Source organism: Heptranchias perlo, unplaced genomic scaffold (genome assembly GCF_035084215.1).
Source record: "Heptranchias perlo isolate sHepPer1 unplaced genomic scaffold, sHepPer1.hap1 HAP1_SCAFFOLD_407, whole genome shotgun sequence".
Classification (NCBI taxonomy): domain Eukaryota; kingdom Metazoa; phylum Chordata; class Chondrichthyes; order Hexanchiformes; family Hexanchidae; genus Heptranchias; species Heptranchias perlo.
This window is the reverse complement of record NW_027139419.1, coordinates 1-144179: the sequence shown is the minus strand read 5'-3', so window position 1 is coordinate 144179 and position 144179 is coordinate 1. Positions and strand designations below refer to the sequence as shown.

Below are 144179 nucleotides of genomic sequence, written 5' to 3'. Positions count from 1 at the left end.
GCTGCAGGTATTTTATATCAAGAACCACGGCCCTGCCTCACAGAAAGAGATCAGCTCGCAATCAGCTCGAGGATAAGATTCACCCAATCTCCTCACAATGGGGGTTTGGTTCCAACATTCACCGTTTATCACCATTAGTGGATTCTCTTTCTCAAAACTTAGCTCGAGGACAAACTCCCACAGGAGGATCTGAATGTGATTCGTTAGGAAGTAAAATTAATGCCTGCGGGGAATGTTGAGTCAGGTTAGGTAATGTTTCCCAGGACTCAGTCATCAGTCAAAGCCCAAAAGGAGGTTCCCAGCTCTAAAGGAGTGAGTTTACAGGTGTTCACAAGATGAGTATATCACTTCCCCAGGACAAAGCAGTGAGATCGGCAACCCACCCACCTTAAACACCCACTTCCTCCCCCACCTTAAACACCCACTCCCACCCCCACCTTAAACACCCACTCCCTCCCCCACCTTAAACACCCACTCCCACCCCCACCTTAAACACCCACTCCCTCCCCCACCTTAAACACCCACTCCCCACCCCCACCATAAACACCCACTCCCTCCCCCACCTTAAACACCCACTCCCTCCCCCACCTTAAACACCCACTCCCTCCCCCACCATAAAAACCCACTCCCACCCCCACCTTAAACACCCACTCCCACTCCCACCTTAAACACCCACTCCCACCCCCACCTTAAACACCCACTCCCTCCCCCACCTTAAACACCCACTCCCTCCCCCACCTTAAACACCCACTCCCTCCCCCACCTTAAAAACCCACTCCCACCTTAAACACCCACTCCCTCCCCCACCATAAAAACCCACTCCCTCCCCCACCTTAAACACCCACTCCCTCCCCCACCTTAAACACCCACTCCCACCCCCACCTTAAACACCCACTCCCACCCCCACCTTAAACACCCACTCCCTCCCCCACCTTAAACACCCACTCCCACCCCCACCTTAAACACCCACTCCCTCCCCCACCTTAAACACCCACTCCCTCCCCCACCTTAAACACCCACTCCCTCCCCCACCTTAAACACCCACTCCCACCTTAAACACCCACTCCCTCCCCCACCATAAAAACCCACTCCCTCCCCCACCTTAAACACCCACTCCCTCCCCCACCTTAAACACCCACTCCCTCCCCCACCTTAAACACCCACTCCCACCTTAAACACCCACTCCCTCCCCCACCTTAAACACCCACTCCCTCCCCCACCATAAAAACCCACTCCCTACCCCACCTTAAACACCCTCTCCCTCCCCCACCTTAGCACCCACTCCCACCCCCACCTTAAACACCCACTCCCTCCCCCACCTTAAACACCCACTCCCTCCCCCACCTTAAACACCCACTCCCTCCCCCACCTTAAACACCCGCTCCCTCCCCCACCTTAAACACCCACTCCCTCCCCCACCTTAAACACCCGCTCCCTCCCCCACCTTAAACACCCACTCCCTCCCCCACCTTAAACACCCACTCCTCCCCCACCTTAAACACCCACTCCCCCCCCACCTTAAACACCCACTCCCTCCCCCACCTTAAACACCCACTCCCTCCCCCACCTTAAACACCCACTCCCTCCCCCACCTGAAACACCCACTCCCTCCCCCACCTTAAACACCCACTCCCTCCCCCACCTTAAACACCCACTCCCTCCCCCACCTTAAACACCCACTCCCTCCCCCTGCACCGTGTCTTCCATGTGTCCCATCTGCAGGATGCACTGCAGCAACTCGCCAAGGCTTCTTCGACAGCACCTCCCAAACCCACCACCTCCACCACCTGGAAGGACAAGGGCAGCAGGTGCATGGGAACACCGTCACCTCCAAGTTCCCCTCCGAGTCACACACCATCCCGACTTGGACATATATCGGCCGTTCCTTCATCGTCACTGGGTCCAAATCCTGGAACTCCCGACCGAACAGCACTGTGGGAGAACCTTCACCACACGGACTGCAGCGGTTCAAGAAGAAGGCCCATCACCACCTTCTCAAGGGGCAACTCGGGATGGGCAATAAATGCCGGCCTCGCCAGCGATGCCCACGTCCCCAGAATGAATAAAAAAACCTGTGATGAGTGAACTCCACTTACATTCAACACAAACCCGGGAAAACACCTGTTTTATGTGAGAATAATTGAATAAATTTTGGAAACCTGCGGACATCACTGGGAATGAATCATCCCACAAGGATTTAGCGAATGCTCTCGGGGAGGTCAGTGTCGAGCGAATGATGTGAATCAGTATCTGAAAGGAAAGTCAGTTCTAATGATAAAAGTATCGTTGATCCTTTCTCTGAACATCAGGGGCAATTGTTCCCTCGAGACCGAGGCAGGGGAGGGAAATGGGGTCGATTTTGACTTCTGGGCGATAAATAAGGAGAAACTGTTTCCAGTGGTGGGAGGGTCGGTAACCAGAGGACCCAGATTTAAGGGAATTGGTAAAAGAACCAGGGGGGAGATGAGGGGAATTTTTTTACGCAGCGAGTTGTTCTGATCTGGAATGTGCTGCCTGAAAGGGCGGTGGAAGCAGATTCAATAATAACTTTCAAAAGGGAATTGGATAAATACTTGAAAAGGAGAAATTTACAGGGCAATGGGGAAAGAGCCTCTGAGTCAGAAGGTCGTGGCTTCAAGTCCCACTCGGGAGACCTGAGAACATAATCCAGGCCGACACTCCCAGTGCAGGACTGAGGGAGTGCGGCACTGTCGGAGGGTCAGTACTGAGGGAGTGCTGCACTGTCAGAGGGTCAGTACTGAGGGAGTGTGGCACTGTCGGAGGGGCAGTACTGAGGGAGTGCGGCACTGTCGGAGGGTCAGTACTGAGGGAGTGCGGCACTGTCGGAGGGTCAGTACTGAGGGAGTGTGGCACTGTCGGAGGGTCAGTACTGAGGGAGTGCTGCACTGTCGGAGGGTCAGTACTGAGGGAGTGCGGCACTGTCAGAGGGTCAGTACTGAGGGAGTGTGGCACTGTCGGAGGGGCAGTACTGAGGGAGTGCGGCACTGTCGGAGGGTCAGTACTGAGGGAGTGCTACACTGTCGGAGGGGCAGTACTGAGGGAGTGTGGCACTGTCGGAGGGTCAGTACTGAGGGAGTGCTGCACTGTCGGAGGGTCAGTACTGAGGGAGTGTGGCACTGTCGGAGGGTCAGTACTGAGGGAGTGTGGCACTGTCGGAGGGTCAGTACTGAGGGAGTGCTGCACTGTCGGAGGGTCAGTACTGAGGGAGTGTGGCACTGTCGGAGGGTCAGTACTGAGGAAGTGCGGCACTGTCGGAGGGTCAGTACTGAGGGAGTGCTGCACTGTCGGAGGGTCAGTACTGAGGGAGTGCTGCACTGTCGGTGGGTCAGTACTGAGGGAGTGCTGCACTGTTGGAGGGTCAGTACTGAGGGAGTGCTGCACTGTCGGAGGGTCAGTACTGAGGGAGTGCTGCACTGTCGGAGGGTCAGTACTGAGGGAGTGCGGCACTGTCGGAGGGTCAGTACTGAGGGAGTGCTGCACTGTTGGAGGGTCAGTACTGAGGGAGTGCTGCACTGTCGGAGGGTCAGTACTGAGGGAGTGCTGCACTGTCGGAGGGTCAGTACTGAGGGAGTGCGGCACTGTCGGAGGGTCAGTACTGAGGGAGTGCTGCACTGTCGGAGGGTCAGTACTGAGGGAGTGCTGCACTGTCGGAGGGTCAGGACTGAGGGAGTGCTGCACTGTCGGAGGGTCAGTACTGAGGGAGTGCTGCACTGTCGGAGGGTCAGTACTGAGGGAGCGCTGCACTGTCGGAGGGTCAGTACTGAGGGAGTGCTGCACTGTCGGAGGGTCAGTACTGAGGGAGTTCGGCACTGTCGGAGGGTCAGTACTGAGGGAGTGCAGCACTGTTGGAGGTGTCGTCATTTGGATGAGCCGTTCAACCGAGGCCCCATCTGCCCTTTCAGGTGGATGTAAAAGATCCCATAACACCAGTCGAAGAAGATCAGGGGAGTTCTCCCCGATGTCCTGGACAATTTTATCCCTCAACCAACATCACTAAAACAGATGATCTGGTCATTATCTCATTGCTGTTTGTGGGATCTTGCTGTGCCCCGATTGGCTGCTTCCTTTCATACACTTCAAAAGAACTTCATTGGCTGTGAAGCACTTTGGGACATCCTGAGGTTGTGAAAGGCACTACAGAAATGCAAGTTCATCCTTTCTTCCTTGTAAGTTCTTCTCTTTTTTTTTCTCTCTCTCTTATATTTGAGTTAATGATTCTGCAGGAGGTCCTTTCAACAAACTATCTGCGATCTGAACCTCACCCTTTCCAGCAGTCTCTGCAAAATCTCTCTCGATAAAAAGATTTCTGTTGCCGAGTTTTGTCCATCGAGGATGATAAAGTTCTTTGTAGACACAGAAACAAAGATCTCTCCTCTCTCCAGTGTCCCAACATGCTCAGATCACAGATCATCCATTCAGAAATGATGGCCGTTTAATACATTGGTCACGGAGGAGGCCCAGATAGAAAGATTGCTCCTGGAAATGTTCCAGACTCAGAGTTTAACGTTTCTGTTGAATCGAAGCTGCTGTTTTATCCTCACAATCAAATTAGTCGGTGGCCGGGGTCAAGGGTCAGGGTCGTGTAAACGGGGCTAATAAATGAAACCAGTCTCAGTGACTGAGACACAAATGTATATTCAGTCTGTGCGGCTCCTCAGAGAGAATCCACCTCCGCTGATTCCATTCACGGAAGGTCAGAAGCTAAGGATTAAAACCAAGTGATTGGAGAGCATCTCACTGACAAGGACACCTTCTCAAACAGTCCGAGACTGGGAGCTGACATCACTCTCCGCCAGGACTGACATCACTCTCCGCCAGGACTGACATCACTCTCCGCCAGCAGTGACATCACTCTCCGCCAGTCCTGACATCACTCTCCGCCAGGACTGACATCACTCTCCACCAGTACTGACATCACTCTCCGCCAGTACTGACATCGCTCTCCGTACTGACATCACTCTCGGCCAGGACTGACATCACTCTCCACAAGTACTGACATCACTTTCCGTACTGACATCACTCTCCGTCCGCACTGACATCACTTTACGTACTGACATCACCCTCAATACTGACATCACTCTCTGCCAGTACTGACATCACTCTCTGTACTGACATCACTCTCCGTCAGTACTGACATCATTCTCCGTACTGACATCATTCTCCGTACTGACATCACTCTCCACCAGTACTGACATCACTCTCCGTACTGACATCACTCTCCGTACTGACATCATTCTCCGTACTGACATCACTCTCCACCAGTACTGACATCACTCTCCATACTGACATCACTCTCCGTACTGACATCGCTCTCCATACTGACATCACTCTCCGTACGTACTGAGAGCAAAGAGTGAGACCGATTTTGAGCCTAATTTTATTAATATTCGATTTTTCACCAATGAGGACGAGGTGACATGTAACAGGTATTAAAGGAAATGAAATGGAACACACCGATAGGTGAAGATAATCTGAGCCCAAATCCTTTTTTTTATTCGTTCACGGGATGTGGGCGTCGCTGGCGAGGCCAGCATTTATTGCCCATCCCTAATTGCCCTTGAGAAGGTGGTGGTGAGCTGCCTTCTTGAACCACTGCAGTCCGTGTGGTGAAGGTTCTCCCACAGTGCTGTTTGGAAGGGAGTTCCAGGATTTTGACCCAGCGACGATGAAGGAATGGCGATATATTTCCAAGTCGGGATGGTGTGTGACTCGGAGGGGAACGTGCAGGTGGTGTTGTTCCCTTGTGCCTGCTGCTCTTGTCCTTCTAGGTGGTAGAGGTCGCGGGTTTGGGAGGTGCTGTCGAAGAAGCCTTGGCGAGTTGCTGCAGTGCATCCTGTGGATGGTACACACTGCAGACACGGTGCGCCGGTGGTGAAGGGAGTGAATGTTTAGGGCGGTGGATGGGGTGCCAATCAAGCAGGCTGCTTTATCTTGGATGGTGTCGAGCTTCTTGAGTGTTGCTGGAGCTGCACTCATCCAGGCAAGTGGAGAGTATTCCATCACACTCCTGACTTGTGCCTTGTCGATGGTGGAAAGGCTTTGGGGAGTCAGGAGGTGAGTCACTCACCGCAGAATACCCAGCCTCTGAACTGCTCTCGTAGCCACAGTATTTATATGGCTGGTCCAGTTAAGTTTCTGGTCAATGGTGACCCCCAGGATGTTGATAGTGGTGGATTCGGCGATGGTAATGCCGTTGAATGTCAAGGGGAGGTGGTTAGACTCTCTCTTGTTGGAGATGGTCATTGCCTGGCACTTATCTGGCGTGAATGTTACTTGTCACTTATGAGCCCAAGCCTGGATGTTGTCCAGGTCTTGCTGCATGCGGGCTCGGACTGCTTCATTATTTGAGGGGTTGCGAATGGAACTGAACACTGTGCAATCATCAGCGAACATCCCCATTTCTGACCTTATGATGGAGGGAAGGTCATTGATGAAGCAGTTGAAGATGGTTGGGCCTAGGACACTGCCCTGAGGAACTCCTGCAGCAATTTCCTGGGGCTGAGATGATTGGCCTCCAACAACCACTACCATCTTCCTTTGTGCTTGGTATGACTCCAGACACTGGAGAGTTTTCCCCCTGATTCCCATTGACTTCAATTTTACGAGGGCTCCTTGGTGCCACACTCGGTCAAATGCACTGTTAGAACAGATTGTGATTATTGAGATACTCTCACAGCAGTTTAAACAGACAAATCCTTTGCCACAGGTTTGACAGGTGAGATGAGCCAGTAATCCCAGTGATGGATGGAGATATATTATATGAGTCTGATGCTCCCAATCTCTGGGACTGGATTGAAAGTGATGGGCAGTTTAATGTGTATGAAACAAATCTGGAGGATCAGTTTTGAGCGGGTGACTGGGAGGCTGATGGGAAGATGCCTGGTGATTTGTGATCACTGCGATCAGTTTATTGATGAGATGTCTGATCCACGCTCATTATTTCCTCTTGCTGAGGATTTGAAATGTCTCTTTCCACCTCTAATTTCTCATCACTGATTTTCAAAAGGATCCTCTGCTTGTTCCCTTTTATTGTCTTTATTAGTTTTGATGTTTCATTCTGAAATTCACAGCCCAGTCACATCTTGGCAGATTGAGACCATAATCCAGGCCGACACTCCCGGTACAGCACTGAGGGAGAGCTGCACTGTCGGAGAGTCAGTACTGAGGGAGAGCTGCACTGTCGGAGGGTCAGTCCTGAGGGAGCGCTGCACTGTCAGAGGGGCAGTACTGAGGGAGTGCTGCACTGACGGAGGGGCAGTACTGAGGGAGTGCTGCACTGTCGGAGGGGCAGTACTGAGGGAGTGCTGCACTGTCGGAGGGTCAGTACTGAGGGAGTGCTGCACTGACGGAGGGGCAGTACTGAGGGAGTGCTGCACTGTCGGAGGTGCCGTCTTTCAGATGAGACATTAAACCGAGACCACGTCTGCCCTCTGAGGTGGATGTAAAAGATCCCACAGCCACTATTCGAAGAGTGTTTTTGGACCACTCGATGCATTTTACTCATTCACTGATCTCCCGTTTCCATAATTTGTTCAAACACTGTGGACTGGGACCAATTTGTGCTCCGATCGGTTCCCCACGACTGTCTCAGTTAATGATCCACACACAGCGGATCCGATGGGTTTATTCCTCGAATGCTCCTGTCTCTGGTCATCACCTGGTGCCTGAACTGGGAAAGGCTGAACAGGCTGGGGCTCGTTTCACTAGAAAAGAGAAGGCTGAGGGGTGACCTGATAGAGGGCTTTAAAATTAAGAAGGGGTTTGATAGGGTAGATGTAGAGGAGATGTTTCCATTTTTGGGGGAGATCAGAACTACGGGTCATAAATATAAGATAGTCCCTAATAAAGACAATCGGGAATTCAGGAGAAACTTCTTTACCCAGAGAGTGGTGAGAATATGGAACTCACCACCACAAGGAGTAGTTGAGGTGAATAGTGTAGATGCATTTAAGGGGAAGCTCAATAAACACATGAGGGAGAAAGGAATAGAAGGATATGCTGATAGGTTGAGATGAAGTAGGAAGGGAGGAGGCTCATGTGGAGCATAAACACCGGCATAGACCAGCGGGGCCGAATGGCCTGTTTCTGTGCTGTACATTCGATGTAATTCTCTGTAATATCTGGAAGCCAGTCTGGGACGAGCTGAATCAGACCTGTTCTGTCACTCGATGATGTTATTTACACTCAGTCACAAAGTCAGGGAGCTGGAAATTTAATCTCCTGATGTGAGAAATGATTAGAATATGTGTGGGTGTCGAGACTGTAACTTTATGTCCTGTCAGTGGGGTTTTTACAAGATGCTCAAGATGGGTTAATGCTCCCTGACAGGGGAGGTTTTCAACTGTTCTCCCCGTTTACAACAGTCAGATTAACAACCTATAAAATTCCAGGGTCATGTTTTATTCCACAATCATCATAGAAATAGGAACACAGGAACAGGAGGAGGCCATTCAGCCCCTCGAGGCTGTTACATAGGAACAGGAGGAGGCCATTCAGCCCCTCGAGGCTGTTACATAGGAACAGGAGGAGGCCAATCAGCCCCTTGATCCTGTTCCGTCATTCAATTAGATCATATCTTATCTGTACCTCAATCCCATTTACCCTCCTTTGCTCCGTATCCCTCGATACCCTCACCCAACAAAAATCTATCGATCTCAGTCTTGAAAGCTCCAATTGACCCCCAGCATCCACAGCCTTTTGGGGGAGAGAGTTCCAGATTTCCACTCCCCTTTGTGTGAAGAAATGCTTCCTGACATCACCCCTGAACGGCCGAGCTCTAATTTTAAGATTATTCCCCCTTGTTCTGGATTCTCCCTCCAGAGGAAATAGTTTCTCTCTATCTACCCTATCAAATCCTTTAATCATCTTAAACACCTCAATTAGATCACCCCTCAATTTTCTAAACTCGAGGGAATACAAGCCTGGTTTATGGAACCTGTCCTCATAATTTAACCCTTTCAGCCCCAGTATCATTCTGGTGAATCTGTGCCGCACCCTCTCCAGGGCCAATATATCCTTCCTGAGGTGCGGTGCCCAGAACTGAACCCAGTCTCCAGATGTGGTCTGACCAGAGCTCTGTACAGCTGGAACATCACTTCCTCCCCTTTGTATTCCAGCCCCCGAGATAAAGGCCAACATTCCCAGATTTGCTGGTAAATTACTACATGGAATAATAACTCTCTAACTAACAGCACTGTGGGAGCACCGTCACCACACGGACTGCAGTGGTTCAAGAAGAAGGCCCATCACCACCTTCTCAAGGGGCAACTAGGGATGGGCAATAAATGCCGGCCTTGCCAGCGACACTGGGAAATTCCCCGATCTCTACTTCCCGATTCACCTCCCACTTCTCTTGTCCCCTTTATTTACTCCCGGTTAATATCCGGCACTTTGGGCCTAAGCCTTGGTTTCTCGATAATATAAAATATAATAAAATAGTAAATAATGAGCCCAGTGCCCCTGAGAAAGGAGTGATTCTGACACTGGATCCATCCTGTTCCAGGAAAACAGAAGCTGGGGGTTTTCTATCTGATTCCTGCAGCAATAATCTCGCACCATCTCCTCCTGACCTCCTGGTGACCTCGACATTATTGACAATAATGTTGTGAAGTGACTGGAAATAAAAATGGGGAGAGACGTAAAACAGGCCATCGATTCACTCTCCCCCGTTTCACACTCTCACCAGAGTCACAATCTACCCCAAACACAGAGAGACACAGAGAGACAGACACACACACACACACACACACACACAAACAGACACAGAGAGACAGACACAGAGACAGACAGACACACACACACAGGGATAGACACAAACACAGACACACACACAGAGACACAGAGAGACAGACACACACACACACACACAGACACACACACAAACAGAGACACACAGAGCGACAGACACAGAGACAGACAGACACACACACACACAGACACACAGGGATAGACACAAACACAGACACACACACAGAGACACAGAGAGACAGACACACACAGACACAGAGACAGACACAAACACAGAGAGACAGATACAGACACACAGACACAGACACAGACATTCGCAGAGACAATAAACTATCAGAGAAACAGGCTTACTATTTAATGAATGAAGATGATTGGCTCGATCTCTGAATCCTTCTGTAAACTTCGAAGCAGCTCATGAATCCCAGGAAATATTCCTGAGGATCAGGAGTGGGCTCCAGAAAGTCCACATCAGGCAGGAGTGATTCTGCTTCCAATATCCTCTTTAAACAAGTTTCCTTCTGCGATGTGCTGATTTAAATGTCACTCGGATCAAGTCTCTTTGTGTCAATATTACGGCTGGTTTGATTTTGCTGATGTTGGGTTGTGGTGAGTTTGAGATTTCCCTGGGTAAAGATCGCCCCCTTTAGATGTTCCCCTGTCCCTCAGCTGGTCCGAAAGCCCCAATAATACAGGAAGATAATCGGGAAACACAGAGGGAGCAGGAAGTGGGGAATGTTTCTATTCTGTGTCGTGGTTTTCACCGAATCACCGAATCACCAAATCATCGAATCACCGAATCATCAAATCACCGAATCATCAAATCATCAAATCATCAAATCACCGAATCATCAAATCACGAAATCATCGAGGGTAATTTTAACCCCAAAGAGCGGGTGAGTTGGGGGTTTGTGGGAGGTTAAAATTACAGCTTTTTGAAGCTCGGCCACAACCCGGCTCCAACCCGCCCACTTCCGGGTTTAACCCCGGGGCGTTTGGACGCGGCTCAGCCCAATCCCGGAAGTCCCGCCCCCACTTAATGCCGGCGGGCGGATTGTTAAAGGGGCAATTTACCTCATTGAGATAGTTGAGGTCATTAATTTTTTGTTGATTCTCAGTCTGAAATGAATTGAAGCCTCACCTGCAGGGGTTTCCCGGGGCTTCTGAATCTCGTCAGGTGAGAGGAGGTGAGAATGGCCGATCCATGAGGTGAGTGAGGGCCTTTATTGCACTGCTGGTGGGCCCAGAGGAGGAGGACTGTTCCCTCCAGGCCCAACAAGCTCACCTGGCCGACAGGACCCTCATGATCGTCTGACCCCCTGTTGGCCGAGAACCCCCCCCGGATGGGAGACCCCCCACCTCCGATGGCCGGGACGCCTCATCGCTCCAAAGCTTCATCCAATGTTCGACCTCCCCCCGATCACCTGCCCCTCCACCGTGACCTTCTCCAAGGGCCCCCTCCCCCCCATGTCCTCCATGGCCCACGATCTCTCCCTCCCTCCCTCCTCTACGATTCCCGGCTCCTCCCCCTCCTGTTAATCCGACTGTCGCGCGGGAAACACGGAAGAAAAACTAATGACCTTCAATTGAGTCCCGATGTCAGATTCGGACACACTCACTTCACTTCCGGGTTCCCCACAGGAAAATCTACCCCCCGCTGAATTCCCCGCTCCAAGGGAAAATCATGCCCATAGAATCACTGAATCATCGAATCTTCAAATCATCAAATCATAGAATCTTAGAATCATAGAATCATACAGCACAGGAGGAGGCCATTCGGCCCATCGTGCCTGTGCCGGCTCTCCAATCAGTCCCATTCCTCCTGCTCTCTCCCCTGCTAATTTTTCCTTTTCAAGTATTTATCCAATTCCCTTTTGAAAGTTATTATTGAATCTGCTTCCACCGCCCTTTCAGGCAGCGCATTCCAGATCATCACAACTTGCAAAAATTCTCCTCATCTCCTCTCTGGTTCTTTTACCAATTACCTTAAATCTGTGTCCTCTGGTTACCGACCCCCCTGCCAGTGGAAAGAGTTCCTTCTTATTTATTCGTTCAATGTCCCTCATAATTTTGAACACCTCCATTAAATCTCCCCTTAACCTTCTCTGCTCTAAGGAGAACAACCCCAGCTTCTCCAGTCTCTCCACATTATTGAAGTCCCTCATCCCTGGTACCATTCTGGTAAATCTCCTCTGCACCCTCTCCAAGGCCTTGACATCCTTCCTAAAGTGCGGTGCCCAGAATTGGACACAATACTCCAGCTGGGGTCTAACCAGTGATTAATGGCGTGTAACAGAAAGGCAGTGGATATTAACCCTAACTGGAGCAGGACAATCACACAACACACAGGTGGATGGGAAATGAGCAGTAATGGCCCGTAGATCAGACATTGTCAGAACAAACATTGCCCTTTGCTGCTCCATTGGGAGCCCGAGAACCATTATATAAAATCACACAGGGCACCTACAGACTCAAAGGGATGTGGAACTCGAGCAACATTCATCTCAGTAAATGTGGAGCCCGTGAGTCTGTCTTTGGGATGAGACGTTAAACCGAGACCCCGTCTGCCCCCTCAGGTGGATGTAAAAGATCCCGCGGCACGATTTCGAAGAAGAGCAGGGGTGTTCTCCCCGGTGTCCTGGGCAATATTTATCCCTCAAACAGCACCTGAACAGATAGATGATCTGGTCATTTATTTCACTGTTTATGTGTGAAAATTGTCTGCTGTGTTTCCTACATTACAACAGTGAGTACATTTCAAAAGTACTTCATTTGCTGTAAAGCACTTTGGGATGTCCTGAGTTTGTGAAAGGCGCTATATAAATGCAAGTCTTTCATTCTCCTTTCAGTCAAAACAGCAACAAATGGGGAAGGCAGTGGGTTCGGGTGGGGGTAAGTCACTGCGGCCATTTTAACCTCTCACCCTCCCGCCTGGTTCCCGCTGGGAGAATGGGTTAAAATTGGGCCTGGTGATTCTACACCCAGTTCCCCGGGGGGGGGAAGTGGGTTAAAATCGGGCCTGGTGATTCTACACCCGGTTCCCGCTGGGGGGGAGTGGGTTAAAATCGGGCCTGGTGATTCTACACCCAGTTCCCGCTGGGGGGGGAGTGGGTTAAAATCGGGCCTGGTGATTCCACACCCGGTTCCCGCTGGGGGGGGAGTGGGTTAATATCGGGCCTGGTGATTGTCCACCCAGTTCCCGCTGGGGGGGAGTGGGTTGAAATCGGGCCTGGTGATTCTACACCCGTTTCCCGCTGGGGGGGAGTGGGTTAAAATCGGGCCTGGTGATTCTACACCCGTTTCCCGCTGGGGGGGAGTGGGTTAAAATCGGGCCTGGTGATTCTACACCCGTTTCCTGCTGGGGGAGAATGGGTTAAAATCGGGCCTGGTGATTCTACGCCCCGTTCCGCAGCATCTGAGCAGAGTTTTAACGAAGAATCTTCGCCCAAAACATGAGCCGATCGGTTCCCTTTGTTTCAGACGCTGACAGACCTGTCGTGTGTTCCCAGCGTTGGTCGTTTACCATTTTACTCTCTGTAAGATCGAGGATTCGTCTGTTCCCATCGTCACCGGAGCAAGAAGTTAAAAAGATGTTTGTGTTAAATTTGAATGATTCCAACACACGACTCGTTCCCTAAAGTGCCTCAGATCAGCTGCGGAGTGAGGATTGGAAGTGGATTTATTCACAAATCAGACTCCGAGAATGTGATCAGTTCAAACAAACAGAGGCTGAACATGGAAATCTATTCAAAGGGGAATATGGAATAATACGTCAGCTGGGAAAACAGAGATTGCACCAAGTGTGTTCATTACAAACTCCAGACACGCTCAACAGCCCATAATTAGTGCTCAGTGATGTAATATTATCCTGTCAGTGTTTATTGCTTTATTACACGGTTCATTTAATGGATAAAAACAGGATTTTAACCTGCGCTCCTGACTCGCTCAGTAAGGGGACTGAGAACTGCAGTGACTGGGCCAATAGGAGGGTCGTGTCCCTGATCTCAGTTCACCCGTAGCCCAGGCCCAAAGGGTGGGGGAGGCCCATCATTTCCTGCACCGTTTTCTGTACAGAATCTTTGTGTTAAATCGATGGGCCTCAATCACAGGCTTTGGGCCTGTGCAAAAACACAATTCCCACTCAATAGAACCTGGTTGGTCCGAGCTGGAGACCAGACTCACAGATAAAGGCAGCTCCACTAATATTTAATTCACTAATATGGCCACGATATTGAGGAATATTAAATCACACGGCCCCAGTCATTTTATACAGGCTGGTAAGATCTCCGATTCCCTCTAATGGTCGGTTCACCCACTCACAGGAAAGGAGAGACTTTTATTTAAGATTCTCCGTACGATCAGCATCGACTTTTATCTCCTTTGTGGTCGTTATATTTACAAATTGGTAAAAAGTAATGGGATATAATTGTAATGGGATATAATTGTAATGGAATATAATTGTAATGGGATATAATTGTAATGAGATATAATTGTAATGGGATATAATTGTAATGGGATATAATTGTAATGTAGAGAGAGTAGATCGGGAGAAACTGTTTCCACTGGCAGGAGGGTCGGTAACCAGAGGACACAGATTTAAGATAATTGGCAAAAAAAACAGAGGGGAGATGAGGAGAATTTTTTACAGCGAGTTGTTCTGATCTGGAATGCGCTGCCTGAAAGGGCAGTGGAAGCAGATTCAATAATAACTTTCAAAAGGGAATTGGATAAATACTTGAAAAGGAGAAATTTGCAGGACTATGGGGAAAGAGCGGGGGAGTGGGACTAATTGGACAGCTCTTTCAAAGAGCTGGCACAGGCACGATGGGCCGAATGGCCTCTTTCTGTGCGGTAAGATTCTGTGTCACTTTTAGCTCAGTAAGATTGAAAATAATGGTCACACAGTTTGAAAAGTTTATTTCACTCATTTGATGAACTGGTACTAGTTGGTTTGTGAATGGTTTTGAAAACAATGTAGGATTCGATTGGTCAGTTTTCTGCTGGCTTCTCATTTCTCATTGGTACTTTTTTATGCTATTAAGTTGTTCACATTTAGTCATTCAGATTCGTGATTGGCGATTTATCAGAGTGATCTTCTTTGAGCCAATCATGACTCTCTGCCCTATACACTTTGAAAATGTGACAGCCCGAGTTGTGACAGCCCGAGGTGTGACAACCCGAAGTGTGACAGTCTGAGGCATGACACCCCGAGGTGTGATACTGTGTGATGCGACCCTTGAGGTGTGACCCTGTGAGGTGTGACACCCCGAGGTGTGACACTCTGTGATGGGACCCCTGAGGTGTGACACTCTGACATGTGACACTCTGAGGTGTGACACTCTGAGGTGTGACATTTTTAAGGTGTGATATTCTGAGGTGTGAATCCTTGAGGTGTGATGCCCTGAACTGTGACATCTTAAGGTGTGACACCTCTAGTCCAAACTGTCAGCTGTGACCCTCTGAGAGCTGTGATGTGACAGGTCCATGCTCCACACAAGACTTTACAGATAGTCACACATAATTACAGATATTCTCTATAAAACGGTGTTTACCAAACATTCTGTTGGTGAAGGTCTCGGGGGGAAATGAGTCCCAGTGATTATGGGATGTCATCAGCCTGTTGTGGAGAGAGAGAGAGTTTGAAACTGTCCAATTACTGATTGTCGAGCTGTGTGATGACTGTATTTTACACGGTGATTATTATGGTGAAATGGGAGATGTTTTATTGAGAGTGTCAGTTATTACTGATGCAGCAAAACAGACGGCCGATATTTGGAAAGTGTCCATGTGTGGAACTCCTGAACTGACTGGATGGGAAAGTATTGAGAATGAGCCTCGATTTATAGTCAGTGCAGAAATATTGCAGAAATATGGAGTGAGAATTTCCTGATTGGTGAATTCATTGAGACTGCAACAACAACAACAACAACTACAACTTGCATTTATATAGCGCCTTTAACGTAGTAAAACGTCCCAAGGTGCTTCACAGGAGCGTAAATCAGACAAAAATTGACACGGAGCCACATAAGGAGATATTAGGACAGGGGACCAAAAGCTTGGTCAAAGAGGTAGGTTTTAAGGAGCGTCTTAAAGGAGGAGAGAGAGGCGGAGAGGTTTAGGGAGGGAATTCCAGAGCTTGGGGCCCAGGCAGCTGAAGGCACGGCCGCCAATGGTGGGGTGAAGGGAGTGGGGGATGGGCAAGAGGCACAGAGATCTCGGAGGGTTGTAGGGCTGGAGGAGGTTACAGAGATGGGGAGGGGCGAGGTCAGGGAGGGATTTGAACATGAGGATGGGAATTTTAAATTTGAGGCATTAGTGGACCAAATATATATCGCAATTATATAAATGCAGCCTCATAAATGACCCTCAGTAAATTTCAACATAGTATTGTTATTATTGATAATCAAAGATATGAAGATTTTCTGGTCTAGTGGTTATGTTACTGTTTGTCCAGTAATCCAAAGGCTCGGACCAATAATCCAGAGAACAAGAGTTCAAATCCCACCCGGGCAGTTTGAGAATTTAAACTCAGTTTTAAAAATCTGGAAATAAAAATCTGGTCTCAGTAAAAGTGACCATAAAACTGTCGGATTGTCGTAAAAACCCAACTGACCCACTGATACACACACCAGCCGTCCTTACCCGGTCTGGGCCTATATGTGACTCCAGTCCCACACCAACGTGGTTGACCCTTAACCTCCCTCTGAAGTGGCCGAGCGAGACACTCAGTTTGTATCAAACCCGCTCCCAGTGGTTCAAGAAGAAGGCCCAGCACCACCTTCTCAGGGCAACTCGGGATGGGCAATAAATGCCGGCCTTGCCAGCGACGCCCACATCCCCAGAATGAATAAAAAATAACACACCAGCACCTTAAACTATGTGAAAATAATCCCATCCCGAATGCTGATGGTAAATAATTCATTCTGATTCCCAATGGATGGAGAATATATAAACCTGGTGCTAATGTCACCGTATAAACTGCCTCTTCATTCCACTGTTCTCAGAATTAATGCGCTTTGTGAGAAACTTCAATAGTTCAGCAAGTCATAAATATTTAACACCCAAACCTCAATGTTCACTTTAATCGAGGGTGGAGAAGGAATGATTTTGGCCTAAATTTTAACCCATTGTGGGCAGGGGGCGAGCAGTCAAAATTGTTTTAATGACTGGGCCCAGAGCTGGGGGGGGTTTCAGATCTGATTCTCGCTCAGAGTTAAATGATTATTTCCCTGAAAAAATGCCGTCAGATTTCAGATTCCGCTCTGCCCCCGAGTCTCGGCCTCAGCTCATGTTTCCCGCTGCGTTTCTCAATTCTCCCAGTTTTTATTTTGATAGATCGGGCCGTCCAGGATCTAATTACCTCGAGCTCTGCTCATTTATCCTCACCCTGTTTACAGATTTTAACGCTGTAAATCCTGTTAAATTAGCAGAGCTGGGAGTTGCGGGATTGGGATGAATTCAGACGGTGTGATTCCAGCCCCGGTCCTTCGATATCCAGGGTATTAATCTCACTCCAGTTATCATCATTCACTCTGCGTTAAAACATTTTCTTTTTGCTGTTTCTATTTGTTTTAATCCCCTTCCCTCTCCCTCCCAGCTGCTCCTTGTTGGTCTGAGGTTCCACAGCTCTGGTCACCCCCTCACCTCCCCCAGTACCTCACCCCCAAGGGGCCATTGTTCATGTGATGGTGAATGTCAGCTGGATATTTGACCTTGGGGGGAATCCTGTCTCCAACCAGTGGTTGAAGATGTTCCATAAACAGCGATGTGATAATGACCGGATCATCTGTTTTATGATGTTGGTTAAGAACATAAGAACATAACATAAGAAATAGGAGCAGGAGCAGGCCATTCGGCCCCTCGAGTCTCCTCCGCCATTCAATCAAATCATGGCTGACCTTTGACCTCAACTGGTTGCGGTAGCATCGTGGTTATGTTACTGGACTAGTAATCCAGAGGACTAATATTCTGGAGTCATGAGTTCAAATCCCACTACGGCAGCTGGGGAATTTAAATTCAGTTAATTAAATAAAAATCTGAAATAAAAAAAACTAGTATCAGTAATGGTGGCCATGAAACTACAAATTGCTGTAAAAAACCCATCTGATTCACTGATGCCCTTTAGGGAAGGAAACCTGCCGTCCTTACCCGGTCTGGCCTGTACATGACTCCAGACCCACAGCAATGTGGTTGATTCTTAATCGCCCTCTGAAATGGCCGAGCAAGACACTCAATTGTTCAAGTTGGTGGCTCACCACCACCTTCTCAAGAGCAATTAGGGATGGGCAATAAATGCCGGCCCTGCCAGCGACACCCACATCCCATGAACTCCACTTTCCTGCCCGATCTCCATTTCTCCAAATCCCTTGATTCCCCGAGAGTCCAGAAATCTATCGGTCTCAGCCTTGAATATATTCAATGACTGAGCATCCACAGCCCTCTGTGGTAGAGAATTCCAAAGATTCACAACCCTCTGAATGAAGAGATTTCTCCTCATCTCAGTCTTAAATGGCCGACCCCTTATCCTGAGACTATGCCCCCTCGTTCTAGACTCTCCAGCCAGGGGAAACAATCTCTCAGCATCTACCCTGTCAAGCCCCCTCAGAATCTTAAGGGATAAATATTGGCCAGGACATTAATCAGCTGATGTTCAAACCCAGAGTCCTGGGGAATTCAATCAGCGACTGTGTGATTTGCCTCTCACTCTCCTTCAGATTGTGAGGCTGTCATTTTGATCCTTGTTTCCTCCCTTCATGCCCAGTAATAGCTGACATTCCGACCTTTGGGAAGTCCCGATCAGGGATTATATATATTGTGAATTAATCCTACACTTGGAACTGTCACTGGGAGCGTTTAGTACTCTCTCACTCCTCATCTCCCCTCAGGCCGAACAGTTATCGGCCGGTCAGTCTTACCTCAGTGGTGGGTAAACTATTAGAACCAATACTGAGAGATAGGATAAACTGTCACTTGGAAAGGCATGGTTTAATCAGGGATAGTCAGCATGGATTTGTTCAGGGAAGGTCATGCCTTACAAATCTGATTGAATTCTTTGAGGAAGTGACAAGGAGGATTGATGAGGGTAGTGTAGTGGATGTTGTCTACATGGATTTTAGTAAGGCATTTGACAAGGTCCCACATGGCAGACTGGTCAGAAAGGTAAAAGCCCATGGGATACAGGGAAATGTGATGAATTGGATCCAAAATTGGCTCAGTAACAGGAAACAAAGGGTAAAAGTCGATGGGTGTCTTAGTGAATGGAATTCCGTTTCCAGTGGTGTCCCACAGGGCTCAGTGTTGGGTCCCTTGCTGTTTGTGGTTTATATTAATGATTTGGACTTGATTGGCAAACTTGCAGACGACACAAAAATTGTCCGTGTAGTTGATAGTGAAGAGGATAGCTGTAGACTCCAAGAAGATATCAATGGGTTGGTGGAGTGGGCAGAAAAGTGGCAAATGGAGTTCAACCCGGAGAAGTGTGAGGTAATGCACTTAGGGAGGGCAAACAGTAAAAGGGAATACGCAGTAAACGGGAATATATTGAGAGGGGTAGAGGAAGTGAGAGACCTTGGAGTGCATGTGCACAGGTCCCTGAAGGTGGCAGTACAGGTAGATAAGGTTGTGAAGAAGGCATACGGAATGCTCTCCGTTATTAGCCGAGGTATAGAATACAAAAGCAGGGATGTAATGATGGAACTGTATAAAATGCTGGTAAGGCCACAGCTGGAGTATTGTGCGCAGTTCTGGTCACCACATTACAGGAAGGATGTAATTGCTCTGGAGAGAGTGCAGAGAAGATTTACAAGAATGTTGCCAGGGCTTGAAAATTGCAGCTATGAGGAGAGATTGGATAGGCTGGGGTTGTTTTCCTTGGAGCAGAGGAGGCTGAGGGGAGACTTGATTGAGGTGTACAAAATTATGAGGGGCCCAGATAGAGTAGACAGGAAGTACCTGTTTCCCCTAGCGGAGAGTTCAAGAACTAGAGGACATAGATTTAAGCTGATTGGCGGAAGGATTAGAGGGGACATGAGGAAAAGCTTTTTTACCCAGAGGGTGGTGGGTGTATGGAATTCACTGCCCGAATTGGTGGTAGAGGCAGGGACCCTCAACTCTTTTAAAAAGTACCTGGACCTGCACCTAAAGTGCTGTAAGCTGCAGGGCTACGGACCGGGTGCTGGAAGGTGGGATTAGAATGGGCACCTGGTTGTTCTTCGAGCCGGTGCGGACACGATGGGCCGAATGGCCTCCTTCTGTGCTGTATCTTTTCTATGTTCCATGGTTCTATATTCTTTTGCTGATCACCTTAAATCTGTGACCTCTGGTCACCGACCCTCCTGCCAATGAAAACAGTTTCTCCTTATTTACTCTATCAAAACCCTTCATGATTTTGAACACCTCTATTAAATCTCCCCTTAACCTTCTCTGCTCTAAGGAGAACAATCCCAGCTTCTCCAGTCTCTCCACATAACTGAAGTCCCTCATCCCTGGTCCCATTCTAGTAAATCTCCTCTGCACCCTCTCCAAGGCCTTGACATCCTTCCTAAAGTGCGGTGCCCAGAATTGGTCACAATTCTCCAGCTGGGTCCTGACCGGTGTTTTATAAAGGTTTAGCATAACTTCCTTGCTTTTGTAATCTGTGCCTCTATTTATAAAGCCCAGAATCCTGTACACTATTTTAACAGCCTTATTAACTTGTCCTGTCACCTTCAATGATTTGTGTGCATCCACCCCCAGGTCTCTCTGTTCCTGCACCCCCTTTAAAATTGTACCATTTAGTTTTCATTCTTCTGACCAAAGTGAATCTCTTCACACTTCTCTTAATATAAATCAAAAAGAGCAGTGGTCCCAACACCGAGCCCTGGGGGACACCACTGTAAACTTCCCTCCAGTCTGAAAAACAACCGCTCACCACTACTCTCTGCTTTCTGTCCCTCAGACAATTTCATCCCCACACTCCCACTGTCCCTTTAATCTCATGGGCTTCACATTTGCTGACAAGTCTATTATGTGTTTTGAAAGTCCAATATTATATATAATATATATTCACATTCATATCGATGTAAATATGTGTATATATAGGGTTAATGTATTTAAATATATAAATAAGTGTGTACACTTACATATACCTGCATGTCCTTCTGTACACAAACACACACACGTGTATATTGATATAAACCCATTGCCCCGCCCTTGTCCCACACACAGGACTCTGCCCCTCACTCATTCCCCTGGAACACTGAGGGGACCCAGCCTGAGGAAGGGGATTTACAGGGAGAGTGAGACTGGCCGCGGTGAGGGGGAGGCTGCTCATTTATTCCAGGCTCCAGTTTTCGATCGCTGTCTGTATCCCAGCCATCAGCCCACAGGCAGTGTGTGCAAAGCTTTCACAGACCAGCATTAACACTGAATTAAAGGGCTGGACGGCCCCAATGTGCCGAGTGATTAGTTTCCCGTCTTGGTTCATTCAGTGCGGATGCTGCCGTGGATCGGGGGCTGGACGTGTCGAGCTATCGAGAGAGGGGAACATTCGCCCGTCTCCAGTGAACACACGACTCTCACAAACCAACCGGGATAAAACTGGAAGCTTTAAAGTGGAGCTGGGTCGGTCCAATCAGTCCTGGGAATAATCCGTGCAGGAAATAACCTTCAGAAATAGGCGGTGAGTGAGAGAGAGAGAAATCGGGGGCTCCGGGCAGGTGGATCGAGATTATTGCAGCCCAACACCATCCATTTATTACAGTGTGTGGACAGTGTACAGCCCACAGCAACAACAACAACTACCTGCATTTATATAGCGCCTTTAAGGTAGGGAAACCTCCCAAGGCCCTTCACAGGGGGGGATTATCAGACAAAACTTACACCGAGTCACATAAGGAGATATTAGGACAGGAGACCAAAAACTTGGTCAAAGAGGTGGGTTTAAAGAAGCATCTTAAAGGAGGAGAGAGAAGGGGAGAGGTGGAGAGGTTTAGGGAGGGAATTCCAGAGCTCAGGGCCTCGGCAGCTGAAGGCACGGCCGCCAATGGTGGAGTGATTAAAATCGGGGATGGACAAGAGGCCAGAATTGGAGGAGCGCAGAGATCTCGGAGGGTTGTAGGGCTGGAGGAGGTTACAGAGATAGGGAGGGGCGAGGCCAGGGAGGGATTTGAACACAAGGGTGAGAATTTTAAAATCGAGGCGTTCCTGGACCGGGAGCCAGTGTAGGTCAGTGAGCACAGGGGGTGATGGGTGAACGGGACTCGGTGCGAGTTAGGATACGGGCAGCAGAGTTTTGGATGAGCTTTAGGGAGGATAAAGATCATTGTTTTATTCCAGTTTATACACGGTTCAGTAACACTTCCTGGTTTTATTTCAGTGACAGCAGAGTGTTCAATTTCGAAGCTCTGTTTTTATTTCGATCGATTTCTTTGTCTTCAGATATCTTTTAAATCTAATCTCAGGATCTGTTTACAGAACTCTCTCTGAATCCCAGAGTAAATTAAAGAGAGTAGGGATAATGGGTAGGTACTCACATTGGCAGGATGTGACTAGTGGAGTCCCGCAGGGATCTGTCTTGGGGCCTCAATTATTCACAATATTTATTAACAACTTAGATGAAGGCATAGAAAGTCTCATATCTAAGTTTGCCGATGACACAAAGATTGGTGGCATTGTAAGCAGTGTGGATGAAAACATAAAATTACAAAGTGATATTGATAGATGAGGTGAATGGGCAAAACTGTGACAAATGGAATTCAATGTAAACAAATGTGAGGTCATCCACTTTGGATCTAAATGGTAAAAAGTTAAAAACAGTGGATGTCCAAAGGGACTTCGGGGTTCAGGTACATCGATCATTGAAGTGTCATGAACAGGTGCAGAAAATAATCAATAAGGCTAATGGAATGCTGGCCTTTATATCGAGAGGACTAGAGTACAAGGGGGCAGAAGTTATGCTGCAGCTATACAAAACCCTGGTTAGACCGCACCTGGAGTACTGTGAGCAGTTCTGGGCATCGCACCTTCGGAAGGGCATATTGGCCTTGGAGGGAGTGCAGCGGAGGTTTACTAGAATGATACCCGGACTTCAAGGGTTAAGTTACGAGGAGGGATTACACAAATTGGGGTTGTATTCTCTGGAGTTTAGAAGGTTGAGGGGTGACCTGATCGAAGTTTATAAGATATTAAGGGGAACAGATAGGGTGGATAGAGAGAAACTATTTCCGCTGGTTGGGGATTCTAGGAGTAGGGGGCACAGTCTAAAAATTAGAGCCAGACCTTTCAGGAGCGAGATTAGAAAACATTTCTACACACAAAGGGTGGTAGAAGTTTGGAACTCTCTTCCACAAACGGCAATTGATACGAGCTCAATTGCTAAATTTAAATCTGAGATAGATAGCTTTTTGGCAACCAAAGGTATTAAGGGATATGGGCCAAAGGCAGGTATATGGAGTTAGATCACAGATCAGCCATGATCTTATCAAATGGCGGAGCAGGCTCGAGGGGCTGAATGGCCTACTCCTGTTCCTATAAATCCCTGGTTAATGCTCGTGTTGTTCTGGGGTTTCTGAAACTGCCCCGTTAATTGTTGGATATTGTTTCTTGGGAGAACAGTGTGGAGCTGTGTTTGGGGAGAGAATTCCTCTCACCCTTTATATCATTTATTAAACTCGATTCCAAATTTACTCTGGTTTCCAGTCAGGACTTAAACATCTGGAATATTAATGATGAATAATAATGAGAGAGCTGTTACTAAACGATGGAGGTTCGTTAGGAGACGGAGGCTGGTGTGAGTCAGTTTAACACAGAGAGCCCGTGTCAGTGAGAGAGAGAGTCAGACACACAGAGCAGTGTATAAACCCCTTCGTACCTGCCCTGTTACCCCGGTGGGAGCTCGATCCACTCATGCATTTTATAACATGATTGCTGATCATTAAAGAAAGAATTGCATTTATATCGTGCCTTTCACCACCTCAGGGTGTCCCAAAGGGCTTTACAGACAATTACATTCTTTCAACATTGTAGTCACTGTTGTAATGTGGGAGACACAGCAGACAATTTGTACACAGCAAGATCCCACAAACAGCAATGAGATAATGACAACATCATCTGTTTTAGTGATGTTGGTTGAGGGATAAATATTGGCCGGGTCACTGGGGAGAACTCTCCTGCTCTTCCTCAAAATAGTGTCACAGGATCGTTTACATCCACCTGAGAGGACAGACGGGGCTTTGGTTTAATGTCTCATCCCAAAGATGGCACCTCTGACAGTGCAGCACTCTCTCAGTACTGACCCTCCGACAGTGCAGCACTCCCTCAGTACTGACCCTCCGACAGTGCAGCACTCCCTCAGTACTGACCCTCCGACAGCGCAGCACTCCCTCAGTACTGACCCTCCGACAGTGCAGCACTCTCTCAGTACTGCCCCTCCGACAGTGCAGCACTCCCTCAGTACTGCCCCTCCGACAGTGCAGCACTTCCTCGGTACTGACCCTCCGACAGTGCCGCACTCCCTCAGTACTTACCCTCGGACAGAGCAGCACTCCCTCAGTACTGCCCCTCGGACAGTGCAGCACTCCCTCAGTACTGACCCTCCGACAGTGCAGCACTCCCTCAGTACTGCCCCTCCAACAGTGCAGCACTCTCTCAGTACTGCCCCTCCGACAGTGCAGCACTTCCTCGGTACTGACCCTCCGACAGTGCCGCACTCCCTCAGTACTTACCCTCGGACAGAGCAGCACTCCCTCAGTACTGCCCCTCGGACAGTGCAGCACTCCCTCAGGACTGACCCTCCGACAGTGCAGCACTCCCTCAGTACTGCCCCTCGGACAGTGCAGCACTCCCTCAGTACTGACCCTCTGACAGTGCAGCACTCCCTCAGTACTGTCCCTCGGACAGTGTGGCACTCCCTCAGTACTGACCCTCGGACAGAGCAGCACTCCCTCAGTACTGCCCCTCGGACAGTGCAGCACTCCCTCAGTACTGACCCTCGGACAGTGTGGCACTCCCTCAGTACTGACCCTCGGACAGAGCAGCACTCCCTCAGTACTGCCCCTTGGACAGTGCAACACTCCCTCAGCACTGCCTCTCGGAAAGTGCAGCACTCCCTCAGTACTGCCCCTCCGACAGTGTGGCACTCCCTCAGTACTGACTCTCTGACAGTGCTGCACTCCCTCAGTACTGCCCCTCGGACAGTGCAGCGCTCCCTCAGTACTGACCCTCCGACAGTGCAACACTCCCTCAGTACTGACCCTCCGACAGTGCAGCGCTCCCTCAGTACTGACCCTCCGACAGTGCAGCACTCCCTCAGTACTGACCCTCCGACAGTGCATTGCTCCCTCAGTACTGACCCTCCGACAGTGCTGAACTCCCTCAGTACTGACCCTCCGATATTGCAGCACTCCCTCAGTGCTGCACTGGGAGTGTCGGCCTGGATTTTGTGCTCCAATCTCTGGAGTGGGACTTGAACCCATGACCTTCTGACTCAGAGGTGAGAGTGCTGCCCACTGAGACCAGTCAGTGAATTATTTTATTATTCTAAGCCCTCAGACAGTTTGACTCCAGTCTGTTGCAGGAAATCCATCTCTGTCCGTCCATCTCCCTCCTGTCTGAGCCCCAGTCACACCTCATATAAAGCTCATTACAGATTTTACAATCACTGCAACTCTCCTTATTAACGTGAGTCCAGGATTAACACCAGTCCCTGATTAACCCCACTCCCGGATTAACCCCAGTCTCTGATTAACCCCAGTCCCTGATTAACCCCAGTCCCGGATTAACCCCAGTCCCGGATTAAACCCAGTCCCGGATTAACCCCAGTCTCTGATTAACCCCAGTCCCGGATTAACCCCAGTCCCTGATTAACCCCAGTCTCTGATTAACCCCAGTCCCGGATTAACCCCAGTCCCGGATTAACCCCAGTCCCTGATTAACCCCAGTCCCTGATTAACCCCAGTCTCTGATTAACCCCAGTCCCGGATTAACCCCAGTCCCGGATTAACCCCAGTCTCTGATTAACCCCAGTCCCTGATTAACCCCAGTCCCTGATTAACCCCAGTCTCTGATTAACCCCAGTCCCGGATTAACCCCAGTCCCGGATTAACCCCAGTCCCTGATTAACCCCAGTCCCTGATTAACCCCAGTCTCTGATTAACCCCAGTCCCGGATTAAACCCAGTCCCGGATTAACCCCAGTCTCTGATTAACCCCAGTCTCTGATTAACCCCAGTCCCGGACTAACCCCAGTCCCTGATTAACCCCAGTCCCGGATTAACCCCAGTCTCTGATTAACCCCAGTCCCGGATTAACCCCAGTCCCGGATTAACCCCAGTCTCTGATTAACCCCAGTCCCGGATTAACCCCAGTCCCGGATTAACCCCAGTCTCTGATTAACCCCAGTCCCGGATTAACCCCAGTCCCGGATTAACCCCAGTCCCGGATTAACCCCAGTCTCTGATTAACCCCAGTCTCTGATTAACCCCAGTCCCGGATTAACGCCAGTCTCTGATTAACCCCAGTCCCTGATTAACCCCAGTCCCTGATTAACCCCAGTCCCTGATTAACCCCAGTCTCCGATTAACGCCAGTCTCTGATTAACCCCAGTCCCTGATTAACCCCAGTCCCGGATTAACCCCAGTCCCTGATTAACCCCAGTCCCGGATTAACCCCAGTCCCGGATTAACCCCAGTCTCTGATTAACCCCAGTCCCTGATTAACCCCAGTCCCTGATTAACCCCAGTCTCTGATTAACCCCAGTCCCGGATTAACCCCAGTCCCGGATTAACCCCAGTCCCTGATTAACCCCAGTCCCTGATTAACCCCAGTCTCTGATTAACCCCAGTCCCGGATTAAACCCAGTCCCGGATTAACCCCAGTCTCTGATTAACCCCAGTCTCTGATTAACCCCAGTCCCGGACTAACCCCAGTCCCTGATTAACCCCAGTCCCGGATTAACCCCAGTCTCTGATTAACCCCAGTCCCGGATTCACCCCAGTCCCGGATTAACCCCAGTCTCTGATTAACCCCAGTCCCGGATTAACCCCAGTCCCGGATTAACCCCAGTCTCTGATTAACCCCAGTCCCGGATTAACCCCAGTCCCGGATTAACCCCAGTCCCGGATTAACCCCAGTCTCTGATTAACCCCAGTCTCTGATTAACCCCAGTCCCGGATTAACGCCAGTCTCTGATTAACCCCAGTCCCTGATTAACCCCAGTCCCTGATTAACCCCAGTCCCTGATTAACCCCAGTCTCCGATTAACGCCAGTCTCTGATTAACCCCAGTCCCTGATTAACCCCAGTCCCGGATTAACCCCAGTCCCGGATTAACCCCAGTCCCTGATTAACCCCAGTCTCTGATTAACCCCAGTCTCCGATTAACGCCAGTCTCCGATTAACCCCAGTCCCGGATTAACCCCAGTCCCTGATTAAGCCCAGTCCCTGATTAACCCCAGTCCCGGATTAACCCCAGTCCCTGATTAACCCCAGTCTCTGATTAACCCCAGTCTCCGATTAACGCCAGTCTCCGATTAACCCCAGTCCCGGATTAACCCCAGTCCCTGATTAAGCCCAGTCCCTGATTAACCCCAGTCCCGGATTAACCCCAGTCCCTGATTAACCCCAGTCTCTGATTAACCCCAGTCCCGGATTAACCCCAGTCCCTGATTAACCCCAGACCCGGATTAACCCCAGTCCCTGATTAACCCCAGTCTCTGATTAACCCCAGTCTCTGATTAACCCCAGTCCCGGATTAACCCCAGTCTCTGATTAACCCCAGTCCCGGATTAACCCCAGTCCCTGATTAACCCCAGTCCCGGATTAACCCCAGTCCCGGATTATCCCCAGTCCCTGATTAACCCCAGTCCCTGATTAACCCCAGTCCCGGATTAACCCCAGTCTCTGATTAACCCCAGTCCCGGATTAACCCCAGTCCCGGATTCCCTTTCTCTTGCCGTGTGTTTCTGAATGTAAATCCCTGTCACTGGGAGGCAGCAGCCGAGGTCCCGACCCCCGGTCTCAGGGTCTGTTACTGTCCGGTGCCCAAACACACGGCCGAGGGTTTGATCGAGTCGATGGTCCAGACAGTGATCTGAAGCAGGTCGATCTGGGTGTGTCGCGACTCACTGATCCGGATTAACGGGCTGAGGATTTGCTGATGCAACAATTTCGATGCCTGAAGGACAGAAGTTTATTGGGTGAGTCTCTCCGATCGGGGCACTGGGCGAGTTGGTGACTGAGGGCTTCGGACGGGGAAATTTGCGGACAATTCCAGATTAGGAGGTGTGGTTAATTCTTCAGAAGGTTAAAGGAAGCTGCCGAGGGATATTGATGAGATGGGGAATGGGCTGGACAGGGGCCGAGGGATATTGATGAGATGGGGAATGGGCTGGACAGGGGCAGAGGGATATTGATGAGATGGGGAATGGGCTGGACAGGGGCAGAGGGATATTGATGAGATGTGGGAATGGGCTGGACAGGGGCAGAGGGATATTGATGAGATGGGGAATGGGCTGGACAGGGGCAGAGGGATATTGATGAGATGGGGAATGGGCTGGACAGGGGCAGAGGGATATTGATGAGATGGGGAATGGGCTGGACAGGGACAGAGGGATATTGATGAGATGGGGAATGGGCTGGACAGGGGCAGAGGGATATTGATGAGATGGGGAATGGGCTGGACAGGGACAGAGGGATATTGATGAGATGGGGAATGGGCTGGACAGGGGCAGAGGGATATTGATGAGATGGGGAATGGGCTGGACAGGGGCAGAGGGATATTGATGAGATGGGGAATGGGCTGGACAGGGGCAGAGGGATATTGATGAGATGTGGGAATGGGCTGGACAGGGGCAGAGGGATATTGATGAGATGGGGAATGGGCTGGACAGGGGCAGAGGGATATTGATGAGATGGGGAATGGGCTGGACAGGGGCAGAGGGATATTGATGAGATGGGGAATGGGCTGGACAGGGACAGAGGGATATTGATGAGAAGGGGAATGGGCTGGACAGGGGCAGAGGGATATTGATGAGATGGGGAATGGGCTGCACAGGGGCAGAGGGATATTGATGAGATGGGGAATGGGCTGGACAGGGGCAGAGGGATATTGATGAGATGGAGAATGGGCTGGACAGGGGCAGAGGGATATTGATGAGATGGGGAATGGGCTGGACAGGGGCCGAGGGATATTGATGAGATGGGGAATGGGCTGGACAGGGGCAGAGGGATATTGATGAGATGGGGAATGGGCTGGACAGGGGCAGAGGGATATTGATGAGATGGGGAATGGGCTGGACAGGGGCAGAGGGATATTGATGAGATGGGGAATGGGCTGGACAGGGACAGAGGGATATTGATGAGATGGGGGAATGGGCTAGACAGGGGCACAGGGATATTGATGAGATGGGGAATGGGCTGGACAGGGGCACAGGGATATTGATGAGATGGGGAATGGGCTGGACAGGGCCCGATGAGATTCAATGTCAGTCAGTGCGAGGTGATGCATTTTGGTTAAATAAACAACTGCAGTAATTATACTGTGAATGGGAGTGGGTTCGGGACTGTGGGGGAGCAGAGGGATTTGGGGGAGGACAGGGTCACAGGTCATTAAAGGCACCACCTCAGGGGGAGAAGGCTGTAAAAAGCTCATGGAATTGTATGTTTCACCTCAAAAGGTGTCGAATATAAAAACCAAGAGGTAATGATGAACCTGAATAAAACCTTAATAAGACCTCAGTTGGAGGACTGTGTACAGTATTGGGCTCCACACTGTAGGAAGGATATTGGGGTTTAGAGAGAGTAAAATACAGATTCACTGGGACGCTGCCTGGAGTGAGGGAAATAAATACCAAGAAAGACCAGAAAATGGGGTCTCTGTTTTTCTCTCTCTCTTTGTGTCTCTGTCTCTGAATCTTTCTCTCTCTCTCTCTTTCTGTCTCGCTCTGTATCTGTCTGTTTTTCTCTCTTTGTCTGTCTCTCTCTATCTCTCTGGCTGACCCTCTGTCTCTGTCAGTCTGTGTCTGTTTCTCTGATTTGTGAGATTTCTTGGAAAAATCTGTCTGTGTCTGTTTCTCTGTGTCTCTGTATCTGTCTCTGTCTATTTCTCTCTCCCTGCACCTCTGTCTGTCTGTACATGTCTGTCTTTCTCTCTCTTTCTCTCTGTTTCTCTCCCTCTCTCTCTCGGGGAGTGAATGAGACGGGATCTTACAGAATCGTGTATGATACTAAGTGGAATGGAAAAGGTTAATCCCCAGTCACTATTTTAAATTAAACCGTGACTGCAGGAGACACAGGTACAGACTGGGAAAAGGCAGGTTCAGGACTGGTGTCAGGAAGCACTTCACACAGAGAGTGACCAATATCTGAAATTAGTCCCGGAGCAGGGGAGTGGGACTGAAACCTCTGGGGCCATTCACAAGGGTCAGTTGGAGGCTGTGACGGGCGGGGCTGGGGGATTTGTAGGATTTCTTGGAAAGGTGGGGCTGGATGGGCCGAATGGCCTCTCTCTGCATCTCTCTTAAAGCTGAGTGAATGTCAGCTCGATATTCAACTTTGGGGGGAATCACAGACAAAACTGATCCTGTCTCCAACCAGTGGTTGAAGATGTTCCATAAACAGAGATGTGATAATGACCGGATAATCTGTTTTATGATGTTGGTTAAGAAATAGGAGCAGGAGTCGGCCATTCGGCCCCTCAACTCTGCTCCGCCATTCAATCAAATCATGGCTCACCTTTGACCTCAACTGGGTGCAGTAGCATCGTGGTTATGTTACTGGACTAGTAATCCAGAGGACTAATATTCCCGAGTCATGAGTTCAAATCCCACTACGGCAGCTGGAGAATTTAAATTCAATTAAATAAAAATCTGGAATTTAAAAAAACTAGTATCAGTTATGGTGGCCATGAAACTACGGATTGCTGTAAAAACCCATCTGATTCACTAATGTCCTTTCGGGAAGGAAACCTGCCGTCCTTACCCGGTCTGGCCGATACGTGACACCAGACCCACAGCAATATGGTTGATTCTTAATCGCCCTCTGAAAGGGCCGAGCAAGCCACTCAATTGTTCAAGTTGGCGGCTCACCACCACCTTCTCAAGAGCAATTAGGGATGGGCAATAAATGCCGGCCCTGCCAGCGACACCCACATCCCATGAACGAATAAAAAAAACTCCACTTTCCTGCCCGATCTCCATTTCTCCATATCCCTTGATTCCCCGAGAGTCCAGAAATCTATCAGTCTCAGCCTTGAATATGTTCAATGACTGAGCATCCACAGCCCTCTGTGGTAGAGAATTCCAAAGATTCACAACCCTCTGAATGAAGAGATTTCTCCTCATCTCAGTTTTAAATGGCCGACCCCTTATCCTGAGACTGTGCTCCCTCGTTCTAGACTCTCCAGCCAGGGGAAACAATCTCTCAGCATCTACCCTGTCAAGCCCCCTCAGAATCTTAAGGGATAAATATTGGCCAGGACATTAATCGGCTGATGTTCAAACCCAGAGTCCTGGGGAATTCAATCAGTGACTGTGTGATTTGCCTCTCACTCTCCTTCAGATTGTGAGGCTGTCATTTTGATCCTTGTTTCCTCCCTTCATGCCCAGTAATAGCTGACATTCCGACCTTTGGGAAGTCCCGATCAGGGATTATATATATTGTGAATTAATCCTACACTTCCCACAAGGATGGAACTGTCACTGGGAGCGTTTAGTACTCTCTCACTCCTCATCTCCCCTCAGGCCGAACAGTTATAGGCCGGTCAGTCTTACCTCGGTGGTGGGTAAACTATTAGAATCAATACTGAGAGATAGGATAAACTGTCACTTGGAAAGGCATGGTTTAATCAGGGATAGTCAGCATGGATTTGTTCAGGGAAGGTCATGCCGTACAAATCTGATTGAATTCTTTGAGGAAGTGACAAGGAGGATTGATGAGGGTAGTGCAGTGGATGTTGTCTACATGGATTTTAGTAAGGCATTTGACAAGGTCCCACATGGCAGACTGGTCAGAAAGGTAAAAGCCCATGGGATACAGGGAAATGTGATGAATTGGATCCAAAATTGGCTCAGTAACAGGAAACAAAGGGAAAAAGTCGATGGATGTCTTAGTGAATGGAAATCCGTTTCCAGTGGTGTCCCACAGGGCTCAGTGTTGGGTCCCTTCCTGTTTGTGGTTTATATTAATGATTTGGACTTGATTGGCAAACTTGCAGACGACACAAAAATTGTCCGTGTAGTTGATAGTGAAGAGGATAGCTGTAGACTCCAAGAAGATATCAATGGGTTGGTGGAGTGGGCGGAAAAGTGGCAAATGGAGTTCAACCCGGAGAAGTCTGAGGTAATGCACGTAGGGAGGGCAAACAGTAAAAGGGAATATGCAGTAAACGGGAATATATTGAGAGGGGTAGAGGAAGTGAGAGACCTTGGAGTGCATGTGCACAGATCCCTGAAGGTGGCAGTACAGGTAGATAAGGTTGTGAAGAAGGCATACGGAATGCTCTCCGTTATTAGCCGAGGTATAGAATACAAAAGCAGGGATGTAATGATGGAACTGTATAAAATGCTGGTAAGGCCACAGCTGAAGTATTGTGCGCAGTTCTGGTCACCACATTACAGGAAGGATGTAATTGCTCTGCAGAGAGTGCAGAGAAGATTGACAAGAATGTTGCCAGGGCTTGAAAATTGCAGCTATGAGGAGAGATTGGATAGGCTGAGGTTGTTTTCCTTGGAGCAGAGGAGGCTGAGGGGAGACTTGATTGAGGTGTACAAAATTATGAGGGGCCCAGAGAGAGTAGACAGGAAGTACCTGTTTCCCCTAGCAGAGAGTTCAAGAACTAGAGAACATAGATTTAAGCTGATTGGAGGAAGCATTAGGGGGACATGAGGAAAAACTTTTTTACCCAGAGGGTGGTGGGTGTATGGAATTCACTGCCCGAATTGGTGGTAGAGGCAGGGACCCTCAACTCTTTTAAAAAGTACCTGGACCTGCACCTAAAGTGCTGTAAGCTGCAGGGCAACGGACCGGGTGCTGGAAGGTGGGATTAGAATGGGCACCTGGTTGTTCTTCGAGCCGGCGCGGACACAATGGGCCGAATGGCCTCCTTCTGTGCTGTATCTTTTCTATGTTCCATGGTTCTATATTCTTTTGCTGATTACCTTAAATCTGTGTCCTCTGGTCACCGACCCTCCTGCCAATGAAAACAGTTTCTCTTTATTTACTCTATCGAAACCCTTCATGATTTTGAACACCTCTATTAAATCTCCCCTTAACCTTCTCTGCTCGAAGGAGAACAATCCCAGCTTCTCCAGTCTCTCCACACAACTGGAGTCCCTCATCCCTGGTCCCATTCTAGTAAATCTCCTCTGCACCCTCTCCAAGGCCTTGACATCCTTCCTAAATTGCGGTGCCCAGAATTGAACACAATTCTCCAGCTGGGTCCTGACCGGTGTTTTATAAAGGTTTAGCATAACTTCCTTGCTTTTGTACTCTATGCCCCTATTTATAAAGCCCAGAACCCTGTACACTATTTTAACAGCCTTATTAACTTGTCCTGCCACCTTTAAAGATTTGTGTACATCCACCCCCAGGTCTCTCTGTTCCTGCACCCCCTTTAAAATTGTACCATTTAGTTTTCATTCTTCTGACCAAAGTGAATCTCTTCACACTTCTCTTAATATAAATCAAAAAGAGCAGTGGTCCCAACACCGAGCCCTGGGGGACACCACTGTAAACTTCCCTCCAGTCTGAAAAACAACCGCTCACCACTACTCTCTGCTTTCTGTCCCTCAGACAATTTCATACCCACACTCCCACTGTCCCTTTAATCTCATGGCTTCACATTTGCTGACAAGTCATAGAGTCATAGAGTTATACAGCACGGATAGAGGCCCTTCGGCCCATCGTGTCCGCGCCGGCCATCAGCCCTGTCTACTCTAATCCCATATTCCAGCATTTGGTCCGTAGCCTTGTATGCTATGGCATTTCAAGTGCTCATCCAAATGCTTTTTGAATGTTGTGAGGGTTCCTGCCTCCACAACCCTTTCAGGCAGTGAGTTCCAGACTCCAACCACCCTCTGGGTGAAAAAGTTCTTTCTCAAATCCCCTCTAAACCTCCCGCCTTTTACCTTGAATCTATGTCCCCTTGTTATAGAACCCTCAATGAAGGGAAAAAGCTCCTTAGTATCCATCCTATCTGTGCCCCTCATAATTTTGTACACCTCAATCATGTCCCCCCTCAGCCTCCTCTGCTCCAAGGAAAACAAACCCAATCTTCCCAGTCTCTCCTCATAGCTGAAGCGCTCCAGCCCTGGTAACATCCTGGTGAATCTCCTCTGCACCCTCTCCAAAGCGATCACATCCTTCCTGTAGTGTGGCGACCAGAACTGCACACAGTACTCCAGCTGTGGCCTCACCAGTGTTTTATACAGCTCCATCATAACCTCCTTGCTCTTATATTCTATGCCTCGGCTAATAAAGGCAAGTATCCCATATGCCTTCTTTACCACCTTATCTACCTGTTCCGCCGCCTTCAGGGATCTGTGAACTTGCACACCAAGATCCCTCTGACCCTCTGTCTTGCCTAGGGTCCTCCCATTCATTGTGCATTCCCTTGCCTTGTTAGTCCCTCCAAAGTGCATCACCTCGCACTGTTATGTGTTTTGAAAGTCCAATATTATGTATAATATATATGCACATTCATATAGATATAAATATGTGTATATATAGGGTTAATGCATTTAAATATATAAATAAGTGTGTACACTTACATATACCTGCATGTCCTTCTGTACACAAACACACACACGTGTATATTGATATAAAGCCATTGCCCCCGCCCTTGTCCCACACACGGGACTCTGCCCCTCACTCATTCCCCTGGAACACTGAGGGGACCCAGCCTGAGGAAGGGGATTTACAGGGAGAGTGAGACTGGCCGCGGTGAGGGGGAGGCTGCTCATTTATTCCAGGCTCCAGTTTTCGATCGCTGTCTGTATCCCAGCCATCAGCCCACAGGCAGTGTGTGCAAAGCTTTCACAGACCAGCATTAACACTGAATTAAAGGGCTGGACGGCCCCAATGTGCCGAGTGATTAGTTTCCCGTCTTGGTTCATTCAGTGCGGATGCTGCCGTGGATCGGGGGCTGGACGTGTCGAGCTATCGAGAGAGGGGAACATTCGCCCGTCTCCAGTGAACACACGACTCTCACAAACCAACCGGGATAAAACTGGAAGCTTTAAAGTGGAGCTGGGTCGGTCCAATCAGTCCTGGGAATAATCCGTGCAGGAAATAACCTTCAGAAATAGGCGGTGAGTGAGAGAGAGAGAAATCGGGGGCTCCGGGCAGGTGGATCTCGATTATTGCAGCCCAACACCATCCATTTATTACAGTGTGTGGACAGTGTACAGCCCACAGCAACAACAACAACTACCTGCATTTATATAGCGCCTTGAAGGGAGGAAAACCTCCCAAGGCCCTTCACAGGAGGGGATTATCAGACAAAACTTACACCGAGTCACATCAGGAGATATTAGGACAGGAGACCAAAAACTTGGTCAAAGAGGCAGGTTTTAAGGAGCGTCTTAAAGGAGGAGAGAGAGGGGGAGAGGGGGAGAGGTTTAGGGAGGGAATTCCAGAGCTCAGGGACTCGGCAGCTGAAGGCACGGCCGCCAATGGTGGAGTGATTAAAATCGGGGATGGACAAGAGGCCAGAATTGGAGGAGTGCAGAGATCTCGGAGGGTTGTAGGGCTGGAGGAGGTTACAGAGATAGGGAGGGGCGAGGCCAGGGAGGGATTTGAACACAAGGATGAGAATTTTAAAATCGAGGCGTTCCTGGACCGGGAGCCAGTGTAGGTCAGTGAGCACAGGGGGTGATGGGTGAACGGGACTCGGTGCGAGTTAGGATACGGGCAGCAGAGTTTTGGATGAGCTTTAGGGAGGATAAAGATCATTGTTTTATTCCAGTTTATTCACGGTTCAGTAACACTTCCTGGTTTTATTTCAGTGACAGCAGAGTGTTCAATTTCGAAGCTCTGTTTTTATTTCGATCGATTTCTTTGTCTTCAGATATCTTTTAAATCTAATCTCAGGATCTGTTTCCAGAACTCTCTCTAAATCCCAATCAATCCCTGGTTAATGCTCGTGTTGTTCTGGGGTTTCTGAAACTGCCCCGTTAATTGTTGGATATTGTTTCTTGGGAGAACAGTGTGGAGCTGTGTTTGGGGAGAGAATTCCTCTCACCCTTTATATCATTTATTAAACTCAATTCCAAATTTACTCTGGTTTCCAGTCAGGACTTAAACATCTGGAATATTAATGATGAATAATAATGAGAGAGCTGTTACTAAACGATGGAGGTTCGTTAGGAGACGGAGGCTGGTGTGAGTCAGTTTAACACAGAGAGCCCGTGTTAGTGAGAGAGAGAGTCAGACACACAGAGCAGTGTATAAACCCCTTCGTACCTTTTTTTATTATTTGTTCATGGGATGTGGGCGTCGCTGGCGAGGCCGGCATTTATTGCCCATCCCTAATTGCCCCTTGAGAAAGTGGTGGTGAGCCGCCTTCTTGAACCGCTCCGTGCCTTCAGCTGCCGAGGCCCTAAACTCTGGAATTCCCTCCCTAAACCTCTCCATCTCCTTAAAACCCACCTCTCTCTCCTCCTTTACGACGCTCCTGAAAACCCACCTCTTTGACCAAGTTGTTGGTTAGTCCGGATTAACCCCAGTCCCGGATTAACCCCAGTCCCGGATTAACCCCAGTCCCGGATTAACCCCAGTCCCGGATTAACCCCAGTCTCTGATTAACCACAGTCCCGGATTAACGCCAGTCCCTGATTAACGCCAGTCTCTGATTAACCCCAGTCCAGGATTAACCACAGTCCCGGATTAACCCCAGTCTCTGATTAACCCCAGTCCCGGATTAACCCCAGTCCCGGATTAACCCCAGTCCCGGATTAACCCCAGTCCCTGATTAACCCCAGTCCCGGATTAACCCCAGTCCCGGATTAACCCCAGTCTCTGATTAACCCCAGTCCCTGATTAACCCCATTCTCTGATTAACCCCAGTCCAGGATTAACCCCAGTCCCTGATTAACCCCAGTCTCTGATTAACCCCAGTCCCGGATTAACCCCATTCTCTGATTAACCCCAGTCCAGGATTAACGCCAGTCTCTGATTAACCCCAGTCCCTGATTAACCCCAGTCTCGGATTAACCCCAGTCCCGGATTAACCCCAGTCCCTGATTAACCCCAGTCTCTGATTAACCCCAGTCCCTGATTAACCCCAGTCCCTGATTAACCCCAGTCTGTGATTAACCCCAGTCTCTGATTAACCCCAGTCTCTGATTAACCCCAGTCTCTGATTAACCCCAGTCTCTGATTAACCCCAGTCCCGGATTAACCCCAGTCCCTGATTAACCCCAGTCCCTGATTAACCCCAGTCTCTGATTAACCCCAGTCTCTGATTAACCCCAGTCTCTGATTAACCCCAGTCCCTGATTAACCCCAGTCCCGGATTAACCCCAGTCCCGGATTCCCTTTCTCTTGCCGTGTGTTTCTGAATGTAAATCCCTGTCACTGGGAGGCAGCAGCCGAGGTCCCGACCCCCGGTCTCAGGGTCTGTTACTGTCCGGTGCCCAAACACACGGCCGAGGGTTTGATCGAGTCGATGGTCCAGACAGTGATCTGAAGCAGGTCGATCTGGGTGTGTCGCGACTCACTGATCCGGATTAACGGGCTGAGGATTTGCTGATGCAACAATTTCGATGCCTGAAGGACAGAAGTTTATTGGGTGAGTCTCTCCGATCGGGGCACTGGGCGAGTTGGTGACTGAGGGCTTCGGACGGGGGAATTTGCGGACAATTCCAGATTAGGAGGTCTGGTTAATTCTTCAGAAGGTTAAAGGAAGCTGCTGAGGGATATTGATGAGATGGGGAATGGGCGGGACAGGGGCAGAGGGATATTGATGAGATGGGGAATGGGCTGGACAGGGGCAGAGGGATATTGATGAGATGGAGAATGGGCTGGACAGGGACAGAGGGATATTGATGAGATGGGGAATGGGCTGGACAGGGGCAGAGGGATATTGATGAGATGGGGAATGGGCTGGACAGGGACAGAGGGATATTGATGAGATGGGGAATGGGTTGGACAGGGGCAGAGGGATATTGATGAGATGGGGAATGGGTTGGACAGGGGCAGAGGGATATTGATGAGATGGGGAATGGGCTGGACAGGGGCAGAGGGATATTGATGAGATGGGGAATGGGCTGGACAGGGGCAGAGGGATATTGATGAGATGGGGAATGGGCTGGACAGGGGCAGAGGGATATTGATGAGATGGGGAATGGGCTGGACAGGGGCAGAGGGATATTGATGAGATGGAGAATGGGCTGGACAGGGGCAGAGGGATATTGATGAGATGGGGGAATGGGCTGGATAGGGGGAGAGGGATATTGATGAGATGGGGAATGGGCTGGACAGGGGCAGAGGGATATTGATGAGATGGGGGAATGGGCTGGACAGGGACAGAGGGATATTGATGAGATGGGGAATGGGCTGGACAGGGGCAGAGGGATATTGATGAGATGGGGAATGGGCTGGACAGGGACAGAGGGATATTGATGAGATGGGGAATGGGCTGGACAGGGGCAGAGGGATATTGATGAGATGGGGAATGTGCTGGAAAGGGACAGAGGGATATTGATGAGATGGGGGAATGGGCTGGACAGGGGCAGAGGGATATTGATGAGATGGGGAATGGGCTGGACAGGGGCAGAGGGATATTGATGAGATGGGGAATGGGCTGGACAGGGGCAGAGTGATATTGATGAGATGGGGGAATGGGCTGGACAGGGGCAGAGGGATATTGATGAGATGGGGAATGGGCTGGACAGGGGCAGAGGGATATTGATGAGATGGGGAATGGGCTGGACAGGGGCAGAGGGATATTGATGAGATGGGGAATGGGTTGGACAGGGACAGCGGGATATTGATGAGATGGGGAATGGGCTGGACAGGGACAGAGGGATATTGATGAGATGGGGAATGGGCTGGACAGGGGCAGAGGGATATTGATGAGATGGGGAATGGGCTGGACAGGGGCAGAGGGATATTGATGAGATGGGGGAATGGGCTGGACAGGGACAGATGGATATTGATGAGATGGGGAATGGGCTGGACAGGGGCAGAGGGATATTGATGAGATGGGGAATGGGCTGGACAGGGGCAGAGGGATATTGATGAGATGGGGGAATGGGCTGGACAGGGGCAGAGGGATATTGATGAGATGGGGAATGGGCTGTACAGGGACAGAGGGATATTGATGAGATGGGGAATGGGCTGGACAGGGGCAGAGGGATATTGATGAGATGGGGGAATGGGCTGGACAGGGGCAGAGGGATATTGATGAGATGGGGAATGGGCTGGACAGGGGCAGAGGGATATTGATGAGATGGGGGAATGGGCTGGACAGGGGCAGAGGGATATTGATGAGATGGGGAATGGGCTGGACAGGGGCAGAGGGATATTGATGAGATGGGGAATGGGCTGGACAGGGGCAGAGGGATATTGATGAGATGGGGAATGGGTTGGACAGGGACAGAGGGATATTGATGAGATGGGGAATGGGCTGGACAGGGACAGAGGGATATTGATGAGATGGGGAATGGGCTGGACAGGGGCAGAGGGATATTGATGAGATGGGGAATGGGCTGGACAGGGGCAGAGGGATATTGATGAGATGGGGGAATAGGCTGGACAGGGACAGAGGGATATTGATGAGATGGGGAATGGGCTGGACAGGGGCAGAGGGATATTGATGAGATTGGGAATGGGCTGGACAGGGACAGAGGGATATTGATGAGATGGGGAATGGGCTGGACAGGGACAGAGGGATATTGATGAGATGGGGAATGAGCTGGACAGGGACAGAGGGATATTGATGAGATGGGGAATGGGTTGGACAGGGACAGAGGGATATTGATGAGATGGGGAATGGGTTGGACAGGGACAGAGGGCTATTGATGAGATGGGGAATGGGCTGGACAGGGCCCGATGGGATTCAATGTCAGTCAGTGCGAGGTGATGCATTTTGGTTAAATAAACAACTGCAGTAATTATACTGTGAATGGGAGTGGGTTCAGGACTGTGGGGAGCAGAGGGATTTGGGGGAGGACAGGGTCACAGGTCATTAAAGGCACCACCTCAGGGGGAGAAGGCTGTAAAAAGCTCATGGAATTTTAGGTTTCACCTAAAAAGGTGTAGAATATAAAAACCAAGAGGTAATGATGAACCGAAATAAAACCTTAATCAGACCTCAGTTCGAGGACTGTGTACAGTATTGGGCTCCACACTGTAGGAAGGATATTGGGATTTAGAGAGAGTAAAATACAGATTCACTGGGACGCTGCCTGGAGTGAGGCAAATAAATACCAAGAAAGACCAGAAAATGGGGTCTCTGTTTTTCTCTCTCTCTTTGTCTCTCTGTCTCTGAATCTTTCTCTCTCTCTCTTTCTGTCTCGCTCTGTATCTGTCTGTTTTTCTCTCTTTGTCTGTCTCTCTCTATCTCTCTGTCTGTCCCTCTGTCTCTGTCAGTCTGTTTCTGTTTCTCTGATTTGTAAGATTTCTTGGAAAAATCTGTCTGTGTCTGTTTCTCCGTGTCTCTGTATCTGTCTCTGTCTATTTCTCTCTCCCTGCACCTCTGTCTGTCTGTCTATATCTCTCTTTCTCTCTGTTTCTCTCTCTCTCTCTCTCTCTCGGGGAGTGAATGAGACGGGATCTTACAGAATCGTGTATGATACTAAGTGGAATGGAAAAGGTTAATCCCCAGTCACTATTTTAAATTAAACCGTGACTGCAGGAGACACAGGTACAGACTGGGAAAAGGCAGGTTCAGGACTGGTGTCAGGAAGCACTTCACACAGAAAGTGACCAATATCTGAAATTAGTCCCGGAGCAGGGGAGTGGGACTGAAACCTCTGGGGCCATTCACAAGGGTCAGTTGGAGGCTGTGATGGGCAGGGCTGGGGGATTTGTAGGATTTCTTGGAAAGGTGGAGCTGGATGGGCCGAATGGCCTCTCTCTGGATCTCTCTGAAAGCTGCCAGACTTGTCTTCATTTCTCAAGTTAAATGTCGGGGGGGGGGGAGGGGGAGCAGGAGTTACGAACGGTCCAAGAACCCCATCACCCCAAGGTTTATGTGATTAATCCTTCCATAGAATCGTACAGTACAGGAGGAGGCCTTTCGGCCCATCATGCCTGTGCCGGCTCTTTGAAAGAGCTGTCCAATTAATTCCACTCCCCTGCTCTTTCCCCATAGCCCTGTATAGATGGAGCATCAGTCAGCTCTCCCGGGAATAGGGTCGGCAACTCTGGTTGGACATGTTCCTGGAGGTTTCATCACATGACCTCGCACCTCCAAACACCCCACCCCCTCACCCCCACCATTGGTCGCTCGACACGTCCATCTTAACAACGCCCCGTCCCACACTCCCTCCTTTGGTCGCCTGATACGTCCATACATGGGAACCTCCCCCCGCACTCCCGCCATTGGTCACCCAACACATCCATCCTCATGACGACCCGCCTCCACACTCCCGCCATTGGTCACCCGACACGTCCATCCCACACCTAGCGGAAAGTGAACAGACTCTTTGTTACCCGATTGGATGATTCTTGACTGTCAGTCAAACAACCAATTTCTGCCATCGCCAATATTTTTACAATTAATAAATGAAAATACTCAAAGAAAATGTAAACAACGTACCATTTTTTAATGCCCCCATGATGTTTCTTCCCTGGTTTGCTTGCAGCGGTGTCCTGGAGATTAATATTTTTTCCTGGAGACTCCAGGACAATCCTGGAGGGTTGGCAACCCGACCTGGGAATGTTGTAAACAGCAACAGGACCAATCCCTGAAGTGAAACAGACATCAAATCCCAGCCCTGGAATTTCACCTCCCCTCCCCCATATTATTAAAACTGTAATTACTTCACATTTCTTGTAGTATCTTTATTCATATTTATCAGCAACAGTGGAACACACAAGCCCAAATCCGGGCTGAATATCGGATTCATTTTGATTCGAACAAATTTGAGTGTTAATGAAATCCGATAGTTTAACGCAGCGGGCTTTAGGACCACACGGAAGCCTCAGGTGGGACTATCGGGCAGAGTAACTCGGCGGGCTTTAGGACCGCGGGGGAGCCTCAGGTGGGTTGATGTTTCCAGTCTGTGTCTGCTCCTGGATTGAGATTTTATTTCTCTCTCTGTGAATCTCCCCGGGACCGGGCCGGTCTCTCTCTCCCCATCTATTCCCCCCATCTATTCCCCCCTCTCCCCATCTATTCCCCTCTCTCTCCCCATCTATTCCCCCTCTCTCCCCATCTATTCCCCCCCCTCTCACCATCTATTCCCCCTCTCTCCCCATCTATTCCCCCCTCTCCCCCCATCTATTCCCCCCTCTCCCCCCATCTATTCCCCCCTCTCCCCCCTCTATTCCCTCTCTCCCCCCATCTATTCCCCCCTCTCCCCATCTATTCCCCCATCTCTCCCCATCTATTCCCCCTCTCTCCCCATCTATTCCCCCCTCTCTCCCCTCTATTCCCCCCTCTCCCCCCTCTATTCCCCCCTCTCCCCCCTCTATTCCCCCCTCTCCCCATCTATTCCCCCTCTCCCCCCCCATCTATTCCCCCCTCCCCCCCCATCTATTCCCCCCTCCCCCCCCATCTATTCCCCCCTCCCCCCCCATCTATTCCCCCCTCCCCCCCATCTATTCCCCCCTCCCCCCCATCTATTCCCCCCTCCCCCCCTCTATTCCCCCCCTCTCCCCATCTATTCCCCCCCTCTCCCCATCTATTCCCCCCTCTCTCCATCTATTCCCCCTCTCTCCCCATCTATTCCCCCTCCCCCTCTCCCTCTCTCCCCCCTCCCCTCTCTCCCCCCTCCCCTCTCTCCCCCCTCCCCTCTCTCCCCCCTCCCCCCTCCCTCCTCTCTCCCCTCCCTCCTCTCTCCCCTCCCTCCTCTCCCCCCTCTCTCTCCCCCTCCCTCTCCCCCTCTCCCCCTCTCCCTCTCTCCCTCTCCCCCTCCCTCTCTCCCTCCCCCTCTCCCTCTCTCCCCCTCTCCTTGTGATGATCTAATTGCCGATCCCATCTCTCAGTCTCACAATCCGCCAACACCCAACACATGTCCCCATCACACCCATCAAACGGGACTCGGATTCTCCCCCTCCACCCGCTCTCTGCAGACGGGTCGATCCCAGGACCGAGTCGATCATTTTATTTCGGGATTTATTTCCTGTCAGCAAATCCCGCGGCCGCAAAATCAACTTTAATCCGGTTTCTCTGCTAAAGTCATCGGACCCGATTGAAGAGGCTCCGTCCTGAGGAATGCGGAGCTCGGTCCCTGATCGGAGGGCGCTGATCTCGGCCAGTGTAAGTGAGACTCTGGACATGTCCCCCCGGTAGGAGGGTCTGTGTACATTGTATAGGGGGGTCTGTGTACATTGTATAGGGGGGTCTGTGTACATTGTATAGGGGGGTCTGTGTACATTGTATAGGAGGGTCTGTGTACATTGTATAGGGGGGTCTGTGTACATTGTATAGGAGGGTCTGTGTACATTGTATAGGGGGGTCTGTGTACATTGTATAGGAGGGTCTGTGTACATTGTATAGGGGGGTCTGTGTACATTGTATAGGAGGGTCTGTGTACATTGTATAGGAGGGTCTGTGTACATTGTATAGGGGGGGTCTGTGTGCATTGTATAGGGGGGGTCTGTGTACATTGTATAGGGGGGTCTGTGTACATTGGATAGGGGGGTCTGTGTACATTGTATAGGAGGGTCTGTGTACATTGTATAGGGGGGTCTGTGTACATTGTATAGGGGGGTCTGTGTACATTGTATAGGGGGGTCTGTGTACATTGTATAGGAGGGTCTGTGTACATTGTATAGGGGGGTCTGTGTACATTGTATAGGAGGGTCTGTGTACATTGTATAGGAGGGTCTGTGTACATTGTATAGGGGGGGTCTGTGTGCATTGTATAGGGGGGTCTGTGTACATTGTATAGGGGGGTCTGTGTACATTGGATAGGGGGGTCTGTGTACATTGTATAGGAGGGTCTGTGTACATTGTATAGGGGGGTCTGTGTACATTGTATAGGAGGGTCTGTGTACATTGTATAGGAGGGTCTGTGTACATTGTATAGGGGGGTCTGTGTACATTGTATAGGGGGGTCTGTGTACATTGTATAGGGGGGTCTGTGTACATTGTATAGGGGGGTCTGTGTACATTGTATAGGGGGGTCTGTGTACATTGTATAGGGGGGTCTGTGTACATTGTATAGGGGGGTCTGTGTACATTGTATAGGGGGGTCTGTGTACATTGTATAGGGGGGTCTGTGTACATTGTATAGGGGGGTCTGTGTACATTGTATAGGGGGGTCTGTGTACATTGTATAGGGGGGGGTCTGTGTACATTGTATTGGGGGGTCTGTGTACATTGTATAGGAGGGTCTGTGTACATTGTATAGGGGGGTCTGTGTACATTGTATAGGGGGGTCTGTGTACATTGTATAGGGGGGTCTGTGTACATTGTATAGGAGGGTCTGTGTACATTGTATAGGGGGGTCTGTGTACATTGTATAGGGGGGTCTGTGTACATTGCATAGGAGGGTCTGTGTACATTGTATAGGAGGGTCTGTGTACATTGTATAGGGGGGTCTGTGTACATTGTATAGGAGGGTCTGTGTACATTGTATAGGAGGGTCTGTGTACATTGTATAGGAGGGTCTGTGTACATTGTATAGGGGGGTCTGTGTACATTGTATAGGAGGGTCTGTGTACATTGTATAGGGCTCTGTGTTCAGTGTATGGGGCTCTTTGTACAGGCTCTGTGTACAGTGTACAGGCTCTGTGTACAGTGTATGGGGCTCTGTGTACAGGCTCTGTGTACAGTGTACAGGCTCTGTGTACAGTGTATGGGGCTCTGTGTACAGGCTCTGTGTACAGTGTACAGGCTCTGTGTACAGTGTACAGGCTCTGTGTACGGTGTACAGGCTCTGTGTACGGTGTATAGGGCTCTGTGTACGGTGTATAGGGCTCTGTGTACAGTGTACAGGCTCTGTGTACAGTGTACGGGCTCTGTGTACAGTGTACATGACTCTGTGTACAGTGTACAGGCTCTGTGTACAGTGTATAGGGCTCTGTGTACAGTGTACAGGCTCTGTGTACGGTGTACAGGCTCTGTGTACAGTGTACAGGCTCTGTGTACGGTGTACAGGCTCTGTGTATGGTGTACAGGCTCTGTGTACGGTGTATAGGGCTCTGTGTACGGTGTATAGGGCTCTGTGTACGGTGTATAGGGCTCTGTGTACAGTGTACGGGCTCTGTGTACAGTGTACGGGCTCTGTGTACAGTGTATAGGACTCTGTGTACAGTGTATAGGGCTCTGTGTACAGTGTATAGGACTCTGTGTACAGTGTATAGGACTCTGTGTACAGTGTATAGGGCTCTGTGTACAGTGTATAGGACTCTGTACAGTGTATAGGGCTCTGTGTACGGTGTACAGGCTCTGTGTACGGTGTACAGGCTCTGTGTACGGTGTATAGGGCTCTGTGTACAGTGTATAGGGCTCTGTGCGGTGTACAGGCTTTGTGTACGGTGTGCGGACTCTGTGTACTGTGTACGGGCTCGGTGTACAGGGCTCTGTGCGAGGTGTACAGGCTCTGTGTGCAGTGTACGGGCTCTGTGTACGGTGTACAGGGCTCTATGTACAGTGTACGGGCTCTGTGTACAGTGTATAGGGGCTCTGTGTACAGTGTACGGGCTCTGTGTACGGTGTACAGGGCTCTGTGCGAGGTGTACAGGGCTCTGTGCGAGGTGTACAGGGCTCTGTGCGAGGTGTACAGGGCTCTGTGCGAGGTGTACAGGGCTCTGTGCGAGGTGTACAGGGCTCTGCGAGGTGTACGGGCTCTGTGCGCGGTGTACGGGCTCTGTGCGCGGTGTACGGGCTCTGTGCGCGGTGTACGGGCTCTGTGCGCGGTGTACGGGCTCTGTGCGCGGTGTACGGGCTCTGTGCGCGGTGTACGGGCTCTGTGTACAGTGTACGGGCTCTGTGCACGGTCCAGGGTGGGATATGCTGCTTCCTGCAATCTGACAATCTCCAACACCCACAAACTCTGATTCCCATTTCCCCCGGGCTGGAACAGGGCCCCCTGCCGGTCCGGCCCAGTCTCACACCCTGGACCACCCCCAGTTTTGGGGACAATTTCCTTTCACTGAGCGTCTCCCCCAACTCACTCCTTCCCACATTGTCTGACTTTATAAACGATTCGAGATGCAGAAGGAGCTTTCTTTATTTAATGGTTAATAAAGAAATAATCCTGAACACACAAACAATGGGATTGGATGAGCCTTAAATCAGCGTTGATGAAATGAGTTTTTGATGAGAGCGGCCGGTGCTGAACTTGTCCTGTTTCCCCCCGCCGTGTGTTTAATGCTCCTGTCTGGGATCAGATTCACTTCTCACAACATTTCATTTCATTTCTAAATCACAGCAGAGTTTCCAGAGCGAGGGCATCAAACCAGCCCACATCCCCGAACCAGCAACTGGGCAAGATTCACACTCCCCTCAGCTCTGAGCTGCCGATAAATTCAACCCCAACTCGCCTGTTATCGAGGTGTAATTATTCCTATTGATCTGCAGCTTGTGAAGATAATGTGATCACTGAAACAAATCTCTCCTAAACTCGGCCCAATATATCAAAACCTCATCAAACTCTAGTGATGTCCGACTGTGAGACCCTCCAGCCCTCCCACCCTCCGAGATCTCCGCGTTCCTCCAACTCTGGCCTCTTGTCCATCCCCCACTCCCTTCGCCCCTCCATTGACGGCCGTGCCTTCAGCTGCCCAGACCCTAAGCTCCGGAATTCCCTCCCGAAACCTCTCTGCCTCTCCCCCTCTCTCTCCCCCTCTCTCTCCTCCTGAAAACCAACCTCTTTGACCAAGCTTTTGGTCACCTGTCCTAATATCTCCTTATGTGGCTCAGTGTCAAATTTTATTTGATAATCGCTCCTGTGAAGTTCCTTGGGATGTTTTACTACGTTAAAGGTGCTATATAAATGCAAGTTGTTGTTGGGGTGACATAAGAACATAACACAAGAAATAGGAGCAGGAATAGGCCATTCGGCCCCTCGAGCCTGCTCCGCCATTCAATCAGATCATGGCTGATCTTCGACCTCAACTCCACTTTCCCGCCCGATCCCCATATCCCTTCATTCCCTCAGTGTCCAAAAATCTATCGATCTCAGTCTTGAATATTCTCAACGACTGAGCATCCACAGCCCTCTAGGGTAGAGAATTCTAAAGATTCACAAACCCTACGAGCAGGTGGTTTGACGTAGGAGCCAGAAGATGAGTGTGGATTGTGAGGATCGAGCTGAAGGGGAACAGCATTCCGGGGGAGGAAGGGTGACGTTCGGAGACTATTTCTGCTCACATTGGAGCAGCTGATAAAAGGCCGTAGTATTTATTATAGAAAATGGGTTATAAATATCCCAGTTACAAGTCTGTATATCAGTCAGAGTCCAGAGTAACACATTGTGTCGTAAAATGGTCCACGGGAGGGACATCAAACCCAGAGTTTGTGAGTTTTTATTGGGGCCACTTTTAAAAAGAGAATGAGAATAATTTCACTTTTCCCGTGTGAGGAGCTGCTGAGATTGAGGTGAGATGATGGAGGGAGGGGAATATTTTTGCTTTTGCAGCTCCTTCTCACCTCTCCTGAAGGTGCTGACTCAAGTCCCACTCCAGAGACTCAAGCACTTAATCCAGGCCGACACTCCCGGTGCAGTACTGAGGGAGTGCTGCACTGTCGGAGGGTCAGTCCTGAGGGAGTGCTGCACTGTCGGAGGGTCAGCACTGAGGGAGTGCTGCACTGTCGGAGGGTCAGCACTGAGGGAGTGCTGCACTGTCGGAGGGTCAGCACTGAGGGAGTGCTGCACTGTCGGAGGGTCAGTACTGAGGGAGTGCTGCACTGTCGGAGGGTCAGTACTGAGGGAGTGCTGCACTGTCGGAGGGTCAGTACTGAGGGAGTGCTGCACTGTCGGAGGGTCAGTACTGAGGGAGTGCTGCACTGTCGGAGGGTCAGTACTGAGGGAGTGCTGCACTGTCGGAGGGTCAGTACTGAGGGAGTGCTGCACTGTCGGAGGGTCAGTACTGAGGAAGTGCTGCACTGTCGGAGGGTCAGCACTGAGGGAGTGCTGCACTGTCGGAGGGTCAGCACTGAGGGAGTGCTGCACTGTCGGAGGGTCAGCACTGAGGGAGTGCTGCACAGTTGGAGGGTCAGCACTGAGGGAGTGCTGCACAGTTGGAGGGTCAGTACTGAGGGAGTGCTGCACTGTCGGAGGGTCAGCACTGAGGGAGTGCTGCACTGTTGGAGGTGCCGTTTTTCGGATGAGATGTTAAACCGAGACCCCGTCTGCCCTCTCAGGTTGATATCGATGATTCCATGGCACTATTTTTAAGAAGAGCATGGGAGTTCTCCCCGGTGTCCTGGGGCCAATATTTATCCCTCAACCAACATTATGAAAAAACAGATTATCTGGTCATTTATCTCATTGCTGTTTGTGGGATCTTGCTCTGCGCAAATTTGCTGCCGCGTTTCCTACATTACAACAGTGACTACATTTCAATAAAGTATTTCATTGGCTGTAAACGCTTTGGGACGTCCTGAGGATGTGAAAGGCCCAAAGCTGCTCAAACAAAGTCCTCCACAGAGAGAGCCAATAGAAAGTGTTTGAGTGGGAACCTCGATTCCTTGTCATTGAATTGAAGGGCTGGAGACTCTCACATTTTAAAATTAAACAAAGCTGTTTCACTTTAATCCTCACTCCAGCCAATAGGTGACCCAGCTCCGTCACACTCACTGGTTCTCAGTGTCTGCAGTTATTGGTTTATATTAAAACTAATAAAAGGCGGTAACGATTGATTCTGGGCAGTGTGGTCCTGATGATCAGGGATCCAGAGTCTAGACCTGGTGTTGTCTGAAAGGATCTTTTGATTGTCTGTAATTTCTGAATGTTGCAGTAAATCAGTGCGTTTATAATCAGATAATGAATAATATCCTTAATCCCTCAAACTCCAGTGTGTTTTATTTAATCAGTGAGCTTTTCAATCGAGGCCGAGATTTAACGGGAAAATCCCATCACAAGATTTATTTTTATCTCGATCAGAATCCTGGGAGTTGAGTTGAAATCTTCATCTCATCGAAATCGAGATAAAGTCTCAAATCCAGGCACTCGGATTGGATTAGTCAGAGTGCGGGGATTGGCTGTTAATGGGCAGTGTGAGTCTGAGGATTGGGCTCGAAGGTCAGGAGCAGAACCTGGTCCAAAATCCATTGATTTTATTTCTCTCCCAACAGGGAGCTGATGTCAGAAGGAGGAGATGATCAATGGGAGAGAGAGTCTTGTCAGGACACAGTCATCACATTGGGTCCCAGTACTGACTGATCAGCGAATAAGGACAACTGTCTGACACAGAGAACAGCTGGGGGAAAACAGCTGGAATTCAAACACCTGGAACATCTGCAAACACAGCCGGGGAAAACAGCTGGAACCATAACACCTGCACATCTGCAAACACTGTTGTGGAAAAACAGCTGGAATCCTAACACCTGACACATCCGCAAACACAGCTGAGAAAACCAGCTGGAACCCCAACATCTGGAATATCTGCAAACACCGCTGGGGAAAAACATCTGGAATCAGTGTCCATTCAAAGTCGGATCGTCACAGAACGTTCACACCAGACCTCAGAGTGGAGACCCCCCTGAATCACCCCCAGACGGACCGAGATCACCCCCTCTCTGAGCGAGGGTCCAGTTGGAGCAGAGACCCCCCTGAATCACCCCCAGACAGACCGAGATCACCCCCTCTCTGAGCGGGGTCCAGTCGGAACGATGCGTCTGTCCGGTTTGTTGCTCCTTCAGGCCCTTTGGACAGCCCTGTCTGTCTCCACACAGCACTTCCCGTCCTGGGGTCACTACGACCTGTGTAAGACTCAGATTCACTGGGACCAGGGGAGGAGTTGGGATTACATGGCCTGCCAGCCCGAGGCGGAGCTGGTCAGCAGGTTCCTGAGGGTGAGGTTGGATCCCCCCAACAGTACGTGTGGAGAGACCCCGGAGATGTACTGCACGCTGGTGAGTAGAAGCCTTTCACACCCAGTCTCTGTTGTGTGTCACGCTGGGAATGGACGGTCACTGAATGGCCTTTATCAAAGTGAGTCATTACAGAGAATTACAGAGAATGTACAGCACAGAAACAGGCCATTCGGCCCAACTGGTCTATACTGGTGTTTATGCTCCACACGAGCCTCCTCCCACCCGACTTCATCTCACCCTATCAGCATATCCTTCTATTCCTTTCTCCCTCCTGTGTTTATCGAGCTTCCCCTTAAATCCATCTACACTATTCACCTCAACCACTCCTTGTGGGAGTGAGTTCCACATTCTCACCACTCTCTGGGTGAAGAAGTTTCTCCTGAATTCCCTATTGGATTTATTAGTGACGATCTTATATTTATGGCCCCGAGCAGGTGAATATGTCCAATTGTGTCTCTGAACACTGTCCAATATCTCCAGTGGGGGAATATGTCCAATTATATTTCTGGACACCACTGATTTATTATAATGTTCTGTCTCTCTGGGGCTGCTGGGAGACTTGTCATTTTCTGAAGATCCAATTTAACCCAAAAGGCAACAGACTCGATCCTGATTGGCTTTGCTGTAATCTCCCCGAGTCTGACAATCTGATCTGATTGGGTTTCCGTACGATATAAACTGTCCTGTAATGAAGTCATTGAGATGTAAATTCAGGACTGTTTCTAAACATTAATTATCCTCTCGTTGAGTTAATCATCTCCTCAGGACAACTGGTTCCTTCATCAATGTTAGAGGGAAAACTCCTGAATTAATAATCCGTCATAAGTTTCACCAATAATTAAAACTGTATAATTTATTGCAGAACATGTAGTTTATCAGAGGGAATTATTCTCCAGGTCAATTAGTAATCTGTTATAACAATAATACGACTCTTTGAGGTAAATCTTACACCAGTCCCATATTCCACTAGTCCGGTCTCACTGGGTCCGGACAGTGTTTCACACACAGTGACACCCGGTCCGGTCTCACTGGGTCCGGACAGTGTTTCACACACAGTGACACTGTCGGAGGGTCAGTACTGAGGGAGCGCTGCACTGTCGGAGGGTCAGTACTGAGGGAGCGCTGCACTGTCGGAGGGTCAGTACTGAGGGAGCGCTGCACTGTCGGAGGGTCAGTACTGAGGGAGCGCTGCACTGTCGGAGGGTCAGTACTGAGGGAGCGCTGCACTGTCGGAGGGTCAGTACTGAGGGAGCGCTGCACTGTTGGAGGGTCAGTACTGAGGAAGTGCTGCACTGTCGGAGGGTCAGTACTGAGGGAGTGCTGCACTGTCGGAGGGTCAGTACTGAGGGAGCGCTGCACTGTCGGAGGGTCAGTACTGAGGGAGCGCTGCACTGTCGGAGGGTCAGTACTGAGGGAGCGCTGCACTGTTGGAGGGTCAGTACTGAGGAAGTGCTGCACTGTCGGAGGGTCAGTACTGAGGAAGTGCTGCACTGTCGAAGGGTCAGTACTGAGGGAACGCTGCATTGTCGGAGGTGCTGTCTTTTGGATGAGACGTTAAACCGAGGTCCCATCTGCCCTCTCGGGTGGACGTGAACGATCCCAGAGTTACTATTTCGAGGAAGAGTCGGGGAGTTCTCCCCGGTGTCCTGGCCAATATTTATCCCTCAACCAACATCAAAAACAGATGATCTGGTCATTTATCTCATTACAACAGTGACTACACTTCAAAAAGTACCTCATTGGCTGTAAAGCGATTTGGGACGTCCTGAGGATGTGAAAGGCGCTATAGAAATGCAAGTTCATTCTTTCTTTCTTCACAGCCAATGAAGGACTTTTTTTGAAGTGTAGTCACTGTTGTAATGTGGGAAACGCGGCAGCCAATTTGCACACAGCAAGATCCCACAGACAGCAATGTGAGAAATGACCCGATAATCTGTTTTAATGATGTTGGTTGAGGATAAATATTAACTTCCTGCCGCCATATTGGGACCTTAGTTGGCCGGTTTACGCCTGAGAAACGGAGCCTTGTTGTTCGGCCGGTATCTCGTAGTTTGTATATTTTTTATTCTGTAACTGTGTTTTTTACTCGTATCCTCGCTCCTTCTCTCCCAATCTGTTCCCTCTCCTGAACTTCTGTTCTCTGATTCTGTTCTCTGATTCAGTATTCAATGTGAGTGGGTGAGTGAGACGGAAAGACTGCAGGGTGAGAATGGATTCAGACTCTGGCTGTAGTGTTGGTGCAAAGACAGCAATTCCTGCACAGATGCTGCAGATTTTAAAATTCTCATCCTCGTGTTCAAATCCCTCCATGGCCTCTCCCCTCCCTATCTCTGTAACCTCGTCAACCCTACAACTCTCCGAGATCTCTGTAACCTCATCAACCCTACAACCCTCCGAGATCTCTGTAACCTCGTCAACCCTACAACCCTCCGAGATCTCTGTAACCTCCCCCAACCCAACAACCCTCCGAGATCTCTGTAACCTCATCAACCCTACAACCCTCCGAGATCTCTGTAACCTCGTCAACCCGACAACCCTCCGAGATCTCTGTAACCTCGTCAACCCTACAACCCTCCGAGATCTCTGTAACCTCCCCCAACCCTACAACCCTCCGAGATCTCTGTAACCTCATCAACCCTACAACCCTCCGAGATCTCTGTAACCTCCCCCAACCCTACAACCCTCCGAGATCTCTGTAACCTCCCCCAACCCAGCAACCCTCCGAGATCTCTGTAACCTCGTCAACCCTACAACCCTCCGAGATCTCTGTAACCTCCCCCAACCCTACAACCCTCCGAGATCTCTGTAACCTCGTCAACCCTACAACCCTCCGAGATCTCTGTAACCTCGTCAACCCTACAACCCTCCGAGATCTCTGTAACCTCGTCAACCCTACAACCCTCCGAGATCTCTGTAACCTCCCCCAACCCTACAACCCTCCGAGATCTCTGTAACCTCGTCAACCCTGCAACCCTCCGAGATCTCTGTAACCTCGTCAACCCTACAACCCTCCGAGATCTCTGTAACCTCCCCCAACCCAACAACCCTCCGAGATCTCTGTAACCTCCCCCAACCCGACAACCCTCCGAGATCTCTGTAACCTCCCCCAACCCTACAACCCTCCGAGATCTCTGTAACCTCCCCCAACCCTACAACCCTCCGAGATCTCTGCGCTCCTCCAATTCTGGCCTTTTGTCCATCCCCGATTTTCTTCACTCCCCCATTGGCGGCCGTGCCTTCAGCTGCCTGGGCCCTGAGCTCTGGAATTCCCTCCCTCGACCTCTCCGTCTCTCCACCTCTCTCTCCTCCTTTAAGATGCTCCTTAAAACTTACCTCTTTGACCAAGCTTTTGGTCGCCTGTCCTAATATCTCCTTCTATGACTCGGTGTCAATTTTTGTTTGATAATCGCTCCTGTGAAGGGCTTTGGGAAGTTTTACTCCATTAAAGGCGCTATATAAATGCGGGTTGTTGTTGTGGTGATATCATGTTTGGATCCAGTGGTGTCGAGGTTCTGTTACAGGACGAGGAATCAGAGAATGTAACTTCAAATCCCACCCGGACAGTTTGAGAATTTGAGTTCAGTTTAAAAAATCTGGAAATAAAAATCTGGTCTCAGTAAAAGTGACCATGAAACTGTCGGATTGTCGTAAAAACCCAACTGGTTCATTAATGTCCTTGAGGGAAGGAAACCTGCCGTCCTTACCCGGTCTGGGCCGATATGTGACTCCAGTCCGAGGGCCGAGAGGCCCTTTAATATCGGGGCCCAGGTTTTTAAATCTCTGCATTTTTAAAAAATCTTTTCCTGTGAGCTGTAAAATCACACTGAACAAAGAGCCAATGATGGACGTGTTTCTCTAAAGTGTGGGAGCTCAGGTTCGAGTTCAGATAATGGGCTATATTTATATAAAAGGCCGCGGTTTCACCCAGTCTGACTCACATTCTGGGCTCCACTTCCTGCAATATCACTAATTTTACCAAAGTCTCTCGACAGCAGAATGAAGGGGTTACGATCAATATTTCAGCATCTCCAGGACATGATGTTCAATGTCAGCTGACCAACTGAATCCATGGCCTTGTTACTGATTATATCGCTCACCTTCTCTCCCCGGAAAGTCTGTTAATAATTGATGTAAAGTTGCTTCTCCAGAGAACAAAACATGGTTGAGGTTTGATTGAAATACTGAGGGGACAGTGTGAGGAGACGGGAGGGGAGTATTGGTGAGTGAAGCAAACACTGTCGGGAACATCGGAACAGCAGGAGGCCATTCAGCCCCTCGAGCCTGTTCCGCCATTCAGTTGGATCATGGCTGATCTGTATCTTAACCCCATTTACCCTCCTTTGCTCCGTATCCCTCGATACCCAACAAAAATCGATCGATCTCAGTCTTGAAAGCTCCAGTTGACCCCCAGCATCCACAGCCTTCTGGTGGAGAGAGTTCCAGATTTCCACTCCCCTTTGTGTGAAGAAATGCTTCCTGACATCACCCCTGAACGGCCGAGCTCTAATTTTAAGATTATTCCCCCTTGTTCTGGACTCTCCCACCAGAGGAAATAGTTTCTCTCTATCTACCCTATCGATTCCCTTTATCATTTTAAACACCTCGATCAGATCTCCCTCAATCTTCTAAACTCGAGGGAATACAAGCCTGGTTTATGCAACCTGTCCTCATAATTTGACCCATTAAGCCCCGAGTGTGCACTGTCAGTGTGCACGTGTTTCAGTCCGAGCAGTCCGGGCCCGCATGCAGCAAGACCTGGACAACATACAGGCTTGGGCTGATAAGTGGCAAGTAACATTCGCGCCAGACAAGTGCCAGGCAATGACCATCTCCAACAAGAGAGAGACTAACCACCTCCCCTTGACATTCAACGGCATTACCATCGCCGAATCCCCCACCATCAACATCCTGCGGGTCACCATTGACAACAGATAATCTTTCCAACTGCCAGGCGGCCTTCGAGACACATGACAACGCAAAATCGTCGAGCAGAAATTGATAGCCAAGTTCCGCATCCATGAGGACGGCCTCAACCGGGATCTTGGGTTCATGTCACGCTACACGTAACCCCACCAGCAGGAAAAAAAGTTATCTGTTTCTTACAACGGGTCATTCTCTGTCTTTCTCTTCCTTTTGGATGTTTCTCTCTCTCTGTCTGTCTTTTGTTCTGGCCGTTTGTATATTTGGTGGTCCTGTAGGTAACATCTCTCTGTCTGAACGCTTTGATTGCCTTGACAACGGGCAGTTGGAAAGATTATCTGTCATCACCAGGTATTGTTCTCTGACTATAAATGCGGTAACCTTCCATGGAATCCCACATTTACCTGACGAAGGAGAAAGCCTCCAAAAGCTTGTGATTTTCAAAAAAAACAGTTGGACTATAACCTGGTGTTGTAAGATTCCTTTCATCTTTAAACCGGGCCAGGTTTCCACTTTAAAGGAGTGATGATCCTTTGTTGCTGGGTTTATTACCCAGTGGGTCAGCATTGAGGAGTGGGGCTGTGGACAGAAGCAGGATTGACTGCCGTTTGCTTGTTAATACACGGCCCGTTCTCTGCCCGTTCACCCTTCGACCTCCCGCTGACCTCGTGCCCAGAGTCCACCTTCAGTTCGATTTGGTTCGCGGGTCGATAAACGTGTGTGAAAAGGAGACGGGGTAATGTCTGGGCTCACCCTTTCCCTCCTGCATTTTCAGGGTTTCTTTCCACTCACAACAACAACAACCTGCATTTATATAGCGCCTTTAACGTAGTAAAACGTCCCAAGGTGCTTCACAGGAGCATAAATCAGACAAAAATTGACACCGAGCCAAAGAAGGAGATATTAGGAGAGGAGACCAAAAGCTTGGTCAAAGAGGTAGGTTTTAAGGAGGGTCTTAAAGGAGGAGAGAGAGGGGGAGAGGCGGAGAGGTTTCGGGAGGGAATTCCAGAGCTCAGGGTCTAGACAGCTGAAGGCACGGCCGCCAATGGTGGGGTGAAGGAATTGGGAGATGGACAAGAGGCCAGAATTGGAGGAGTGCAGAGATCTCGGAGGGTTGTTGGGCTGGAGGAGGTTACAGAGATAGGGAGGGGTGTGGGGCTGGAGGAGGTTACAGAGATAGGGAGGGGCGTAGGGCTGGAGGGGGTTACAGAGATAGGGAGGGGCGTAGGGCTGGAGGAGGTTACAGAGATAGGGAGGGGCGTAGGGCTGGAGGGGGTTACAGAGATAGGGAGGGGCGTAGGGCTGGAGGGGGTTACAGAGATAGGGAGGGGCGTAGGGCTGGAGGGGGTTACAGAGATAGGGAGGGGCGTAGGGCTGGAGGAGGTTACAGAGATAGGGAGGGGTGTGGGGCTGGAGGGGGTTACAGAGATAGAGAGGGGTGTGGGGCTGGAGGAGGTTACAGAGATAGGGAGGGGTGTAGGGCTGGAGGGGGTTACAGAGATAGGGAGGGGTTTAGGGCTGGAGGGGGTTACAGAGATAGGGAGGGGTGTAGGGCTGGAGGAGGTTACAGAGATAGGGAGGGGTTTAGGGCTGGAGGGGGTTACAGAGATAGGGAGGGGTGTGGGGCTGGAGGAGGTTACAGAGATAGGGAGGGGTGTGGGGCTGGAGGAGGTTACAGAGATAGGGAGGGGTGTGGGGCTGGAGGAGGTTACAGAGATAGGGAGGGGTGTGGGGCTGGAGGAGGTTACAGAGATAGGGAGGGGTGTGGGGCTGGAGGGGGTTACAGAGATAGGGAGGGGTGTGGGGCTGGAGGGGGTTACAGAGATCGGGAGGGGTGTGGGGCTGGAGGAGGTTACAGAGATAGGGAGGGGTTTAGGGCTGGAGGGGGTTACAGAGATCGGGAGGGGTGTGGGGCTGGAGGAGGTTACAGAGATAGGGAGGGGTTTAGGGCTGGAGGGGGTTACAGAGATAGGGAGGGGTGTGGGGCTGGAGGAGGTTACAGAGATAGGGAGGGGTGTGGGGCTGGAGGAGGTTACAGAGATAGGGAGGGGTGTGGGGCTGGAGGAGGTTACAGAGATAGGGAGGGGTGTAGGGCTGGAGGGGGTTACAGAGATAGGGAGGGGTTTAGGGCTGGAGGGGGTTACAGAGATAGGGAGGGGTGTGGGGCTGGAGGGGGTTACAGAGATAGGGAGGGGTGTGGGGCTGGAGGTGGTTACAGAGATAGGGAGGGGTGTAGGGCTGGAGAGGGTTACAGAGATAGGGAGGGGTGTAGGGCTGGAGGGGGTTACAGAGATAGGGAGGGGTGTAGGGCTGGAGGAGGTTACAGAGATAGGGAGGGGTGTAGGGCTGGAGGAGTTTACAGAGATAGGGAGGGGCGTAGGGCTGGAGGGGGTTACAGAGATAGGGAGGGGCGTAGGGCTGGAGGGGGTTACAGAGATCGGGAGGGGCGTAGGGCTGGAGGGGGTTACAGAGATAGGGAGGGGGGCGAGGCCATGGAGGGATTTAAACAAGTGGATGAGAATTTTAAAATCGAGACGTTCCCGGACCAGGAGTCAATGTCGGTCAGCGAGCCCAGGGGTGATGGGTGAACGGGACTTGGTGCGAGTTAGGATACGGACAGCAGAGTTTTGGATGAGCTGAAGTTCACGAGATGGGCAATGTTACGGAGGTGGAAGTCGGCGGTCTCGGTGATGGAGCCGATAAGATTGTTTATTTCGTTCTTCCCGACCAAAAGGCATCAGTTAATTCCCACCGATCTTGGTGTTGAAAATAGAATATTCCCCAGGCTCTGTAATCCCCAATTTGATTAATCTCTGGCACCAGATCAATGTCATCGTCTCCAATTCCACTTTAGAGCCAATTTGCTAATTGATTTGAGTGTTTCTTGTGCTACAAAGCAAAAGGTCACAGAGGAAGGAAATCGGGGATGGACAAGAGGCCAGAATTGGAGGAGCGCAGAGATCTCGGAGGGTCAAAGGAGGTTACAGAGATAGGGAGGGGTGTAGGGCTGGAGAGGGTTACAGAGATAGGGAGGGGTGTAGGGCTGGAGAGGGTTACAGAGATAGGGAGAGGTATAGGGCTGGAGGGGGTTACAGAGATGGGGAGGGGTGTAGGGCTGGAGGAGGTTACAGAGATAGGGAGGGGTGTAGGGCTGGAGGGGGTTACAGAGATAGGGAGGGGCGAGGCCATTGGTGGGATTTGAAGAAGAAGAAGAGAATTTTAAAATCAGAATTAAAATCACTGATGATTGAAATCCGAATGATTGAAGCTTTGCCACAAGTGCTGATCGATACTGAATCATTTATAGTATTGAAAAGGTCACTGGGTAAATACTGAGAGAGGAATTAAAAAGTGTCCGAGAGCAGGAAAACAGGACCATCGAAAACCAGCCCCAATTGGGGCCGAAATTCAGCCCCGGCAAAACGGGCCAAACACTCGCCTCCTGAGTTAAAATCCCCGTCTCTAATAGAATGGGACCGGGGATGAGGGACTTCAGGTGTGGAGAGACTGGAGAAGCTGGGATTGTTCTCCTTAGAGCAGAGAAGGTTAAGGGGAGATTTAACAGAGGTGTTCAATATGATGAGGGATTTTCACAGAGTAGAGAGGGAGAAACTGTTTCCAGTGGTGGGAGGGTCGGTAACCAGAGGACACAGATTTAAGGGAATTGGCAAAAAAGCCAGGAGGGAGATGAGAATTTTTTTAAGCAGCGAGTTGTTCTGATCTGGAATGTGCTGCCTGAAAGGGCGGTGGAAGCAGATTCAATAATAACTTTCAAAAGGGAATTGGATAAATACTTGAAAAGGAAACAATTGCAGGGCTGTGAAAGAAAGGAAGACAGAGAGACTTGTGTTTCTGTAGCACCTTTCAGGACCTCAGGATGTCCCAAAACTTCACAGCAAATTCAGTAACTTTTGAAGTGTTGTCACTGTTGTAATGTAGGAAAAGCGGCAGCCAATTTGCGCACAGCAAGATCCCACAAACAGCAATGAGATAAATGACCCGATAATCTGTTTTAGGTGTTGGTTGAAGGATAAATATTGACCGGAGAGAATGGGATCTTTTACGTCCACCTGAGAGGGCAGACAGGACCTCAGTTTAATGTCTCATCCAAAAGACGGCACCTCCGACAGTGCAGCATTCCCTCAGTACTGCCCTGGGGATGTCGGCCTAGATTATGGATCTCAAGTCTCTGGAGTAGGTCTTGAACCCACGACCTTCTGACTCAGAGGTGAGAGTGCTGCCCACTGCGCCAGTATAACCCCGTGCTGTGACCCCCAATATTCTGATTGTTTGTTTAACAGCCTGGGAACATTGTGCTGATGGTTTCAGTGACCTGTCCACTAAAACCCCGAGATCTCTCTCCTGCTCCAACACCTCAAGTACATTCCCATTTTGCACATAATCCACATCAACCTTCCCTCTGCCCAATCTCATGACCTTACATTTCTCTGTATTAAACTGGATTTGCCATTTCTCCGCCCATTGATCGAACTTGTCAAGATCCTTTTGAATTTGTTCCCATTGATATTCATCATTTTCCACTGCTCCCAAGTTGGTATCGTCCGAAAATTTGGACACAATTCCTTCCTCTAAATCATTTATAAAAATTATAAACAGCGGCCCGACACTGAACCTTGTGACACTCCCCTGGTAACTGTCGGCCAATCAGAGACCTGCCCATCCCCCACGACTCATTATCTACCAATCATATCCCAATCCAGTTTAATCCATTCCCATCTGTCCCGTGGGCTTGGACCTTATGTTGTTGCCTATTATTTGGGATGTTGTTAAATGACTTCCTGAATCCTGGGTAGACAACATCCACCGTCTCCCCCGATCTACTCGGTCTGTCATCTCCTCAAAGAAATCCAATCAATAAGCCAAGCACCACCTCCCATTGTCTCGAATTAGCTCATGTCTCACAAGATGACCCTAATATTATCCCTCCCAATCCGTTCAAACACTTTCCCAACACTGGAAGTAAAGCTTGTGGGTCTGTGATTCGATGGTTCATCCCTCGTCCCTTTCTGGGACTCACATTTGGGATTTTCTTTTTTTTAATTTATTCGTTCATGGGATGTGGGCATCGCTGGCGAGGCCGGCATTTATTGCCCATCCCGAATTGCCCTTGAGAAGGGGGTGGTGAGCCGCCTTCTTGAACCGCTGCAGTCCGTGTGGTGAAGGTTCTCCCACAGTGCTGTTAAGAAGGGAGTTCCAGGATTTTGACCAGCGACGATGAAGGAACGGCGATATATTTCCAAGTCGGGATGGTATGTGACTTGGAGGGGAACATGCAGGTGGTGTTGTTCCCATGTGCCTGCTGTTCTTGTCCTTCTAGGTGGTAGAGGTCGCGGATTTGGGAGGTGCTGTCGAAGAAGCCTTGGCGAGTTGCTGCAGTGCATCCTGTGGATGGTACACACTGCAGCCACAGTGCGCCAGTGGTGAAGGGAGTGAATGTTTAGGGTGGTGGATGGGGTGCCAATCAAGCGGGCTGCTTTGTCCTGGATGGTGTCGATCTTCTTGAGTGTTGTTGGAGCTGCACTCATTCAGGCAAGTGGAGAGTATTCCATCACACTCCTGACTTGTGCTTTGTAGATGGTGGAAAGGCTTTGGGGAGGTCAGGAGGTGAGTCACTCGCCGCAGAATACCCAGCCTCTGACCTGCTCTTGTTGCCACAGTATTTATATGGCTGGTCCAGATAAGTTTCTAGTCAATGGTGACCCCCAGGATGTTGATGGTGGGGGATACTGCGATTGTAATGCCGTTGAATGTCAATTGGAGGGTGGTTAGACTCTCTCTTGTTGGAGATGGTCATTGCCTGGCACTTGTCAGGCGCGAATGTTACTTGCCACTTATCAGCCCAAGCCTGGATGTTGTCCAGGTCTTGCTGCGTGCAGGCTCGGACTGCTTCATTATTTGAGGGCTTGCGAATGGAACTGAACACTGTGCAATCAACAGCGAACATGCCCATTTCTGACCTTATGATGGAGGGAAGGTCATTGATGAAGCAGCTGAAGATGGTTGGGCCTAGGACACTTCCCTGAGGAACTCCTGCAGCAATGTCCTGTGGCTGAGATGATTGGCCTCCAACAACCACTTCCATCTTCTTTTGTGCTACGTATGACTCCAGCCACTGGAGAGTTTTCCCCCTGATTCCCATTGACTTCAATTTTACTAGGGCTCCTTGGTGCCACACTCGGTCAAATGCTGCCTTGATGTCAAGGGCCGTCACTCTCATCTCACCTCTGGAATTCAGCTCTTTTGTCCATATCTGATCCTCTGGGATTTGGTCCGAGTCTCGTCAACTCTGAAAAATATCCACAAGACTCTCAATCGTTTGTGTCGATTCCTTCAGACCCCTGGGATGAAACGTATCAGATCCAGGAGCCTCATCTCCCTTGAGCTTCAACAACCTCCCCAACATGTCCTCTCCACATTTCCCCATCCACATTCACCTTTAAACTGGACCCCAATTCTGACCTTTCTCCCCCCATTTCTTTTGTAAACATTGTTAAAAAACGAACGGTTAGAAGCTTCAGCAATTTCTCTATTTCCGGACGTGACCTCCCCATCGTCACAGTTTGTGACTGTGTGTAAATTTCAGGCTCCCGGTCAATGACTGACTTTATTGTGATTGGATTGTTTTGTGTCTGTAACCGTGCGGAGTCTGCTGTGTGACGGAGTCACGCCAGATGGGAGAAGAATGTGGTATTTCTGTTTGTCTGGGATTGGTTTGATGGCCGTCCATAGGAATTACTGGAGGGGAAAAGCCCGAGGTCGATCTCGTTCACCTTCTACCATCCTGGTAATCACATGATCCAATGGAAATGGAGTTATTGACCAATCACAGCAATCAATCTCTATCAATGAGTCTCCAACAGACCCAGACATGAGGTGAGGAAAACCCCCAGTGGGGGAGAGCTTTGGGAACCATAGGTCCAAATTCCCCTGTTCCTCCCGAGCCTGTTACACTCAGCACACGTCATGTCTCAAATTACTCAGATACTGGATCACAAAATATTATTTCTGAATGAAATCGATGTAATTTGTATTTGAGTGAATCAATACTAACTGTTCCCACCGTCTCCCTGGGGAACCTGTTCCATAGATTGACCACTCGCTCACTGAAATATTGTTCCCACAGATAAGTTTTGAATTGACCCCCCTTCGAGCGCAGGCCGTGTCCTCGGGTTCTACTGTTCTGGACAAGGTGAAACAGCTGGTCATGGTCGACATTATCCAGTCCCTTTGGAATCCTAAACACAGCAATCAGATCACCTCTCAACCTTCTCTTTCCCAGTGAGAATATTCCCAATTGACATAATCGCTCCTCATAATCCAATCCCTCCATCCCCTCAATCATTCTGGATCCTTTCAATAGCTGCAATATCCTTTTTGTACTGTGGTGACCAGAACTGCCACGGTGTTCTAACATCTGTACACAGTGTTCTAGCATCTGTACACGGTGTTCTAACATCTGTACATGGTTATTCGAAGATCTGTACACGGTATTCTGTGAACTGTGCACTGTATTCTATGAATTGTACACTTTATTCTCCGTGCGGTCGCACCAATGATTTATAAAGTGACGGGATTACCTCACTATTTTGCTCCCTTTAAATTCACTCACTGTCCATGAGTTTGAAGGAGGATGTGGTTAACCAGGAATCCTTGTCTCAGCGAATTCTCTACCTGTGTTGTGAGGTTTGCTCGAACTGTCGACTTAAAGGGAGGAACATCACTACTTCTGGAGAAACACAGTCTGTGTGACTCACTCGGCTAAAAGTCTGACAGCCAATTATTTCTAAATCCGAGCACCAATTATGAAAATCCCAGCGAGTCTCGACAGCTGGTGAATGTTAACGGGAAGTGTCGGCTTCTCTTCTTTGAGCTGAGTCAAGTGATTCAGTTCCGTGTTCTCCAGAAATTTCTCCCAGAAAAGGGGTCCGGTGATGTGGTGATTTTGTTACAAACATGGAAATGACGGGCAGGAAAGGACCAGCTGGTCCATCAAGCCTGTTATTGGCCGAATAATCCAGAGATCGTGAGTTCAAATCCCACCGTGGGCAGTTTGAGAATTTGCATTCATAGAATCGTAGAATTTTACAGCAAAGAAGGAGGCCATTTGGCCCATTGTGCCTCTGCTGGCTCTTTGAAAGACCGATCCAATTAGTCCCACTCCCCTGCTCTTTCCCCATAGTCCTGTAAATTTTTCCTCTCAAGTATTTATTCAATTCCCTTTTGAAAGTTATTATTGAATCTGCTTCCACCGCCCTTTCAGGCAGCGCATTCCAGATCAGAACAATTCGCTGCGTTAAAAAATTTCTCCTCATCTCCCCTCTGGTTCTTTTGCGAATTACCTTAAATCTGTGTCCTCTGGTTACCGACCCTCCTGTCAATGGAAACAGTTTCTCCTTATTTACTTCATCAAAACCCTTCATGATTTTGAACACCTCGATTAAATCTCCCCTCAACCTTCTCTGCTCTGAGGAAAACAATCCCAGCTTCTCCAGTCTCTCCACATTATTGAACTCCCTCATCCCTGGGACCATTCTAGTAAATCTCCTCTGCACCCTCTCCAAGGCCTTGACATCCTTCCTAAAGTGCGGTGCCCAGAATTGGACACAATTCTCCAGCTGAGGCCTGACCAGTGATTGATAGAAGTTTACCATAACTTCCTTGTTTTTGTCCTCACTGCCTCTGTTTATAAAGCCCAGAATCCCGTATATTTTTATTCAGTTTAAATAAATCTGGAAATAAAAATCTGGTCTCAGTAAAAGTGACCATGAAACTGTCGGATTGTCGTAAAAACCCAACTGGTTCACTAATGTCCTTTAGGGAAGGAAACCTGCCGTCCTTACCCGGTCTGGGCCTATATGTGAGTCCAGTCCCACACCAACGTGGTTGACCCTTAACCTCCCTCTGAAGTGGTCGAGCAAAACACTCAGTTTGTATCAAACCCGCTCCCAGTGGTTCAAGAAGAAGGCCCAGCACCACCTTCTCAGGGCGACTAGGGATGGGCAATAAATGCCGGCCTTGCCAGCGACGCCCACATCCCCAGAATCAATTTAATAAATGAACAATGTTTTAAGTCCACATCTTCCCAGGGAGCTCGATGGGATTCTAAGCGTCGAAATTTAATTACAGAGAATCTGAGCTGGTGGAAATGAATGTTTGTTCAAGTTAATAAAACCCAGAACTCTGCACCTGGTGTTTGTGTTTAAACATTTCAGTAATGAGCCGAGCACAGGGAGGTTTCAAGAGAACGGAAACCTGACTGGAGAAAGAATGAGAATCTCCAGCAAATATTAAACAAGCAGGAGGCCATTCAGCCCCTCAAACCTGTTACATCGGAACAGGACCAGGCCATTCAGCCCCTCGAGCTTGTTACATCGGAACAGGAGGAGGCCATTCAGTCCCTCGAGCCTGTTCCGCCATTCAATTAGATCATGGCTGATCTATATCTAAATTCTATTTACCCGCCTTTGCTCCGTATCCCTCGATACCCAAGAAAAATCTATCGATCTCAGTCTTGAAAGCTCCAATTGACCCCCAGCATCCACAGCCTTTTGGGGGAGAGAGTTCCAGATTTCCACTCCCCTTTGTGTGAAGAAATGTTTCCTGACATCACCCCTGAACGGCCGAGCTCTAATTTTAAGATTATTCCCCCTTGTTCTGGACTCTCCCACCAGAGGAAATAGTTTCTCTCTATCGACCCTATCAAATCCTTTTTTATCATTTTAATCACCTCGATTTGATCATCCCTCAACCTTCCAAACTCGAGGGAAACAAAACAAGTTTTGCAACCTGTCCTCATAATTTAACCCTTTTAGCCCCGGTATCATTAACAGCAATGTGATAATGAGCAGATAATCTGTTTCAGTGATGTTGGTTGAGGGATTAATATTGACCTTGACACCGGGGTGAACTCCCCATCTCTACTTCAAATAGTGGCCGTGGGATCATTTACGCCCAATTGAGAGGGCAGACGGGGCCTCGGTTTAATGTCTCATCTGAAGGACGGCACCTCTGACAGTGCGGCGCTCCCTCAGTACTGACCCTCCAACTGTGCAGCACTCCCTCAGTACTGACCCTCCGACAGTGCAGCACTCCCTCAGGACTGACCCTCCGACAGTGCAGCACTCCCTCAGTACTGACCCTCCGACGGTGCAGCACTCCCTCAGTACTGACCCTCCGACAGTGCAGCACTCCCTCAGTACTGACCCTCCGACAGTGCAGCACTCCCTCAGTACTGACCCTCCGACAGTGCAGCACTCCCTCAGGACTGACCCTCCGACAGTGCAGCACTCCCTCAGTACTGACCCTCCGACGGTGCAGCACTCCCTCAGTACTGACCCTCCGACAGTGCAGCACTCCCTCAGTACTGACCCTCCGACGGTGCAGCACTCCCTCAGTACTGACCCTCCGACAGTGCAGCACTCCCTCAGTACTGACCCTCCGACAGTGCAGCACTCCCTCAGTACTGACCCTCCGACAGTGCAGCACTCCCTCAGTACTGCACTGCGAGTGTCGGCCTGGATTATGTACTCGAGTCTCTGGAGTGGGCCTTGTACCCATGACCTTGCCTGTCTGTCTCTATCTGTGTTTATAATTAAATATGAATGTGGGCAATACAGAGAACGGGAAACAGAGAATAACAGGAGACGGCCCCGAGACTCCTCATCATTCAAACTGGTCGATAGAAAAATCCATCCCCTGATGACAGGGTCACAAGGTCAGTCAGTCATTACCTCAACATCTGGAAACAGCCTCTTAAAACACCGTCCGGTTAGAATCAGGTCTGTGTGCAGCTGCTGACGGACTCACTCCATAAATATCTTGGAATGTTTTCATATACACAGAGTGTTTTTATAATTCATTCCTGGGATGTGGGCGTTGCTGGCAAGGCCGGCATTTATTGCCCATCCCGAGTTGCCCCTTGAGAAGGTGGTGATGGGCCTTCTTCTTGAACCGCTGCAGTCCGTATGGTGAAGGTTCTCCCACAGTGCTGTTCGGTCGGGAGTTCCAGGATTTTGACCCAGTGACGATGAAGGAACGGCCGATTTTTGTCCAAGTCGGGATGGTGTGTGACTCGGAGGGGAACTTGGAGGTGACGGTGTTCCCATGCACCTGCTGCCCTTGTCCTTCCAGGTGGTGGAGGTGGTGGGTTTGGGAGGTGTTGTCGAAGAAGCCTTGGCGAGTTACTGCAGTGCATCCTGCAGATGGGACACATGGCAGACACGGTGCGCCAGTGGGGGAGGGAGTGGGTGTTTAAGGTGGGGGAGGGAGTGGGTGTTTAAGGTGGGGGAGGGAGTGGGTGTTTAAGGTGGGGGAGGGAGTGGGTGTTTAAGGTGGGGGAGGGAGTGGGTGTTTAAGGTGGGCGAGGGAGTGGGTGTTTAAGGTGGGGGAGGGAGCGGGTGTTTAAGGTGGGGGAGGGAGTGGGTGTTTCAGGTGGGGGAGGGAGTGGGTGTTTAAGGTGGGGGAGGGAGTGGGTGTTTAAGGTGGGGGAGGGAGTGGGTGTTTCAGGTGGGGGAGGGAGTGGGTGTTTAAGGTGGGCGAGGGAGTGGGTGTTTAAGGTGGAGGAGGGAGTGGGTGTTTAAGGTGGGGGAGGAGTGGGTGTTTCAGGTGGGGGAGGAGTGGGTGTTTAAGGTGGAGGAGGGAGTGGGTATTTCAGGTGGGGGAGGGAGCGGGTGTTTGAGGCGGGGGAGGGAGCGGGTGTTTGAGGCGGGGGGAGGGAGCGGATGTTTGAGGCGGGGGGAGGGAGCGGGTGTTTGAGGCGGGGGGGAGCGGGTGTTTAAGGCGGGGGAGGGAGTGGGAGTTTAAGGCGGGGGAGGGAGCGGGTGTTTAAGGCGGGGGAGGGAGCGGGTGTTTAAGGCGGGGGAGGGAGCGGGTGTTTAAGGCGGGGGAGGGAGCGGGTGTTTAAGGCGGGGGAGGGAGCGGGTGTTTAAGGCGGGGGAGGGAGCGGGTGTTTAAGGCGGGGGAGGGAGCGGGTGTTTAAGGTGGGGGAGGGAGCGGGTGTTTAAGGCGGGGGAGGGAGTGGGTGTTTAAGGTGGGGGTGGGAGCGGGTGTTTAAGGTGGGGGAGGGAGCGGGTGTTTAAGGCGGGGGTGGGAGCGGGTGTTTAAGGTGGGGGAGGGAGCGGGTGTTTAAGGCGGGGGTGGGAGCGGGTGTTTAAGGTGGGGGAGGGAGAGAGTGTTTAAGGCGGGGGTGGGAGCGGGTGTTTAAGGCGGGGGAGGGAGTGGGTGTTTAAGGTGGGGGAGGGAGCGGGTGTTTAAGGTGGGGGAGGGAGCGGGTGTTTAAGGCGGGGGAGGGAGTGGGTGTTTAAGGTGGGGGAGGGAGCGGGTGTTTAAGGTGGGGGAGGGAGCGGGTGTTTAAGGTGGAGGAGGGAGTGGGTGTTTCAGGTGGGGGAGGGAGCGGGTGTTTGAGGCGGGGGAGGGAGCGGGTGTTTGAGGCGGGGGGAGGGAGCGGATGTTTGAGGCGGGGGGAGGGAGCGGGTGTTTGAGGCGGGGGGGAGCGGGTGTTTAAGGCGGGGGAGGGAGTGGGAGTTTAAGGCGGGGGAGGGAGCGGGTGTTTAAGGCGGGGGAGGGAGCGGGTGTTTAAGGCGGGGGAGGGAGCGGGTGTTTAAGGTGGGGGAGGGAGCGGGAGTTTAAGGCGGGGGAGGGAGCGGGTGTTTAAGGCGGGGGAGGGAGCGGGAGTTTAAGGCGGGGGTGGGAGCGGGTGTTTAAGGCGGGGGAGGGAGCGGGTGTTTAAGGCGGGGGAGGGAGCGGGTGTTTAAGGCGGGGGAGGGAGCGGGTGTTTAAGGCGGGGGAGGGAGCGGGTGTTTAAGGTGGGGGAGGGAGCGGGTGTTTAAGGCGGGGGAGGGAGCGGGTGTTTAAGGCGGGGGAGGGAGCGGGTGTTTAAGGTGGGGGAGGGAGCGGGTGTTTAAGGCGGGGGAGGGAGCGGGTGTTTAAGGCGGGGGTGGGAGCGGGTGTTTAAGGTGGGGGAGGGAGCGGGTGTTTAAGGCGGGGGAGGGAGCGGGTGTTTAAGGCGGGGGAGGGAGCGGGTGTTTAAGGTGGGGGAGGGAGCGGGTGTTTAAGGCGGGGGAGGGAGCGGGTGTTTAAGGCGGGGGTGGGAGCGGGTGTTTAAGGCGGGGGAGGGAGCGGGTGTTTAAGGCGGGGGTGGGAGCGGGTGTTTAAGGTGGGGGAGGGAGAGAGTGTTTAAGGCGGGGGTGGGAGCGGGTGTTTAAGGCGGGGGAGGGAGCGGGTGTTTAAGGTGGGGGTGGGAGCGGGTGTTTAAGGTGGGGGAGGGAGCGGGTGTTTAAGGCGGGGGAGGGAGTGGGTGTTTAAGGTGGGGGAGGGAGCGGGTGTTTAAGGTGGGGGAGGGAGCGGGTGTTTAAGGTGGGGGAGAGAGTGGGTGTTTAAGGTGAGGGAGGGAGTGGGTGTTTAAGGTGGGGGAGGGAGTGGGTGTTTAAGGTGGGGGAGGGAGTGGGTGTTTAAGGTGGGGGAGGGAGTGGGTGTTTAAGGTGGGGGAGGGAGTGGGTGTTTAAGGTGGGGGATGGGCTGCCGATTGAACGGACTGCTTTATCCTGGATGGTGTTCAGGTTCTTGATTGTTGCAGCTTCACATCCACTTCCTGTCGTGTACAGATGCATCGAGCCACATAAGGAGATATTAGGACAGGTGAAGAGGTAGGTTTTAAGGAACATCTTAAAGGAGGAGAGAGAGGTGGAGAGGTTTAGGGAGGGAATTGCAGAGTTTAGGGCCTCGGCATCTGAAGGCACGGCCGCCAATGGTGGAGCGATTAAAATCGGGGATGAATAAGAGGCCAGAATTGGATGAACGTAGTGGACCAGTGATCCCGAGGCCTGGACCGGTGATCCCAAGAGTCATAGAGTTGTACAGCACGGATAGAGGCCCTTCGGCCCATCGTGTCCGCGCCAGCCATCAAGCCCAGTCTAATCTAATCCCATATTCCAGCATTTGGTCCGTAGCCTTGTATGCTATGGCATTTCAAGTGCTCATCCAAATGCTTCTTGAATGTTGTGAGGGTTCCTGCCTCCACAACCCTCTCAGGCAGTGAGTTCCAGACTCCAACCACCCTCTGGGTGAAAAAGTTCTTTCTCAAATCCCCTCTAAACCTCCCGCCTTTTACCTTGAATCTATGTCCCCTTGTTATGGAACCCTCAACGAAGGGAAAAAGCTCCTTAGTATCCATCCTATCTATGCCCCTCATAATTTTGTACACCTCAATCATGTCCCCCCTCAGCCTCCTCTGCTCCAAGGAAAACAAACCCAATCTTCCCAGTCTCTCTTCATAGCTGAAGCGCTCCAGCCCTGGTAACATCCTGGTGAATCTCCTCTGCACCCTCTCCAAAGCGATCACATCCTTCCTGTAGTGCGGTGACCAGAACTGCACACAGTGTTTTATACAGCTCCATCATAACCTCCTTGCTCTTATATTCTATGCCTCGGCTAATAAAGGCAAGTATCCCATATGCCTTCTTTACCACCTTATCGACCTGTTCCGCCGCCTTCAGGGATCTGTGAACTTGCACACCAAGATCCCTCTGACCCTCTGTCTTGCCTAGGGTCCTCCCATTCATTGTGTATTCCCTTGCCTTGTTAGTCCCTCCAAAGTGCATCACCTCGCACTTTTCCGGGTTAAATTCCATTTGCCACTGTTCCGCCCATCTGACCAACCCATCTATATCGTCCTGCAGACTGAGGCTAGCCTCCTCGCTATTTACCACTCTACCAATTTTTGTATCATCAGCGAACTTACTTATCATACCTTTTACATTCATATCCAAGTCGTTAATGTAGACCACAAACAGCAAGGGCCCCAGCACAGATCCCTGTGGTACCCCACTGGCCACAGGCTTCCAGTCACAAAAACAACCTTCGACCATCACCCTCTGCCTTCTGCCACTAAGCCAGTTTTGTATCCAAAGTGCCAAGGCACCCTGGATTCCATGGGCTCGTACCTTCTTGACCAGTCTCCTGTGCGGGACTGGAGGAGGGGAGAGAGAGGGTACCCATTGGAGGAGGGGAGAGAGAGAGAGGGTACCCATTGGAGTAGGGGAGAGAGAGAGAGGGTACTCATTGGAGGAGGGGAGAGAGAGGGAGGGTACCCATTGGAGGAGGGGAGAGGGAGGGTACCCATTGGAGGAGGGGAGAGAGAGGGAGGGTACCCATTGGAGGAGGGGAGAGAGAGGGAGGGTACCCATTGGAGGATGGGAGAGAGAGGGAGGGTACCTATTGGAGGACGGGAGAGAGAGGGAGGGTACCCATTGGAGGACGGGAGAGAGAGGGAGGGTACCCATTGGAGGAGGGGAGAGAGAGGGTACCCATTGGAGGACGGGAGAGAGAGGGAGGGTACCCATTGGAGGAGGGGAGAAAGAGGGTACCCATTGGAGGAGGGGGAGAGAGGGAGGGTACCCATTGGAGGAGGGGAGAGAGGGAGGGTACCCATTGGAGGAGGGGAGAGAGGGAGGGTACCCATTGGAGGAGGGGAGAGAGGGAGGGTACCCATTGGAGGAGGGGGAGAGAGGGAGGGTACCCATTGGAGGGGAGGGGACAGAGAGTATTCCTGATATTGGGATCTGAAGGAACGATTTATCGCTGATAGTTTGACAGAAGCATGAGATTGAGATCAGGCAAAGAAGATAAAAAAACCCCTCTAAATGATCCTTTTATTCACTTTCTGAACTGTATTTATCAGAAACAATCGATCCCCTAAAATAGTCAAATTTATGAAAAAGTGAGACATCCCCATAATTAATAGCAGGATTTCCATTTGCTGTTGGGGGTTTTGTAAATGAGTCGGTGTAAAAGTCTCCAGGTTTGGAGTCTGATTTATTGTCTCTTTAACCCTCAGACAGTATAAAAGGATGGGGGTGAATTTCTGACCCGTTTTATCCTCTCGCTGCCTCTGTCCTGTCGAGATTACTGGAGAATATTTCAGCTCCTCTCTGGGACACTAAACGCTGCTCATTTTATTCTCTGTCCGATCATTAACCTCCGAACTGAGCAACTCTGCTCTAAAATTAACTGTAACAAAGGAGCTGATTACTTGGCGATGGGGAGTGACCGCAATCTGTGGGATTGTACTTTATGGAGCCACTAACTCCTGTACTTAATAATACCCTAATTAACATAATTAACCAGGGGACTGAACCGTGCAGATAGCGAGAGGTTTAGTTAGTGAGAATGACAAGCTGTTACTCACACAACACATTGTAAATCCAAGATAGAAACACTTAAAGCCCTGAAATAAATGTCAAGTGGTGAGTGGATTTGGAGAAGTAACAATGATTCATAAGATGCTCCGTTTACACTCCAGTGTGGCAGGAACAGTTCCTGGAATATATGATCCGTGTATTGAAATATCTTCCCTTCCCGCGTTGATGCAGCTGCACAGAGCAGGAGCCTGTTGTTTCTCTCCCTCCCTGGGCTGTGTGGTGATCTTTAATTACTGTTTCAACAACAACTACTTGCATTTATATAGCGCCTTTAACATAGTAAAATGACCCAAGGTGCTTCACAGGAGCGTAATTGGACAAAATTTAACACCGAGTCACACAAGGAGATATTAGCACAGGTGATCAAAAGCTTGGTCAAAGAGGCAGGTTTTAAGGAGCGTCTTAAAGGAGGAGAGAGAGGTGGAGAGGTTTAGGGAGGGAATTCCAGAGCTTAGGGCCGAGGCAGCTGAAGGCACGGCCGCCAATGGTGGAGCGATTAAAATCGGGGATGCGCAAGAGGCCAGAATTGGAGGAGTGCAGAGATCTCGGAGGGTTGTAGGACTGGAGGAGGTTACAGAGATAGGGAAGGGCGAGGCCAGGGAGGGATTTGAACACGAGGATAAGAATTTTAAAATCGAGGCATTGCTGGACTGGGAGCCAATGTGGGTCAGTGAGCACAGGGGTGATGGGTGAACGGGCGAGTTAGGATACGGGAGGCAGAGTTTTGGATGAGCTGAAGTTTACGGAGGGTGGACGGTGGGAGGCCGGGCAGGAGAGTATTGGAATAGTCGAGCCTGGAGGTGAGAAAGGCATGGATGGTGCAGTGGAACAGTAAACAAGAAACCTGGTCCAGAAATGTGAGAATCAGAGAGAGCTCGAGCGAGTGGTGGAGAGAGACAGTCGCTCAGTCTCTCTCTTCACTCCCGCTGTGGTTTCACACTGAACTCCCACCACTGATTGCCCCTCGAGTTTCCTCACCGTTTACACACTGTCATTCCATAGAATGGTGAGTTGTAGCACTGGGACAAGGGGCTGTTAATTATGGACCGAGGACACGGCAATTCAGGAGCACTGAACATCTGGACAGTGTGATTATTCATTCATACTTTTGACAGCTTTAGGATCCTGTTACTAATGGACACTCGTTTCATTCTAAATAGAGACATTAAAATAATCGATTCCAATATCCAGCTTTAGTCAGTGCCTTTAGAAAGATGCTGTGAGAATTGTAGATTCATTAATAAGAACATAAGAAATAGGAGCAGGAGTAGGCCATTCGGCCCCTCGAGCCTGCCCCGCCATTCAACAAGATCATGGCTGATCTTCGATCTCAATGCCATTTTCCTGCACTAGCCCCACATCCCTTGATGCCTTTAATATCTGGAAATCTATCGATCTCTGTTTTGAATGTACTCAATGACTGAGCCTCCACAGCCCTCTGGGGTAGAGAATTCCACAGGTTCACCACCCTCTGAGTGAAGAAATTTCTCCTCATCTCAGTCCTAAATGGCCGACCCCTTATTCTGAGACTGTGACTCCTGGTTCTAGACTCTCCAGCCAGGGGAAACATCCTCCTTGCATCTACCCTGTCGAGCCCTGGAAGAACTTTGCAACTTTCAATGAGATCACCTCTCATTCTTCTAAACCCGAGAGAATACAGGCCTCGTCTACTCAATCTCTCCTCATACGACAATCCCGTCATCCCAGGAATCAGTCTGGTGAAACTTCATTGCACTCCCTCTCTGGCAAGTATATCCTTTCTTAGGTAAGGAGACCAAAATTGCACACAATGATCCAGGTGCGGTCTCACCAAGGCCTATATAATTGCAGTAAGACATCTTTACTCCTGTACTCAAATCCTCTTGTAATAAAGGCCAACATACCATTTGCCTTCCGAATTGCTCGCTGCACCTGCATGTTAGCTTTCAGTGACTCATGTGCAAGGACACCCAGGTCCCTTTGAACATCAACATTTCCCAATCTTTTACCATTTAAAAAATACTCTGCAATTCTATTTTTCCTACCAAAGTGGATAACTTCACATTTTTCCACATTATATTCCATCTGCCATGTTCTTGCCCACTCACTTAGCCTGTCGATACCCCCTTGAAGCCTCTTTGCATCCTCCTCACAACTCACATACCCACCTAGTTTTGTGTCATCAGCAAACTTGGAAATATTACATTTGGTCCCCGCGTCCAAATCATTGATAGAGATTGTGAATAGCTGGGGCCCAAGCACTGATCCCTGCGGTACCCCACGAGTCACAGTCTGCCAACCTGAAAAAGACCCATTTATTCCTACTCTCTGTTTTCTGTCTGTTAACCAATTCTCAATCCATGCCAGTATATTACCCCCAATTCCATGTGCTCTAACTTTGTTCACCAACCTCCTGTGTGGGACCTTCTCAAAAACCTTCTGAAAATCCAAATACACCACATCCACTGGTTCCCCCTTATCTATTCTACTAGTTACATCCTCAAAGAACTCCAATAGGTTTGTCAAACATGATTTCCCTTTCGGCCTTTCATAAATCCATGTTGACTCTGCCAAATCCTATTATTATTTTCTCAGTGTCCTGTTATCACATCCGTTATAATAGATTCTAGCATTTTCCCTACTACTGTTGTCAGGCTAACCGGTCTGTAATTCCCTGTTTTCTCTCTCCCTCCTTTCTTAAATAGTGGGGTTACATTTGCCACCCTCCAATCTGCAGGAACCATTCCAGAATCTATAGAATTTTGGAAGATGACAACCAATGCATCCACTATCTCTGTCGCCACCTCTTTCAAAACCCTGGGATGGAGATCATCAGGTCCTTGGGATTTATCGACTTTCAGTCCCATTAATTTCTCTAATACTATTTTTTTACGAATACTAATTTCTTTCAGTTCCTCATTCTCACCAGACCCTTGGATCTCTAGTATTTCTGGGAGGTTTTTTGTGTCTTCTTCCATGAAGAGACACAAAGTATTTGTTTAATTTCTCTGCCATTTCCTTTTTCCCCGTTATAAATTCTCCCCTCTCTGTGTGTAAGGGACCCACATTTGCCTTCACCAGTCTTTTCCTTTCCACATACCTATAGAAGCTTTTACAGTCTGTTTGTATGTTTCTCGCTAGTTTACTCTCATATTCTATTTTCCCTCTTTATCAATTTCTTGGTCCTCCTTTGCTGAATTCTAAAATGCTCCCAATCCTCAGGCTTACTGCTTTTTCTGGCGTCTTTCTCTGCCTCTTTCTTTGATTTAATACTATCTTTAATTTCTCTTGTTAATCTCTATTATCCAGCTTTAGTCAGTGCCTTTAGAAAGATGCTGTGAGAATTGTAGATTCATTAATCTCGATTCTCTCTGTATACGGCCCCCTCTCCATCTTTCTCACACATTAGTTTTATTGATTGCTGCAACAGCCACTTTCTGAAGATTGCGGTCTAACAGGCGAGCTGTGTGATCATTTGGAAAAGGATGTTGGTCTGATTCTGTGTTGCCGATGTTGGGGAGAGTATCAGTGTGTCCCATCCACAGGATGCACTGCAGTAACTCGCCAAGGCTTCTTCGACAGCACCTCCCAAACCCACCACCTCCACCACCGAGAAGGACAAGGGCAGCAGGTGCATGGGAACACCGTCACCTCCAAGTTCCCCTCCGAGTCACACACCATCCCGTCTTATAATCAGAGAATCGTAGAACCTTACAGCACTGAAGGAGGCCATTCGGCCCATCGTGCCTGTGCCGGCTCTTTGAAAGATCTATCCAATTAATCCCACTCCCCCGCTCTTTCCCCATAGCCCTGCAAATTTTTCCTTTTCAAGTATTTATCCAATTCCCTTTTGAAAGTTATTATTGAATCTGCTTCCACCGCCCTTTCAGGCAGCGCATTCCAGATCAGAACAACTCGCTGCGAAAAAAATTCTCCACATCTCTCCTCTGGTTTTTTGGCCAATTACCTTAAATCTGTGTCCTCTGGTTACCGACCCTCCTGCCACTGGAAACAGTTTCTCCTTATTTACTCTGTCAAAACCCTTCATAATTTTGAACACCTCTATTAAATCTCCCGTCCACCTTCTCGACTCTGAGGAGAACAATCCCAGCTTCTCCAGTCTCTCCACATAACTGAAGTCCCTCATCCCTGGTCCCATTCTGGTAAATCTCCTCTGCACCCTCTCCGAGGCCTCGTCTGTCCTTCACCCGACTGTCGGAATCATCAGAGAATCTGGGAACATTGTGATGGGAGAATACGACCCACATAAAAGCTGATGTGTGACCTCTGATTGTCTGCGGGCCGTCGACTCATTCCCGAAACGCACCTTGTGTGAAATATGTGGAGCTGCCGCTGTCTCTGTCGCTGCTTCACTGCGGAAGGACCCTGACCTGAAGTGAGCCCGAGGGAGCCCTGCCATCTCCTACTGCTTCCTCGCAAACCAGCCGCAGATAAAGCATCATTAGGACCACAGGCTGGGCTGTGGTCTGACACCCAGAGCCCAGGATTATGGCCTGATCGGAAATAAGGGATTGTTTTAACAACGGACTGTAAAAAGACAACTGCCCCTCAATCATTCCGCCCGGAAAACTCTCCTCCTTTCTCTCTCTCTCTCTCCTTTTGGGCAATAAATACCGGCCTCGCCAGTGACGCCCACATCCCGAGAATTAATAAACACAAATGATTCTTTCAGAACAACATTCCTGAGAAATTGGCCGATGATAAATTCTGTGATCCAGATATTCCTAATTCTGATACAACAAACTGCACAGTGACGGGGAATCACTCCCGGTGACGGGGAATCACCCCCGGTGACGGGGAATCACTCCCAGTGACAGGGATCACTCCCGGTGACGGGGAATCACTCCCGGTGACGGGGAATCACTCCCAGTGACGGGGAATCACCCCCAGTGACGGGGAATCTCCCCCGGTGACAGGGAATCACTCCCCGTGACAGGGAATCACCCCCAGAGACGGGGAATCATCCCCAGTGACGGGGAATCACCCCCAGAGACGGGGAATCATCCCCAGTGACGGGGAATCATCCCCAGTGACGGGGAATCACTCCCGGTGACGGGGAATCAATCCCATTGACGGGGAATCACCCCCGGTGACAGGGAATCACCCCCAGTGACGGGGCATCACCCCCAGTGACGGGGAATCACCCCCAGTGAGGATAAGGTGGGATCTTATAGTTGTGTTTCCAATTCCTGTGCAGTTTTACAATTCAGGTCTCTAAATATTTTAGAGGTGTGAAGCTATTTTTCGTTAGACAGAGCGAGAATCATTCCTCGACACTACAGCGATATAATTAACCAGCTGTCTAACCGTCCAGCACAGAGTGCAGTGAGATGGAGCGCGTACAGTTCAATCAAAACTTATCCCTGAGAAAATTAGAGTGGATCGATATTCCTGGATTCCAAGACAGTGTCGAGGGAGCTTTACTCTGTATCTAACCCGTGCTGTACCTGCCCTGGGAGTGTTTGATGGGACAGTGTAGAGGGAGCTTTACTCTGTATCTAACCCGTGCTGTACCTGCCCTGGGAGTGTTTGATGGGACAGTGTAGAGGGAGCTTTACTCTGTATCTAACCCGTGCTGTCCCTGCCCTGGGAGTGTTTGATGGGACAGTGTAGAGGGAGCTTTACTCTGTATCTAACCCATGCTGTACCTGCCCTGGGAGTGTTTGATGGGACAGTGTAGAGGGAGCTTTACTCTGTATCTAACCTGTGCTGTACCTGCCCTGGGAGTGTTTGATGGGACAGTGTAGATGGGGCCTAACTCTGTATCTAACCCGTGTTGCTCTGTGCCCATTTCCAGGAGAACCCCTACATGTGCAACAACGAGTGTGACGCTCGCACGCCCGAGCTCGCACACCCCCCCGAGCTGATGCTGGATCACGAGGGCAGGATCCCAAACACCTTTTGGCAAAGCGTCTCCTGGAGGAGTTTCCCCGAGCCCCTCCTGGTCAATATCACCCTGTCCTGGGGCAAGACCATCGAGCTGACCGAGGATATCGTCATCACCTTCGAGTCGGGCCGGCCGGAGCAGATGGTCCTGGAGAAATCTCTGGACCACGGCCGGACGTGGCAGCCCTACCAGTTCTACGCTGCCGACTGCCTCAACTCCTTCGGGATGGAGCGGAGAACGGTCCGGGATCTGAGCCCAGCCTCGGTGCTGGACATCATCTGCACGGAGGAGGACTCCAGGGGCTACGTGTGGAAGGTGGACAAGACGGTCCGCTTCGAGATCAGGGAGCGGTTCGCCCTGTTCGGGGGGCCCCTTCTCCGCAACATGGCCTCGCTCTACGGCCAGCTGGACACCACCAAGGACCTGAGGGACTTCTTCACCCTGACCGACCTGAGGGTCAGGCTGCTCCGGCCGGCCACCGGGGCCACCAGCGTCGACCAGCTCAACCTCTCCAAATACTTCTACGCCATCTCCAACGTGGAGATTCACGGACGGTGAGAGCTCCTCGTCACCTCTGCTCAGGGTCACTGATCCCACACTTCACATCCAGGGGGCGCTGTATCAGGGCAAACATCTGGGGGACGGTCTATCAGGGCCAACATCTGGAGGGAACTCTATCAACAACAACTTGCAATTATGTAGCCCCTTTAACAGAGTAAAACGTCCCAAGGTGCTTCACAGGAGCGATTATCAAACAAAAATTTGATACCGAGCCACATGAGATATTAGGATCGGGGACCAAAAGCTTTTTCGAAGAGGTAGGTTTTAAGGAGCGTCTCAAAGGAGGAGAGAGAGGTGGAGCGGGGGAGAGGTTTAGGGAGGGAATTCCAGAGCTTCGCTCCCAGGCAGCTGAAGGCACGGCCGCCAATGGTGGAGCGATTAAAATTGGGGAGGCGCAAGAGGCCAGAATTGGAGAGATCTCGGAGGGTTGTCGGGCTGGAGGAGGTTACAGAGATAGGGAGGGGCGAGGCCATGGAGGGATTTGAACACAAGGATGAGAATTTTAAAATCGAGGCGTTGCCAATGTAGGTCAGCGAGCACAGGGGTGATGGGAGAACGGGACTTGGTGAGAGTTAGGATACGGGCAGCAGAGTTAGCCTCAGACTGTGGCCGGGGAGAGGGATGGAGTCGGTGTCTGGGGAACGGAGTTTGAGGTGGGGACTGAAGACAAATGGCTTCGGTCTTCCCAATATTTAATTGGAGGAAATTTGTGCTCCTCCAGTACTGGCTGTTGGAAAAGCAGCGTGACAAATCAGAGAGAGTGGAGGGGTCGAGAGAGGTGGGGGTGAGGTGGAGCTGGGTGTCGTCAGTGTACATGTGGAACCTGACGTTGTGTTTTCAGATGATGTCACCGGGGGGCAGCCTGTAGATGAGAAATTCTACACTCAGCATCTGGGAGACTCACTCGAGCTTTTAGTCCAGGAGAATCTTCAGACACTAATTCGAGAACAGGAACAGGAAAATGTTTACGCTGAGGTTAATTTGCCTCCAAGGAACTGTCTGGGTTTCTGCTTAGTTCAGCAAAAAGTGCCGAGAACAGCAAATGTGCTGAATGTGTGAGGACCAATCTGCAGATTTTGAAGCTTCACCTTCCCAGTGAGTTAAACAGCTGCCCGATGCTGTTAGCACAGAATCCCCGAGACCAGCGATCTCACACTTTACAACACAGAAACCCTCACAACACACTGGGCCTTTCCACATCGTATTTACTAAAGGGAAATCTTCATCACACTCACTGTTAATATCAGCGATGCGATTGTGTCCTTTAGAACATTAAAATATATATTTCACAAGGAGGTGATCCCAGACCGACCTTCCCCAGAAACTGTAAACTCCCATCACAGCGACTAAACCCTCTTCAATGTGATAATGACCAAATAATCTGTTTTATGATGTTGGTTGGTGGATAAACATTGGTCAGGACACCGGGGAGAACTCCCCCGCTCTTCTTTGAAATAATGGCTGTGGGATCTTTTACGGCCACTGAGAGGGCAGACGGGGCCTCGGTTTAAAGTCTCATCCAAAAGACAGCACTTCCGACAGTGCAGCACTCCCTCAGTACTGACCCTCCGACAATGCAGCACTCCCTCAGTACTGACCCTCCGACAGTGCAGCACTCCCTCAGTACTGACCCTCCGACAGTGCAGCACTCCCTCAGCACTGACCCTCTGACAGTGCAACATTCCCATAGTACTGACACCGAGGAGTGCCAGCCTGGATTATGTGCTCAAATCTCTTATGATCTTTCGACTCAGAGGCGAGATCTCATTATCACATTGCTGTTTGTGGGATCTTGCTGTGCGCAAATTGGCTGCTGTGTTTCCTACATTACAACAGTGACTACATTTCAAATTTACTTCATTGGCTGTAAAGCACTTTGGGACGTCCTGAGGTGGTGAAAGGCACTGTAGAAATGGGAGTTCTTTCTCTTTTTAGGGTTGACCCATGTTCCTGGTCTCTGCTGCTCCAGTCAGTGGGAATTGTCCTGTGCTGGGAATTTCCCTGTGCTGGGAATTTCCCTGTGCTGGAATTTCCCTGTGCTGGGAATTGCAATGACCTTTAACTGGGATCCAGGACCTTCCTGTGATGGAGACACCAGGAACCTAAGCTGGTAAAGGGAGAGCTGAGCCCCGGAGCAGAGAGTCCGGTGTGTAACGGAGCTGCTCGGGGTCATTTTAAACCAGCTTGTCCCCTTGTTTTTTTGCCAGGTGTAAGTGCAATCTTCACGCCAACAACTGTGTCCTGGAGAAGGGGAAGCTGAGTTGCGAGTGTGAGCACAACACGACGGGGCCGGACTGCGGGAGATGCAAGAAAGGCTTTCAAGGCCGGCCGTGGAGAGCCGGCTCGTACCTCCGATCCCCAAAGGGACGGCCAATATCTGTGAGTAACGAGGGCTTCTCCGGCCCCGCCTGATACCGGCGGCACCTTGGGTTTCGGTTCAGATTTCATTCTAATTCCAACTCCCGGCAATGCACCGATTCCAAAATAGAAGCAAATGGATGTTTGTGAATGAATTAATGTGTAAACAGAGACTCAGAGCGGGAGATTGGACAGAGACAGAGAACAGGAATAAGGACTGACTCCAGGGGGAGGGGACCACGAGGGGGAGGGGAAGGGGTTCAGGAGGAGGGGAGAAGGGGTTCAGGAGTGGGGAGAAGGGGTTCAGGAGTGGGGAGAAGGGGTTCAGGAGTGGGGAGAAGGGGTTCAGGAGAGGGGAGAAGGGGTTCAGGAGGGGGAAAGGGGTTCAGGAGTGGGGAGAAGGGGTTCAGGAGAGGGGAGAAGGGGTTCAGGAGGGGGGAAGAGGTTCAGGAGGGGGGAGAAGGGGTTCAGGAGGGGGGAGAAGGGGTTCAGGAGGGGGGAGAAGGGGTTCAGGAGGGGGAGAAGGGGGTGCAGGAGGGGGAGAAGGGGGTGCAGGAGGGGGGAGACGAGAGTTCAGGAGGGGGGAGAAGGGGGTGCAGGAGGGAGGAGAAGGGGGTTCAGGATGGGGGACACGAGAGTTCAGGAGGGGGGAGAAGGGGTTCAGGAGGGGGAGAAGGGGTTCAGGAGAGGGGAGAAGAGGGTTCAGGAGAGGGGAGAAGAGGGTTCAGGAGAGGGGAGAAGAGGGTTCAGGAGAGGGCAGAAGAGGGTTCAGGAGAGGGGAGAAGAGGGTCAGGAGGGGGGAGAAGAGGGTTCAGGAGGGGGGAGATAGTCGGTCCCCAGGGTGTGAATTTCCCCCGCGGCCCCTTTCTCTGCTGGTTCCCCGATTCCAGGAGCCGGTTGAACGGAGGCGGCGATGGCGGCCCCATCGAGAGCCCAGGCCACACTGCACTCTGGGAGATTGAGTCCCATGACCCCCGTGACCCCGGGGGGGCCGTGTGACCCCGTGAGGTGGGGCTCAGTCTGTGATTGTGACTCCTGGATTATCCCCAAACCCCCTCCCCAACCGACAACCCCTCCCCCCAAACGCCCTTCCCAACCGACAACCCCTCCCCCCCCAAACCCCCACCCCAACCGACAACCCCTCCCCCCCGAACCCCCACTCCAACCGACAACCCCTCCCCCCCAAACCCCCTCCCCAACCGACAACCCCTCCCCCCCAAACCCCCACCCCAACCGACAACCCCTCCCCTCCAAACCCCCTTCCCAACCGACAACCCCTCCCCCCCCAAACCCCCTCCCCAACCGACAACCCCACCCCCCCAAACCCCCACCCCAACCGACAACCCCTCCCCCCCAAACCCCCACTCCAACCGACAACCCCTCCCCCCAAACCCCCACCCCAACCGACAACCCCTCCCCCCAAACCCCCACCCCAACTGACAACCCCTCCCCCCCAAACCCCCTTCCCAACCGACAACCCCTCCCCCCCAAACCCCCTCCCCAACCGGCAAACCCTCTCGCCCAAACCCCCTCCCCAACCGACAACCCCTCCCCCCAAACCCCCTCCCCAACCGACAACCCCTCCCCCCAAACCCCCACCCCAACCGACAACCCCTCCCCCCCAAACCCCCACTCCAACCGACAACCCCACCCCCCAAACCCTCACCCCAACCGACAACCCCTCCCCCCAAACCCCCTCCCCAACCGACAACCCCTCCCCCCAAACCCCCTCCACAACCGACAATCCCTACCCCCCAAACCCTCTCCCCAGCTGATAACCCCTCCCCCAACCCACCCTTCTTCCTCCCCCAACCCCTTCAATCACCCTCCCTTTTCTCTGCTCTCCCCTCCCCTCCTCTTCCAATCTCCAATCCACCTCCATTCCCCCCTCCCCCTTCACTCCACCTCCTCCCCGTCTCCCCTCCTCCCCCTCTCTCCTTTGCGTTCCCCTCTCCTTTCACCTCCCTCTCAAATCTCTACTCCACCTCCAATACCCCTCCCCCTTCACTCCACCTCCGCTCCCCTTCCCCCTTTCCCCTCCTCCCCCTCTCTGGTCTCCCCTTCCCACTCCTTTCCCCTCCCTCTCCAATCTCTACTCCACCTCCAATACCCCTCCCCCTCCACTCCCACCCAACTCCTCCTCCTCTCCCCTCCCCCTCCTCTCCCCTCCCTTCACTCTGAAGAAATCTCCTTTCACTGTAATGTGTTTACGTTGTGTTCTGACACATTGTTCCACTAAAATACTTTATAATCCGTGTTCGACACAAACACCTGAACTCAGGCCCTGATTTTTGTTTCCGTTTCCCTCTCCAGGCCTCCCGAACACCGTCGCCAGTGACCGTAAGTAGGACCTACGCTCTCTGACCTGCGACCTGCTGACCCTGAGCCCATTTCTGTATCAGGAACGAACCGTCCCCTCGATCCCCCCCCTCGTGTCTCACTGACCGTGGAACAGGTGTAGGTGTGAACAGGGAGTGAGTGTGGAACAGGTGTAGGTGTGAACAGGGAGTGAGTGTGGAACAGGTGTAGGTGTGAATAGGGACTGAGTGTGGAACAGGTGCAGGTGGGAACAGGGAGTGAGTGTGGAACAGGTGTACGTGTGAACAGGGACTGAGTGTGGAACAGGTGTAGGTGTGAACAAGGAGTGAGTGTGGAACAGGTGTCGGTGTGAACAGGGACTGAGTGTGGAACAGGTGTAGGTGTGAACAGGGACTGAGTGTGGAACAGGTGTAGGTGAATTGAGACTGAGTGTGGAACAGGTGTAGGTGTGAATAGGGACTGAGTGTGGAACAGGTGCAGGTGTGAACAGGGAGTGAGTGTGGAACAGGTGTAGGTGTGAATAGGGACTGAGTGTGGAACAGGTGCAGGTGGGAACAGGGAGTGAGTGTGGAACAGGTGTAGGTGTGAACAGGGACTGAGTGTGGAACAGGTGTAGGTGAATAGAGACTGAGTGTGGAACAGGTGTAGGTGTGAACAAGGAGTGAGTGTGGAACAGGTGTCGGTGTGAACAGGGACTGAGTGTGGAACAGGTGTAGGTGTGAACAGGGACTGAGTGTGGAACAGGTGTAGGTGAATAGAGACTGAGTGTGGAACAGGTGTAGGTGTGAATAGGGACTGAGTGTGGAACAGGTGCAGGTGTGAACAGGGAGTGAGTGTGGAACAGGTGTAGGTGTGAACAGGGACTGAGTGTGGAACAGGTGTAGGTGAATAGAGACTGAGTGTGGAACAGGTGTAGGTGTGAACAGGGAGTGAGTGTGGAACAGGTGTAGGTGTGAACAGGGAGTGAGTGTTGAACAGGTGTAGGTGTGAACAGGGACTGAGTGTGGAACAGGTGTGGGTGTGAACAGGGAGTGAGTGTGGAACAGGTATAGGTGTGAACAGGGAGTGAGTGTGGAACAGGTGTGGGTGTGAACAGGGAATGAGTGTGGAACAGGTGTGGGTGTGAACAGGGAGTGAGTGTGGAACAGGTGTAGGTGTGAACAGGGAGTGAGTGTGGAACAGGTGTAGGTGTGAACAGGGAGTGAGTGTGGAACAGGTGTCGGTGGGAACAGGGACTGAGTGTGGAACAGGTGTAGGTGTGAACAGGGAGTGAGTGTGGAACAGGTGTGGGTGTGAACAGGGACTGAGTGTGGAACAGGTGTGGGTGTGAACAGGGACTGAGTGTGGAACAGGTGCAGGTGTGAACAGGGAGTGAGTGTGGAACAGGTGTAGGTGTGAACAGGGACTGAGTGTGGAACAGGTGTGGGTGTGAACAGGGACTGAGTGTGGAACAGGTGTAGGTGTGAACAGGGAGTGAGTGTGGAACAGGTGTCGGTGTGAACAGGGACTGAGTGTATTTGTGGAAAGCTGTCTGGTTCCTGATACCGAGATCAATCGGGACCTGTTGTAATCCCGTTCTCCCAGATACAGAAATGGGAACTGGACGAGTGTCTCTCGGCCTCAATCTCTTCACCTTCGTTTCCCGTATTTTGCATGAACTTGTTCCCGTTTATTTAACCCTTCGCATGCTGTCCATGTCATTCCAAACCATCGGCTACATTGAGCACCCAAATCAGCACCCATACTGACCGGGAGCAGAGTGTCCATAACTCCCCGTACTGACCGGGACAGAGTGTCCATAACTCCCTGTACTGACCGGGAGCAGAGTGTCCATAACTCCCCGTACTGACCGGGAGCAGAGTGTCCATAACTCCCCGTACTGACCGGGAGCAGAGTGTCCATAACTCCCCGTACTGACCGGGAGCAGAGTGTCCATAACTCCCCGTACTGACCGGGAGCAGAGTGTCCATAACTCCCCGTACTGACCGGGAGCAGAGTGTCCATAACTCCCCGTACTGACCGGGACAGAGTGTCCATAACTCCCCGTACTGACCGGGAGCAGAGAGTCCATAACTCCCCGTACTGACCGGGAGAGAGTGTCCATAACTCCCCGTACTGACCGGGACAGAGTGTCCATAACTCCCCGTACTGACCGAGAGCAGAGTGTCCATAACTCCCCGTACTGACCGGGAGCAGAGTGTCCATAACTCCCCGTACTGACCGGGAGCAGAGTGTCCATAACTCCCCGTACTGACCGGGAGCAGAGTGTCCATAACTCCCCGTACTGACCGGGACAGAGTGTCCATAACTCCCCGTACTGACCGGGACAGAGTGTCCATAACTCCCCGTACTGACCGGGAGCAGAGTGTCCATAACTCCCCGTACTGACCGGGAGCAGAGTGTCCATAACTCCTCGTACTGACCGGGACAGAGTGTCCATAACTCCCCGTACTGACCGGGAGCAGAGTGTCCATAACTCCCCGTACTGACCGGGAGCAGAGTGTCCATAACTCCCCGTACTGACCGGGACAGAGTGTCCATAACTCCCCGTACTGACCGGGAGCAGAGTGTCCATAACTCCCCGTACTGACCGGGACAGAGTGTCCATAACTCCCCGTACTGACCGGGAGCAGAGTGTCCATAACTCCCCGTACTGACCGGGAGCAGAGTGTCCATAACTCCCCGTACTGACCGGGAGCAGAGTGTCCATAACTCCCCGTACTGACCGGGAGCAGAGTGTCCATAACTCCCCGTACTGACCGGGACAGAGTGTCCATAACTCCCCGTACTGACCGGGAGCAGAGTGTCCATAACTCCCCGTACTGACCGGGACAGAGTGTCCATAACTCCCCGTACTGACCGGGACAGAGTGTCCATAACTCCCTGTACTGACCGGGACAGAGTGTCCATAACTCCCTGTACTGACTGGGACAGAGTGTCCATAACTCCCTGTACTGACTGGGGACAGAGTGTCCATAACTCCCTGTACTGACCGGGAGCAGAGTGTCCATAACTCCCCGTACTGACCGGGACAGAGTATCCATAACTCCCCGTACTGACCGGGGACAGAGTGTCCATAACTCCCCGTACTGACCGGGGACAGAGTGTCCATAACTCCCCGTACTGACCGGGACAGAGTGTCCATAACTCCCCGTACTGACCGGGACAGAGTGTCCATAACTCCCCGTACTGACCGGGACAGAGTGTCCATAACTCCCTGTACTGACTGGGGACAGAGTGTCCATATCACATTACGATACTGGACAGGAACATGTGTGATGATGGGACTGGGACTGGGACACCCTGTGGTTATATTAGGAAAAAGAGGGTGGTCAGGAGCACTGTTGGCTCCTTAAAAACTGGGGATATTGTCATTGACAATGGGGAAATGGCGGACATGTTGAACAATTACTTTGCGTCAGTATTTACAGTGGAAAAAGAGGATAGCATGCCGGAAATCCCAAGAAAACTTATATTGAATCGGGGACAGGGACTCGATAAAATTAACATAAGTAAAACAACAGTAATGAAGAAAATAATGGCACTAAAGAGTGACAAATCCCCAGGACCAGATGGTTTCCATCCCAGGGTTTTAAAGGAAGTAGGTGAGAACATTGCGGATGCCCTAACTGTAATCTTTCAAAGTTCTCTCGATTCAGGAACTGTCCCTCTAGATTGGAAAATTGCACATATCACTCCGCTTTTTAAGAAAGGAGAGAGAGGGAAACCGGGGAATTATAGACCAGTTAGCCTAACATCTGTTGTGGGGAAAATGCTGGAGTCTATAATTAATGATAGGGTGACTGAACACCTCAAGACTTTTCAGTTAATCAGAGAGAGCCAGCATGGATTTGTGAAAAGTAGGTCGTGCCTGACAAACCTGATTAAATTTTTTGAAGAGGTGACTAAAGTAGTGGACAGGAGAATGTCAATGGATGTTATTGATATGGACTTCCAGAAGGCATTTGATAAGGTCCCACAAAAGAGACTGTTAGCTAAGATAGAAGCCCATGGAATCGAGGGAAAAGTACGGACTTGGTTAGGAAGTTGGCTGAGCGAAAGGCGACAGAGAGTAGGGATAATGGGAAGGGACTCACATTGGCAGGATGTGACTAGTGGAGTCCCGCAGGGATCTGTCTTGGGGCCTCAATTATTCACAATATTTATTAACAACTTCGATGAAGGCATAGAAAGTCTCATATCTAAGTTTGCCTATGACACAAAGATTGGTGGCATTGTAAGCAGTGTAGATGAAAACATAAAATTACAAAGCGATATTGATAGATTAGGTGAATGGGCAAAACTGTGGCAAATGGAATTCAATGTAAACAAATGTGAGGTCATCCACTTTGGATCAAAAAAGGATAGAACAGGGTACTTTCTAAATGGTAAAAAGTTAAAAACTGTGAATGTCCAAAGGGACTTCGGGGTTCAGGTACATCGATCATTGAAGTGTCATGAACAGGTGCAGAAAATAATCAAGAAGGCAAATGGAATGTTGGCCTTTATATCTGGAGGACGAGAGTACAAGGGGGCAGAAGTTATGCTGCAGCTATACAAAACCCTGGTTAGACCGCACCTGGAGTACTGTGAGCAGTTCTGGGCACCGCACCTTCAGAAGGACATATTGGCCTTGGAGGGAGTGCAGCGTAGGTTTACTAGAATGATACACGGACTTCAAGGATTAAGTTACGAGGAGAGGTTACACAAATTGGGGTTGTATTCTCTGGAGTTTCGAAGGTTAAGGGGTGATCTGATCGAAGTTTATAAGATATTAAGGGGAACAGATAGGGTGGAAAGGGAGAAACTATTTCCGCTGGTTGGGGATTCTAGGAGTCGGGGGCACAGTCTAAAAATTAGAGCCAGACCTTTCAGGAGTGACATTAGAAAACATTTCTACACACAAAGGGTGGTAGAAGTTTGGAACTCTCTTCCGCAAACGGCAAATGATACTAGCTCAATTGCTAAATTTAAATCTGAGAAATTGCTAAATTTAAATGTGAGATAGATAGCTTTTTGGCAACCAAAGGTATTAAGGGATCTGGGCCAAAGGCAGGTATATGGAGTTAGATCACAGATCAGCCATGATCTTATCAAATGGCGGAGCAGGCACGAGGGGCTGAATGGCCCACTCCTGTTCCTCTGGTTCTATGAAACATTACACTTTGGACCCAAACCTGCCCCTTTCCTGCCCAGGTACAGCCAGAACCGACATGAAAAAACAGACCATCAAAACCTTCATCACTGGCACAAACTTAACTAAAGATAAACTCGTTCTAATGTCTTCATTGATTATCTATTTTGTCCTTCATGACTGACCGTGATTGTTACTGGATTCAGTTACGCTGAATAATAACAGGGAGACTCAGTCAGATACTGGATTACACAGTTTGTCTTTCAAACACTCAACCTACTCGAATTACTGAAATCCCATAATAACAGCCTGTCACCGGCCTCCCCCCATTAAATCATCGGCTCCACAGACCAGATTCCAGCTAATTAGCGTTCGCTCGGCTTCGAGCTCCAACCCGGGCAGTGATTGGACCCGGAGAAGCGATTGATTGAACCGACATTGGCTCCCGGTCCAGCAACGCCTCGCAATTAAAATTCTCATCCTCACGTTCAAATCCCTCCCTGGCCTCGCTCCTCCCTATCTCTGTAACCTCCTCCAGCCCCTCGCTCCTCCCTATCTCTGTAACCTCCTCCAGCCCCTCGCCCCTCCCTATCTCTGTAACCTCCTCCAGCCCCTCGCCCCTCCCTATCTCTGTAACCTCCTCCAGCCCCTCGCTCCTCCCTATCTCTGTAACCTCCTCCAGCCCCTCGCCCCTCCCTATCTCTGTAACCTCCTCCAGCCCCTCGCTCCTCCCTATCTCTGTAACCTCCTCCAGCCCCTCGCCCCTCCCTATCTCTGTAACCTCCTCCAGCCCCTCGCCCCTCCCTATCTCTGTAACCCCCTCCAGCCCCTCGCCCCTCCCTATCTCTGTAACCTCCTCCAGCCCCTCACCCCTCCATATCTCTGTAACCTCCTCCAGCCCCTCGCCCCTCCCTATCTCTGCAACCTCCTCCAGCCCTACACCCCTCCCGATCTCTGTAACCCCCTCCAGCCCCTCCCTATCTCTGTAACCTCATCCAGCCCCTCAACCCTCCCTATCTCTGTAACCCCCTCCAGCCCCTCGCCCCTCCCTATCTCTGTAAGCCCCTCCAGCCCGACACCCCTCCCTATCACTGTAACCTCCTCCAGCCCCACACCCCTCCCTATCTCTGTAACCTCCTCCAGCCCAACACCCCTCCCTATCTCTGTAACCCTCCTCCAGCCCCACACCCCTCCCTATCTCTGTAACCCCCTCCAGCCCCACACCCCTCCCCATCTCTGTAACCTCCTCCAGCCCTACACCCCTCCCTATCTCTGTAACCCCCTCCAGCCCCACACCCCTCCCCATCTCTGTAACCCTCCTCCAGCCCCACACCCCTCCCTATCTCTGTAACCTCCTCCAGCCCCACACCACTCCCTATCTCTGTAACCTCCTCCAGCCCTACACCCCTCCCTATCTGTGTAACCCCCTCCAGTCCGACACCCCTCCCTTTCTCTGTAACCTCCTCCAGCCCTACACCCCTCCCGATCTCTGTAACCCCCTCCAGCCCCTCGCTCCTCCCTATCTCTGTAACCTCCTCCAGCCCCTCAACCCTCCCTATCTCTGTAACCCCCTCCAGCCCCTCGCCCCTCCCTATCTCTGTAACCCCCTCCAGCCCGACACCCCTCCCTATCTCTGTAACCTCCTCCAGCCCTACACCCCTCCCTATCTCTGTAACCTCCTCCAGCCCTACACCCCTCCCTATCTCTGTAACCTCCTCCAGCCCCTCACCCCTCCATATCTCTGTAACCTCCTCCAGCCCCTCGCCCCTCCCTATCTCTGTAACCTCCTCCAGCCCTACACCCCTCCCTATCTCTGTAACCTCCTCCAGCCCCTCGCCCCTCCCTATCTCTGGAACCGCCTCCAGCCCCTCAACCCTCCCGATCTCTGTAACCCCCTCCAGCCCCTCGCCCCTCCCTATCTCTGTAACCCCCTCCAGCCCGACACCCCTCCCTATCTCTGTAACCTCCTCCAGCTCTACACCCCTCCCTATCTCTGTAACCTCCTCCAGCCCTACACCCCTCCCTATCTGTGTAACCCCCTCCAGTCCGACACCCCTCCCTTTCTCTGTAACCTCCTCCAGCCCTACACCCCTCCATATCTCTGTAACCTCCTCCAGCCCTACACCCCTCCCTATCTCTGTAACCTCCTCCAGCCCTACACCCCTCCCTATCTCTGTAACCCCCTCCAGCCCTACACCCCTCCCTATCTCTGTAACCCCCTCCAGCCCTACACCCCTCCCTATCTCTGTAACCCCCTCCAGCCCTACACCCCTCCCTATCTCTGTAACCTCCTCCAGCCCGACAACCCTCAGAGATCTCTGCGCTCCTCCAATTCTGGCCTCTTGCGCATCCCCAATTTTAATCGCTCCACCATTGGCGGCCGTGCCTTCAGCTGCCTGGGCCCTAAGCGCTGGAATTGCCTCCATGAACCTCTCCACCTCTCTCTCCATTTTAAGACCCTCCTTAAAACCCACCTCTTTGACCAAGCTTTTGGTCACCTGTCCTAAGATCTCCTTATGTGGCTCGGTGTCAGTTTTTGTCTGATTGGTGGAGAGGCAGAGATGGAAGTGTCTGGTTGCTTGTCTCTCGGACCCACTTGCTGTCCCGTGCAGTCTCGAGTCGATGTGTTTGTGCACACAGTACAGATGTTCTGTTCAGACCGCGCGTTGTTCTCCATCTGGGATTAATCTTTGGTGATTTCTCCTGACGCAGCTCATCCAAAGCAAGGTCAGACACGGCCAAGTATCTCATCACTAGAGGTCACTAACACAAAGCAAGGTCAAACACGACCAAGTATCTCATCACTAGAGGTCACTAACACAAAGCAAGGTCAGACACGGCCAAGTATCTCATCACTAGGGGTCACTAACAAAAAGCAAGGTCAGACACGGCCAAGTATCTCATCACTAGGGGTCACTAACACAAAGCAAGGTCAGACACGGCCAAGTATCTCATCACTAGAGGTCACTAACACAAAGCAAGGTCAGACACGGCCAAGTATCTCATCACTAGGGGTCACTAACACAAAGCAAGGTCAGACACGGCCAAGTATCTCATCACTAGAGGTCACTAACACAAAGCAAGGTCAGACACAGCCAAGTATCTCATCACGAGGGGTCACTAACACAAAGCAAGGTCAGACACGGCCAAGTATCTCATCACTAGGGGTCACTAACACAAAGTAAGGTCAGACACGGCCAAGTATCTCATCACTAGGGGTCACTAACACAAAGTAAGGTCAGACACGGCCAAGTATCTCATCACTAGAGGTCACTAACACAAAGCAAGGTCAGACACGGCCAAGTATCTCATCACTAGAGGTCACGAACACAAAGCAAGGTCAGACACGGCCAAGTATCTCATCACTAGAGGTCACTAACACAAAGTAAGGTCAGACACGGCCAAGTATCTCATCACTAGAGGTCACTAACACAAAGCAAGGTCAGACACGGCCAAGTATCTCATCACCAAAGGTCACTAACACAAAGCAAGGTCAGACACGGCCAAGTATCTCATCACTCGAGGTCACGAACACAAAGCAAGGGAGGAGCTCTCAAACAATGCTACTGGCTTAGAGCAGAAAGATGGAGAAAGAAGGACTTGCATTTATATTGCGCCTTTCACAATCTCAGGCTGTCCCAAAGCGCTTTACGGCCAATTAAGTACTTTTAGAAGTGAGGTCAGTGTTGTAATGTAAGAAACGCAGCAGGCAATTTGCACACAACAAGATCCCACAAACAGCAATGAAATAAATGACAAGATAATCTGTTTTTTGAGGTTGGTTTAGGGATAAATATTGGCCAGGACACCGGGAGAACTCCCCTTCTCTTATTCAAAATAGTGCCATGGGAACTTTTCCGTCCACCTGAGAGGGCAGACAGGGCCTCGGTTTAATGTCTCAGCAGAAAGATGGCACCTCCGACAGTGCAGCACTCCCTCAGCACTGACCCTCCGACAGTGCAGCGCTCCCTCAGTACTGACCCTCCGACAGTGCAGCACTCCCTCAGTACTGACCCTCCGAAAGTGCAGCACTCCCTCAGTACTGACCCTCCGACAGTGCAGCACTCCTTCAGAACTGACCCTCCGACAGTGCAGCACTCCCTCAGTACTGACCCTCCGAAAGTGCAGCACTCCCTCAGTACTGACCCTCCGACAGTGCAGCACTCCTTCAGAACTGACCCTCCGACAGTGCAGCACTCCCTCAGTACTGCTCTGGAGTGTCAGCCTGGATTTTTTGTTCAAGTCTCTGGAGTGGGACTTTAACCCACGTCCTCCTAACTCAGAGACGAGAGTGCGACCCTCTGAGCCACAGTTGAAAGGCCCCTAACTTGGAAGCCCTGTATAAAACCCACCACAGGACTCTATAAACCCTGGAACGTTCCCATCCATCGCCATCTGCCTGATTCAATGTGACCGTATCGAGCCAGGAGTCTGATGTTCTCCCCTCACTGCTAAAAGTCTCAGTGTCTCCCCTCCCTCCCATTCCAGACATTTCCTCTCCGCCTCTCATTCCTGCAGCATGTGACCCGCTCGCAGTTTGCGACCCGACTACGTCCTGTCTACGTCCCGTCTACACTTTCTGTCTTTTCCTTGCAAGACTGTGAATGTTTCGGCCACTCGAACCGGTGCAGTTCCATCGAGCTGCTCACCACCACCATTTGCGTGAGCTGTAAGCACAACACGAGAGGCCGACACTGCCAGTTGTGCCGACTGGGCTATCACCGAAACCCGTCAGCAGAGCTGGACCATCACAACGTTTGCCTAGGTCAGTTCCTGTTACAATCTCCGCTCTCGCCTCCTTCCTTCACCCTTCAGATTTCAGCCCTAAACAAGATAAAGAAACAAAAAGGAACCTTCGATAGGGCTGAGCAAAAGGAATCAGCTCCCCTTTCCCCAGAGATCAGACCCGGTCCGACCTTTCCCCGGAGATCAGACCCGGTCCGACCTTTCCCCAGAGATCAGACCCGGTCCGACCTTTCCCCAGAGATCAGACCCGGTCCGACCTTTCCCCAGAGATAAGACCCGGTCCGACCTTTCCCCGGAGATCAGACCCGGTCCGACCTTTCCCCGGAGATCAGACCCGGTCCGACCTTTCCCCAGAGATCAGACCCGGTCCGACCTTTCCCCGGAGATCAGACCCGGTCCGACCTTTCCCCAGAGATCAGACCCGGTCCGACCTTTCCCCAGAGATCAGACCCGGTCCGACCTTTCCCCAGAGATCAGACCCGGTCCGACCTTTCCCCAGAGATCAGACCCGGTCCGACCTTTCCCCGGAGATCAGACCCGGTCCGACCTTTCCCCAGAGATCAGACCCGGTCCGACCTTTCCCCGGAGATCAGACCCGGTCCGACCTTTCCCCAGAGATCAGACCCGGTCCGACCTTTCCCCGGAGATCAGACCCGGTCCGACCTTTCCCCGGAGATCAGACCCGGTCCGACCTTTCCCCAGAGATCAGACCCGGTCCGACCTTTCCCTAGCGATGCGGCCTGGCCCTGAGGTAAATTGAAAGCCCTGTGTTGTGACGATATAATCATTGCTTCCCTGTCTCCATTGTTTTTCTGGAATTTATATGTTGTTTGTACTCTCGGCAAACGAACATCCTTCATCGTAGCAGCATCACTCGCCTCTGCTCAATGTTACCCTCCCCCCATTGTCTAACATCAATGTTCTCTCTCCATTTCCTCATCTCCTTCCCATTCTCCACACACAGAATTACAGAGAATGTACAGCACAGAAACAGGCCATTCGGCCCAACTGGTCTATGTCGGTGTTTATGCTCCACACGAGCCTCCTCCCTCCCTACTTCATCTCACCCTATCAGCATATCCTTCTATTCCTTTCTCCCTCATGTGTTTATCCAGCTTCCCCTTCAATGCATCTACACGATTCACCTCAACTACTCCCTGTGGGAGCGAGTTCCACATTCTCACCACTCTCTGGGTCAAGAAGTTTCTCCTGAATTTCTTATTGGATTTATTAATGACAGTCTTATATTTATGGCCCCTCGTTTTGGTCTCCCCCACAAGTGGAAACATCTTCTCTCCGTCTATCTTATCAAACCCTGTCATAATTTTGAAGACCTCTATCAGGTCACCCCTCAGTCTTCTCTTTTCTTGAGAAAAGAGCCCCAGCCTGTTCAATCTTTCCTGATATTTATAACCTCTCAGTTCTGGTATCATCCTTATGAATTTTTGCACCCTCTCCAGTGTCTCTCTATCCTTTTTATAATTTGGAGACCAGAACTGTGCACAGTTCTCCAAGTGTGGTCCAACCAAGGTTCTGTACAAGTTTAACATAACCTCTCTGATTGTGAATTCTATCCCTCTAATAATGAACCCTGGAGCTTGGTTTGCTTTTTATGGTCTTGTTCACCTGCGTTAATTGTGTGCAGTCGCCCCAAGGAGTGGAACACGGGCCGTGTCCAATCAGTGTGTGGACGATTGACGCTGTTTGTAAACTGTTGGAGACTTGTTTCCCCCCAGAGTCGGCTCATCCCCTGTCCTGGGCCCGAGTCATTTGTGTCCCTGAGGTTGTGTCGATGGGTTTTATTGGGAACAGCCATGTGCAGTGTGTGTGTTGTCTTGTTTCTGCAGACTGTCAGTGTCACCCCTATGGCTCACTCCATGATCGCTGTAATGAGACGGGATATTGTGACTGTAAGGAGGGGACAGCAGGGCCCAAGTGTGACAAGTGCCTGCCCGGATATTACTGGCACAGGGGCTGCCGAGGTAAGTAACCGTTCCAGCACCAGACCCTCCCTCACTCCGCCTGGCTCCTGTGTGTCAGGGTCAGCAGTGGATCCGATAGCAGAGATACCAGGGGGGGAAACACAAAGGCTTTTAGACAAGGAACCCTCCTGGGTTCCCCCATCACCCTGAGAAACAATTAGTGGCACAGCTCCTCACAAAGGGAGGGACTGGAGTTCAGTGAGGAGCATTTCATAAAATCAGACAGCACACAAGGAGGTCATTCAGCCCATCGAGGCAGTGCTGGCTCTTTGAAAGAGCGATCCTATTAGTCTCACTCCCCCAGCTCTTTCCCCATAGTCCTGCAAATTTTTCCCCTTCAAGTATTTATTCAATTCCCTTTTGAAAGTTATTATTGAATCTGCTTCCAGATCAGAACAACTCACTGTGTAAAAAAATTCTCATCTCCCCTCTGGTTATTTTGCCAATTACCTTAAATCTGTGTCCTCTGGTCACCGACCTTCCTGCCACTGGAAACAGTTTCTCCTTATTTACTCTATTAAAACCCCTCATAATTTTTAACCCCTCCATTAAATCTCCCCTTAACCTTCTCAGTTCTGAGGAGAACAATCCCAGCTTCTCCAGTCTCTCCACATAACTGAAGTCCCTCATCCCTGGTACCATTCTGGTAAATCTCCTCTGCACCCTCTCCAAGGCCTTGACATCCTTCCTAAAGTGTGGTGCCCAGAATTGAACACAATAATTTGACACAGAATTTAACCCTCAGTCTCTCCTTCAGTATTTAACCATCAATTTAGTCCTATTCACCCATCACCCCTGTGATCTCTGACCTACATTGGCTCCCGGTCCAGCAACGTCTCAATTTTAAGATTCACATCCTCACATTCAAATCCCTCCGTTGCCTCGCCCCTCCCTATCTCTGTAACCTCCTTCAGCCCTACACCCCTCCGAGATCTCTGCGCTCCCCCAATTCTGGCCTCTTGCACATCCCCCATTTCCTTCACCCCACCATTGGCGGCCGTGCCTTCAGCTATCTGGACCCTAAACTCTGGAATTCCCCCCAAACCTCTCCGCCTCTCTCTCCTCCTTTAAGACGCTCCTTAAAATCTACCTCTTTGACCAAGCTTTTGGTCTCCTGTCCTAATGTCTCCTTATGTGCTTCAGTGTTAATTTTGGTCTGATTTACGCTCCTGTGAAGCACCTTGGGCCGTTTTACTACGTTAAAGGCGCTATATAAATGCAAGTAGTTGTTGTTGGTGTAAAAGTGAAACACTGGGAGCGGCGACAGTTCAAACAATCTCTGAGGTCAGGAGATTTTCAGTGACCTGACGTTTCTTTTCTCTGACCTCTTGCAGCCGGCGTGTGCGATAACTTGCTGACGCGGTGTCAGAACGGAGGAGTGTGCGAGGACAATGGGAGGTGTCGCTGTCCCGCTCCCTACACCGGGCTCCTGTGTGAGAAAGGCCAGTGTGGGAAGGAAGCAGGAGGGTGTGTCTCCCAATCCCCCCGGGACCCCACCTTACACCGGGTGCTGCTGTCACTCACTGCGCTGCTAACCACCGCTAACGGACGCCCGGCGCTCTGACCCGCTTCCAGCGCCACGGACGCTCACGGGAAGGTGCAAAGAGCGGAGGAGAATCCAGCGTTTACTGTGTCCCCGTTAAACACGGTCCCCGCCCTCCGGCCCGGGAAAGGCAAACTGTAACCCAGGCCTGAGCCCACCCACCCACCCACCGAGCCCGACTGTATCTCCGAGCCCTGAAGGAATGGGCAGTCAGTGGGGACTGTACTTTCAGACCCTCCGCCGGAGGGAGGGAGGGAGGGAGGGAGGCAGCTGCTAATATTCATTCTCCAATTGCCAGCCTGGCCTCGGATGGCCAGCTTTGGGAAAGAAGAAAGAAAGAAAGACTTGCATTTATATAGCGCCTTTCACCACCTCAGGATGTCCCAAAGAGCTTTACAGACAATGAAGTACTTTTGAAGTGTCGTCACTGTTGGAATGTAGGAAACACGGCAGAAAATTTGTGGAGCTCAGAGGAGGCCGTTCCCCGCTCTGGTGCAGCCCTCGCTCGCTCGCCTCTCACTCACTCCCTCCCTCTCCCTCACTCGTCGGTCCCTCCCTCGCCCCTCACTCATTCCACTCACACTCACTCCCTCGCACTCTCATTCACTCCTCACTCCCTCACTCTTTCCCTCCCTCACTCTTTCCCTCCCTCACTCCTTCCCTCCCTCTCCCTCACTCCCTCACTCACTGCGAGGGATTGCTGTCGGTACATCGTGACCTGAGGAAATCTGTGGGCCGGCTTCGAGCGGCCTACACCCTGGGCTTTAGTGACCGTTGTGTGTAATCCTGGAGCGCATCAGAGCGATGGGGGAATAATCCTGAGCAGTGAGTGGAGAGTGTTAGTGCGTTTATCGATTCTTTTGTATTAAGATGAAGTTATTTTCTTGCAATCCCACAATGTTCCATGTAGTTTTTGTATGAATCGCGGTTTGTGTTGATGAATATATCTCTCACTGTGTAATTCCCAGCGACGGGGGGAATGAGACGGTTTTATTTTATTTGTATGATTTTCCTGTGCACAGATTTCTCTGTAACTGCAACGTGCTGACATCAAAGAATCTGAGTTTACAGCTCTGGAAAGTGTCATAAGATCCAGGAAAGGATTTGATGCTTTACTCTGGACAACAATAAAAGCTGCTGCAGAAAGTGTCCTGGTCTCCTGATCTGGGTCCTGACTGTGTGTCTGTGGGAAGGGGATCAGGGGGAGGGGGAGGGGGGAGGGGTTCAGGGGGAGGGGGAGGGAGAGGGGGAGGGGGAGGGGGAGGGGGAGGGGTTCAGGGGGAGAGGGAGGGGTTCAGAGGGTGAGAGGTTCAGGGGAGGGGGAGTGGGTTGAGGGGAAGGGGTTGAGCAGGAGCGGAAGGTGTTGAGGGGAAGGGGTTGAGGGGGTTATGAAGGGGGTTCGGGGGGAGTGTCCCGGGCCAGTTCCGGTCCTGGGCCAGTTCCGGTCCTGGGTTCCCCGATTCCAGGAGCCGGTTGAACGAGAGCCATCGACAGCTCGGGCCGCATTGCATTCTGGGAGATTGAGTGACCTGACCCCGTGACCCCGGGCAGGCAGCAGAGGGGGAGAGGGAGGGGGGCGAGGAGGGGGAGGGGGAGAGCTGTGTCTGTTTCGGCCGGAGACAGTGGCCAGGGAGGGGGGGAGGGGGTGGAATCAGCAGCGAGGGAACAGAGTTTGTGGCGGGGATCGAAGACGATGGCCGAAATTTTAACTCCGAGCCCGGAAGTCGGCGGGGCCGAATTCCCTGAGTCCAGGTTTCCCGGACGTCCTTAGGATTTTGATGCCAGGACGTCTTTTAGGGTTTTTTTGACAGTTTTGCGCCCGAGAGGCCGACCGGATTGACAGGCTGGTCTCAGTCGGACGGGAGAAGAGCAAGGAAGATGATGTGAGCAGGTAAGTGTTGACAGGGAGCGCGGGGGTTGGGGCAGGGGAGCGATGTGGGGTCATCGGGGTGGGGGGGAGGGTTGGCTGTCATCGAAGGTCATCGGGGTTCCGGAGTCATCTGGGTGTTCGGGTGTCATCGTTGCGGGGGGGGTTCATGGGGGGTCGGAGATCGTATGGGGGTCACAGATCATGGTGGGGGTCGGAGATCGTGGGGGCGGTCGGAGATCGTGGGGGGGGCGTCGGAGATCGTGGGGGGGGGGGGTCGGAGATTGTAGGGGCAGGTTGGTGATTGTGTGTAGGAGGGTCGGAGATCATGGGGTGGAGGGGTTGCCCCAGGGAAGCTTGTTGGGCCTGGGGGAAGCACTCCTGCTCCTCCGGGCCCACAAGCCATGCAATAAAGGCACTCACCTGCTGTTTGGGGCCTTCTCACCTCCTCTCACGAGGTGTGAAGGAGAAGGCCCGGGAATCCAGACAAAGCAGCACTCCCTCCGCACTGCCCTGGAGTGGCAGCTTGGATCATGAGCTCAAACTCCCGAGCCCCAGCAAGTCGCACAACTCTCTAGTCCCAGAATAGAACATAAGAACATAAGAAATAGGAGCAGGAGTAGGCCAATCGGCCCCTCGAGCTCCCCGTAACCCCTAATTCCCTTTACTTCCAGGAAACTGTCGATTTCTGTTTTAAATTTATTTAATGATGTAGCTTCCACAGCTTCCTGGGGCAGCAAATTCCACAGACCTACGACCCTCTGAGTGAAGAAGTTTCTCCTCATCTCAGTTTTGAAAGAGCAGCCCCTTATTCTAAGATTATGCCCCCTAGTTCTAGTTTCACCCATCCTTGGGAACATCCTTACCACATCCACCCGATCAAGCCCCTTCACAATCTTATATGTTTCAATAAGATCGCCTCTCATTCTTCGGAACTCCAATGAGTAGAGTCCCAATTTGCTCAACCTCTCCTCATATGTCCGCCCCCTCATCCCCGGGATTAACCGAGTGAAGCTTCTTTGTACTGCCTCGAGAGCAAGTATGTCTTTTCTTAAGTATGGAGACCAAAACTGTATGCAGTATTCCAGGTGCGGTCTCACCAATACCTTATATAACTGCAGCAATACCTCCCTGTTTTCATATTCTATCCCCCGAGCAATAAAGGCCAACATTCCGTTGGCCTTCTTGATCACCTGCTGCACCTGCATACTAACTTTTTGGAAACCAACTGAGCTCTGCACCGGTCAGGCAGCATCTGAGGGGCAACGTTTTGGGTGGGATCCTGAGTCAGTTGTGCTGTTTATTGCCAGCAATTTGTTTTATTCAAAGTACAGATGCTATTTTGTCGAAATGTCTTTAATCTAAAAATGGAGAAACAGTGTACACATGCTGACACTAAATGAATTGAAGGTGAAATATTAGTGAGCATTCCTGGTTCCTTTCAGAGACCGAGCAATCAGTTATTGAAGCCCCCCTGCCCATGGTTTAGTGGGTAAAGTGTAACTGGTCTGATGTGTTGACCGTGGGCTCCACATGGTCTCGGTTTCATTAAACTGGGGCAGGAAAAAGAATCAGTCGGGGTTAAATTTATATTTATCAATGACTTGGATGAAGGAATAGAGACCCGTGTATCTCAGTTTGCTGACGACACTAAGTTAGGTGACACAGTAAACAGTGTAGATGGGAGCAGAAAGTTGCAAAGGGACATTGGTCGATTCAGTGAGTGGGCAAAACTGGGGCAGATGGAGTTCAATGTGGGGAAGTGTGAGGTCATTCACTTTGGACCGAAGAAAGATCGATCAGAGTATTTTCTAAATGGTGAGAAGCCGGGAACTGTGGAGGAGCCGAGAGATTTAGGGGTCCAAGTACAGAAATCACTAAACGCCAGTGGACAGGTACAAAAAATAATTAAAAAGACGAATGGAAAGTTCGCCTTTAACTCAAGAGGGCTGGAATACAAAGGGGAGGAAGTGAAGTTCCAGCTGTACAGAGCTCTGGTCAGACCACATCTGGAGACTGGGTTCAGTTCTGGGCACCGCACCTCAGGAAGGATATATTGGCCTTGGAGGGGGTGCAGTGCAGATTCACCAGAATGATACCAGGGCTGAAAGGGTTAAATTATGAGGACAGGTTGAACAGACTAGGCTTGGATTCCCATGAGAAGAGAAGATTAAGTGGTGTTTAAAACGTTTAAAGGATTTGATAGGGGAGATAGAGAGAAACTATTTCCTCTGGTGGAAGAGTCCAGAACAAGGGGGAATAATCTTAAAATTAGAGCTCGGCCGTTCAGGGGTGATGTCGGGAAGCATTTCTTCACACAAAGGGGAGTGGAAATCTGGAACTCTCTCCCCCAAAAAGCTGTTGAGGCTGGGGGTCAAGTGAAAATTTCAAAACTGAGATTGATAGATTTTTGTTTGGTAAGGATGTTAAGGGTTACGGAACCAAGGCGGGTAGATGGAGTTAAGATACAGATCAGCCATGATCTAATTGAATGGCGGAACAGGCTGGAGGGGCCGAATGGCCTCCTCCTGTTCCTAAATTCGTATGACCAGAACTGGACACAATACTCGAGTGGGACTGACCAGAACTGGACACAGTACTCGAGGTGGGTCTGACCAGAACTGGACAGAGTACTCGAGTGGGTCTGACCAGAACTGGACACAGTGCTCGGGGTGGGTCTGACCAGAACTGGACAGAGTACTCGAGTGGGTCTGACCAGAACTGGACACAGTGCTCGGGGTGGGTCTGACCAGAACTGGACACAGTACTCGAGGTGGGTCTGACCAGAACTGGACACAGTACTCGAGTGGGTCTGACCAGAGCCCTGTACAGTTTGACCATGACTTCCTCTGACTGTATTCTCCTGTTTTTGATTTGTTGTCCAACATTCTTTTGTCTTTGTTGGTTTGCAGCTCTGTGTTGGTCGGACATGTTTCGTGTCGAGTTTACTGAGACTTGTAGCCTCTGCTGCTTTGCTTTTTCTCATCTCTCTTTCCCCACTGATGAACCTTTTAACTTTCTCTGTATATTTTTCTATTCCTCCCAGAGAGCTCCTTCCCTTTCCTCTCTGCGGGATTTGTAAAGGTTATTGTTCCTCTTTATAGGAACATAGGAACAGGAGTAGGCCATTCAGCCCCTCGTGCCTGCTCCGCCATTTGATAAGATCATGGCTGATCTGTGATCGAACTCCATATACCTGCCTTTGGCCCATATCCCTTAATACCTTTGGTTGCCAAAAAGCAGATTTAAATTTAGCAATTGAGCTCGTATCAATTGCCGTTTGCGGAAGAGAGTTCCAAACTTCTACCACCCTTTGTGTGCAGAAATGTTTTCTAATCTCGCTCCTGAAAGGTCTGGCTCTAATTTTTAGACTGTGCCCCCGACTCCTAAAATCCCCAACCAGCGGAAATAGTTTCTCTCTATCCACCCTATCTGTTCCCCTTAATATCTTCTAAACTTCGATCAGATCACCCCTTAACCTTCGAAACTCGAGAGAATACAACCCCAATTTGTGTAATCTCTCCTCGTAACTTAACCCTTGAAGTCCGGGTATCATTCTAGTAAATCTACGCTGCACTCCCTCCAAGGCCAATATGTCCTTCCAAAGTTATGGTGCCCAGAACTGCTCACAGTACTCCAGGTGTGGTCTAACCAGGGTTTTGTATAGCTGCAGCATAACTTCTGCCCCCTTGTACTCTCGTCCTCCAGATATAAAGGCCAGCATTCCATTTGCCGCCTTGATTATTTTCTGCACCTGTTCAGGACACTTCAATGATCTATGTACCTGAACCCCTCAGTCCCTTTGGACATTCACTGCTTTTAACTTTTTACCATTTAGAAAGTACCCTGTTCTATCCTTTTTTTGATCCAAAGTGGATGACCTCACATTTGTCTACATTGAATTCCATTTGCCACAGTTTTGCCCATTCACCTAATCTATCAATATCACTTTGAAATTCTATGTTTTATTATATCAGTTTATTATATCAGTTTTAAATCATTTGTTAAACTATTTAGGGTCTGGTCTGAGCTGATTCGTTTTCGGTGTGTGTATATTGAGCCCAGCTTGTTGTATTCTGGCTCCAGATTGTAAAATTGCAATCTTGTTTTTCTGAATTTGGTTTCTGAGCAGCTACTGCAGGCCTGAAAGGGTTAATCTTCAACCAAAGTGAGTCATGAAACCACTTCCTGCACTGAGTGTTTGCAAGAATTTCACTTCCTGCTCTGGTTCCTCGCTCTCTCTCTCTGTGCTGTGTGAAAACTTTTTCAGGTGTTGTAGGAATGGAGCCCGGAGCTTTCGAGGATGAATTAACCTGTGCTGTGTGTCTCCAGGTGTACCAGGACCCGGTGATATTACCCTGTGTGCACAGTTTCTGTTTGAAATGTATTGAGGGAGTTTGGGCCCAGACAGCAGGCCCAGAAGGGTTTGAGTGCCCTCAGTGTCGCCGGAAATTCAACCCCAGGCCCAGTCTGGAGAGAAACTTCACGCTGTGCAATATCGTGGAGAAATACAATCGCTCACAGCCTCCTGCTGATTCAGGCCGTGTCATGTGTGAGTACTGTGAAGAAAATCCAACCCCGGCTGTGAAGACGTGTCTGAAATGTGAAACTTCCTTTTGCTCCCTTCATTTAAATCCACATTTACGGAAAGAGGCCTTGAAAGATCACACCCTAATCGAGCCTACGGCTGATCTTACAGAGAGACAGTGCCTTGACCATAAGAAGGTCTTTGAATTCTACTGTAAAGATGATGCAGAGAGTGTATGTGTTTCCTGTATAATAACAGGGAAACATAAATCCCACACACTGCTGAGCCTCGATCAGGCACAAGCTGCAATTAAGGTGAGTGACACAATTCCTGATATTAAATACAGTGAGGGAGAGTTTTTCTGTTAATGATAAATGTTAATTAGAACTGATTGCAGACGGTGCTGATTTAGCCCAGAGTTTTCATGCTGCCCTGGGTCTGTGCTCGTGAGGATAGGAACAGGAGAATGGACCAGATGAATGCATGGCTACAGGGATGGTGTAGGAGGGAGGGATTTAGATTCCTGGGACAATGGGACCAGTTCTGGGGAAGGTGGGACCTGTACAAGCGGGACGAGTTACACCCGAGCAGGATTGGGACGGATGTCCTCGTGGGGGTGTTTGCTCGTGCTGTTGGGGAAGGTTTAAACTAGAATGGCAGGGGGATGGGAACCTGAGCAGGGAGACAGAGGTGGGGGAAACAAGCATAGAAACAAAAGACAGAAATGGACGAAGCAATTGTGGAAGACAGAGAAAACAAGGGCGAAAAACAAATAGGGCCATAATGCAAAATAAAACTAAGATGACTAGCAATCTTCAAAAGACAAGTCTAAAGGCATTGTGTCTAAATGTGTGGAGCATTCGCAATAAGGTAGATGAATTAACAGCGCAGATAGATATTAACGGTTCTGATATAGTTGCGATTACGGAGACATGGCTGCAGGGTGACCAAGGATGGGAACTGAACATCCAGGGGTATTCAATATTTAGGAAGGACAGGCAAAAAGGGAAAGGAGGTTGGGTAGCGTTGTTAGTAAAGGAGGAAATTAATGCAATAGTGAGGAAGGATATTGGCTTGGAAAATCACAATGTGGAATCTGTATGGGTGGAGCTAAGAAACACCAAGGGGCAGAAAATGTTGGTGGGGGTTGTCTATAGGCCCCCAAACAATAATGGAGAAGGCATTAAACAGGAAATTAGAGATGCATGCAAGAAGGTACAACTATAATCATGGGTGACTTGAATTTACATATAGATTGGTCAAACAAAATTAGCAATAATACTGTGGGGGAGGAATTCCTGGAGTGTGCACGTGATGGTTTTGTAGACCAATACATTGAGGAACCAACGAGAGAACAGGCGATCCTAGACTGGATATTGTGCAATGAGAAAGGATTAATTAACAATCTTGTTGTGCGGGGTCCCTTAGGGAAGAGCGACCACAACATGATAGAATTCCTCATTAAGATGGAGCGTGAAGTAGTTGAATCCAAAATTAGGGTCCTGAATCTAAATAAAGGAAATTACGAAAGTATGAGGTATAAGTTGGTTCTGACAGATTGGGGAACTTTACTAAAAGGGATGTCGGTGGATAGACAATGGCGAATATTTAAAGAACATGTGCAGCAATTACAACAATTATTCATTCCTGTCTGGTGCAAAAATAAAACAGGAAAGGTGGCTCAACCATGGCTTACAAAAGAAATTAGGGATAGTATTGGATCCAAAGAGGAGGCATATAAAATTGCCAGAAAAAGCGGCAAGCCTAAGGATTGGTAACAGTTCAGAATTCAGCAAAGGAGGACAAAGAGATTGATTAAGAGGGGAAAAATCGAGTATGAGAGTAAACTAGCAGGAAACATAAAAACTGACTGTAAAAGCTTCTATAAATATGTCAAGAGAAAAAGATTGGTGAAGACAAATGTAGGTCCCGTACAGTCAGAAATGGGGGAAATTATAATGGGGAACAAAGAAATGGCAGAACAATTAAACACATACTTTGGTTCTGTCTTCACAAAGGAGGACACAAATAACCTCCCAGAAATGTTAGGGAACCAAGGGTCGAGTGAGAGGGAGGAACTGAAGGAAACCAGTATTAGTAAAAAAAATAGTGCTCGGGAAATTAATGGGGCTAAAGGCTGACAAATTGCCAGGGCCTGATAATCTACATCCCAGAATAGTAAAGGAAGTGGCCCTTGAAATAGTGGATGCATTGGTGATCATCTTCCCAAATTCTATAGATTCTGGAACAGTTCCTACAGATTGAAGGGTGGCAAATGTAACCCCACTATTTAAAAAAGGAGGCAGAGAAAAAACAGGGAACTACAGACCAGTTAGCCTAACATCAGTAGTGGGGAAAATGCTAGTCTATTATAAAAGATGTGATAACAGAACACTTGGAGGGCATTAACAGGATTGGACAAAGTCAGCATGGGTTTATGAAAGGGAAATCATGCTTAACAAATCGACTGGAGTTTTTTGAGGATGTAATGAGTAGAATAGATAGGGGAGAACCAGTGGATGTGGTGTACTTGGATTTTCAGAAAGCTTTTGATAAGGTCCCACACAAGAGGTTAGTGTGCAAAATTAAAGCAGATGGGATTGGGGGGAATCTACTGGCATGGATTGAGAATTGGTTGATGGACAGGAAACAGAGAGTAGGAATAAACGGGTCTTTTTCCGGATGGCAGGCAGTGACTAGTGGGTACCGCAGGGATCAGTGCTTGGGCCCCAGCTATTCACAATATATATCAATGATTTGGATGAGGGAACTAAATGTAACATTTCCAAGTTTGCAGACGACACAAAGCTGGGGTGGAATGTGAGCTGTGAGGAGGATGCAAAGAGGCTCCAATGTGATTTAGACAAGTTGGGTGAGTGGGCAAGAACATGGCAGATGCAGTATAACGTGGATAAATGTGAGGTTATCCACTTTGGTTGTAAAAACTGAATGGTGAAAGATTGGGAAAAGGGGAGGTGCAACGAGACCTGGGTGTCCTTGTACCCCAGTCGCTGAAAGCAAGCATTCAGGTGCAGCAAGCAGTTAGGAAGGCAAATGATATGTTGGCCTTCATTGCAAGAGGATTTGAGTACAGGAGTGGGATGTCTTACTGCAGTTATACAGGGCCTTCGTGAGACCACATCTGGAGTATTGTGTGCAGTTTTGGTCTCCTTATCTGAGGAAGGATGTCCTTGCCATGGAGGGAGTGCAACAAAGGTTTACCAGACTGATTCCTGGGATGGCAGGGAGAGCCAGCATTGATTTGTGAAAGGCAGGTCGTGCCTGACAAATCTGATTGAATTTTTTGAAGAGGTGACTAAAGTAGTGGACAGGGGAATGTCAATGGATGTTATTTATATGGACTTCCAGAAGGCATTTGATAAGGTCCCACATAAGAGACTGTTAGCTGAGATAGAAGCCCATGGAATCGAGGGAAAAGTACGGACTTGGTTAGGAAATTGGTTGAGCGAAAGGCAACAGAGAGTCGGGATAATGGGTAAGTATTCACAGGATGTGATTAGTGGAGTCCCGCAGGGATCTGTCTCGGGGCCTCAATTATTCACAATATTTATTAACGACTTAGATGAAGGCATAGAAAGTCTCATATCTGAGTTTGCAGATGACACAAAGATTGGTGGCATTGTAAGCAGTGTAGATGAAAACATAAAATTACAAAGGGATATTGATAGATTAGGTGAATGGGCAAAACTGTGGCAAATGGAATTCAATGCAGACAAATGTGAGGTCATCCACTTTGGATCAAAAAAGGATAGAACAGGGTACTTTCTAAATGGTAAAAAGTTCAAAACAGTGGATGTCCAAAGGGACTTAGGGGTTCAGGTACATAGATCATTGAAGTCTCATGAACAGGTGCAGAAAATAATCAATAAGGCTAATGGAATGCTGGCCTTTATATCTAGAGGACGAGAGTACAAGGGGGCAGAAGTTATGCTGCAACTATACAAAACCCTGGTTAGACCGCACCTGGAGTACTGTGAGCAGTTCTGGGCACCGCACTTTCGGAAGGACATATTGGCCTTGGAGGGAGTGCAGCGTAGGTTTACTAGAATGATACCCGGACTTCAAGGGTTAAGTTACGAGGAGAGATTACACAAATTGGGGTTGTATTCTCTAGAGTTTCGAAGGTTCAGGAGTGATCTGATCAAAGTTTATGAGATATTAAGGGGAATGGATAAGGTGGATAGAGAGAAACTATTTCCGCTGGTTGGGGATTCTAGGAGTCGGGGGCACAGTCTAAAAATTAGAGCCAGACCTTTCAGGAGTGAGATTAGAAAACATTTCTACACACAAAGGGTGGTAGAAGTTTGGAACTCTCTTCCACAAACGGCAATTGATACCAGCTCAATTGCTAAACTTAAATCTGAGATAGATAGCTTTTTGGCAACCAAAGGTATTAAGGGATATGGGCCAAAGGCAGGTATCTGGGGCCCGATTTTACCAGGCCTGCGGGTTTCCGGCAGGTTGGGTTTCGGGAGCGTGGTCAACACGCTCGGTGAAAGTAGTGGGTTGCCCGCGCGATCGTAGCAGGCAATCCACTAATTGGATCCAATTACCTGCTCCTCCGGGCTCCGCGCTGCTGGTCTGCGCGTCGGGCGGGCTGCGCATGCGCAGTACGATTTGTCAGCTGGAGGCTCTCGAGTTAAAGGGGCAGTCCTCCACTGACAGATGCTGCAACCAATAGAACACATTACAGCATGGAGCAGTCCAGGGGGAAGGCTGCTCCCAGTTTAATGATGCCTCACCCCAGGTATCATCAGATGGGGTGAGGAGGAGGGGGAAGACAGAGATCTTCCACCCGGCGGGCGGGAGGAAGCGGCCTGCCTCTGCCACCAAGAAGGCCTGGCTCGAGGTGACAGAGGAGGTCACCTGCACCACCAACATATCGCCCACCTGCATACAGTGCAGGAGGCGCTCCAATGACCGCAGTAGGTCAGCCACAGTGAGACCACGTAGTCTTTCCCCTACACTCCGTCTGCCGCAACACTGCCCCCACCCCACATCTCCTTCGGCACCGCCAACACCACTCTGTCACATCACCCCTCATACCCACTCAAACCCCATCCTCATCTTACCTGCACCAACTCACCTCGCGAATACTCACCCCGCCACTAACACGCAACCCAATCCTCATATAATCTCATGGCTCTATCCCATACGCACCCTCTCGTGCATCTCCCTCACGGCCAGCCTCACTCAACCTGCCACCACCTGTGCTGCAGCCACAGGGCATGCATCACATATGTGCAGTCGGCAGCGTAAGGCAAACGTGTCGTGAGCATGAAGGGGATGCACAAGGGTGTTTGAGGGTTTGTCATGGGTGTTACCTATATTGAATTTCAGAACAACTCACATCACACATTATATTGGCACCACCACTGCCATGTCTTCGCGAATCCTGTCTGTTTTGTGCAATAATGCCCGCTCCTGGGTATCACTATGAGGACCCACCACTGATGCCACCCATTGTGTCACTGCAGAGTAGGTGCAGGTGTATTTGCAGGGCTCTTCCGCGCAGACGACGGAGAGACATCAGCGGTGTACCCGGCTGCACCCTGGAAGGATGCGGAGGAGAAGTTGTGGAGGGCAGTGGTGACTTTGGCAGCGACAGGTAAGCAGATGGTGCTGGGGCCAGCCAGGAGCAGCTCGGCATGAAAGAGGCTGCAGATGTCCACGACTACATGTCGAGTGAATCTGCGCCTCCGTGTGCACTGCTGCTCGGAGAGGTCCGGGGAGCTGCGCCTCGGTCTGTGGACCCTGTGGCGAGGGTAGTGCCCTCTGCGACGCTTCTCTCTCTGCGGTAGCCCTCCCTCCTGCTGTACAGGTGGATGTGTCACAGCACTCTGTTGTGGAGCTCCACGTGTCAGAGGGGGACGGCATGGATGGCGAGGCTGGTGATGCTGTTCGCCCTCCGAGGGGGTCATGACTGCAGCTACGACGGCCCCCATCCGCAATATGTACATCTGAGGGGGTCCGCAAGGTAGGCACATGTCTCCAGACCTGCAACAAGCAAAATAAATACACTCAAGTGGCATCCTGCTGGCTTTAATTGCCTGCGGGATTCCCACCAGCGGGGGCTACGCACGCACCCCCGCACGTCATCGGGGAACCCGGAAGTGGGCGGGATCGTGGCGCGATCTGGTCACGTGCCTGGATATTGGGATTTTCGGGGCCCCCCTGCTGGAAACGCACACGAAACCCGCCGGTAAAATCGAGCCCATGGAGTTAGATCACAGATCAGCCATGATCTTATCAAATGGCAGAGCAGGCACGAGGGGCTGAATGGCCTACTCCTCTTCCGATGTTCCTATGACTGACCTATGAGGAGAGATGGGGTCGACTAGGCCTATATTCGCTAGAGTTTAGAAGAATGAGAGGCAATCTCATCGAAACATCTAAAATTCTAACAGGACTAGATACAGGGAGGATGTTCCTGATGGTTGGGGAGTCCAGAACCAGGGGTCGCAGTCTCAGGATACGGGGTATGCCATTTAGAACCGAGATGAGGAGAAATTTCTTCACTCAGAGAGTGGTGAACCTGTGGAATTCTCTACCACAGAAGGCAGTGGAGGCCAAGTCATTAGATGTATTCAAGAAGGAGATAGATATATTTCTTAATGCGAAAGGGATCAAGGGATATGGGAAAAAGCGGGAACAGGGTACTGAGTTAGACGATCAGCCATGATCATTTTGAATGGCTGAATGGCCGACTCTTGCTCCTATTTTCTAAGTTTCTATGTTTACTGCTATTTATTTTTTGTCAGTCAGATTTGCTCCCTCCCCTTTCTCTTACAGTCTGTCTGAGAGAACAGGGTGGGCAGTGGGAGGGGTGTGAGAGTGACCCAGGGTGACTGCCCCTCACCCACACTCAGCCCCTCCTGGTGAGGACATTGTGGAGCTCAGTAATTCACTGTGTGGGCACCTGTGAGAACTGGCACTCCATGGCATAGGGCTGTAGAGCAGAGCATGTTGGAGCCCTGTGTAACACTGGGGTATTCTGACATCTGACCATCAGGGAGAGGACCATCACCGGTGGGGGGAGTGAGGGACACCCACGGGAGGTGACTCAGGGGCTGGGGGGAGAAACTGTTTCTCACAACAAGAGGGAATTGGTGTTTGAGAAATGCTGGTGTGACTGAGTGTCTCCCTTTCCCCTCGGCTGATTCCTGGAAATGGAGGAGCTGAGTCCGTGTGAAAATGCAGCACACGGTGTGTCAGTGTGAAAAAAAGCAGGTGTGTGTGGTCACTCAGTTTATACAGGGCAGGGAGCGCCTCTTTACTGAGAGCCACAGAAGGGAATATTTCTGCTCAGGGCCCAGACACTGAGAATCCCCCAAACCACTTTCTATCCACACCCAGTGGGGTCACTCCTGGAACGGAATCATTTCCCCTTTAAATTCCAGTTTGAATCCCTTTTGAAAACTTTCCAATTGCCTTTACAGGAAGAATTGGAGAGAGAAATCGAGAGGCTTCGGGGAGTCCAGCAGAATTGTTCCAGCAAACAGCGAGACTTGGAGAGATCAGAAGCTGAAATGAAGGTAGGGAAAAGTGGGAGTGGATTTACTCTGGAATCTGCAGCCAATTCAGGAAAAACTCTGGGAAATTCCTCCCCAGCTCCCTTTTAAAGGGTGGGAGTGACTCCAAACCCCCCACATGTTCAGGGAGTCTGTTCCAGAGATCGAGGACTCTGGTGTCTAACCTAACTCTGTGCCTATGGATTTTATACACAGACCCTCTGGTCCTACCATCCCGATCCATCTCAATACCTCACCCAACCAGTGAGTCCAATAATCCCTCCATCATTTTAAAAACCTCAATCCTGTCCCTCTCGGCCTTTCTCTCAATCGCCCTCCCTCTTGGAGACGATCCTCAGAATTAAATCCATCAGACTACGTGTCATTCTGGCCACCGTCCTCTCCAGAGTCTTGATCTCCTTCACCAGGTGTGGGCACCAAAACTGGACCCATCACTCCAGGTGTGGATGGACCAGGTGGCAGTGCCATACACAGTCTAAATACAGTGCTCTTTCTTTTAAACTCAAGGCTCAAGGCAACACTCGTTAAACTCTGCTTTCTCTCCCAGTAGACACCCCCCACTGCTTGTCTATCTTTAACGGGTGATCGAGTAGTGATCGAAACAAACTGTCCCGTCCCTGGAAAGTGCCGTGTGCTCAGGGTAAGAGCTGTGTGGAAGGGCCGTTTGTAATGAGAGTTGGTTTGGGTTTCAGACACGAATCAATGAGCTGAAAGGAAAGCTATCGAAGAGCTACTCTGACTGGAGGAGACAGCTGGAAGAAGATGAAGAATACGCACTGAAACTGATCGATGAGGAGGGGCTCCGAGCTCTCTCACAGATTAGAAGCTGTTCTGAAGCATTAAACAAGAGGATGGAACAGATGACATTAATAGATGGAGAATACCAGAGTCTGGAACAGAGGGACCCTCTCTCCTTTATTCAGGTACATCTTCAATATAAACAGGGCCATGTCTGGGGAATGGGGCGTTTCTGTGAGCCTGGTGAGAGGGCTGAATTGTTTGAAGATTGTTGGTGGGGCCCAGCAATGGTGCTGCCCCCTCAGCCCTGCCCCAGGAGTGTTGGTGCTGCCCCCTCAGCCCTGCCCCGGGAGTGTTGGTGCTGCCCCCTCAGCCCTGCCCCGGGAGTGTTGGTGCTGCCCCCTCAGCCCTGCCCCGGGAGTGTTGGTGCTGCCCCCTCAGCCCTGCCCCGGGAGTGTTGGTGCTGCCCCCTCAGCCCTGCCCCAGGAGTGTTGGTGCTGCCCCCTCAGCCCTGCCCCAGGAGTGTTGGTGCTGCCCCAGGATGGAGTGCAGTGAAATGTTGGATTATTCCCCATTCCTGTGACTGGCCCCACCTACTGTTATACACTGAACTCTTTACTCTCAATCCCAAATTCACGGTTTGGTTTCATTGGGTTTTGATTTGTTTGTTGTTTTAACAATTGAATAGTGATAATGGGGCAGTTCAATTATCCGAATATCGACTGGGGAAAAAACAGAGTAAAGGGCAAAGAGGGGGAGGAATTCCTCAAATGTGTTCAGGAGAACTTTCTTCAATATGTTTCCAGTCCAACGAGGAAGGAAGCAGTGCTCGATCTAGTTCTGGGGAATGAAGTGGGACAAGTGGAGCATGTTTCAGTGGGGGAGCATTTGGGAAACAGTGATCACAATATCATTAGGTTTAGAAAGTAATGGAAGAGGACAAGAAACAATCAAATGTAAAAATACTCAACTGGAGGAGGGCTAATTTCTGTGAGTTGAAAAGGGATCTGGCCCAGGTGGATTGGAAACAAAGATTGGCAGGTAAAGCAGTAAATGAGCAATGGGAGGCCTTCAAAGAGGAGATAGTTCGGCTACAGACTAGAGACATTCCTGTGAGGGGGAAAGGAAGGGCATCCAGAGCTAGAGCTCCCTGGATAATTGATGAAATAGAGATTAAAATGAAACATAAAAAGGAGGCTTATGATAAATGTCAGGTTCATAATAGTAAACAATTTTACAACACCAAGTTATAGTCCAGCAATTTTATTTTAAATTCACAAGCTTTCGGAGGCTACCTCCTTCCTCAGGTGAACGATGTGAAAATGGATCACATCGTTCACCTGACGAAGGAGGAAGCCTCCGAAAGCTTGTGAATTTAAAATAAAATTGCTGGACTATAACTTGGTGTTGTAAAATTGTTTACAATTGTCAACCCCAGTCCATCACCGGCATCTCCACATCAGGTTCATAATAGACAGTAATCACAGTAGAGAATCAAACAGAATACAGAGAGTGCAGAGGAGAACTGAAAAAGGAAATGAAAGGGGCAAAGATAATGTATGAGAAAAGATTAGCGGGTAACATAAAGTCTTTTAGAGACTTACAAAGTGTAAAAGGGTGTTTAAAGGAAAGGTGGGGCCGATGAAGGACCATAAAACTCCACAGGAAAAGTGATCCAACCGTGGCTATCTAGAGAAGTTAAGGATGGTATTAGATTAGAAGAAGAGGCTTACAATGTTACCAAAACGAGCAGTAAGCCCGAGGATTTGGAGGGTTTTAGAAATCAACAAGGGATGACCAAGAAATTGATGCAGAGGGAGAAAATTGAATATGAGAGTAAACTAGCAAGAAATATAAAAGCAGATTGTAAGAGCTTCTACAGGTGTGTAACAAGGAAGAGATTAGTTAAAGTAAACATGGGTCACTTGGAGGCAGAGACAGGAGAAATTATAATGGGGATTAAGGAAATGGCAGAGACGTTAAACTAATATTTTGCATCTGTCCTCACGGTTGAAGAGACAAAAACATACCAGAAATAGTGGGGAACCAAGGGTCCAATGAGAGTGAGGAACTTAAAGTAATTATGATTAGTAAAGAAAAAGTACTGGAGAAATTAATGGGACTAAAAGCTGATGAATCCCCTGGACCTGATGGCCTACATCATAGGGTTTTGAAAGAGGTGACTGCAGAGATAGTGGATGCATTGGTTTTGATCTTCCAGAATTCCCTAGATTCTGGAACGGTACCTGTTGATTGGAAGGTGGCAAATGTAAACCCCGTATTCAAGATAGAAGAGAGAGAGAAAACAGGGACCTATAGGCCAGTTAGCCTGACATCAGTGGTAGAGAAAATCCTAGAATCTATTATTAAGGACGTAGTAACAGGGCACTTAGAAAATCGTAATATGATTAGGCAGAGTCAGCACGGTTTTTGAAAGGGAACTTGTGTTTGACAAATCTATTAGAGCTTTTTATGGGTGTAACTAGCAGGGTAGATGAGGGGGAACTGGTGGATGTAGTATATTTGGATTTTCAAAAGGCATTTGATAAGGTGCCACAGAAGATTAGGGCTCATGTGATTGGGGGTAATATATTAGCATGGATTGAGGATTGCTTGACGGACAGAAAACAGAGAGTAGGAATAAACGGGTCATTTTCGGGCTGACAGGTTATTACTAGTGGGGTGCCGCAAGGATCAGTGCTTGGGCCTCAGCTGTTTACAATATATATCAATGATTAGATTAGTGGACCGAGTGTAATGTATCCAAGTTTGCTGACAATACAAAGATAGGTGGAAAGTAAGCTGTGAGGAGGATGCAAAGAGGCTGCAAATGGATATAGACAGGTTAAGTGAATGGGCGAGACGGTGGCAGGTGGAGTATAATGTGGGGAAATGTGAAATTATCCACTTTGGCAGGAAGAATAGAAAAGCAGAATATTTTTTAAAAGGTGAGAGACTAATTATGTACAGTTTTAGTCTCCATACCAAAGGAAGGTTACAGTTGCCTTCGAGGGGGTTCAACAAAGGTTCACCAGATTGATTTCTGGGGTCAGAGGCTTGTCTTATGAGGAGAGATTGAGTAGAATGAGTTTATAGTCAGTGGATTTTAGAAGAATGAGAGATGATCTCATTGAAACATATAAGATTCTGAGAGGCTCGACAGGGTAGATGCTGAGAGTCGAGAACGAGAGGGCATAGTCTCAAGATAAGGAGAAATTAGCCTATTTAGGACCAAGATGAGGTAAAATTTCTTCACTTAGAGTGTTGTGAATCTTTGGAATTCTCTACCCCTGAGGGCTGTGGATGCTCAGTCATTGAATATATTCAAGGATGAGATGGATAGATTTTTGGACTCTCGGGGAATCAAGGGATATGGGGATCGAGTGGGAAAGTGGAGTTGAGGTCGAAGATCAGCCATGATCTTATTGAATGGCGGAGCAGTTTCGAGGGGCCGAATGGCCTACTCCTGTTCCTATTTCTTATGTTCTTAAAAAGGAAATCTTCTTGTGGAGGCAGAGGGAATGACTGAGGTACTAAATGAATACTTTGCATTGGTCTTCAGTAAAGAAGAGGATGCTGCCAATCTTCCAGTAAAGGAGGAGGGGGGAGAGAAACTGGAGAGGATTAAAATAGATAAAGAGGAAGTACTAAAAGGGTTGACAGCACTCAAAGTAGAAAAGTCACCTGGTCCGGGTGGGATGCATCCTAGTTTGCTGAGGGAAGTAAGGGTGGAAATAGTGGAGGCTCTGGCCACAATATTTCAATCCTCCTTGGATATGGGAATGTTGCCAGAGGACTGGAGGATTGCAAATGTTACACCTCCGTTCAAAAAAGGGGAGAGGGATAAACCCGGCAACTACAGGCCAGTCAGCCTAACGTCGATGGTGGGGAAATTTCAAGGGACAATAATCTGAGACAAAATTAATTGTCACTTGGAAGAAAATGGGATAATAAACAACAGACAACACAGATTTATTAAAGGCAAGTCGTGTCTGACTAACTTGATTGAATTCTTCGATGAAAACTTGTCAGCAAAATTGAAGCCCATGGGATTAAAGGGACAGTGGCAGCATGGACACGAAATATGCTCAGAGACAGAAAGCAGAGAGTAGTGGTGAACGGTTGTTTTTCAGACTGGAGGGAAGTTTACAGTGGTGTCCCCCAGGGGTCAGTATTAGGACCATTGCTCTTTTTGAGATATATTAATGACCTGGACTTGGGTGCAGAGGGTATAATTTCAAAGTTTGCAGATGACACGAAACTCGGAAATGTAGTAAACGATGTGAAGGATAGTAACAGACTTCAGGAGGACATAGACAGACTGGTGAAATGGGCAGAAACATGGCAGATGCAATTTAATGCAAAGAAGTGTGAAGTGATGTATTTTGGTGGGAAGAATGAGGAGAGGCAAAATAAACTAAATGGTACAATTTTAAAGAGGGTGCAGGAACAGAGAGACCTGGGGGTGTACGTAAACAGTGGCATAGATTACAAAAGCAAAGAAGTTATTCTAAACCTTTATAAATCACTGGTCAGGCCCCAGCTGGAGTATTGTGTCCAATTCTGGGCACCGCACTTTAGGAAGGATGTCAAGGCCTTAGAGAGGATGCAGAGGAGATTTACTAGAATGGGACCAGGGATGAGGGACTTCAGTTATGTGGAGAGACTGAAGAAACTGGGATTGTTCTCCTTCGAGCAGAGAAGGTTAACAGGAGATTTAACAGAGGTGTTCAAAATCATGAAGGGTTTTGATAGAGTAAATAGGGAGAAACTGTTTCCAGTGGCAGAAGGTTGGCCTTTACTTCTAGGGGGATGGAGTATAAAAGCAGGGGAGTCATGCTACAACTGTACAGGGTGCTGGTGAGACCACACCTGGAGTACTGCGTACAGTTCTGGTGCCCTTATTTAAGGAAAGACATATTTGCATTGGAGGCAGTTCAGAGAAGGTTCACTCGTTTGATTCTAGGTATGGAAGGTTTGTCTTATGAGGAAAGATTGAACAGGTTGGGTCTGTACTCATTGGAGTTTAGAAGAATGAGAGGAGATCTTATTGAAACACACAAGATTCTGAGGGGACTCGATAGGGTAGATGCTGAGAGGATGTTACCCCTCATGGGGGAATCTAAAACTAGGGGGCTTGGTCTCAGAATAAGGGGTCGCCCGTTTAAGACGGAAATGAGGAGGAATTTCTTCTCCCAGAGGGTCGTGAATCTTTGGAATTCTTTACCCCAAAAAGCTGTGGAGGCTGAGTCATTGAATACATTCAAGGCTGAGTTGGACAAATTTTGATCAGCAAGGGAGTCAAAGGATATGGGGAAAGGACGGGAAAGTGGAGTTGAGGTAAAAATCAGATCAGCCATGATCTCATTAAATGGCGGAGCAGGTTCAAGGGGCCGAATGGCCGACTCCTGCTCCTATCTCTTATGGTCTTATAAAGTTCTGTATTTAAGATGATCGGAAAAGAATCAGGTGAGAAGAGGAGAATTTTTTTTGCACAGCGAGTTGTTATGATCTGGAATGTGCTGCCTGAAAGGGCGGTGGAAGCAGATTCAATAATAACTTTCAAAAGGGAATTGGATAAATACTTGGAGGGGTAAAATTTACAGGGCGATGGGGGAGTCAGGCTAATTTGATAGCTCTACCAAAGAGCCAGCACAGACACGATGGGCTGAATGGCCTCTTTCTGTGCTATATCATACTATGATTCTATGATTTAAAAATAATGAGAGATCTGATGAGGGTTGTGCAGTTGATGTTGTGTATATGGACTTTCAGAAGACATATGATAAATCATAGAATCATCGATTCGTAGAAAGGTTACAGCACGGAAGGAGGCCATTCAGCCCATCGAGCCCACGCCGGCTCTATGCAAGAGCAATCCAGCTAGTAACACTCCCCCACCCTTTCCCTGTAGCCCTGCAATATTTTCCTTTCAAGTAGTTATCCAGTTCCCTTTTGAAGGCCATGATTGAATCTGCCTCCACCACCCCCTCGGGCAGTGCATTCCAGATCAGAACCACTCGATGTGTAAAAAAGTTTTTCCTCATGTCCCCTTTGGTTCTTTTGCCAATCACCTTAAATCTATGTCCTCTGGTTCTTGACCCTTCCGCCAATGGGAACAGTTTCTCTCTATTTACTCTGTCTAGACCCTTCATGATTTTGAATACCTCTATCAAATCTCCTCGCAACCATCTCTGTTCCAAGGAGAACAACCCCAGCTTCTCCAGTCTATCCACGTAACTAAAGCCCCTCACCCCTGGAATCATTCTAGTAAATCTCTTCTGCACCCTCTCTAAGGCCTTCACATCTTTCCTAAAGAGTGGTGCCATGAACTGGACACAATACTCCAGTGTTTTAGAAAGGGTCATCATGACTTCCATACTTTTGTGCTCTGTGCCTCTATTTGTAAAGCCCAGGATCCCGTATGCTTTTTCAAACCACTTTCTCAACCTGCCCTGCCACCTTCAATGATTTGTGCACATAAACCCCCAGATCTCTCTTCCTGTAACCCTTTAGAGTTGTGCCCTCTAGTTTATATTGCCTCTCCTCGTTCTTCCTACCAAAATGCATCACTTCGCATTTTTCTGCAGCCCACATAAAAGACTTATTAGCAAAATTAATGCCCATGGGATTAAAGGGACAGTGGCAGCATGGATACAAAATTGGCTCAGGGACAGAAAGCAGAGAGTAGTGGTGAACGGTTGTTTTTCAGATTGGAGGGAAGTTTACAGTGGTGTTCCCCAGGGGTCAGTATTAGGACCACTGCTCTTTTTGATATATATTAATGACCTGGACTTGGGTATATGGAACATAATTTCAATGTTTGTGGCTGACACAAAGCTTGGAAATGTAGTAAACAGTGAGGAGGATAGTAACAGACTTCAGGAGGACATGGACAGACTGGTGAAATGGGCGGACACATGGCAGATGCAATTTAATGCAGAGAAGTGTGAAGTGATGCATTTTGGAAGGAAAAATGAGGAGAGGCAATATAAACTAAATGGTCCAATTTTAAAGGGGGTGCAGGAACAGAGAGATCTGGGGAATCATCAACAGAAATCTTTGAAGGTGATCAGGACAATTTGATCAAGCTGTTAAAAAAAGAATACGAGATCCTGGGCTTTATAAACAGGCTTGGAGTACAAAAGCAAGGAAGTTATTCTAAACCTTTATAAATCACATGGTTAGGTCCCAGCTGGAGTATTGTGTCGAATTCTGCGCACCGCACTTTAGGAAGGATGTGAAGGCCTTAGAGAGGGTGCAGAGGAGATTTACTGGAATGGGACCAGGGATGAGGGACTTTAGTTATGTGGAGAGACTGGAGAAACTGGGATTGTTCTCCTCAGAGCAGAGAAGGTTAAGGGGAGATTTAATAGAGGTGTTCAAATCATGAAGGGTTTCGATACAGTAAATAAGGAGAAACTGTTACCACTGGCAGGAGGGTCGGTAACCAGAGGACACAGATTTAAGGTAATTGGTAGAAGCACCAGAGGCAGCATGAGGAGAATTGTTTTTACAGAATGAGTTGTTCTGATCTGGAATGCGCTGCCTGAAAGGGCGGTGGAAGCAGATTCAATAATAACTTTCAAAAGGGAATTGGATAAATACTTGAAGGGGAAAAATTTGCAGGCCTATGGGGAAAGAGCAGGGGGAGTGGGACTAATTGGATAGCTCTTTCAAAGAGCCGGCACAGGCACAATGGGCCGAATGGCCTCCTCCTGTGCAGTATGATTCTATGATTCTATTGACTGATTTGATCTCCTCTCTTTATTCACAGAACTCGAAGCAGCTCCTTTCCAGGTAAGTTCCTCTCAGTCATACAGTACCTGCTGCTGATAGGGAACCTTCACCTGTATCTGGGAGAAGAGTGAAAGTAGAATCACCGCTTGGAAACCTCCCCAGATCAGGGGCTTTCAAATGGGGTGAATATTGAGTGATGTTTAACTGTGGTTTGAGGGGTTCTTGGCTCAGGCAGCCTGTGGGAAATGGGAGTGAGATGGGCTGTTCCATCGGTGTGTCGAGCTTCTCAGGAACCTGTTAGACAGGAATTGAGAGTGAGAGAAACCTGCAGTGACCTGTATCTAACCGAGGCTTCCTAAAGGCTCCATGTGTGTCAGTGACAGCTTTATTCCATTGGGTCAGGAAGCGCTGTGTGATTGGCTTGTTCTATCAACCAGCCCATGGAGAAATGAGGAGAGGGGCAGGCCCCAGTGTCAGAGTGACAGTAAAATGTCTTGTGATTGGCTCATTCTATCCACTAACAGAGAAATGAGTGTGTGCTGAAATGTCCCAGTGATGTCAGTGTGACTGGACACTCTGTGAGGGAATCCCACCGATCCCAGGTCCCTGGGAGGCTGTTCCTTCTCCTCTCCTCACTTCACATGATCGTAGTGAGTGTGTTCCTGCAGAGAGGGGGGAGCACAGACTGGAGACCCTCGGGATAATAATAATTATTAATAATGGAAAGATAAGGACTCCAGTACAGAGAAACTGGACTGAACACAGACGGCTTTGAAAATCACAAACTGAGCTGAAGTGACAGCAAACCAGGATCCCACTGCTCGTTTGGAGATCAGTGTGAATGCAGGGAGACTGCAAATCCCGGGATTCTGCCTTTCTCAGGATGGGTTGCTGCGGGGTGTCAGTACGAGCATTAGAAGGGGTGCAGGTTGTTGCACTGATCACTCGTTCCCCTTTGGGTTTCTGATCTGAAATGTCCCCACTGATAAAAACATTCTCTCCTCTTTCATTACAGAGTGACTGAGACTCAGAGAGTCACAGACCCAGATGTTCCAGCGCTCACCCTGAACCTGTCCAAAATATCTCAACTTATCCTGAATGGATCGGAAAAGTACCACTCAGACATATTGGGAATGATAAGGAAAAACGTGCAGCTTTTCTCCAATTCTGGGCACCACACTTTAGGAGAGATGTCAAGGTTAAGAATTTCAAGAGGTGAGGAGGCACTTAGATTAAAGCCCTCAGGTTCGAGATGATTGCTGTTGGCTGGGCTTGTCTGAGACATGAAGAAACTGTTATTGAATCATTAAAATAAGATTTCCAAGGGGATTACGATCAATATACTGATTGGACTGAAAGAGGAGGAAGGCGGTGTGCACTGAGGACATCTGAATGGAGAAGTGGGGAAGTTATGTTAAACTTGTATCAAACCTTGGTTAGACCACACTTGGAGCACTGTGCACAGTTCTGGTCTCCATATACCTTGGTTAGACCTCACTTGGAGCACTGTGCACAGTTCTGGTCTCCATATACCTTGGTTAGACCTCACTTGGAGCACTGTGCACAGTTCCGGTCTTCATATATCTTGGTTAGACCTCACTTGGAGCACTGTGCACAGTTCTGGTCTCCATATACCTTGGTTAGACCTCACTTGGAGCACTGTGCACAGTTCCGGTCTTCATATATCTTGGTTAGACCTCACTTGGAGCACTGTGCACAGTTCCGGTCTCCATATACCTTGGTTAGACCACACTTGGAGCACTGTGCACAGTTCTGGTCTCCATATACCTTGGTTAGACCACACTTGGAGCACTGTGCACAGTTCCGGTCTCCACATCACAGGAAGAATGTAATTGCACTGGAGAGAGTACAGAGGAGATTTACAAGGATGTTGCCAGGACTGGAGAATTTTCGCTCAAGGGAAAGATTGGACAGGCTGGGGTTGTTCTCTTTGGAACAGAGGAGGCTGAGGTGTACAAAATTATGAGAAGGCTTGATAGAGTGGATAGGAAGGACCTGTTTCCCTTCGCAGAGAGGTCAATAACCAGGGGACATAGATTAAACTGATTGGTAGAAGGATTAGACAGGAGCTGAGGAAAACAATTTCACCCAATGGCGATGGGGGTCTGGAACTCACTGCCTGCGAGGGTGGTAGAGGCAGAAACCCTCAACTCATTTAAAAAGTACCAGGATGTGCACCTGAAGTGTCGTAACTACAAGTCTACGGGCCAAGTGCTGGAAAGTGGGATTACGCTGGGTGGCTCATTTTCGGTCGGCGTGGACACGATGGGCCGAATAGCCTCCTTCTGTGCCGTAACTTTTCTATGATTCTATACTGTGCACTGTTCTGGTCTCCATGTACCTTGGATAGACCACACTTGGAGTACGGTGCACAGTTCTGGTCTCCATATTATAAAAAGGATCCAGAGGCACTGGATAATGTGCAAAAAAGATTCACAAGGATGATACCAGAACTGCGAGATTATACCCATCAGGAAAGGTTGAATAGGCTGGGGCTCTTTTCTCTCGAAAAGAGAAGGCTGAGGGGTGACCTGATAGAGGTCTTTCAGATTATGAAAGGGTTTGATAGGGTAGACGTAAGGAAGATGTTTACACTTGTGGGGAGACCAAAACTAGGGGTCATAAATATAAGATAGTCACTAATAAATCCAATAGGGAACTCAGGAGAATCTTCTTCACTGAGAGAGTGGTGAGAATGTGGAACTCGCTCCCACATGGAATAGTTGAGGTGAAGACACAGATACATTTAAGGGGAAGCTCGATAAACACATGAGGGGGAAAGGAATAGAAGGATACACTGAAAGGGTTAAATCAAGTCGGAGGGAAGAGGCTCGTGTGGAGCATAACACCAGCATGGACCAGTTGGGCCGAATGGCCTGTTTCTGTGCTGTACATTCTATGTAATGCTATTGATGTCGAGGCCTTGGAGAGGGTGCAGAGGAGATGTCCTGGAATGGTACAGGGATGAGGGACCTCAGTTATGTGGAGAGATGAGAGAAACTGGGATTGTTCTCTTTACATCGAGTTACATCAAGTCTACAGCACAGAAACAGGCCATTCGGCCCAACTGGTCCATGCCGGAGTTTATGCTCCACACGGGCCTCCCCTCTCCCTACTTCATCTCACCCAATCAGGATACCCTTCTATTCCTTTCTCCATCATGTGTTTATCGAGCTTCTTCTTAAATACATCTGTGCTATTTGCCTGAACTGCTCCTTGTGGTGGTGAGTTCCACATTCTCACCACTCTCTGGGGAAAGAGGTTTCTCCTGAATTCCCTATTGGATTTATTAGCGACTATTTTGTACTTATGACCTCTAGTTTTGGACTCCCCCACAAGTGGAAACATTTTCTCTACGTCTACCCTATCAAACCCTTTCATTATCTTAAAAACCTCGATCAGGTCGCCCCTCAGCCTTCTCTTTTCTAGAGTAAAGAATCCCAGCCTGTTCAGCCTTTCCTGATAAGTTTATCCTCTCAGTTCTGATATCATCCTTGTGAATCTTTTTTTGCACCCTCTCCAATGCCTCTATATCCTATTGATAATATGGAGACCAGAACTGTTCACAATACTCCAAGTGTGGTCTAACCAAGATTCTATGTAAGTTTAACATAACTTCTTTGCTTTTCAATTCTACCCATCTAGAAATGAACCCCAGTGCTTGATTTGCCTTTTTATGGCCTGATTAACCTGTGTCGCTGCTTTTAGTGATTTGTGTGTCTGTACCCCCAGATCCCTTTGCTCCTCTACCCCATTTAGACTCTTATTGAACAAGCAGTTCGTGGCCTCTTTATTCTTCCTACCAAAATGCACCACCTCACACTTATCTAAATTGCAATTAATTTGCCAATTACAGCCGACTCTGTAAGTTTATTAATGTCCTCATGTATTTTGTCACATTCTTTCTTTGTATTAACTACACCCCCCAATTTGGTGTCATCCGCAAATTTTGAAATTGTGCTTCCGATTCCCGAATACAAATCATTAATGTAAATTGTGAACAACAGTGGTCCCAGCACCGATCCCTGTGGAACACCACTTCCCACCTTTTGCCAGTCTGAGTAACTACCCTTAATCCCTACTCTCTGTTTTCTGTTTTGTTGCCAACTTGCTCTCCATTATCTGCTCATTTATCCTGAGTGCAGAGAAGGTTAAGGGCAGATTTAATAGCGGAGTTCAAAATTTTGAGTGATTTTCATAGAGTAGAGAGTGAGAAACTGTTTCCAATGGCAGGAGGGTCGGTAACCAGAGGACACAGATTTAAGGTAAACAGCAAAAGAACCAGAGGGGAGATTTGGAGAATTTCTTTCACAACGAGTTGTTCTGATCTGGAATGCGCTGCCTGAAAGGGCGGTGGAAGCAGATTCAATAATAACTTTCAAAAGGGAATCAGATAAATACTTGAAAAGGAAAAATTTGCAGGGCTATGTGGAAAGGGCAGGGAAGTGGGTCAAAGAGCCGGCACAGGCACGATGGGCTGAATGGCCTCCTTCTGTGCTGTAAGATTCTATGATTCTATAGGGGACTGCCAGTATAGAATCATCGAAAGGTTACAGCACGGAAGGAGGCCGTTCGGCCCATCGAGTTCACGCCGGCTCTATGCAAAAGCAATCCAGCTGGTCCCGTTCCCCTGCCCTTTCCCTGTATCACTGCAGATTTTTTCCTTTCAAGTAGTTATCCAGTTCCCTTTTGAAGGCCATGATTGAATCTGCCTCCACCACCCCCTCGGGCCGTGCATTCCAGATCCTAACCACTCGCTGTGTAAAAAAGTTTTTCCTCATATCACCTTTGGTTCTTTTGCCAATCACCTTAAATCTATGTCCTCTCATTCTTGACCCTTCCGCCAATGGGAACAGTTTCTCTCTATTTACTCTGTCTCGACCCTTCATGATTTTGAATACCTCTATCAAATCTCCGCGCAACCATCTCTGTTCCAAGGAGAACAACCCCAGCTTCTCTGGCCTATCCACGTAACTAAAGTCCCTCATCCCTGTTCCTGTACCCCTTTTAGAGTTGTGCCCTCTAGTTTATATTGCCTCTCCTCATTCTTCCTACTAAAATGTATCACTTTGCATTTTTCTGCGTTAAATTTCATGCCACATGTCCGCCCAGGCCACCTGCCTGTCTATACCTCTTGAAGTCTATCACTATCCTCCTCACTGTTTACTACCCTTCCAAGTTTTGTGTCATCTGCAAATTTTGAAATTGTCCCCTCTACACCCAAGTCATGAATATATATCAAGGAAAGTATCTCTAAGCACTGGCACCTAATAGACCACATCATGGTCCGAGCGAGGGACCGCAAAGATGTCCGCATCACCCGCGCCATGCCTGGAGCCGACGACTGCTGGACTGACCACCGACTAATCCACTCTACCATCTCCATCAACCTGGCCCCAAACCGGCAGCGGCAGAAAAAACTCTGCCGCAGGAGACTTAATGTCGCTGGACTCAAAGACCCTGAGAAGAAAGACCGACTCAGCCGTCGCCTTACAACCAATCTGGCGACGACCAATGATCCAGAGTCGCAGAGTGCCCACAGCGTCTGGTCCGCCCTAAAAGCCACCATAGTCAGCACCTGCGAGGAGACGCTCGGTCTCTCGACCAGGAAACACCAAGACTGGTTCGACGAGAATGATCAGGAGATCCAGGATCTCTTAGACCGTAAATGAATTGGCAGCTCCACCAAAACTCGAGTGAGAGGAAACAAGCCTCCAGGCAACTGAAGGCCGAGGTGCAACAAAGAACCCGTGACCTAAAGAACAGATGGTGGGTGGAAAGAGCGCAGGAGACTCAGCAACTCGCTGACAACCACGACGTGCGCGGCTTCTTCAGCGCAATTAAAGCCATTCACGGTCCGAGTACCCAGGGACCTACCCCACTGAGAGCCAAACATGGAGAGGCGCTCATCAAAGACAGAGAGGCAGTCAACGCCCGCTGGAGAGAGCACTTCGAGGACCTCCTCAACCAAGACCCAGTCCTCGACACCATCCCGCAACACGCTACCCACCACCATCTCAGCTCAACCCCAGCCCGCCGTGATGTCAAAAAAGCCATTCGACAGCTGAAAAACAACAATGTCCCCGGTGCTGATGGAATCCCCGCTGAAGTACGAAAACACGGCGGAGATGCACTCTTGACATGAATACACGACCTTATCACACTTGTCTGCAAGGAAGAGAGCATGCTGGGAGATCTCAGACGCCGTAATTGTGACCATCTTCAAGAAAGGAGATAGGTCCGACTGCGGAAATTACAGAGGGGTTTCCCTACTGTCCACCACGGGAAAGGTCATCGCGAGAATCCTCCTCAACCGCCTCCTTCCAGTGGCCGAAGAGCTCCTCCCTGAGTCTCAATGCGGCTTCCGCCCGTCAAGAGGCACAATGGACATGATCTTTAGCGCGCGACACTCCACCCCATCACCATGAAGCTCCCCGCCGGAGTGGAGCTAACCTACAGGACAAGCGGGAAACTGTTCAACCTTCGACACCTCCAGGCCAGAACCAAGACCACCCCAACTTCTGTCATCGAGCTGCAGTACGCAGACGATGCCAGCGTGTGCGCACACTCAGAGGCCGAGCTACAAACCATCGTCGATGCATTCACCGAGGTGTATGAGAGAATGGGACTCGGGCTAAACATCCCGAAAACAACGGTCCTCTCCCAGCCCGCTCCTGCCACACAACACTGCCCCCCGACCATCAAGATCCACGGTGAGCCTCTGGACAGTGTGGATCATTTCCCATACCTCGGGAGCCTCCTCTCGGTGCGAGCAGACATCGATGATAAAATTCAACATCGACTCCAATGCGCCAGTGACACCTGAGGAACAGAGTGTTCGAAGACCGAGACCTCAAATCCAGCACCAAACTCATGGTCTACAGAGCAGCCGTGGTCCCCGCCCTCCTGTACACATCAGAAACATGGACAATGTACAGCAGACACCTCAAATCACTGGAGAGATATCACCAACGTTGCCTCTGCAAAATCCTGCAAATCCACTGGCGGGATAGACGCACCAACGTGAGCGTTCTCTCCCAGGCTAATATCCCCAGTATCGAGGCACTGGTCACGCTCAACCAGCTGCGCTGGGCGGGGCCACATTGTCCGCATGCCCGACACAAGATTCCCTAAACAAGTGCTCTACTCCGAGCTCCGCAATGGCAGGCGATCACTGGGAGGGCAGAGGAAACGCGAGACGGACACTCTCAAAGCCTCCCTAAAAAAATGCAACATCCCCACTGACACGTGGGAATCGCTTGCCCTAAAACACCCAAACTTGAGAAGAAGCATCCACGAAGGCGCCAATTACCTCGAGCGTCACCGAGTGGAGCACGCGGAGGCCAAGCGTAAGCAGCAAAAAGAGCGCACAGAATCCAGAGCGTCTCACCCACCCACCTTATCAAACACTACCTGCCCCACCTGTGGCAGAGTCTGCGGCTCCAGGATTGGACTATTCAGCCACCGCAGAACCCACCCTCCCGGAGTGGAAGCAAGTCATCCTCGACCCTGAGGGACTGCCAAAGAAGAAGATTTATCAAGAAAAGTAGTGGTCCCAGCACCAACCCCTGGGGAACACCACTGCACACCTCCCTCCAGTCCGAAAAACAACCGTTCACCACTACTCTCTGTTTCCTGTCACTCAGCCAATTCTGTATCCATGTTTTCACTGCCCCCTTTATTCCATGGGCCGCAATCTTGATGATAAGCCTACCGTGCGGCACTTTATCAAATGCCTTTTGGAAGTCCATATACATCACATCAACTGTATTACCCTCATCTACCCTCCCTGTTACCTCATCAAAAAGCTCTATCAGGTTAGTTAAACACGATTTGCCTTTGACAATTCCGTGCTGGCTTTCCCTATTCAATCCACACTTGACCAAGTGACTGTTAATTCTGTCCCGGATTATCGGTTCTAAAAGTTTCCCCACCACTGAGATTAAACTGACTGGCCAATAGTTGCTGGGTTTATCCTTACACCCTCTTTTGAACAAGGGTGGAACATTTGTGATTCTCCAGTCCTCTGGCACCACCCCCCGTATCTCCGGATGTTTGGAAAGTTATGGCCAGTTAGCAGGTCGGGTTAGTTGTGTTCAGACAGCTGGGAACATCCCCGAACTTTAATCTCAGGTCCCTGTGTGTGTGGATCAGGAGCCTGAGATTAATCCTCAGTCGTCAGTGACACCTGCTTTAAACATTCCTCACTGGAATGGGCCAAAGCTTCACCCACCATGGGTCAGGTAGGGGCGGGGTTACACACTGTCAATCAGAGTGTCTCTTAAAGGGACACTGTCCCTCACAGGGCTGTCAGTATCTGTGCTCCGGGGAGGGGGTTGAATCAGTTCAACAGGGGCAGTCCCTGTCCCAGGGATAGTCATCGAGCAGTCGACAGGGATCAGGGGGAGTGGGAATATTCCAAGGTGTGTTTATATCACAGGGGATCACACTGTTCATAATTTCTGTTTAACCTTTTTTTTCTCGGTGATGTTTCTTCAGTCAGGGTTTAGTGCGAGGGATTCGAGGGTCGAGTTCCTGCACCTGTTCCCTCCTCGCAGCTCGGAACTGGTCCGAGTCTGAGACCCAGGGCCAGAGGGAGTGTTGGTGAATTCAGAGTGAACAGGGAGCAACAGTTTCATGTACAGAAGGAACATCAGATTCATCTCAATTCACCACTGAATTCTCACTGCTGTGTGGAAACTAATGGAGACTTTAATGAGAGCTGTGAGCAGGATGGAACAGTAACAGGAGGGAGAGATCCCAGGGCACACTCCTGTATTCAGGATGGAACAGTACATAGGAACATAGGAACAGGAGTAGGCCATTCAGCCCCTCGTGCCTGCTCCGCCATTTGATAAGATCATGGCTGGTCTGTGATCTAACTCCATATACCTGCCTTTGGCCCATATCCCTTAATACCTTTGGTTGCCAAAAAGCTATCTATCTCAGATTTAAATTTAGCAATTGAGCTAGTATCAATTGCCGTTTGCGGAAGAGAGTTCCAAACTTCAACCACCCTTTGTGTGCAGAGATGTTTTCTAATCTCGCTCCTGAAAAGTCTGGCTCTAATTTTTAGACTGTGCCCCCAACTCCTGGAATCCCCAACCAGCGGAAACAGTTTCTCTCTATCCACCCTATCTGTTCCCCTTAATATCTTATAAACTTCGATCAGATCACCTCTTAACCTTCGAAACTCCAGAGAATACAACCCCAATTTGTGTAATCTCTCCTCGTAACTTAAACCTTGCAGTCCGGGTATCATTCTAGTAAACCCACGCTGCACTCCCTCCAAGGCCAATATGTCCTTCCGAAGGTGCGATGCCCAGAACTGCTCACAGTACTCCAGGTGCGGTCAAACCAGGGTTTTGTATAGCTGCAGCATAACTTGTACTCTCGTCCTCTAGATATAAAGGCCAGCATTCCATTAGCCTTCTTAATTATTTTCTGCACCTGTTCAGGACACTTCAATGATCTATGTCCCTGAACCCCGAAGTCCCTTTGGACATCCACTGTTTTTAACTTTTTACCATTTAGAAAGTACCCTGTTCTATCCTTTTTTGATCCAAAGTGGATGACCTCACATTTGTCTACATTGAATTCCATTTGCCACAGTTTTGCCCATTCACCTGATCTATCAATATCGCTTTGTAATTTTATGTTTTCATCTACACTAGTAACAGGAGGGAGAGAGCCCAGGGCACACTCCTGTATTCAGGATGGGACAGTAACAGGAGGGAGAGAGCCCAGGGCACACTCCTGCATTGAGGATGGAACAGTAACAGGAGGGAGAGAGCCCAGGGCACACTCCTGTATTCAGGATGGAACAGGAACAGGAGGGAGAGAGCCCAGGGCACACTCCTGTATTCAGGATGGGACAGTCACAGGAGGGAGAGAGCCCAGGGCACACTCCTGTATTGAGGATGGAACAGTCACAGGAGGGAGAGAGCCCAGGGCACACTCCTGTATTCAGGATGGGACAGTCACAGGAGGGAGAGAGCCCAGGGCACACTCCTGTATTGAGGATGGGACAGTAACAGGAGGGAGAGAGCCCAGGGCACACTCCTGTATTCAGGATGGAACAGTAACGGGAGGGAGAGAGTCCAGGCCACACTCCTGTATTCAGGATGGGACAGTAACGGGAGGGAGAGAGCCTGGGGCACACTCCTGTATTTAGGATGGAACAGTAACAGGAGGGAGAGAGCCCAGGACACACTCCTGTGAGCTGTGTATTCCCAGTACAGCCAGTGCTGAGATTGTGGGGCTGTAACTGTGAGTCTGTGGGATGTGTTGTGTGCTGATGAATCCCCTCCGTTGTGTCTGGGAGAACGTGTGCACAGTGCCAGGGGCTTGTGTGATTAAACTGACTGCTACTGTGTGTCTCCACTGCAGTGTTTGCACTGAGTGTACAGCACTGGGACCCACACACTGCTATTTTACAGGGATTCTGATCAAAGGCCATTTATTTAACAGGGGATGAACACAGTCTGAGAGGTGATATGGGGCTGACGGTGTCTGGGAAATACTGACACTCCCACCCTGCAGCTGTCAATCATTGATGGGAGTGGAATAACCCTGTCTGACCAATCTCTTCTCTCCTCTCCAGGGCAAAGGTCAGCGATGAGCCTGGATCCAAAGACAGCAAACTGGAACTTGGTTCTGTCGGATGATCTGAGATCAGTAACACAGACTAAACAGAAACAGCCCTACCCACCTCACCCAGAGAGGTTTAAAGACGATCCCCAAGTCCTCTGCTCCCAGAGTTTCTCCTCAGGATCCCATTCCTGGGATGTGGAGACTGATGGGAATCTCTGCAGAATAGGGATTGTGTGTGGGAGCGCAGAGAGAGAGGGGGGAGAGTCTGGTCTCGGGAACAGCAATAAATCCTGGTGTTTATGTTATGGTTTGTTTGGTGTTTCTCTCAGAACCGGTCACAATTCCCACTTCACTCGCCTCCCACTGATCCCGTCTAAGAGCCGGATCCGAGTTCAGTTGGATTACGAGGCCGGGACTGTGTCATTTCACCGGGTCACTGACTCACTGACACATTTACACACATTTCAAACCACATTCACTGAACCCGTGTTTCCGGCATTTTATTGTTGGAAAAAAACATCCCTAAAACTGTTAAATTAATCCTGATAGTTCAGACTCAGTGATGTCACTTCCTCTTCAGGACTGCTGTCACTTCCAGGTCTGCCCCTCTAATGATGTCATTTCCAGGAGTGCCCCTCTAATGATGTCATTTCCAGGAGTGCCCTTCTGATGATGTCACTTCCAGGACTGCCCTTTCAAGGATCCGGGGTCTTTGTGATTTTCTTTGTGAGGGTCGGTCACTAAAGCTAAAAATAGCTGCTTTTGGTGAGTTTGCTTGTAATTCGTAGCGTTCCAATTAATTGTCTCCTTCAGTTGTAGAATTTTACCACTTTAGTTGCAGAATTGTCGTGGTATTAATCACAGTAGTGAATCAGAATTACGGCAGGCACGACTGCACTAATCACAGTAGTGAATTATAGTAGTGACAGGGCACGACTGAATTAATCACAGTAGTGAATCGTAGTGATAGGGCACAACTGCATTAATCACAGTAGTGAATGGTAGTGACAGGGCACGACTTGCATTAATCTCAGTAGTGAATGGTAGTGACAGGGCACGACTATTAATCTCAGTAGTGAACTGTAGTGACAGGGCACGACTGTATTAATCTCAGTAGTGAATGGCAGTGACAGGGCACGACTATTAATCTCAGTAGTGAACTGTAGTGACAGGGCACGACTGTATTAATCTCAGTAGTGAATGGCAGTGACAGGGCACGACTATTAATCTCAGTAGTGAACTGTAGTGACAGGGCACGACTGTATTAATCTCAGTCGTGAATGGCAGTGACAGGGCACGGTCCCTTTAAAGTGCTGCTGTGAAAATCTGAGGCTGGGGTTTGAAATTGTTCTTTGACGGTCGCTCCAAACAGCGATGGTGAATCGACAGCCCGAGTTACACTGACTTCAGTGGGAAAGAAAATGGTGTGGGTGTAAAATGGGCTGTCCATTCACTATCGCCCGTGTTGCACTAACACCAGAGACTAATTTCACCCCCGGGGTCTCCTGGGCATCGCTGAGAGCTTCTGGGACTGCCCAGGGGGGTAACACATCTGTCCGAAACTAAGTAAATGTATTGATTCATTGGACCAGACTGGGAACTTTTAATTTATGTTTTATGGGGTGGTGATTTTTAGTTTATTGGACAGTCAGGTTCCTCCAGGGCTCACAACCAACATGAAATGGGAATATTATGGGATGTTTAACTTAATTAGACACGAGGAGGTGACTGAGTGTGTGAGATTTCAACAGGAAAATTGCCCCACCAATTGGGGTCTACAATCAGCGTCCCAGGTGGTCATGGGTGATAATGGGACATTTTGTGATAACCAAAACCAAAGGGTCAGGAAAACGATGTGTGAGTGACCGGTGAGAAACAAAGATCACCTGGGAACAACCCCCAAAGGGCATCAATCAGGAATCAATACACAATCCAGTGAAAGTCAGGAAAGGGGAGTTAACAATCGTTAATTGATAGCTTTCTCTTGGAGATGGTTGTTATACTGAACAGTGAGAAGAATATTTTATAACCTGGGCTCTACCCGAGACATCGGGACCATGCAGGGGGAGATGAGCAAAGACCTCCAGACACCCCCCGATCTGTTGATCAGATAGCCTGAAAGCACAGGAATGGCTTGTATTTGATGTCACGTTCGGTGTGATTTTGGGAAACTGCTGTGTGTGTAAATGTGATATTTTGCACGTGAGGCAACTCGTCTGTGGAATGCATGATGGAGTTGCCCTGAAGGACGGGTCTCAGACATGCTCAGTCACGTTGACAACACCACTACATGAAATGGTTAATGTGCTCAGGAGAGTGAGGACAGATACTGGATCACTACTGATTTACACTTGGTAATCAAGGCACTGACACATGCTCCATAGAGAAACCGACTAGTTAATGAAACAATCAGGATAGTGTTAAACACACTGGTCCCGATCAGAGGGATTGAAATTAAAGTAAAGACGGACATAGAATTTGGATTTCCAAAATTCAGGTTTGGGTTCCTTTGAGTTAACGATGAAATTGGGACAACTGAGGGCCGGGGAGAAATAATACTGAGCCAGAATTATCCACAAGATGGATAATGGTAAAAAGGAGAGCTGGAGGATCTTTTAAGTCCAAGATTACTTGATAATATGGTAGTATTTGGGGGGAGCCAAGTTTCTGTAGTTTTCTGTACAATGTATTATGATTTTCTTTGTCTGTGTCATGGTGTGTAATATTAACCAAATGAAACTTAGATTCGAAGAGCAAACGGCTGGAGATCGGTCTGTGATGCTCACAGGATGAGGACCTTAGATAAGGCCCCAGGATCCCACAAAGGAGGGGGGGGGGGAGGGTGTTGAAGATTAAGACTGAGAAGTAATGAGGGAAACCACTTTCTTAGATTACTTCTGTAGTTTAAAACCCCTAATATTGATAGACTGACAGAGCATTCGAAACAACGTAATGCTGACATTGAAAAGGGGACCTCGACCCCTGGGGAACCATAAGAACATAAGAAATAGGAGCAGGAGGAGGCCAATCGGCCCCTCGAGCCTGCTCCGCCATTCAATAAAATCATGGCTGATCTGATCCCAACCTCAAATCTAAATTCATGTCCAATCTCCTGCCCGCTCCCCGTAACCCCTAATTCCCTTTACTTCTAGGAAACTGTCTATTTCTGTTTTAAATTTATTTAATGATGTAGCTTCCTGGGGCAGCAAATTCCACAGACCTACGACCCTCTGAGTGAAGAAGTTTCTCATCTCAGTTTTGAAAGAGCAGCCCCTTATTCTAAGATTATGCCCCCTAGTTCTCGTTTCACCCATCCTTGGGAACATCCTTACCGCATCCACCCGATCAAGCCCCTTCACAATCTTATATGTTTCAATAAGATCGCCTCTCATTCTTCTGAACTCCAATGAGTACAGTCCCAATCTACTCAACCTCTCCTCATATGTCCGCCCCCTCATCCCCGCGATTAACCGAGTGAAGCTTCTTTGTACTGCCTCGAGAGCAAGTATGTCTTTTCTTAAGTATGGACACCGAAACTGTATGCAGTATTCCAGATGCGGTCTCACCAATACCTTATATAACTGCAGCAATACCTCCCTGTTTTTATATTCTATCCCCCTAGCAATCAAAGCCAACATTCCGTTGGCCTTATTGATCACCTGCTGCACCTGCATACTAACTTTTTGATTTTCTTGCACTAGGACCCCCAGATCCCTTTGTACTGCAGTACTTTCCAGTTTCTCACCATTGAGATAATAACTTGCTCTCTGATTTTTCCTGCCAAAGTGCATAACCTCACATTTTCCAAAATTGTATTGCATCTGCCAAATCTCCGCCCACTCACCCAGCCTGTCTATATCCCCCTGCAGGTTTTTTACGTCCTCCTCACTCTCTACTTTCCCTCCCATCTTTGTATCATCTGCAAACTTTGATATGTTACACTCGGTCCCCTCCTCCAAATCATTAATATAGATTGTAAAGTGTTGGGGACCCAGCACCGACCCCTGCGGAACACCACTGGCTACTGGTTGCCAGTCCGAGAATGAACCATTTATCCCAACTCTCTGCTTCCTGTTAGATAACCAATCCTCCACCCATGCCAGAATATTACCCCCAATCCAGTGATTCTTTATCTTGAGCAATAATCTTTTATGTGGCACCTTGTCGAATGCCTTCTGGAAGTCTAAATACACTACGTCCACTGGTTCCCCTTTATCCACCCTGTCCGTTATGTCCTCAAAGAACTCAAGCAAATTTGTCAGACATGACTTCCCCTTCGTAAAGCCATGCTGACTTTGTCCGATTAAATTATGTTTATCCAAATGTTCAGCTCCTGTCTCCTTAATAATAGACTCCAAAATTTTACCCACCACAGATGTTAGGCTAACTGGTCTATAATTTCCAGCCTTCTGCCTACTACCCTTTTTAAATAAGGGTGTTACATTAGCAGTTTTCCAATCTGCTGGGACCTTTGTCGAGTCCAGGGAATTTTGGAAAATTATTACCAAAGCATCCACAATCCCCACTGCCACTTCCCTCAAGACCCGAGGATGTAAGCCATCAGGTCCAGGGGGATTTATCCGCCTTGAGTCCCATTAATTTACTGAGTACCAATTCCTTCGTGAATGGAGGGAGGTCGTCTATAATGTGGGACAGCATCCTTGGGTGAAAATCATGTCTCTGCTTTTTGTTATTATACAGCTTGTTATGATTTAACACTTTTCTTTCTCATTTGTCGTATTTGAAAGAACTTTGTGTAAATGTCACGGTGATTAAACTTCTTGTAACAATGTTTAACCTTATCTGTGGTGAGTGCAATTCAGATTCAATGAATGGGTTAAAGTGAGTTATTCGATCTCACACTCACTTGAGGGGCGACTAAAGGATTTTGGACTTTCAATACCAGTTATTAATTACCTGCTAAAGGAGCTGAGTTTAGTTAAAAGTATTAATTCAACAAAGGAACGGTTAAACTGACTGTTCAAGGCGGCATGATGGGAAGGTTGACCACATTGGAAAAGTCTTATTCAGCAGATTGTCTCGAAGGTTAAAGGTAAGACAGATGCAAGGCCTTGAAAGTCTGTGAGAAGCTGTTGTAAACATCAGATGCTGTAATATCAACTTGTTCAAAGCATGGGAAAGAGAGAGAGGGAAGAGTAACAGTGTGTTTTTGCCAGCAAGAGTGGGGGGAAGTGAGGGGGGAGGAGAGTGGGGGGAGGGGGAGGGGAACGTGGGACCTGGTTCCCACACCCAAGTCCAAATTCAAGAGGGGATTGTGAAGTTCGACCCGGGGATCGATTCTCACTCCCCTCCCGGTCTGAGAATGGGGGTCAGTCGCCTCTCCCGCCCCGGTAACCCCAGCGATGGAGCCGGTGCCATTTTGAAAGGGGCCTCCTGCCGGGTGTCCAAATCACCGCCTGTTTCAGGCAATCAGCCCGTTAATATGGAAATTGGGGTAAATAGGCCCCCAATCGCCATTTTAGGCCGGAGCCTGCGCTGTTCTCACTCCGAGCAGCTCCACGGGCGATGGGACCGAAGAGGCCCGGAAAAGAAGTGGCCAATTAGGTTTGTATGTCATGGAGGAGCAGGAGGGACCCACAGAAATAATCTGGGCTGCTGCCTCCCCGGGACCCTCACCCTTCACGATCCAACCGCCAATATTGGAAGAGGAGCAATTGAGTTCTCTCCGGTGTCCTGGGGCCAATATTTATCCCTCAACTAACATCACGATGAAACAGATTATCTGATCATTTATCACATTCCTGTTTGTGGGATCTTGCTGTGCGCAAATTGGCTGCTGCGTTTCCTACATTAAAACAGTGAGTACACTCCAAAAGTGCTTAATTGGTTGTAAATGGCTTTGGGACATCCTGAGGTTGTGAAAGGCGCTATATAAATGCAAGTTCTTTCTTTCTTCAATGACTGGGGCCCAGAACTGGGCGGGGGGGGGGGGGGGGGTTTCAGATCTGGTTCTTGCTCAGAGTTAAATGATTGTGTTTGTTTCCCTGGTGAAGGACAAAAAATGCCGTCAGATTCCGCTCTGCCCCCGAGTCTCGGCCTCAGCTCATGTTTCCCGCTGCGTTTCTCAATTCTCCCAGTTTTTATTTTGATAGATCGGGCCGTCCAGGATCTAATGACCTCGAGCTCTGCTCATTTATCCTCACCCTGTTTACAGATTTTAACGCTGTAAATCCTGTTAAATTAGCAGAGCTGGGAGTTGCGGGATTGGGATGAATTCAGACGGTGTGATTCCAGCCCCAGTCCTTCGATATCCCGGGTATTAATCTCACTCCAGTTATCATCATTCACTCTGCGTTAAAACATTTTCTTTTTGCTGTTTCTATTTGTTTTAATCCCCTTCCCTCTCCCTCCCAGCTGCTCCTTGTTGGTCTGAGGTTCCACAGCTCTGGTCACCCCCTCACCCCCCCCCAGTACCTCATCCCCAAGGGGCCAGTGTTCGTGTGATGGTGAATGTCAGCTGGATATTTGACCTTGGGGGGAATCCTGTCTCCAACCAGTGGTTGAAGATGTCCCATAAACAGCGATGTGATAATGACCGGATAATCTGTTTTATGATGTTGGTTGAGGGATAAATATTGTCCAGGACACCGGGGAGAACTCCCCTGCTCTTCTCCCAATAGTGTCCGTGGGATCATTGCTGTTTGTGGGATCTTGCTGTGCATCAATGAGCTGCCTCATTCCCTCCATTCCAACAGTGACTACACTTCAAACCCACCTCATTGTGTGTAAAGCGCTTTGGGCCGTCCTGAGGCGGTGAAGAGTCAGTTCCTCAGTGTCTCTCCAATGGAGCCGTTACTCAGTGAGATCGCAGGCTGCTCTTGTTCCTCTTTGAGTTAAATTGTATTTGGGTCTATTTGATTGAGAGAGAGAGAGGGCCCAGACCGAGTGCTCACTGCTCCCCAAACCTTCCTTCCCAAAGGCTGCGATCAGGTGTTGAGTCACTGGGAGCCGGGCGGCGAGGATTTCAATGTCTGACCTGGACATCCAGCAGCTCTCAGACTGCGATTAATCGGCTGATGCAGAAACCCCGGGTCCCGGGGAATTCACTCGGTGACTCCGCCATTTTCCCTCCTTCAGATTCTCCGACTCTCATTTCCCGCTCAATCCGCCCCTCGCGCTCAACACACGCACAGTGCGCAGGCGCCGGGCCCGAGTCCGTGTGGGGGGGGGGGACAGAGTCCGTGTGGGAATGGGGGGGGGGACAGAGTCCGTGTGGGAATGGGGGGGGGGGGGGGACAGAGTCCGTGTGGGAATGGGGGGGGGGACAGAGTCCGTGTGGGAATGGGGGGGGGGGACAGAGTCCGTGTGGGAATGGGGGGGGGGGGGGGACAGAGTCCGTGTGGGAATGGGGGGGGGGACAGAGTCCGTGTGGGAATGGGGGGGGGGACAGAGTCCGTGTGGGAATGGGGGGGGGACAGAGTCCGTGTGGGAATGGGGGGGGGGGACAGAGTCCGTGTGGGAATGGGGGGGGGGGGACAGAGTCCGTGTGGGAATGGGGGGGGGGACAGAGTCCGTGTGGGAATGGGGGGGGGACAGAGTCCGTGTGGGAATGGGGGGGGGGGGACAGAGTCCGTGTGGGAATGGGGGGGGGACAGAGTCCGTGTGGGAATGGGGGGGGGGGGACAGAGTCCGTGTGGGAATGGGGGGGGGGGGGACAGAGTCCGTGTGGGAATGGGGGGGGGGGGGACAGAGTCCGTGTGGGAATGGGGGGGGGGGGACAGAGTCCGTGTGGGAATGGGGGGGGGGGGACAGAGTCCGTGTGGGAATGGGGGGGGGGGGACAGAGTCCGTGTGGGAATGGGGGGGGGGACAGAGTCCGTGTGGGAATGGGGGGGGGGGGGGACAGAGTCCGTGTGGGAATGGGGGGGGGGGGACAGAGTCCGTGTGGGAATGGGGGGGGGGGACAGAGTCCGTGTGGGAATGGGGGGGGGGGGGGACAGAGTCCGTGTGGGAATGGGGGGGGGACAGAGTCCGTGTGGGAATGGGGGGGGGGACAGAGTCCGTGTGGGGGGGGGGGGGACAGAGTCCGTGTGGGAATGGGGGGGGGACAGAGTCCGTGTGGGGGGGGGACAGAGTCCGTGTGGGAATGGGGGGGGGACAGAGTCCGTGTGGGAATGGGGGGGGGACAGAGTCCGTGTGGGGGGGGGGGACAGAGTCCGTGTGGGAATGGGGGGGGGGGGACAGAGTCCGTGTGGGAATGGGGGGGGGGACAGAGTCCGTGTGGGAATGGGGGGGGGGGACAGAGTCCGTGTGGGAATGGGGGGGGGGACAGAGTCCGTGTGGGGGGGGGGGACAGAGTCCGTGTGGGGGGGGGGGACAGAGTCCGTGTGGGAATGGGGGGGGGGACAGAGTCCGTGTGGGGGGGGGGGACAGAGTCCGTGTGGGAATGGGGGGGGGACAGAGTCCGTGTGGGGGGGGGACAGAGTCCGTGTGGGAATGGGGGGGGGGGGGGACAGAGTCCGTGTGGGAATGGGGGGGGGGGGGACAGAGTCCGTGTGGGAATGGGGGGGGGGGGACAGAGTCCGTGTGGGAATGGGGGGGGGACAGAGTCCGTGTGGGAATGGGGGGGGGGACAGAGTCCGTGTGGGAATGGGGGGGGGGGGGGACAGAGTCCGTGTGGGAATGGGGGGGGGGGGGACAGAGTCCGTGTGGGAATGGGGGGGGGGGGGACAGAGTCCGTGTGGGAATGGGGGGGGGACAGAGTCCGTGTGGGAATGGGGGGGGGGGGACAGAGTCCGTGTGGGAATGGGGGGGGGACAGAGTCCGTGTGGGAATGGGGGGGGGGGACAGAGTCCGTGTGGGAATGGGGGGGGGGACAGAGTCCGTGTGGGAATGGGGGGGGGGACAGAGTCCGTGTGGGAATGGGGGGGGGGACAGAGTCCGTGTGGGAATGGGGGGGGGGGGGGACAGAGTCCGTGTGGGAATGGGGGGGGGACAGAGTCCGTGTGGGAATGGGGGGGGGGGCAGAGTCCGTGTGGGAATGGGGGGGAGGGACAGAGTCCGTGTGGGAATGGGGGGGGGACAGAGTCCGTGTGGGAATGGGGGGGGGACAGAGTCCGTGTGGGAATGGGGGGGGGGGACAGAGTCCGTGTGGGAATGGGGGGGGGGGGACAGAGTCCGTGTGGGAATGGGGGGGGGGGGGGACAGAGTCCGTGTGGGAATGGGGGGGGGGACAGAGTCCGTGTGGGAATGGGGGGGGGGACAGAGTCCGTGTGGGAATGGGGGGGGGGACAGAGTCCGTGTGGGAATGGGGGTGGGACAGAGTCCGTGTGGGGGGGGGGGGGACAGAGTCCGTGTGGGAATGGGGGGGGGGGGGACAGAGTCCGTGTGGGAATGGGGGGGGGGGGACAGAGTCCGTGTGGGAATGGGGGGGGGACAGAGTCCGTGTGGGAATGGGGGGGGGGGGGACAGAGTCCGTGTGGGAATGGGGGGGGGGGGGGACAGAGTCCGTGTGGGAATGGGGGGGGGACAGAGTCCGTGTGGGAATGGGGGGGGGGGACAGAGTCCGTGTGGAATGGGGGGGGGGGACAGAGTCCGTGTGGGAATGGGGGGGGGACAGAGTCCGTGTGGGAATGGGGGGGGGGGGGACAGAGTCCGTGTGGGAATGGGGGGGGGACAGAGTCCGTGTGGGAATGGGGGGGGGACAGAGTCCGTGTGGGAATGGGGGGGGGGGGGACAGAGTCCGTGTGGGAATGGGGGGGGGACAGAGTCCGTGTGGGAATGGGGGGGCGGACAGAGTCCGTGTGGGAATGGGGGGACAGAGTCCGTGTGGGAATGGGGGGGGGACAGAGTCCGTGTGGGAATGGGGGGGGGGGGGGACAGAGTCCGTGTGGGAATGGGGGGGGGACAGAGTCCGTGTGGGAATGGGGGGGGGGGGACAGAGTCCGTGTGGGAATGGGGGGGGACAGAGTCCGTGTGGGAATGGGGGGGGGGGGACAGAGTCCGTGTGGGAATGGGGGGGGGGACAGAGTCCGTGTGGGAATGGGGGGGGGGGACAGAGTCCGTGTGGAATGGGGGGGGGGACAGAGTCCGTGTGGGAATGGGGGGGGGACAGAGTCCGTGTGGGAATGGGGGGGGGGGGGGGGGGACAGAGTCCGTGTGGGAATGGGGGGGGGACAGAGTCCGTGTGGGAATGGGGGGGGGGGCAGAGTCCGTGTGGGAATGGGGGGGGGACAGAGTCCGTGTGGGGGGGGGGGGGGGACAGAGTCCGTGTGGGAATGGGGGGGGGACAGAGTCCGTGTGGGGGGGGGACAGAGTCCGTGTGGGAATGGGGGGGGGACAGAGTCCGTGTGGGGGGGGGGGGACAGAGTCCGTGTGGGAATGGGGGGGGGGACAGAGTCCGTGTGGGGGGGGGGGGGACAGAGTCCGTGTGGGAATGGGGGGGGACAGAGTCCGTGTGGGAATGGGGGGGGACAGAGTCCGTGTGGGAATGGGGGGGGGGGACAGAGTCCGTGTGGGAATGGGGGGGGGGACAGAGTCCGTGTGGGAATGGGGGGGGGACAGAGTCCGTGTGGGAATGGGGGGGGACAGAGTCCGTGTGGGAATGGGGGGGGGGGACAGAGTCCGTGTGGGAATGGGGGGGGACAGAGTCCGTGTGGGAATGGGGGGGGGGGGACAGAGTCCGTGTGGGAATGGGGGGGGGGGGACAGAGTCCGTGTGGGAATGGGGGGGGGGGACAGAGTCCATGTGGGAATGGGGGGGCGGAGACAGAGTCCGTGTGGGAATGGGGGGGGGGACAGAGTCCGTGTGGGAATGGGGGGGGGGACAGAGTCCGTGTGGGAATGGGGGGGGGGACAGAGTCCGTGTGGGAATGGGGGGGGGGACAGAGTCCGTGTGGGAATGGGGGGGGGGGGACAGAGACCGTTTGGGAATGGGGGGGGGGGGGGACAGAGTCCGTGTGGGAATGGGGGGGGGGGGGGGACAGAGTCCGTGTGGAATGGGGGGGGGACAGAGTCCGTGTGGGAATGGGGGGGGGGACAGAGTCCGTGTGGGAATGGGGGGGGGGGACAGAGTCCGTGTGGGAATGGTGGGGGGACAGAGTCCGTGTGGAATGGGGGGGGGGACAGAGTCCGTGTGGGAATGGGGGGGGGGACAGAGTCCGTGTGGAATGGGGGGGGGGACAGAGTCCGTGTGGGAATGGGGGGGGGGACAGAGTCCGTGTGGGAATGGGGGGACAGAGTCCGTGTGGGAATGGGGGGGGGGGTCAGAGTCCGTGTGGGCCTGAGTTCGGGGTGAAATGTGAACCTGGGGTTTCAGAAGACATTCGACAAGGTTCCACATGAGAGACTGTTCACAAACATGGAATTGGAGGCAACCTCTTGACATGGGAGGGAATTGGTTCGGAGGCCGGAGACAGAGGGCGCTAAACATCCAAGATGGCGTCATGGATGCGCACGCACGTTTCCTGCGTGATCTGTGCCAGACGCCATCTTGGTATCGGAGTTTGTGCAGGCGCAGATAACGAACGCTGGAATCATGTAAAGTGGGGAGAAAATGGCTTCAATCAGTGTGAAACGCTGATTTAAAGTGATAGACACCATTTTGGGACCTAACGCTGAACTCAACGCAGAGTCTTAACCCCGACCATCTGAACGTGTCTTAGAGTTCCTGGAGGACCCCCCACCAGTGCTATTTAAAGGGACCATGCAGGATTTACAGGTTAGTGACTGAATTATTGCCTCTGGCTGCTGAGACATTTGTAACTGTTTTTGGAGGTCTCCCAGACTTCAATACTCGGACGTGGGGACAAAGCCCAACATTTAGAGCCAGGACGTGCAGGAGTGAAGTTAGGAAATGCTTCTACACGCAAAGGGTGGGAGACGTTTGGAACACTCTTCTACAGACGGCAGTTGATGCTCGCTCAATTGTGAATGTTAAATCTGAGATTGATCGATTTCTGTGAACCAAGGGTTTTAAGGGAAATGGGGCTAAGACGGGTATATGGAGTTAGGTCACAGGTCCACCATGATCTCATTGAATGGTGGAACAGGCTCGAGGGGCTAAATGCCACGGCCACTTGCTGCCTCTTGATATGCGCCACCTTCTCCTGCAAGAAAGCGGGACGTGTGTCTGGGTGATGTGCCTGTCATGGTTGAATAGCTGCCAGTGTGTGTGGCCTGTGAGTTGTGGGTGGGCGGCTTGAAACAGTGGTAATGTGTGAGGGTGAGAGGAAGCATCTGATTGGAAGAGTTGAGTATTGATGGGAAGAGTTTATTGGTGTGTGGGTGATGGGGGTGCAGTGCGTGGTGCAGTTGGTCGGAGACACCACTTGACAGTTGACCTTCACTCACCTTGACCACTCGTGTCAAAGCATTGAACTTCTTCCTGCACTGCATCCATGTTCATGATGCTCTGCGCCTGGCATTGACTTCGTCCCCCGCTGCCTCCCACTGCCTTTTGAGTATATGTCTGGAGAACCTGTTGCCCCCCCGCGGTTATCGCATGTCCCTCCTTCTGTCCACCTCTTGCACCCAAGGTCTCTGGCGCATCAGCAGAGAACCTTGGTGCACGCACTCTCACAGGCCTGGTACCAACTCAGATCAGCAGATTGGAGGATGTGCGATTTAGTAGTGCACAACCTTTATTCAATGTTTTAACATAACTCATCGTTGTGTAAACATAAGGATGGGATCTGCATCTGTGTTTTTGTGTGTGCGATGTCTGGTCTCTGTTCAGACTCCGTGCAGACAGTGGACTGTTATTTTCAGCCAATAACAGGTACCAGCTACCTTTAAGAGATTTCGAAGGAACATCCTCCTTTAAGAGATTGAGCTCCCTCTGGTGATGGAAAGTACGAATTGCATTGATTCCACCCGCAAGGCCTGGGATGGACGCTGATTGCAGGAGAGTCCTCGGGTGGGCTGAATCTTGTGTCCTGCACAGGGGTCATTGGGCTCGGGGTAACAGCACATCACACGACCTACGCCCAAAAACGGCCCCGATCCAATTTTTCTCCCCTCACGATTTTGAAAACCTCAATTAAATCTCCACTTAACTTTCTCTACTCTGAGGAGAACCATCCTAGTTCTCCAGTCTCTGCACGTAACTTCCTCAGTACTGCCCCTCGACAGTGCAGCGCTCCCTCAGTCCTGACCCTCCGACAGTGCAGTGCTCCCTCAGTACTGACCCTCCGATACTGCAGCACTCCCTCAGTACTGACCCTCCGACAGTGCAGCACTCCCTCAGTACTGACCCTCCGACAGTGCAGCACTCCCTCAGTACTGACCATCCGATACTGCAGCGCTCCCTCAGTCCTGACCCTCCGAAAGTGCAGGATTCCCTCAGTACTGCCCCTCCGACAGTGCATCACTCCCTCAGGACTGACCCTCCGACAGTGCATCACTCCCTCAGTACTGACCCTCCATCAGTGCAGCACTCCCTCAGTACTGACCTCCGATGGTGCAGAACTCCCTCAGTACTGACCCTCCGACAGTGCAGCACTCCCTCAGTACTGACCCTCCGACAGTGCAGCACTCCCTCAGTACTGACCCTCCGACAGTGCAGCACTCCTCAGTACTGACCCTCCGACAGTGCAGCACTCCCTCAGTACTGACCCTCCGACAGTGCAGCACTCCCTCAGTACTGACCCTCCGACAGTGCAGCACTCCCTCAGTACTGCACTGTGTGTGTCGGCCTGGATTATGAGCTCATTGATGTCAATGCAGAGTCACCGATTCCATCCCTCTCCCTGACCACTGTCTGAGGCTGGACCAGACAGTTCGCAATCCTGGAGTTCTATTTGACCCTGAGATGATCTTCTGACACCATATCCACTCCATCACCAAAACCGCCTACTTCCACCTCTGTAACATCGCCCGTCTCCGCCCTGCTTCAGCTCATCTGCTGCTGAAACCCTCATCCATGCATTTGTTACCTCCAGACTTGACTATTCCAATGCTCTCCTGGCCGGCCTCCCATTTCCACCCTCCGTAAACTTCAGCTCCTCCAAAACTCTGCTGCCCGTATCCGAACTCACACCAAGTCCTGTTCACCCATCACCCCTGCACTCGCTGACCGACATTGGCTCCCAGACAAGCAACACCTGAAATTTAAAATTCTCATCCTTGTGTTCAAATCCCTCCCTGGCCTCGCCCCTCCCTATCTCTGTAACCTCCTCCAGCCCGACAACCCTCCGAGATCTCTGTACTCCTCCAATTCTAGCCTCTTGCGCATCCCCGATTTTAATCGCTCCACCATTGGCGGCCGTGCCTTCAGCTGCCTCGGCCCGAAGCTCTGGAATTCCCCCCCGAAACCTCTCCCCTCTCCCCTTCTCTCTCCTCCTTTAAGACCCTCCTTAAAACCCACCTCTTTGACCAAGCTTTTGATCACCGGGCCTAATATCTCCTTATGTGACTCCGTGTCAATTTCTTTTTGATAATCGCTCCTGTGAATCTCCTTGGTCGTTTTACGATGTTAACGGTGTGATATAAATGGAGGATGTTGTTTTTGGACTGCGGTGAGTTATTGCAGGAGGCCATTATGCTCATCCTGTTCTGATCGATTTACGGGCACATCACATCTTTACTGGATCTGTGTTGTTACCAGGGCAATCGTCCAGATTGAGATAAAGCAATAAACATCACGATAAGATATTTATTCCTCTGGCCCAGACATCACAACACTTCAATATTAAATTAAATGACCAGATTTCTGTAGCCGGCTGCTCTCTGTGTAGGTCGAGGGCATCAGATCATAACAGATAAACAGTTGGAATGGAGAGAACGGCTTGAGTGCAGTGTGATTGAAGGTTTCCCCATCTCTGTAACCCCCTCCAGCCCTACACCCCTCCCTCTCTCTGTAACCCCCTCCAGCCCGACACTCTCCCCATCTCTGTAACCCCCTCCAGCCCCACACCCCTCCCTAGCTCTGTAACCTCCTCCAGCCCTACACCCCTCACTATCTCTGTAACCCCCTCCAGCCCTACACCCCTCCCTATCTCTGTAACCTCCCCCAGCCCTACACCCCTCCCCATGTCTGTAACCCCCTCCAGCCCGACACCCCTCCCTAGCTCTGCAACCTCCTCCAGCCCTACACCCCTCCCCGTCTCTGTAACCCCCTCCAGCCCTACACCCCTCTGAGATCTCTGCGCTCCTCCAATTCTGGCCTCTTGTGCATCCCCAGTTTTCATCACCCCACCATTGGCGGCCGTGCCTTCAGCTGCCTGGGCCCTCAGCTCCTGAAATCCCTCCCTGAACCTTTCTGCCTCTCCACCTCTCTCTCCTCCCTTAAGATGCTTCTTAAAAACCACCTCTTTGTCCAAGCTTTTGGTCACCTGTCCTAATGTCTCCATCTTTGTTTCAGTGTCAAATGTTTTGTCTGATTTACACTCCTGTGAATTTCCTTGGGACGTTTTACTCCGTTAAAGGCGCTATATAAATGCAGTTTGTTGTGTGTGGAATTACAGGGCCCAGCATGAATCCTGAGATCCCTGGGCCCGACATTGTCCCCTCAGTGTGTTGTATCTCTACACGGCCCGAGCTGGGACTGTTTCCTCGTTCTGGGGGCTCTGTCCCGCAGGGCTGTAAACGGCAGAGTAACTGAGAGGGACGGAGTGATCG

General features: G+C 50.3%; 1 protein-coding gene and 1 pseudogene across 1 annotated transcript; both read left to right on the top strand.

The window, feature by feature from the left end:
* The first annotated feature begins 49531 nt into the window (after positions 1-49531).
* Positions 49532-95748, top strand: LOC137312246 (netrin-G1-like; annotated as a pseudogene).
* A 5895-nt stretch (positions 95749-101643) lies between these two features.
* LOC137312245 (E3 ubiquitin/ISG15 ligase TRIM25-like) lies at positions 101644-133404 on the top strand. The gene is made up of 6 exons (XM_067978865.1): positions 101644-102271; positions 109418-109513; positions 110203-110433; positions 118026-118048; positions 119004-119203; positions 128613-133404. Exons 1-6 carry the CDS (start codon positions 101711-101713, stop codon positions 129140-129142), a joined length of 1641 nt encoding a protein of 546 aa, XP_067834966.1. The 5' UTR covers positions 101644-101710; the 3' UTR covers positions 129143-133404.
* Positions 133405-144179: the final 10775 nt, after the last annotated feature.

Bases quoted from the DNA above. Each gene is read 5' to 3' on its own strand.
- LOC137312245 (XM_067978865.1), top strand. From the start codon at position 101,711: ATGGAGCCCGGAGCTTTCGAGGATGAATTAACCTGTGCTGTGTGTCTC. The intron at 102,272-109,417 runs GTGAGTGACACA...TTGCCTTTACAG, and splicing joins AGGCACAAGCTGCAATTAAG to GAAGAATTGGAGAGAGAAAT. The intron at 110,434-118,025 runs GTACATCTTCAA...CTTTATTCACAG, and splicing joins ACCCTCTCTCCTTTATTCAG to AACTCGAAGCAGCTCCTTTC.